Source organism: Pseudophryne corroboree, chromosome 3 (genome assembly GCF_028390025.1).
Source record: "Pseudophryne corroboree isolate aPseCor3 chromosome 3, aPseCor3.hap2, whole genome shotgun sequence".
NCBI classification, from domain to species: Eukaryota; Metazoa; Chordata; class Amphibia; order Anura; family Myobatrachidae; genus Pseudophryne; species Pseudophryne corroboree.
In genome coordinates, this window is record NC_086446.1 from 770,294,628 (window position 1) to 770,438,806 (window position 144,179).

Below are 144,179 nucleotides of genomic sequence, written 5' to 3' on the forward strand. Positions count from 1 at the left end.
GTCGTCATGGCAACTGGGAGATAAGTGCTAGCGGAGTAACCTGAGCGCAGCTGATACTCCGGTTCGGGTCTTTTGCTGTGCAGTGGTTATAGGCTCTGTGCACGGCAGGGGATCCGGTGCTGGTTTATGTGCTCACAGTCTGTGAGGTCTGAGTGGGGCGTGGACAGCACCTGCTTTATAAGGCCTCTTCTCAGGGTAAGCAGATGCTGCTGAATCTTTGTTGGTTAGTCAGTTCCTGAAAGTTAGCCAGTACTGTGTAGCTTTGTATTTGTTTGTTGCTTACTGCAAATAGGCCTGGGGATTTGGTATTACACTCTGCCAATCCAGACCTAGCAGTAAGACTGGAGTCAGTCGTTTAGCTTGCTGGGGTTCTGTTACTACTCTGTGAACTTAGCAAGTTTGCGGCTGTATTCTAAGACTTGCCTGTCTAATCCTGTCTCACTGTGCTAGGTGTCAGGGGTCAGTTTAGTGGCAGTAAGCTGAACCTGTGCACTGCAAGTGAGAATTAGGATTGTGGAGACTCTCCTTGTGTCTATCATTCCATCTCTGACCAAGGAGTTTACTGCCACACCCGTTGGTAACCCTTTAGGGTTTTGCTGTTGCCCTTAGCAACAGCATTTCGGGTTCTCTACGTATTAAAACACAACATCTTGCTTTTCCCATCTGAGCATTTCTAATACAAGGGAGATACCCAGTTCCTTAGCCTCTGGGCTTCTCTGTTCACTTTGTGTGTATTTTGTTACCCTATCACCTTCTGTGTACGTTATGTCATATTCCCCAGTCTGTCTGTGAGTCCATTTGTTTTGCATAACAGTTCAAACACCAGTACATTCCTGCAGGCACTGGAGTGCATAACAGTTCTGACACCAGTACTTTCCTGCAGGCACTGGTGTGCATAACATATTCAGCAGCCAAATACTCCTGTTGAAATTTTGTGGGAATATGGAGCATACCCCTCAAAATACGTTGCAACAGATGGTCGATCAGGTGCAGGTCCTGATTCGACAATTTAATGATTTGTCCATTAAAATGCACACCTCCCAGGCTGCTGGCGGAGCTCCCGCAGCAGCAGCACCTGCAGGGGTTAAGGAGCCGAAAGTAAATCTCCCGGATCGTTTTTCTGGAGATCGCTCGCAGTTCTTTTGTTTCAAGGAGAGCTGCAAGCTATACTTCCGGCTTAGGCCTCAGTCTTCTGGGTCGGAGATTCAGCGGGTGGGCATAGTGATTTCCTTGCTACAAGGAGACCCACAGGTCTGGGCATATGGGTTGCAGCCTGACTGTCCGTCGCTTAAAAGTGTTGATGCTTTTTTTACGGCACTGGGCATGTTGTATGATGACCCTGACAAGACGGCCTCAGCCGAGGCTCAGATTTCGATCCTTAAGCAAGGGCGAAGGCCAGTTGAGGTTTACTGTACGGAGTTTCGGAGGTTGGCCCATGATACCCAGTGGAATGACCCAGCCCTGAGACACCAGTACCGAAGAGGTCTTTCTAACCAGATAAAAGACCAACTGGTACAATATCCCTTGCCTGATAGCTTGGATCAGCTCATGCAGTTATCCATCCGGGTGGATAGACGGCTGAGAGAGCGTAGGCTTGAAAGGGAGACTGAGATTTCCTTCCTTTCCAAGGGAACCTCAGACTCTGAGGAATTTTCCGAGGAGCCTATGCAGATTGGGGCTACCCGCCTCTCCTCGCGTGAGAAGACGCGGAGGAGACAGCAGGGGTTGTGTTTGTACTGTGGGAATAAAGGTCATGTGGTAGTATCATGCCCAGAAAAGCCGGAAAACTTCAGGGCCTGAGGGTGATGGGAAATATCCTGTCAGGCCAGAAGTCAGAATTTCCCAAGAAGACTTTTATCATTCCGGTGACCTTGAAGATCCTCGGTCAAACTGTCAAGACTGAGGCCTTTGTGGACAGTGGGGCCGACGGGGTTTTTATGGACCGCCAATTCGCCCTGAAACACTCTGTTCCCTTAGTACCCTTGGCATCGGAAATTGAGATTTGTGGGTTAAACGAGGAACCATTATCCCAAGGTAAAATTACCTCTTGCACTAGCCAGATTTCTTTGTTTATTGGAGCCACACACTCTGAAAAATTGTCCTTTTATGTGACTGTCTGTACTTTTGCCCCATTGGTGTTGGGGTTACCCTGGTTAAGGGCCCACAATCCTCAATTTGACTGGGTCTCTGGGGAGATTCTTAGTTGGGGTACTGATTGTTTCAGGAGTTGCTTGAGCCTTCCAGTCAGGCTCTCGCAGCTAAGTTTGCCAGGATTGCCAGGGTGTTATGCAGATTTTGCGGACGTGTTCTCCAAAAAAGTTGCAGAGGTACTACCTCCCCATCGCCCCTATGACTGTGCCATTGATTTGTTGCCAAATGCTAAGCTTCCCAAGAGCAGGTTGTACTCCCTGTCACGTCCTGAGACTCAGGCTATGGCAGAGTACATTCAGGAGAACTTGGCTAAGGGATTTATCAGACCTTCACAGTCTCCAGTTGGGTCGGGGTTCTTCTTCGTGGGTAAAAAGGACGGTTCGTTGCGACCCTGCATCGACTTCAGGGAATTGAACCGTATCACGATTAAAAACTCATACCCACTGCCTCTCATTTCGGTCTTGTTTGACCAGCTTCGTACTGCCACCATTTTTTCTAAGATTGACCTACGCGGTGCGTACAATCTAATCCGAATAAGAGAGGGGGATGAATGGAAGACTGCCTTTAATACCCACTCAGGGCATTATGAATATTTGGTGATGCCTTTTGGGCTCTGTAATGCCCCGGCAGTCTTCCAGGATTTCATGAATGATGTGCTCAGGGAATATTTGGATAGATTCTTAGTGGTATACTTAGATGACATCCTAATCTTCTCCCATTCCCTGGAGGAACATCGGAAGCATGTACGCTTAGTCCTCCAGAAACTCAGAGACCACCGGCTTGGGGCGAAGCTTGAGAAGTGCGAATTTGAAGTTCAGCAAATCGCATTTCTAGGATATATTATCTCCCCAGAAGGTTTCCAAATGGAGGGTTCCAAGGTACAGGCAGTCCTGGATTGGGTGCAGCCCACTAGTTTGAAGGCGCTTCAGCGTTTCCTGGGCTTTGCGAATTTTTATAGACGATTTATCGCTGGATTTTCGTCTATAGTGGCGCCCTTGATGGCACTCACTAAGAAAGGGGCGGATGTTGCTCACTGGTCTTGTGAGGCTAAAGCGGCTTTTGCCCGTCTCAAAAGGGCATTTGTTTCGGCCAAGGTGCTGCGACACCCAGATCCAGAGCGTCCTTTTGTGGTGGAGGTGGATGCCTCTGAGATGGGTATTGGGGGAGTGCTTTCTCAGATGGGAGTGTCTGATAATCGCCTTCATCCCTGTGCTTACTTTTCCCGTAAATTTTCGCCTGCCGAGATGAATTATGACGTGGGTAACCGGGAATTGTTGGCTATTAAGGATGCACTCGAGGAGTGGAGACACTGGCTTGAGGGGGCTAAGTTTGTGGTCTCAATTCTCACTGACCATAAGAATCTGGCATATTTAGAGTCAGCGAAGCGTCTCAATGCCAGGCAGGCACGATGGGCTTTGTTTTTTGCTCGCTTTAATTTTTTGATAACATATCGCCCTGGGTCAAAAAACATCAAGGCTGATGCGCTCTCGCGGAGTTTTGCTCCAATCCAGGAGACCACCGAGGAGCCGTTGCCCATTGTTTCCCCATCATGTATTAAAGTGGGCATTACCCAGGACCTCTTATCATTAGTCCTTAGAGCACAGGAGCAGGCTCCTCCAGACCTTCCGGTAGGTCTTTTGTTTGTGCCTCCTAGGTTAAGACAGCGAGTGTCCCTGGAATTCCATGCCAAGAAGTCGGCAGGTCACCCGGGTATTGCCAGAACTCGGGAGTTGCTATCTAGGGCGGTGTGGTGGCCCTCGGTGGCTAAGGATGTGGACCAGTGGGTTCGGGCATGTGACATCTGTGCCCGAAATAAGACTCCTAGAGGGGTTCCTGTTGGCCCATTACATCCACTCTCTATCCCATCTAAGCCATGGACCCACATTTCAATGGATTTTGTGGTGGACTTGCCCAAATCCTCGGGGATGACAGCCATCTGGGTTGTCGTTGACAGGTTTTCGAAGATGGCGCACTTCGTTCCACTGGTTGGGCTGCCATCGGCCAGACGCCTGTCTGAATTATTTATGCTGCATGTTGTGCGTCTCCACGGGTTGCCACTTGATGTGGTCTCTGACCGCGGATCCCAGTTTGTGGCCAAATTCTGGAGGGCATTTTGTTCCGATCTCCAGATTTCTGTCAGCTTGTCGTCAGGCTACCATCCGCAGTCTAATGGGCAGACTGAAAGGGTGAACCAGTCCTTGGAGCAGTTCCTCAGGTGTTATGTCTCCAAGTGTCAGACTGACTGGGTTGCTCATCTGTCCCTGGCGGATTTTGCCTATAACAACGCGGCTCACTCTGCTACAGGGATCTCTCCCTTCCTTTGTGTGTATGGGCATCATCCTAAGGCCAATTCTTTTGACCCCCTGGACTCCACGCCTGGTGGTTCCTCTGTGGTTTCGGTCCTTAGAGGTATTTGGCGGAAAGTGAAGAAAGCCCTTGTGTCTGTGTCATTAGTGACCAAGAGGGTTTTTGATAAGCGGAAAAGACCCTGCAGCTTCAAATTAGGACACTTCGTCTGGTTGTCTACCAAGAATTTGAAGTTGAGACAGCCATCTCATAAGTTAGGCCCCCGGTTCATCGGCCCTTATAAGATCACCAGGGTTATCAATCCGGTGGCATTTCAGTTAGATCTGCCCCGTTCTTTGGGTATCAATAAAACATTTCATTGTTCCCTTTTAAAACGGGCGATTAGTAATCCTTCTTCCAGTGGAAGACCTTCCCCTCTTCTGATACGTGGCCAGAGGGAGTTTGTTGTTGAAAGGATTCTTGACTCCAAGGTGGTTCGGGGTCGGCTGTCATTTTTGGTGCACTGGAAGGGGTATGGCCTGGAGGAGCGGTCGTGGGTGCGCAGTTGTGATCTTCATGCCCCCAGACTGATACGCTCTTTCTTCTCGCAGTTCCCCGATAAACCCGGTGGTAGGGGTTCTTTGACCCCTCGTCAGAGGGGGGTACTGTTAGGGTCTCCTGCCCTGTGCTGCCACGTCGTCATGGCAACTGGGAGATAAGTGCTAGCGGAGTAACCTGAGCGCAGCTGATACTCCGGTTCGGGTCTTTTGCTGTGCAGTGGTTATAGGCTCTGTGCACGGCAGGGGATCCGGTGCTGGTTTTTGTGCTCACAGTCTGTGAGGTCTGAGTGGGGCGTGGACAGCACCTGCTTTATAAGGCCTCTTCTCAGGGTAAGCAGATGCTGCTGAATCTTTGTTGGTTAGTCAGTTCCTGAAAGTTAGCCAGTACTGTGTAGCTTTGTATTTGTTTGTTGCTTACTGCAAATAGGCCTGGGGATTTGGTATTACACTCTGCCAATCCAGACCTAGCAGTAAGACTGGAGTCAGTCGTTTAGCTTGCTGGGGTTCTGTTACTACTCTGTGAACTTAGCAAGTTTGCGGCTGTATTCTAAGACTTGCCTGTCTAATCCTGTCTCACTGTGCTAGGTGTCAGGGGTCAGTTTAGTGGCAGTAAGCTGAACCTGTGCACTGCAAGTGAGAATTAGGATTGTGGAGACTCTCCTTGTGTCTATCATTCCATCTCTGACCAAGGAGTTTACTGCCACACCCGTTGGTAACCCTTTAGGGTTTTGCTGTTGCCCTTAGCAACAGCATTTCGGGTTCTCTACGTATTAAAACACAACATCTTGCTTTTCCCATCTGAGCATTTCTAATACAAGGGAGATACCCAGTTCCTTAGCCTCTGGGCTTCTCTGTTCACTTTGTGTGTATTTTGTTACCCTATCACCTTCTGTGTACGTTATGTCATATTCCCCAGTCTGTCTGTGAGTCCATTTGTTTTGCATAACAGTTCAAACACCAGTACATTCCTGCAGGCACTGGAGTGCATAACAGTTCTGACACCAGTACTTTCCTGCAGGCACTGGTGTGCATAACACTCTGTCACAACTAATCAGAAAGTGACCTGAAACTGAGATAACGCCACAAACACGGTACTGCAGCTTATGATCAATACACACTCTCCTCAGCAAGTGAGGAATTGAAATGGATCAAAGGGTAACACAAATCTCCCCGCAGCAGCTGCAGAGGGACAGAGAGCGACACAAGTACGGAGTCTGCTGATTCATCTGGGCAGATACCACTTATGCCAATGAATAACCGGGGACCTTACAGCGTGAACTACAGGTCACAAAATGCCAGCTCCCAATATGTAAGAGTAACCTCGTTGATGCTTCAACCAAACACTGGTAAATTAACATGACTTTCGGCCCGGAATGCCACCAATACACTCAGTGTCGGCAGAGCCGGCCCTAGCCAATTTCATGCCCTAGGCAAAATTTTGTCTGGTGCCCCCTAGCCCCGCCGCTAGTTCTGCATCTGACCCAGTAACACTCAGGCAGCGGGGCCCACCGGGGGGTTACCCTGTGGGCCAGTTCAACCCTGCATAATGCCACACAGTAATGACCATAATACATATAATTCCACACAATAATGCACCTGACACATATGCCCCACATTAGTTACCCATAATACACATAATGCCACACAGCAATTCACCTTACACATATGCCCCACATCAGTTACCCATAATACACATAATGCAACACAGCAATTCACCTTACACATATGCCCCACATCAGTTACCCATAATACACATAATGCAACACAGCAATTCACCTTACACATATGCCCCACATCAGTTACCCATAATACACATAATGCAACACAGCAATTCACCTTACACATATGCCCCACATTAGTTACCCATAATACACATAATGCAACACAGCAATTCACCTTACACATATGCCCCACATTAGTTACCCATAATACACATAATGCCACACAGTAATGCACCTTACACATATGCCCCACATTAGTTACCCATAATACACATAATGCCACACAGTAATGCACCTTACACATATGCCCCACATTAGTTACCCATAATACACATAATGCAAAACAGCAATTCACCTTACACATATGCCCCACATTAGTTACCCATAATATTATGTGTATTATGGGTAACTAATGCCCCACATTAGTTACCCATAATACACATAATGCCACACAGTAATGCACCTTACACATATGCCCCACATTAGTTACCCATAATACACATAATGCCACACCCCCACATTAGTTACCCATAATACACATAATGCCACACAGTAATGCACCTTACACATATGCCCCACATTAGTAATGCCCATAATACACATAATGCCACACAGTAATGCACCTGACACATATGCCCCACATTAGTTACCCATAATACACATAATGCCACACAGCAATTCACCTTACACATATGCCCCACATCAGTTACCCATAGTACACATAATGCAACACAGCAATTCACCTTACACATATGCCCCACATCAGTTACCCATAATACACATAATGCAACACAGCAATTCACCTTACACATATGCCCCACATCAGTTACCCATAATACACATAATGCAACACAGCAATTCACCTTACACATATGCCCCACATTAGTTACCCATAATACACATAGTGCCACACAGTAATGCACCTTACACATATGCCCCACATTAGTTACCCATAATACACATAATGCCACACAGTAATGCACCTTACACATATGCCCCACATTAGTTACCCATAATACACATAATGCCACCCCCCCACATTAGTTACCCATAATACACATAATGCCACACAGTAATGCACCTTACACATATGCCCCACATTAGTAATGCCCATAATACACATAATGCCACACAGTAATGCACCTTACATATATGCTCCACATTAGTAATGCCCATAATACACATAATGCCACACAGCAATTCACCTTACACATATGCCCCACATTAGTAATACCCATAATACACATAATGCCACACACAATTCACCTTACACATATGCCCCACATTAGTAATGCCCATAATACACATAATGCCACACAGCAATTCACCTTACACATATGCCCCACATTAGTAATGCCCATAATACACATAATGCCACACAGCAATTCACCTTACACATATGCCCCACATTAGTAATGCCCATAATGCCACACAGCAATTCACCTTACACATATGCCCCACATTAGTAATGCTAGTAGCTTTTTTTTTATAAAACTTACTTTTGCTTGCTGGTGTGCTTGCAGTCAGAGTGTGCGCCCATGCAGCTCCCTGGATCCGTGACTGCGTTTTGGCACATGGGGGTGGCAGGATGGGTGAGTGCTTGCGCTCGCACCCGTTAAAGGGGCACCTGTACAAGGGATGTGACCTAACAGGATATTCCGTCCTTTGCCAGCCTCACCCTTTATTTTCGCTTGCTCGTTGGAAACAGATAGCAGCAATGTCAAGGTACTGCCACACTTGCTGGTTATACAAAAATACCAGTATCAAACATGCAGCAACTGTCCATTCTCTTCACTGTTCAGTGTGTTTGCTGGTGTCTGTTACTCCTGGCAACTGCATGTCCTTTATTTTATACTGTGGGAGCAATATGCTCTGCCCTCCAGTCTGATGTGTCCGAAAGTCACGCTACACTGATGTTTCATATAGAAATAGTGCAATGCAAATTACTGACTACGTTACAGTGCTGGACGGCAGGGGAATTTTACGGCATGGACTGACTGAGAAATAAAGTGTGGGGAGAACACTGCCCATGTTATATCCCTGCAGACAACTGGGGTTTGCACAAGGATAAGGGACACACACACACAGGATGGCAGGGTTCTCATCCCCCGTGTGCACAAGCAGTATAGGTGATGTCAGATTTATGTGAAGCAGTCTTCTACAATACACATGTGGTATCATAAGGAGCCATCCAGTAATAACCTTGTATAGTCAGTGAAAATGTCACAGGTCCAGGAACTGCAGTTACTGGGCTTCTGATGTCTAAGGTCTCACAAGTCAGGGGCATTCCAGCATGTTGGAGGGAGTTTAAGGGACAGTGTGCATTTTATTTGACAAATGTAAACAGCAGTGTATACAAGTACTGACTGAATACATTTGTAAAGTAACAGTTAGTTTGCAGACTGTCCCTCCCAGCATAAGATACTGCAGGGACATGCTTAGATGCCCCTAGACATGCTTGGGCGCCATAAGCAAATGCCTAGCCTGCCTATAGCTAAGGCCGGCTCTGAGTGCCGCACTGGGGCATGGAGGGCCCACCCGGGGAATGCAGAGGTAAAGGCCCATACTTAGGGGTGTGGCCAGCTGCCACAGAGGCTTGGCTAACATGGTATGGGACCCATGATAAATATATATAGTAAATACTGCTAGTGCATGCATGATAATATACCAGATTAAAAACTGCAATGCACTGTAGATAATATGTATAAATTAATGTACAATTCAAGTGTACAGTCGGGATCTGATCCATAGAGGAGGAGGTGGGCCCCAAGGCAGTGGGGCCCACCGGTGGTTTCCCCTGTACCCCTGTGGGCCAGTCCGACCCTGAATACACTGCGCTCTGGGTTGCTCTGTTTACAGTAGAGTAGTCCACCACTAAATTAGCATTGTCAGTGGGTCTGCTTCGTATTTGGTGTTGACTGCTATTGTGACTCTCTCCTTCTCATATCCTTCAGCCCTGAATGGCAGATTGCTTATTAACATACTGTATAAATACTGTATCTAGCACCAGCATATTCCTATGTTGAAACTGAATCAATACTGCAATATTGAGAGTCAGTGCACTTTGGTCCTATGGCTCTGTGCACAGACACTGTGGGGCGCATGCACTGTGTCAATTATTAGAGATTTAGGTCATACTTGCCTACTCTCCCGGAATGGCCGAGAGGCTCCCGAAAATCGGGTGACCCTCCCGGCCCCCCGGAAGCGCAGGCAAGTCTCCCGGAATCAGGTGTCCCCCTCCCCCTGCCCGTCCGCCCACTTAGTGTGTAAAGTGGGCGGTCCGGGCAGTTGATGACGCGATTCTTGCTGAATCGCGTCATCATAGCCACGCCCCCTGCAGTGTAATGCCGGGGATCGCGGCATTACAGAGCGGGGGGCGGGGCGTAAAGGATGTGCCACCGAAACTCCGCCCCCATCCCGCCTCTGCCCGTCCCACCTCCGGTCCACCTCCTTCCCACCTCCCCTGCCCCCTTGCTGAGCCGACCAGGCTGCTCTCTCCCGCAGAGAGCAGCCAGAATGTCAGCAAGTATGATTTAGGTGCATGCGTAGTTGCATAGAATCCCTAATTTCCGTGCATATCAGCATTGTGTCTGACTTAGGGTCTAATTCAGACCTGGTCGCTGCAGCGGCAGTGACCGCAGGCTGAAACCCTATGCCATGTGCGCACACGCAGTAGCCGCCGCACTGCGCGTGCGCACACAGTGAGATGCAAAGGCATCTCACTTGTGCGACCACCTCTGTCTGATTGACAGGCAGAGGCGGTCGTGGAGCTGCTGCGGTAAAAAATATGGTGGGTAGCTAGTGTCAAAGTCAGAAAAATATCACGCTGCACATTGCCATATATGCACCTCATGCGTGTGCCCGCTGCACGAGCATGAGCTCTCCCGTGCGTGCGTATACTCGCGGTCGCGTGCACTCGCGGGCGCGCGGTATGCGCATTTACGGTAGAGTTTGTGTGCGTCTAGCGGGCGACTCAATCGTAACATATTTTAGTCATATAATGTATTTTGTAGATTATGGTCCCTTTGATAGAATCTGAAAGTTTAGTTAATGTAGCATGTTCGGGGACAAAGAGATTCCTCTTTGTTTGATACGAAGGGTCAGACAGGGGTGACACAGTGGTGTTTAGTACCCATCGGAAGAGAATATAATTAGCAATATTCCGGTGTTGGTTTGAAGCGGATTACTCGCTCGTGCGTATAGTTATGGACATAAGAAGTTTATGGACATTTACTATATTTGCACTTTATTACCCATGCGGCGGGAAACCTGAGTTTCCCTCCCACCTGAGCAGTTGGAAATAGTCACAGCCCACCTGTATGAACCAACCTATGACCTTTTGTTATAATGCAGAGACGAATTCCTGTGTCCAATGAACAATAAGAATGTAGGGACCATTGTACTGTACTGTGTGTAAGTGTATATAAAGACAAGCCGACCTGGGCCAGCTCTCTACTCTTTTCAACGGTTCTCATCACTGATAATCGGGAGCTGGATATCCAGAAAGGCGCTTGCGATTGTTCCCCTTGTGCGTAAGTTCTCTGCAACCATATTTATCTCCTATTTCGTTGTAAGCCATTCTCTCTTTCCTTCCCCCTTTTAAATGTAATTGTGTCTTTGTTGTATTTTAACGTGTAGTAACTCGGTTAGGTATTTTATGTTAGTTTGGTAGTGTATAACTTGTATTGTGTATTCTTTTGCGATTGAACGTTCATTCATTTCCTTAAAAGGTGTTAGACCCTTAGACCGGTATTTGAGTGTTTATTATTGCTAAAGGGTTCTCAGAGTGTAAGAATCGCTCATACAGCTTTAAACTAACAAGGTTACACTGTGTTGCATTTACACCTTATCACTGCACAAAGGTTTAACTCTGTGAGCGTCAGCGCCGCTCGTGATCTCCTCGTGGTCTCGAGCGTCCGCTACGTTGCTAGCGTATCATTACGTTAGTCGGCAGCCTATAGCGTGCTTGCCTTTACGCTTTAAGCCGTGAGCGAACGTGCCGCTCGTGCGTCTCGTCCACGGCCACGCGTTTGTACGCCACGTGCGTACTCTTACGGTATTCCATACGCCAATTGCGTACTGTGTTCATTAACCTTTTAGCGTGTTTAATATAGGATATATTAGGCTTTTACACTAGGCTGCGCAGGCAGGGAGCTACTCGGCAGGTGCAAAAGCATCGCCGCTGTGCGGGGGAAGGGGGGGGGTAGAGCCTGGCATGCGGGGCGGACTAGCCCTAGCTGGGGGCATCCCCCCGCATATCAGACATTTTCATCATAGATGTGCATTTTTTGCACATCCACGATCAGTTCTGAATTAGGCCCTTAGAATCAGTCCCTTCTGTTGCACAGCTATGGGTGACGACACCCAGCGAGGCACTTTGGACTCTTCCAAAGGCGAGTGTTAAAGGGGGCGTGGCCTTGGGTCTGCAAAGCCACATCCCCTGGTGTGTGACTTTTGTGGGTGTGACCGTGCTGGGCAGCCTCCAGCCTCTGCCTCATCCATCACCGCTGCTTGCTGACACCAAAATAGCAGCTCTGCTATTCTGGTGTCTCATCCTCGGATGGTATAACCCACACCTCCTGCACCTCCCCTAGTGACGCCACTGAGTCCCTATACCCGATTCGGGCTCCTTTGGAAACTCATGAGTGGCCCTGATTCCTGTCAGACTGGGCGTGATTTTCATAGGGGATAATCGGACAAAGAGTGTTCGTCGCCTGTGCAGCTTTTAGATTAAAGGTTGAAACAAATGAAAACAATATTCCGAAATAAAGAATATAGGCAGATTTTTAGAGGGAGATTTATCAAATCTTGGAGAGAGAAAATGCGGAGAAGTTGTGGCAACCACTCAGCTTATGTCATTTTACAGGCCGCATTGGCGGTAAAAGCCAACATATAGGGGGTCATTCCGAGTTGTGCGCTTGTTGCCGATTTTTTGCTAATTGCGCATGCGCTTAGTTATTTAACTAAAAACTTTGCAGATTTGAGGTGGATTCTGCGGCGCTTTTCAGTCGCACTGCTGACTGGTGAATAATTGACAAGAAAGGGGCGTTTCTGGGTGGTAACTGAGCGTTTTCCGGGAGTGTGCTAAAAAACGCAGGCGTGTCAGGGAAAAATGCGGGAGTGTCTGGAGAAACGGGGGAGTGGCTGGCCGAACGCAGGGCGTGTTTGTAACGTCAAACCAGGAACTAAACGGACTGAGCTGATCGCAATTTGTGAGTAGGTCTGGAGCTACTCAGAAACTGCAGGGAATTATTTAGTAGCAGTTCTGCTAATCTTTCGTTCGCAATTCTGCTAAGCTAAGATACACTCCCAGAGGGCGGCGGCCTAGCGTGTGCAATGCTGCTAAAAGCAGCTAGCGAGCGAACAACTCGGAGTGAGGGCCATAGTCCCCTCTTTGTGATTGAATTGGAGGACGCACAGCAGAAAACCACCTTCTGGCATACGAACGCCACAGGACAGCGGCAATTAATTGTCCAGTGCTAATTACCTTCCAACAAAGGGTGAAACTGAGATGCTCCTTTACTCACCGTGATAGAAGACAGTGTGCCTAATTCAGACCTGGTCACACGCAGGCTACTTTTAGCACTGCTGCGATCAGGTAATCACCGCCCACAGGGGAGCGGGGAATCGCTGTGCAGTGCTGCAAACGCTTGTGGAGAGGGCTGGACAAACAAAATTTTGTGCAGTCTCTGCACAGCTCAGGACTTACTTACCCACTGCGATGAACCAGGATGGCGCTGATGTCAGGATCCCTCCCTGGAAACGGCTGGGCACGCCTGCATTCGCATGGAGACTCCCTGAAAAAGGTCAGCTGACACCCACGAACGACCTCTTCCTGTCAATCTTCTAGCAATCGTCGGTGCGATCACTTTCTTCGTTAGATCCGTCGCTCCCTGGCGATGGCCGTCACCAGGGAACGATGCGCCTGCGCATTGCGACCCATGCGCAGGCGTACTTCGGACCTGATCGCACCGCTGCGAAAAACCGCAATGTGCGATCAGGTCTGAATGACCCCCATTGAGCGTTATATTTTGTCACATTTCCCACTTCTCAGGTACCATCACCAATGTAAGGACCCATGCCACTTCAGAGGGAGAACATACAGGTTATAGAAGAGCCGACACCATCCCTACAATGGTCTCTTACCACATGCATATTAACATTTTCTAACGTTACACCGTTGCTTAGTAATGGTGCTTCCCACTGCGCCTGGCTAGCCACACTTCCTAGTGCAGGCGGCGCAGCCTTTGAAAATGGTCGGAGCCTGTAAGGTCGTGTTAGGGTGCCCAGCTGCTTCCCTACAGGAATCAGTATGATATCCCAGCTGTTGGGATCCCGGCGGTCAGCAGACTGACGCCGGAATCCTGACAGCTGGAATCCCGGTGGCGAGCGCAGAGTGTCCCCTTGTGGGCTCGCTTCGCTCGCCACGCTTCGGGCTTGGTGACACTAATCTGGGCTTGGTGACACTAATCTAGTGGCATGGACCACCACCCGAGTAGGATTCTGGCATTTCACCAGGTGTTGGGATTCTGTCGTCAGTATCCTGACCGCAGGAATACTGACAGCTGGCAAATTGATTGCCTCCCTCCCTACATACTGGATCCCCATAACCATTTCACCACAGACATAGGCCCTCATTCCGAGTTGTTCGCTCGCTAGCTGCTTTTAGCAGCAGTGCACACGCTAGGCCGCCGCCCTCTGGGAGTGTATCTTAGCTTAGCAGAAGTGCGAACGAAAGGATCGCAGAACTGCTCGAAAATCTTTTCATGCAGTTTCTGAGCAGCTCCAAACCTACTCCTACCTTGCGATCACCTCAGTCAGTTTAGTTCCTGCTTTGACGTCACAAACACGCCCTGCGTTCGGGCAGCCACTCCCCCGTTTCCCCAGACACGCCTGCGTATTTACCTGACACGCCTGCGTTTTTTAGCACACTCCCGGAAAACGCTCAGTTACCACCCAGAAACACCCACTTCCTGTCAATCACTCACCGATCAACAGAGCGACAGAAAAGCGTAGCTCGACCTTGTGTAAAACTGCATCGTTTTGTGTGAAAGTACTTTGCGCGTGCGTACTGTGGCCCGTACGCATGCGCAGAAGTGCAGCTTTTTCACCTAATCGCGCGCTGTGACCGAAAGCAGCTAGCGATCAACTCGTAATGACCCCTGTGACAGGACGATACCGTACGGAAGCACTCGCAGCTTCCGCGTCCCGTTGACTGCACACAGAATGGAAGGTCAAGCCGCACGAGGCCTGACCACATAGGGGATTCCCGCTTACCGTCAGTAACCGCCTGTTACTGACTCCACCCACTGCGCTGTGGGCGGGTTCTTGCTGCCACCACCAAACTCCTAACCTGCCGTGGCGTTTGGAACCACGGTTCTGCTCTGTATGTGCCGACGCACTGCTTTACCACACCTGTGTGGTGTCGACGAATCCCCACTAGCCACTTGCTAGGCCTCTACCGGTAGCTGGCGGAAGGCGGAGCTTGGAGACGTCAGATGCTTCCCTGGACAGCCGGAGGACGGGGCTAGGTTTGGCCTAACCCTGTTGGTCACAAGATGAAGCAGTCTTCTTGAGGCAAAGGTGTTTATTGCTCAAATAACCTTTAAAAAGGCTCCTCCCTATTGCTAGGGGCAACAGCATACAATTAAGATGTTTCAGCAGAAGAAGATGTTACAATACACAATCCTATGGGCCAACTGCCCTCCTTTTATCCCTCTCCAAGACCCTCTACCACAGGGGGTAAGCCCGCCCTGTGGTGTACAACCAATCAATGTTTACCCATGAGCTGTGCATGCTCTGGACTCATGCACACCTAACATTGTCCCCAATGTACAGTGGGGAGTGGCCGGTCTCCTTTGTCTCTCCCATCTGGGAGAGCAGGCTACTCCCACGGTGCCGTTCAGTCTGGCTGGGGGGGAAGTTTTCCCTCCTAAACTGACTTCCAGAAACCTGCCCGCGACCCCTTCTCACTGCCTGCAGCCTGGATTTGGGCTCCAGAGCTGGGCAGCCTGGCTCCCCGGTCCAGGTCTCTGGTCCACTACGGCTGATCTCCATGGAGCTCCAAGAAACCACACAGCTTGTTTTATAGCTAAGCTGCTTCTCTTTCTCCCTGTCCCCATTGGAACTGTGAGGCTGGATGGGAATGCATTCCGTTTTTAGGGAAAAGGTCTGGGAGAATCCATCAGCCTGCACAGCTATGGATTCCCCCCTCCTGGGACACACAATCAAGTAAGTGCATTTTATCTTTAAATACATTACATTTTTAAATCACACTGTACATTTCCCTTTGTTAAATATACACTGAGCCTGTGCCCTGCACAGGCTCTACATACTCAGGCACTGCAGTGCCTTCCCTAGCCCTGCAGCCTGGCTGCGAGGGCTCTCTGTGTGCTGGAGGTATGGGGCTGGCTTCCCCCATCCTCCAGCCTGCTTTTCTGCCTCTGGGGTTCCAGGGAGCTGGCTCTCCCTGTCCCCCCAGGGAGGCACTAATCAGTGGCCTCGCCGCACGCAGCGGCGCACCCCCCTGTACCGAAGTCCGGCGGACCGGGACACTTGTCCCGGCCGCCGTGACCCTGGCTTGTTTCAGCGCTGAGGCGCCGGGAGCGTAGCTCCCGGACCCCAGCGCTCACCATCCTGCTGGCCCGCCTAATGTGCCCACGCCGCTAGGGAGCCGGCTAGCCCGGTCCCCCCTGAGCGGTGCCTGTCTTGTGGCCTCGCTGCAGCGTCCGGCGGGGAGCCGGGCTGCAGCGCACCCCCCTCGCCGGCTAGCAGCCCGGGACGTCCGTCCCGGCTGCTGCGGCTGGCCACCCGTGCTGTGCTGAGGCGCTGGGAGCAGAGCTCCCGGCCCCCAGCGGCGGCTCTCACATAGAGCACTGCAGCGGGAGCCGAGCTCCCAGCCGCAGCGCTCACCCTTCTCCCCGGCGCGCACACTCCAGTGCGCCCGGGGCTACACTGACCGCTGCCGGGAGCGGAGCTCCCGGACTCCGGCGGTCAGCGGCTGCCTCCTCTCCCCCGGCGCGCACACTCTGCTGAGCGCGCCGGGGAGCTGTCCTCACTGCCGTGGTCTCCGGAGGGGTCCGGGACCACGGCACAGTTTAAAAATACATTTTCATACATTGTTATAAACACGGCGCCTAGCGCCCACCACAATTCAAATTTGGCGCCAAGAGCCCCTTTGTCTTGGCAAATGGCGCCGGGCACTAGGGATTAACCCCTTCAGTGCCAGGGCGGCCATTTGCCTCGTGGCTGGGGGCTCTCCGGCCACACTCCTCCCCCCCCATTCAAGCGGGTCAACCAGGGACCCATGTCCCAACGATTTGGGTCCTGGTCCCGCAGTCCGTTGGGGTGAAGGGGACGCTACCTGGGGGTTGTAGACTCTGGCCTAGACAGTTCATCCATAGTGTAGTGGGCCTCTCTTCGTGGGTGCACAATGTTCAAATAGTCCACCTGAAGTCCAAGTTCAAGGCTCCACCACAAAAGTCTGTCCAATTTCCCCAAGGTAGGTTGCAGCCACCTAACAGGTAGGTGGTAAGTCACCACGGTGGGGGGCCGGTTACAAACAAGTGCCACCCACGGTGTCCCAACTGTGGCATACCCCACCTCCCACAATAGCAGTCTTCTGCTCAAACAGGCCACAGGGTGCTCCTGCCCATATGGCTCTTTCTGGCTCGGTACTGCTCCCAGTCCGTGCAGTGGCGCAATAGTTCGTAACACACAGTCCTGGTCAAGAATGTGCGCCATCAGCACTGGAGCGGGTACCCGAGCCTCCTTCAATGACTGGAATGCCAACTCGCAAGCGGGTGCAAAGTCCACTGACTTGGGAATGCCCTTCCTAGCCATCTCTGTCAAGGGGTTCACTACAGGACTAAAGTCAATGACAACATGTCCGTAGGGCCTTACAGATTCTAAGGTCAGTACCGGTCTGGGTGATGTGGGACGGGGACAGCCTCTGGTTGCCTCCACCCCCTCTGGGTTGGGCCTACCCCTGTCTCCTCCCACATGGTGCCCCAGGCACTGCACCTCCGTCATACCTATCTGGCAACTGTCTGCCCTAACTGTCAGACCTGTCCTCCAATCCTCCACTGTCGACCTATGACTCGGGAAACCTACCCTGTCACTTAGGCCTACTCCTTCCTCCTCGTCCGCTACCTGTGCCACAGTGATGGCGGCCAGACCACCAGCCTCTGGATCCTGTGTGGCATCCACTACAGGGAGGCTGCGTGTCTTCCCCGATCTACTGTGCACAGGCAGGGGACCTGCTATGTCCACAGCAACTTGCTGCAAGGGTTCTCCTATGGGCAGAGGCCCAGAGACAACACAACCGCTGGAGTGCCCCGGCTGCCAACGCATGGCACCAGCCTTACAGTTGGTCTGGGCGTCATCCGACATTCCAGACCAGGGTAAGCTCTGTGTCAGGCACTTCAGGGTACGGTCTGTCCCCGGGTTGCTGTCCAAAGGGGTTTCACTGGCAACCGACACCGGTTGCGCAGGAACTTTCCCTGAGGGGACCAGTTGGACACATTCCCTATCTGGTCTATCCCCTCCCACTTTCCTGGCTACCCTGTACCTTAACCCTTCCCGCCAGGTCAACCTCCCCGCCCCAACCCTGTCAAGGCCGCTGCCAGAGTGGCGCCTCATGCCTTTCGGGGATGGGTCAGAGAGTTGAGCCTCCCTAAACTCCTGCCTGTGGCCCTCAATTTCTCCTAAATTGGGACACGCTACAGGGGGATCCAGGTGGGGACTACTAGGGTCAGTCTGGTAGGGGTCAGTCATGGAAAAGTCAATGTGGTTTCTCATACTCACCGCCGGAGTTGGCAAACCACTTGGGTCAGGAACATCATTGGGCACCCCCACAGGATCACACGAGCTGGAACCGACATCCTCTGCGTTGCTAGGGGACGTAGGCATACCAGAGGCAAAAGGCATGCGGGGTCGATGTACTGATCTAGCCGCTGTGATCTTTTCCTCTGGGCTGGTTGATGCTGTGGTTGGCTGTGCTGGCAGTTGTCTAGCAGCTGTAGTCTTTTCCTCTGGGCTGGGCTGTGCTGGAGTAGCTGATGTCAACGGTGGTTTTGGAACTTGACTCCGGGGAATGGCGCCAACAAACATAGTGACGATCCCACCACCCAGATCATTTCCTAGGACCACATCAGTTGGGAGACCATCCATGACGGCAACTTCTCGCAACTCTGGTCCAGCTCCCCAGTCCAGGTAGACTCTTGCCATGGGAACCGCTTTTTCTGTTCCTTCTGCCAGGGTGACCGTGGCAGTGCGACCCTGCAATACTGCAGCAGGATCTATAAGGTGGGGGCTCACCACAGTGATTGAGGCCCCAGAGTCTCTTAGGCCTTCTCCCTGCAGAGGTCCCACGTGGACTGGCTGCAGGTGCCTCCACATGTTGTGTAGGGGCTGTTTGGCCATGCAGGTGACTCTCTCCGCAGAGTGCACCTGTCTCTCGCCACACTCCATCGGACTGACTGGAGGGGGAACAGTCTCTGTAGGCTCATCTCCTCTCGTCAAACAAGCGATCCGGGCTCCAGCACTCGGATTTGGGGCACGAGTCTGGGGTGCTTGGGATGCAGGACAGTTCATCCTCAGATGTCCGATTTTCCCACAGCCGTAGCACTTCTTCTCCAGTCGTGGCACCGATGATCTCTGATCAGTTGCAGGGACGCTGCGGTGCGGTTGCTGGCCAAGAGCACCCGGGTTGGAAGATGCTTGTCTTTGGGGGTGATGAGTTGAAGAGGGGGGTCCCCCTGGTGGTACAGTCTTTTGGAGCTGGCTGCTCGCTGGGCGCTTCTGGCCCCGTGGCCGAATTGCCACATATTTGTCGGCTAATTGGGCAGCCATTTTTAAGCTGGGTGGCTCCCGATCTAGCACCCACTCCTTCACTTCTTGGGCGCACCTGCGGTAGAACTGCTCCCTGCAGATCAGGTCGATCAGTGCGTCCCATGTAGTGGCTTCCGAATCCTTCACCCACTTCACCACGTACTGCCGCAGCTGGGTGGCGAACTGCTCATGGGTGCTGCTAGGATTCTTAGGCAAGTCTCTGAACTTCTTCCTGTAAGACTCCGGAGTGATGAAGAATCGCTGGAGGAGGGCCTTCTCGACTTCGTCGTAGTTCCCACAGTCCTCCGTCGCCACTCCTCGATAGGCCTCCAAGGCCTCTCCATGCAGAGTGGGCACAAGGTGTCTCACCCACTCTGACTTGGGTAGATCATGTAGTTTACAAGTCCTCTCAAAGACTTGCAAATGTCCATCAATGTCCCCATCACTGTCTGCAAACTTGGCAAACTGAACTCGTCCTGATCTGTGTACAACAGCTGACAACGGCTCCCGGGGTACCACGGCCTGTGGTGCCCGCTCCGCATGCCACATCCGGATGACAAGCATGCGTTCTTGCTCCGTTGCCCTTTCCCCCAATTCCGCTAGCCGATCTGCTAGGGTATCCGGGTCGCCCCCCCTGGGACGTTGGGATCCTGGCCCTGCTAGGGATTGCTGGGAAACATGGCTGTTGTGAGAGAGGGCGGGGCTTGTGGATCTCACCGGTCCGGTGCGAAGGTCCACTGTTGGGTCGTCCTCTGCGATGCTGACGCCGTCAGTGCTTTCCACCTCCGCCCGATGAGACTCCTCCCAGCTCCTGAGCGCCGCCTGCATGACGCTCCTGGACGCGTTGGAAGGGATTTCCACACCCTTCCCCTGGCATACGATCTCCAGATCCTCCTTGGACATTCCGCTGAATTCCGCCATCTTGTGCGTCCTCCTGCGCTGCAGTTACTCCTCTCCTGAGTAACTCGGCTTCTCCAATCGGGTGATGAAAAGCCGCCTGGGATTATCCCACCACTATGCCACCAATTTCTGTGACAGGACGATACCGTACGGAAGCACTCGCAGCTTCCGCGTCCCGTTGACTGCACACAGAATGGAAGGTCAAGCCGCACGAGGCCTGACCACATAGGGGATTCCCGCTTACCGTCAGTAACCGCCTGTTACTGACTCCACCCACTGCGCTGTGGGCGGGTTCTCGCTGCCACCACCAAACTCCTAACCTGCCGTGGCGTTTGGAACCACGGTTCTGCTCTGTATGTGCCGACGCACTGCTTTACCACACCTGTGTGGTGTCGACGAATCCCCACTAGCCACTTGCTAGGCCTCTACCGGTAGCTGGCGGAAGGCGGAGCTTGGAGACGTCAGATGCTTCCCTGGACAGCCGGAGGACGGGGCTAGGTTTGGCCTAACCCTGTTGGTCACAAGATGAAGCAGTCTTCTTGAGGCAAAGGTGTTTATTGCTCAAATAACCTTTAAAAAGGCTCCTCCCTATTGCTAGGGGCAACAGCATACAATTAAGATGTTTCAGCAGAAGAAGATGTTACAATACACAATCCTATGGGCCAACTGCCCTCCTTTTATCCCTCTCCAAGACCCTCTACCACAGGGGGTAAGCCCGCCCTGTGGTGTACAACCAATCAATGTTTACCCATGAGCTGTGCATGCTCTGGACTCATGCACACCTAACATTGTCCCCAATGGACAGTGGGGAGTGGCCGGTCTCCTTTGTCTCTCCCATCTGGGAGAGCAGGCTACTCCCACGGTGCCGTTCAGTCTGGCTGGGGGGGAAGTTTTCCCTCCTAAACTGACTTCCAGAAACCTGCCCGGGACCCCTTCTCACTGCCTGCAGCCTGGATTTGGGCTCCAGAGCTGGGCAGCCTGGCTCCCCGGTCCAGGTCTCTGGTCCACTACGGCTGATCTCCATGGAGCTCCAAGAAACCACACAGCTTGTTTTATAGCTAAGCTGCTTCTCTTTCTCCCTGTCCCCATTGGAACTGTGAGGCTGGATGGGAATGCATTCCGTTTTTAGGGAAAAGGTCTGGGAGAATCCATCAGCCTGCACAGCTATGGATTCCCCCCTCCTGGGACACACAATCAAGTAAGTGCATTTTATCTTTAAATACATTACATTTGTAAATCACACTGTACATTTCCCTTTGTTAAATATACACTGAGCCTGTGCCCTGCACAGGCTCTACATACTCAGGCACTGCAGTGCCTTCCCTAGCCCTGCAGCCTGGCTGCGAGGGCTCTCTGTGTGCTGGAGGTATGGGGCTGGCTTCCCCCATCCTCCAGCCTGCTTTTCTGCCTCTGGGGTTCCAGGGAGCTGGCTCTCCCTGTCCCCCCAGGGAGGCACTAATCAGTGGCCTCGCCGCACGCAGCGGCGCACCCCCCTGTACCGAAGTCCGGCGGACCGGGACACTTGTCCCGGCCGCCGTGACCCTGGCTTGTTTCAGCGCTGAGGCGCCGGGAGCGTAGCTCCCGGACCCCAGCGCTCACCATCCTGCTGGCCCGCCTAATGTGCCCACGCCGCTAGGGAGCCGGCTAGCCCGGTCCCCCCTGAGCGGTGCCTGTCTTGTGGCCTCGCTGCAGCGTCCGGCGGGGAGCCGGGCTGCAGCGCACCCCCCTCGCCGGCTAGCAGCCCGGGACGTCCGTCCCGGCTGCTGCGGCTGGCCACCCGTGCTGTGCTGAGGCGCTGGGAGCAGAGCTCCCGGCCCCCAGCGGCGGCTCTCACATAGAGCACTGCAGCGGGAGCCGAGCTCCCAGCCGCAGCGCTCACCCTTCTCCCCGGCGCGCACACTCCAGTGCGCCCGGGGCTACACTGACCGCTGCCGGGAGCGGAGCTCCCGGACTCCGGCGGTCAGCGGCTGCCTCCTCTCCCCCGGCGCGCACACTCTGCTGAGCGCGCCGGGGAGCTGTCCTCACTGCCGTGGTCTCCGGAGGGGTCCGGGACCACGGCACAGTTTAAAAATACATTTTCATACATTGTTATAAACACGGCGCCTAGCGCCCACCACAATTCAAATTTGGCGCCAAGAGCCCCTTTGTCTTGGCAAATGGCGCCGGGCACTAGGGATTAACCCCTTCAGTGCCAGGGCGGCCATTTGCCTCGTGGCTGGGGGCTCTCCGGCCACAACCCCCATAGTCAGAGAGTTTATTATCAATGCCTCGGCAGGCAGGACCATCGGTATTGGAGAGTTCTTATTGCCCAGCCTGTTGATATTACCTATGTAGCCGATGTTATTGCAGCGTTTACACTATGTAGCCTCTTACTTCTATTATGTACTATGCTGTGGTATACCGTTCCTTTTGTTGCATTATTTCCTCTGCTGTTTCGTTTCTTTTTCTTTCTTTTTTCCTGTGTTTTGTTATTTTCATTTCATTACGATGTCACTATGACGTCGGTCTGGGCGTGTTCTGGCACTGTTTCATCCTTTACATGTCTCCACGTCTAGTCATTACTTGTCTGTACAGCTTGACAGAAGACCACACAGGTCTGAAAACACTGCAGCTTTGCTAATAAACCAAAATGTTTAGGCAACTGATACTACTGGAGTGCCATTCACTATATCTACTGATATATCTATAATTTATTTATGAAGTTGTTTAAAACGCACACACATATTCCACAGAGCCGTACAGAGAATATTCGGCCATTCACTCCTGCCCCAGTGGAGTTTGCAGCAATCTATATTCCCTGTCACATGTATACACACTAGGGCAGGGGTGGGCAATTATTTCAGCTGGGGGGCCGCTTAACACTTACAGCAAATAGTCGAGGGCCACACACAAAATACACAAAAAAATCCAGTTTTTACACATTACAGCAGACAGCGTCCCTCTTTTTACACATTACGGCAGACAGCGTCCCCCTTTTTACACATTACGGCAGACAGCGTCCCCTTTTTACACATTACGGCAGACAGCGTCCCCTTTTTACACATTACGGCAGACAGCGTCCCCCTTTTTACACATTACGGCAGACAGGAAAGAAAGAAAGAAAGAAAGAAAGAAAGAGAAAGAAAGAATTATACTTACTCTCTCCGCTGGCTCAGGCTCCTCGGTGCAGCTTCTGCAGAGATCCCGGGCAAGGAGGGAAGGGGAGGAGGGAGCCGCAGCAGCGCTGTGTAATTGGTGGAGGCTCTGCTGCTGCAGTCCCTCTGCTTCACCATAGGCTGTTCTCCACCGCTGCGAATGCTGGGATACGCTTCCCAGCATTTACAGCGGCGGAGGGCAGCCTATGGTGAAGCAGAGGGACAGCAGCAGCAGCGCCTCCACCAATTACACAGTGCTGCTGCGGCTCCCCCTCCCTCCTCCTTCTCCCCAGTGCGCTCTTCTCCTCAGTCACTGACCGCCGCCAGGGCTGGCAACAGAAATATTGGGGCCCGATACACTGATATCTCTGGGGCCCCCCCTTGTCATACCCCCCCCTTACCCTTGATCCCCAACCTTAGCGGTAAGCACACCCCACCATCACACACAGCAGCCATCCTACACAACCCCCGTCTTCCAAACTCACAGCAGTGGCCAACATTACCTCCCCCTCCAGTACAGAGCAGTGGCTGGAGTCACAATCACAATACACCCCCCTTCCTCTCCCCCACAGCACACAACAGGCAGCATCCAGCACCCCAATCCATCATCCCTCCAGTACATAACAGTGGCCAAAGAGATACCCCCTTTCAGTATAGCTGCAGCCAGAGAGACCCCCCACCCACTGCATTTGACAGCCCCCTCTCTCACTCCACATACAACAGCCAGTATCCGACACCCCCTCCCCCACTCCACACACAGCAGCCGGTATCCGACACCCTCCTATACACACAGCAGCCGGCATCCAACACCCCCTCCACACACTGACCTGAGGCTGAGCTCTCAGCTGGGGGAAGTGAGGGGCGACCACGAGCCTGACCTATACAAGTTTTTCAATCTATGCCTTGCTGCTGCCGCTGCTGTACCTTGGCGCTTGGGGCCTGGCCGCCGCTCCTGCTCACTGCCTGTTCCCCTGTGCCGCCCAGCGCATAACAGAGGAAATCCCGGTCAGCTGACCCTGTGACGTGACCGGGATTTCCTCAGCGGCGCCGCGTCTGGGAGCAGGGTAGCGCAATGACAAGCGGCTCAGCCTGTCGGGCCGCGTGTCATTGCACTCTGATGGGGCACAGCGGGCCAGGCAGGATCGGTCCGCGGGCCGCACCCGGCCCGCGGGCCACATGTTGCCCACCCCTACACTAGGGTCAATTTTCACTGGTAGTCACTGAACCTACCAGTATATTTTTTGATTGTGGGAGGAAACTAAATCATATTCATCAATGGTTTATGGCTAATGTAGAATACGTTTCCCATCGATGGGGGAGAACCAGATGGTTTCCCTCCATCGATGGCACAGCATAACCAATTTTTTTCACCCCTCAAGGTGTTGGGACACAGAGCATAGCTCCATCCACGACACCAGTGAAGCCCCTCCCCCAGGTTCTGATTGGCGATCAGGTCTGAATTACCCCCATAGACAGGTGAGGAAAATCTTTATTTTAAAGCAAAAAGGCCGGGACTTCAGAACACCTTGGACACACCCCCAATGGCTAATTAAGTTTTCAATTAGCTTAATGTAAGTATAAAAGTGGCCTCAAATTACCCCAGAAATCAACTTTTCCATTTTTTTATGCATCCCAAATGTAATTCAAGTATTTATTTCAATGAACAATATTTAATTTTTATGTTTTTTTTACATTTTGTTTTCAAAATTAAAGTGGCATTAAGTTTCATTTGTTTGTAATTATACGAAATTCATTTGCTTTTTATAATTTTTAACTTACAATAAATGCACAAATCAGCTATTCGACATCTTTTAAGGGGAAGCAGTTAGCTTCCCGATGCGTGGGATCCCGAGGGAGGATGCAATGCTGGCGTCCACATACAAACGCCGATCGAGATGTCGTGTCACAATACCGACAGCCGGCATCCCGATCGTCCTCACAGCGGGACGCGCTGACATACGGCCGTGCGTGCGCTGGGGGGTTAGGTTTAGGCAGGACAAGGGGGGGTTAGGATCAGGGAGCAGGGCCGGGAAGGTTAGGGTTAGGGAACGGGGAGGGAGGTTAGGCATTAAGTGGGGAGGGTTAGGCACCAAGCGGGGAGGGTTAGGCACCACCGGGGAGGGTTAGGCCTACCGGGAAGGGTTAGGGTAGGAAAAAGGTTAGGGTTAGGGAACGGGGAGGGAGGTTAGGGTAGGCATTAAGTGGAGAGGGTGAGGGTTAGGCAGCGGGGAAGGGAGGGTTAGGGTTAGGCATCAAGCGGGGAGGTTTAGGGTTAGGCACCACCGGGGAGGGTTAGGCCTACCGGGAAGGGTTAGGGTAGGAAAAAGGTTAGGGAACGGGGATGGAGGTTAGGGTTAGGCATTAAGTGGGGAGGGTTAGGGTTAGGTAGCAGGGATGGGAAGGTTAGGGTTAGGCACCAAGCGGGGAGGGTTAGGCACCACCGGGGAGGGTTAGGCCTACCGGGAAGGGGAAGGGTTAGGGTAGGAAAAAGGTTAGGGTTAGGGAACGGGGAGGGAGGTTAGGGTAGGCATTAAGTGGAGAGAGTGAGGGTTAGGCAGCGGGGAAGGGAGGGTTAGGGTTAGGCATCAAGCAGGGAGGGTTAGGGTTAGGCACCACCGGGGAGGGTTAGGCCTACCGGGAAGCGTAAGGGTAGGAAAAAGGTTAGGGAACGGGGAGGGAGGTTAGGGTTAGGCATTAAGTGGGGAAGGTTAGGGTTAGGTAGCGGGGAAGGGAAGGTTAGGGTTAGGCACCAAGCGGGGAGGGTTAGGCACCACCAGGGAGGGTAACGGTTAGGGTAGGAAAAAGGTTAGGGTTAGGGGGCAGAATGGGGGTCTGTCAGGATTCTGATGGACAGGATGCCGCTGTCGGTATAATGACAGCCGACATCCCTTCCATTGGCAACTCACACTGATCCCCTTTTAAGAGCCTCTAGCACTTCCCCTATGCCCACCATACACTTACAGCCTTCTTTACGGTCTTGCTATCTTAGTGATTACTTGTTTCGTGGTCCAGGATGGTTTCTCCACGTTTTCATGCACTTCTCCTAGTCACACTGTGAAGAAAATGTGCACGCCCGGCCTTCGCTGTGAATAGACATTTCTCATTGGATCTGCCATTACTCGGGTGTGAGCATTGGTGCAATGAATGTGAGTTTAACAATGCGAGTTTGCTTTTGCAAACTCAAACCTAGGGGTCAATCCAATTGTGTGCGGGTTACGTGCACCCACAAGGTACCGCCGCAGCAGCTGCACTTTACGGCAGCTCAAACTTGTGCAAAAGTGCTTCCTGCACCTAGGGCTGCCAGCAATTTTATGCAAATTGGGGCAGAAATCAGGCCGCAAGTTTGGGTGCTGATGCCACCGTTGAAACGCTGCAGCAACAGCAAATTGCACATAATTGGATTGCCCCCCTAACTGGATGTAGCCCTCAATGTGTGTTCTGCTGGAACTCTCTGGGAGTGACATTCAGCGGCGGATGCAGCCCCTGGTCTGTGGCGACGACTGGTCTGTAGCGACGACTACATAATGCAGGGAGGGGATGATAAGGTGTATGTAATATATGTGCTGGATTGTTTTATCCCAGGATGGCGCAACTTTTTTTTTTTTTTGTGGAAAAAAGAATTCTGTATCTGACGGGGTTGATAGAACTTCACCATCAAAGCAGTCTTTTCTAATGATATGTAAATGCAGTAATGTTAATTGAATGTGCAGGGCTATTAGCAATGTGCAACTTATTTTAAAATGTGATTAGTGGAGGACACATATTTAAACAATATCTCACGTCACGAGAGCCAGCCCTCCGACGAAGTGCGTTATGACGGGGCCTCGTGATGTGTGTACTCCCTGGCGTACTGCATCCATGGCGTGGTCCGTCTTGTAGTGGCTTCCTGTGTCAGTTGACGGCGAGTATTGAGCACCCAGCAGGACGGTGGAGCGGCGAGCGGAGTTTGCCTGGAGGAGTTTGATTTAACCATGTGGTAACCAGCCCACACTGCCTCTAATTAGGTACGAGAAGCAATATATCACAGTCTGTGTTTGTTGGATACCTACTTATAATAAAACGTTTGATGCACTGTAGACAGTTACATATATATATATATATATATATATATATATATAGTAACAGGAGTCTTGCTAGAATGCACTCTGCTACAAAAATTCTAACAGCGACCGACTCCAGGCTTGTGCAAAAACAACAAATACCTTTTATTCAGGTTGCTCAAATCCAAAGATACACTAGTATAAACTACCAGGGAGGTTAGGCCCTGCCTCACTCCCTCTTACTTAATAAGGAACCCTTCAGGTCCCGGCATCCTGCCACTAGTGGCCCAGGCCAGCCCTCCGGATGCCACTGGCCATAGCAGGCTTATCACCTGGACAATAACTGTCTTCAGGAGCCCTGACTCATGGGAGAGACTCTGCTTTATACCCAGCACCCAGGTGCTGGCTGATGAAGCAGCTTCTTGGGCTAAAAAGCCTATAAGATCTGGTCTAGGCCCAATGGATGGGAACTCGGTCCATCCATACTTCCCATCCACCCCCAGGACCCTGTGTGTAGCTTACAGGTGGCAAAGTACCTCTCCTGCCACAATATATATATATATAGTTTGCATGTTCAGTAATTATGCTGCTGAGTTTTGCACAAATGCAGCATCTATTTTGCTTCTGTAAAATGTAGTTTATTGGCTTCTGACTGAAGAACCATTGACCTGTACAGAGATGTATAACGGAAATCAATAATACTTATTTTTGCATTATACTTCGGTCTGCTGGTCATTCCTAGTCTATTCTGGATATATTTATGTGACTGTTACGACCAAGCGCCCGAATATTAATTTATACAAATACATGCAAAACTTACTTACATATATACAGTATATAAAACTATGTATATATATATATATATATATATATAATTGAATCTATATATATATATATTACAAATTATATATATATATATATATATATTATATCATTTATAAATATATATATAAATATATATATATATATATAATAAAAATATACACACAGTGCATACGTGGCTTAGCAAGTGCTCTTCCATCATTATAAGCAGCAGGTGGGTTATATATTATATGGAATATGAAACAATATAATGGGCATTATTGGGCAGCACCAGGCAGTAGTCAGCTGACCTCTCACCCACATCTGACATCACGTGACCCTTGCCCCATCAGCTCATAGTGTGACCGCTAGTAACCCACTCCTCGGAATCGTCCAATCAGCGCCAGGCCACGCCCCTTGTTACGGTGTGCACCGTGCAGGCCCCGCCCGCAGGTGACGCTGACTGAATAACGGCCACCCGATGCCCCGCCCACAACGCACTCCTCATCCTTCCTCAGCCAATCAGCGAGCGCGGGGCGTGGTACACCGTCGCAATCTTTCTCCCTGGGCGTGGCCATTGAGTGGGGGCTGCTCGGTCCAGTTAGGGCCCGGCGGGCAGTGGGGGAAGATGGCGGCGTCCTCAGGGTCCCTGCTGCACGGGGCGGCGGAGGCGCTGGGAGCGTCGGAAGCGGCGCTGAGACTCATCCTGTCCATCTTCAGCGGTGAGGAGCCGGGGGTGGGCGACATGGGAAAGTAGGGATCACGGAGTGTGGGGACCATGTTGTCAGAGTGTACGGGCGGAGGGGGCACCTGTTGTGTGGGCGGGGGCTACTGAGAGACATGGCAACAGGGTGACATGGGGAAGGTGTCTGCTAGCAACAGGGTGACATGGGGAAGGTGTCTGCTAGCAACAGGGTGACATGGGATGGGGGAGGTCTGCTGGCAACAGGGTGACATGGGGGCTGCACTGTGGGAGAGGGTGACCCTGCTAGATCTGGGGGGCTGCACTGTGGGAGAGGGTGACCCTGCTAGAGTCGGGGGGCTGCACTGTGGGAGAGCGTGACCCTGCTAGAGCCGGGGGGCTGCACTGTGGGAGAGGGGGGCCCTGCTAGAGCCGGGGGGCTGCACTGTGGGAGAGCGTGACCCTGCTAGATCCGGGGGGCTGCACTGTGGGAGAGGGTTACCCTGCTAGAGTCGGGGGGCTGCACTGTGGGAGAGCGTGACCCTGCTAGAGCCGAGGGGCTGCACTGTGGGAGAGGGTGACTCTGCTAGAGCCGAGGGGCTGCACTGTGGGAGAGGGTGACCCTGCTAGAGTCGAGGGGCTGCACTGTGGGAGAGGGTGACCCTGCTAAAGCTGGGGGGCTGCACTGTGGGAGAGGGTGACTCTGCTAGAGCCGAGGGGCTGCACTGTGGGAGAGGGTGACCCTGCTAGAGTCGAGGGGCTGCACTGTGGGAGAGGGTGACCCTGCTAAAGCTGGGGGGCTGCACTGTGGGAGAGGGTGACTCTGCTAGAGCCGGGGGGCTGCACTGTGAGAGAAGGTGACCCTGTTAGAGCCAGGCGGCTGCACTGTGGGAGAGAGTGACCCTGCTAGTACTGGGGTAAGCTGCACCATGGGAGAGGATCACCCTGCTAGAGCTGGGTATGGCCGCACTATGTGACAGGGCGACTCTGCTAGGACCGGGGGTTGCTGCATCATGAAGGGGGTTTAGGTTATTGCACAGCCACACCATCATTGTTACATTTCTTCTCTTTAGGATACCCGTTGGCCTTATTTCAGCGATACTTCCTCTTTAAGAAGCAGCCATCCCATATCCATCTGTTCAACACAGTGACCGGGCTCTGCATCGCCTACTTTAACTTTGGTATGTCATATAGGCAGGAGAAGAGTCTTAGTTTCAGGTGGCTTCAGCCTGGGTGCACAGGGTAAGATGGGCATAGCTGATGTTAGATGGCAATGGGTAGCAAAAGCGAAGACTTGCAGCCAGTTACTAGAGTCTGCACATTGGCCAGGCTGGAAACGTGTCCTGGTATTACCTCCCCTGCAGACTGAGAAGGGGTCAGAGGTCTGCACTGTAGTTGTATGAAGATGCTGTAGACTGGACCCTGGTATTCGGGTGTTAACTGGTGGACTGATCTAAAAGCCTAAAATGTGCTCTCTGGTCACATACTGCCTTGTATACGTATATGTCCTAATATTGCACTGCTGCTGTATGATAACTGACCTTCAGTATACAGGGATATGGTGGTATGTTCCAGGTGTGAGGGGTTATATCCAGCAAGTAGTGAGAAGCTCATTGATTGCAGTAGAAGGAGCATGTCCTGGCCCAATATCCGGTGACATGTGGCGCCCAGTACAGGCGTAGTAGTGTTGTCTTCTGATCTTTGTGTACCCAGCTTGCACACTGAATTATTATTCATTAACATTTATTTACATGCGGCTGTGTTGCAATTTACAACTGGTATCGAAGCAGTGATAAAACCAGGCTGCATAATAACCGACACGCCGACAGGGGAGATACATTGTGCTGTGTGTAATCTTTATTACACCATGACAAGAGATCACTTTGTGGCGTGTTGAACACAGACAGTGGGGATTCAATCTAGACTGCACTGGATTTTGCAATATCCGCATTGTAAATTATTACAATCGTGGCTAATCCTGTTCATTGCTTGGTATTAACGGAGTGGGCACAGTAATTCCTTCTGCATCTGTGTGGCGAGATCGTCCCACAAAAGATTATTCACTACAAGGTATTTGCTGGAAGAAAACAGTGGAGAGATGCCTTCAGGGCACATAAAGTGTGTGAGGATCAGCCAGCGGGTGCACCCTGAGCTCCTGGCACAGGCTGGTACTGGCTTTATCACCCTGATGCCGGTCTGCTTGTTAACCCCTTATCCCGCTGCAGTCTCTGGCCTTAGTCCTTCCCCTTGGAAAAGTCCTAAACCAGGGATTGGGGAACCTTCGGCCCTCAAGCTGTTGTTGAGCTACACATACCAGCATGCCTTGCTACAGTTTTGCTATTTGGCCATGCTAAAACTGCTGCAGGGCATGCTGGGATGTGTAGTTCAACAGCTGGAGGGCCGACGGTTCCCCATCCCTGTCCTAAACCAACAGACCTCCGACCAGCTTGAAGGTTCCAGGTTACTCTTCACAGAGATGTAACTGAGTGATGTCGTTTAAATGATGAGTATATAACGCAGGACGGTTACAGTGGATATGTATTGCGTTACGAGAGTAGATTGCTAGCTCTGCTTCTTCAAGGAGTGATGAAAATGAATGGACATTCGGTTATTGCATTGCATAATATAATTATAACGTTGAAGTGATGGATTGTAAAGTGCATCGTTTATTTAAGATACAGTGGTCAGGCTGCTGGGCGAGGTATACGTAGGGTGTGACGTATGTTACTGAACACTCGCACCGATCAGCCATAACATTAAAGCCACTGACAGGTGAAGGGGGGGTGATTCAATTGTTTGTTCTGCCATCTGAAGTGGCCGGGAGCTAATTCAGTTGTTCGGGGTGGGGCCCAGTTTTGAGGTTGCACTTATCGCAGATTTCTGCTCGCACATTCCTGGGGTGTGAGCAGAAAGCCGCATAAAGTGGGGCTTTGGGGTTGGGCGTGAGTCTCGGGCATGCCTTTACTGCAGCGTGCCTGACACTCGGCTCAGGAGAAGCCGCTTATTGGGGCTAATCCTGTGCATTAGGAGGGGCGAGAATGCGACCAGAGCAAGACTTTCCGCACAAATACTGAATGGCTTCCAGTCACTTTAGGCGGGAGTGATAAACAATTGAATCGCCCCCAGTGCATCGCAGCTTCCTGTGCGTGGGGCTGCGTTGCCGCAACTTGTCAAAGTGCCCACGCTGACGCCTGTCCATTGCCGAAAGTGACTACAATGAGCACGTGAGTGCCAGAACTGGACCATGGAGCAATGGAAGAAGGTAGGCCGTTCTGACGAATCACATTCTCTTTTGCATCATGTGGACGGCCGGGTGCATCTGCGTCATTTACCTGGGGAAGAGACGAAACCAGAATGCATTATGGGAATAAGGCGGACCTAGGACTCCCCTTCATGGCAACGGTATTCCCTGATGGCAGTGGCCTCATTCAGCGGCATAATGCGCCCTGCCACGCTGCGGACATTGTTCAGGAATGGTCTGAGGAACTCTACAAAGAGTTCAAAGCATTGACTTGGCCTCCAAATTCCCCAGATCTCAATCTGATCGAAAAAAGTCTTAGCCGTGGTGGCCCCACCTAGCAACTTACAGAACTTAAAGGGTCTGCTGCTAACAACTTGGTGCCAGATACATCAGGACACCTTCAGAGGTCTTGTGGGGTCCATGCCTCAAAGTTAGTTGTTTTGGTGGCACAAGGGGGTAGGGGGCTACACAATATTAGGCACGTGGTTATAATGTAATGGGCGTTTGTGGCTCAGATAAAGGAAATGACCTTTGCCTGTCATTCAGCACATGGGAAGGGTGTGACTGCGGAGGTCGAATGGACAAGAAACCTTTCTTCCTCTACTCTGAACCAGTAATTCTGGTTATTGTTTAACGGCAGTGGCTGGGAAGGGGGGGATCTGTTTACTGACCGCAAGCTGCACTGAGCGCTTACCCAGACTCTAGGACTGCGTGCAGGCTTGTACAGGAAACATCTTATTCCACTGATCTATAACGGAATGTGTCTGGGCTTTTCCAGTATACAGGGGAATGCATTTGGCTTAAAGTAAATTTTTTAGCAAGCAGAATTGCCGCCTGCTCTGTGTGCTAAGACCCGGGGCAGTATATTGTGCTTTTCCCCGGTTCTGTGGTCATTTCATTATTACTTGTTGCTTCCAGAAGCGTTAACGCTCCACACAGTACACTGCCGCACCTACTGAGTACATATTACCCTATGCAGCACTGGGAACCTGTATTGTGCACGCTATTAAATGTTAGGAGTACAGTGTCTGAATCTCGCAGGAATATGTATCAAGCCTTCTAATGAGAGAAGAGGTCGGTCATCTCAACCAATCCGCTGCTAGCATTTCTCAAGCGCATATTCTAAAATGCTAGCTAGAAACTGATACGGTTGCTATGGGCAACTACTCTGCTCTTTAGAAAGCGTTATACATCTCTCCCATTGTTTTTCAAGCCTGTATGTCGGGTTTCAGTAAAGTATATCCTGTCTCCTTCCATAGGCTCTATGTTGTACCACTCGCTGTTATGCATTGTGCTACATTTTCTCATGCTGCGCCTTATGGGGAGAACAGTCACGGCGGTACTGACCAGTTTCTGCTTCCAGATGGTGAGTAGCCGGGGGCTGGTGGCTCTTACCATGGCATCGCAATGCCGGTCACCACTGGCATCTAACCGAATAACTAGGAGCGGATGGTGCTGATTCCGGTCTCTGTGTTACAGGGCTATCTCTTATTTGGCTATTACTACACAGCCACGGACGACTATGACATCAAGTGGACCATGCCGCACTGCGTCCTTACACTGAAACTGATCGGTGAGTGCCCCTTCTGCCCCCTTCCTGCCCTGCAGGGAGATATTAGTAACAGGAGACTGTGTGAAGGTAGAAGGGGGATGGGAGATAATAGTAACAGGAGGCTGTGTGAAGGGAGATAATAGTAACAGGGGAGTGTGTGAAAGCAGTAAGGTAGGAGGGGAATAGGAGATAATAGTAACAGGAGACTGTGTGAAGGCAGTAAGGTAGGAGAGGAATAGGAGATAATAGTAACAGGAGACTGTGTGAAGGCGGTAAGGTAGGAGGGGAATAGGAGATAATAGTAACAGGAGACTGTGTGAAGGGAGATAATAGTAATAGGAGACTGTGTGAAGGCAGTAAGGTAGGAGGGGAATAGGAGATAATAGTAACGGGAGACTGTGTGAAGGCAGTAAGGTAGGAGGGGAATAGGAGATAATAGTAACAGGAGACTGTGTGAAGGCAGTAAGGTAGGAGGGGAATAGGAGATAATAGTAACAGGAGACTGTGTGAAGGCAGTAAGGTAGGAGGGGAATAGGAGATAATAGTAACGGGAGACTGTGTGAAGGCAGTAAGGTAGGAGGGGAATAGGAGATAATAGTAACGGGAGACTGTGTGAAGGCAGTAAGGTAGGAGGGGAATAGGAGATAATAGTAACGGGAGACTGTGTGAAGGCAGTAAGGTAGGAGGGGAATAGGAGATAATAGTAACGGGAGACTGTGTGAAGGCAGTAAGGTAGGAGGGGAATAGGAGATAATAGTAACAGGAGACTGTGTGAAGGCAGTAAGGTAGGAGGGGAATAGGAGATAATAGTAACAGGAGACTGTGTGAAGGCAGTAAGGTAGGAGGGGAATAGGAGATAATAGTAACAGGAGACTGTGTGAAGGCAGTAAGGTAGGAGGGGAATAGGAGATAATAGTAACAGGAGACTGTGTGAAGGCAGTAAGGTAGGAGGGGAATAGGAGATAATAGTAACAGGAGACTGTGTGAAGGCAGTAAGGTAGGAGGGGAATAGGAGATAATAGTAACAGGAGACTGTGTGATGGTAGGAGGGGAATAGGAGATAATAGTAACAGGAGACTGTGTGAAGGCAGTAAGGTAGGAGGGGAATAGGAGATAATAGTAATAGGAGACTGTGTGAAGGCAGTAAGGTAGGAGGGGAATAGGAGATAATCGTACGGGAGACTGTGTGAAGGCAGTAAGGTAGGAGGGGAATAGGAGATAATAGTAACAGGAGACTGTGTGAAGGCAGTAAGGTAGGAGGGGAATAGGAGATAATAGTAACAGGAGACTGTGTGAAGGCAGTAAGGTAGGAGGGGAATAGGAGATAATAGTAACGGGAGACTGTGTGAAGGCAGTAAGGTAGAAGGGGAATAGGAGATAATAGTAACAGGAGACTGTGTGAAGGCAGTAAGGTAGGAGGGGAATAGGAGATAATAGTAACAGGAGACTGTGTGAAGGCAGTAAGGTAGGAGGGGAATAGGAGATAATAGTAACGGGAGACTGTGTGAAGGCAGTAAGGTAGGAGGGGAATAGGAGATAATAGTAACGGGAGACTGTGTGAAGGCAGTAAGGTAGGAGGGGAATGGGAGATAATAGTAACGGGAGACTGAAGGCAATAAGGTTAATAAAGAAAATGATGTTATAATTTGAGATGTGGAAGACAGTTCTGTATCCTATTATTGATTAGAGGTATTCAAGATGCAGCCCTCCAGTTGTTGTGGAACTAGATATCCCAGCATGCCCTAGTAGCAAAAAATGTGCAGGGCATGCTGGGATTTGTGGTTCCACAGCAGCTGGAGTGCTACACGTTGAATACCCCTGATATAGATCTTTTCTGAAATACAAGCATTAGAAGTGTTCTTTTATCAGAGCAGGCGTGCTCTGCGTTCTGCATAAAGTCACGCTGTGTGTTCAAAGAACAAATAGGGGCACACACCGGCTAGAATACTGCACCAACTTTGTTTGCATCACTGGCTCATTCGGTAACCGGGTCCTGTGTTAGTAACGCAGCAGCGTTCAGCTGCACTACTATATGAGCGTGGATTTGCAATGAGCATTATAAAAGCAACACAGCAGTTTCCAGTCACTGCCGGACCCCCCCCAGACCATACCCGGCTTCTAAGGTGTCTGGGTTTCCGTGCGCATTTCATACATTGCACTGTTATCAATGCCACCTCTTCCATCGGCCGCGCCTCATTCATGCAGGAGGTATATGTGGCAATGACACAACTGTGCAATACAGGTTGAGTATCCCATATCCAACTATTCCAAAATACGGAATATTCCGAAATACCGACTTTTTTGAGTGAGAGTGAGATAGTGAAACCTTTTGTTTTTTGATGGCTCAATGTACACACACTTTGTTTAATGCACAAAGATATAAAAAATATTGTATTAAATGACCTTCAGGCTGTGTGTATAAGGTGTATATGAAACATAAATGAATTGTGTGAATGTAGATACACTTTGTTTAATGCACAAAGTTATAAAAAATATTGTATTAAATGACCTTCAGGCTGTGTGTATAAGGTGTATATGTAACATAAATACATTCTGTGCTTAGATTTAGGTCCCATCACCATGATATCTCATTATAGTATGCAATTATTCCAAAATACGGAAAAATCCCATATCCAAAATACCTCTGGTCCCAAGCATTTTGGATAAGGGATACTCAACCTGTATTCGTCTTCATTTTAAAGCCTTTTTAGAGCTTCATTAAGAACATGGTTGAGAACAAATCAGACGGCAACTGTAAACACGTGGTACCTGATACACAGGCGGCCGCGGTGGTGATGTTGGCGCAGTTGAGCACTTATTTGCTACTTTGCATGTGCGAAAAGTTCTTAAAACCACTACAGCGCACGCGGTGGCCTGAGTGTACGCAGAGACCGTTGTTGTGTATGGAGTCGCTGGCATTTGAACTGGCGGCGCAAAACCACGGGCGGCCCTGGGCGGTGGCAAAATAAAAGTCTCATGGGCGTATTGTTGGACTTTCATAAGCGTGTTGATGACCGCGGCTGCGTTCCCTAATGCAGAGGCCATGTTTCAGAAGGAGATGCGGCATATGGTGCGCTGTTCTACGCTACCGGCGTAGTTGCACTGTACGAGGACATTGAAAGTGGGAACGTCTCAGGGCTTGCACAGTTGGCGCACACTAAGACATAAGGGGAAGCCTGAAACTGGCATCTGCTACGCTGTGACTTTCGCAAAACGTTGCAGCATCGCCCGCTTCTGAGTTAGTCCCACGGTGGGATACGGCGTGCGCTGAAATGATCCCCGTCTCATATTGCAGTTGTTTTATGGAAAGTGCTATATACTAAAATATACATGTGAGGAATGTATCCATCTGCAGGCAATGCTGGTCCGTTGGGTGTAGGAAGTTCCTGTGGTCAGGGTCTATGAGAAGCCCTCGCCTGGTCCTGTTGTACTGTAACCTGTTCTTCTGAATCCATTGCTAAGTCTCTGCTCCCTTCTCACCCCTACAGGGCTCGCCTTTGATTACTACGATGGCGGAAAAGCCAAGGTTTGTATCCAGTGATCCTGTATCGGAGCCAGGTTCTGCCTTCTCTGTAATTACCCTGTAATCTGCCCATAGTCTACAATTAGCCTGCGCTTCTGCTGTCAGCCTGCCAGTGGTGTTACCTGTCTCTGCAAGACCTGCTTTTATTACAGCCATAACCTATGTAAACCATGTAATCCAGTCTGTATTTACTACTCGAAAGCAGATCTCCGTTCTCTAGGTACCCTGTAACCGGCTGGGATGGGGGAATGTCTCCGCTCCGATGGGCAGCAACGATCTTAATATTTTCTTCTGATTATCTCCTGTCATACTGGCCATTCCGAGGGCTTGCTGAACATTTGAACCAAAGCTTTCATCTTATACTTATTTATTTATTTTCAATTTACATTATACAGATGCGTCCTCCTCATACACCTCTCCTGTTTACGCCTGGTGTGATTCCTGTACTGCTTCCTTTTTTTTTTTTTTTTTAATACCCCCCCATGGTGTACTATGTAGTTAGATCAGTTTTTTGTCACAAAGGATTTGATATAAAGCTGCAGGTGAAGCATAGCAATGCATGGCGCACTTTACTCATACGGGACATCTTTTGTCTGTTTAACCTGAATCGTCTTCTTTTTCCTTCATTGTTCAAGGTTTTCCTCTTCTCTTAGGTTGCTTATAGTGTAATGAGTACTTGGGATTAGTGCGAACTGTATTGGCGTAGCGAAATCCGTGGCGCGCTGAATGTTTGTCGCGGTTGACGGAGGACGGGTGTATGTAGACACATCTGTGTATGGAGGCGAGGAAATGCCCCCTGCACATAGCTGAGTAATGTTTTACTAGAGCTCGTTCTTTCTCATTTCAATGAATAACCTGGAGCTATTTAATGATGTCTTGTTTATGAAAATAGAACTTTTCTAACCATTGCCACAGCTTAAGACAATATACATAAGTAAAGACAAGTAATTAAATTCACGTAGAGACATCATTACACCGTGCATTTAGTATAATTCTGTAGACAGAACAAAGGGAGATGACGCTGCTCACAGGAGCTTACAATCGTCTGCTCCCATGTAAAGACATCTAAATAAATACCCTAAGGTGTCTTTCTCAGATTTCCCCATATACTGTACAGGGGAACCACCGTTCTTTAATCCAGCAGTTTACAGATCAGATTAGGGGTTCTGAATAAACAGCCCTCACGCGTAGCGTGATTTTAGTCCTGGGGGTATATTTACTAAAGGTTGATTTTGTTTGTGTTTGTTCAATCTTTAGATCAATGTTAAATCGATTTTACTCGATGTTGAGCTTCCAGGGTTAAAACACGCATTTACTAGAAGATTTATTTTTTATATATTTTTAAATGTTAGTAAATGTGTGTTTTAACCCTGGAAGCCCAACATTGTTTAAAATCGAACAAAACCAAACAAAATTGACCTTTTAGTAAATATCCCCCCTGGTGATCAGAATGCTCAGACCTCAGTCCTGTCATTTTATTGAATGATAAAGTGTTGGCGTGTGACCACAGTAAAGAGCCTCTTCCTGTTCATTTTCTGCATTTGGTTTCTTTCCTTCTTTATATGTATCTTGCAAGCCTGTGACATTTTGTTCACCTTCCCCCTGTTTCTCTAACGTCCTAGAGGATGCTGGGGACTCCGTAAGGACCATGGGGAATAGACGGGCTCCGCAGGAGATGGGGCACTTTAAGAAAGCTTTGGACTCTGGGTGTGCACTGGCTCCTCCCTCTATGCCCCTCCTCCAGACCTTCTCTGCCTAGAAGCATTTTTGTTTGGATTTTTTCTTTCTACATTTTACTTTTTCATCCACTAGGGGTCACTGGCGTACTCTTGGGATATGGACGACTTCCGCAGGAAACAGGGCACTGAATATTTAAATTTAGAACACTCCACCCCTCCATATCCCAGAGTACCTCAGTGTTTTTTCTGTGCTCGACGTAGCCACAGGTTCTGGGGCTTGGTCCACAATTCTTTTCAATATTTTTATTTTTTTTAGTTAATATTTCTTTTTCATACACATCCCTTTCCCCCTTCCAAAAGGCAGGGTCAGGGATAGTGCAAGCTGCTACTAGCAGCTGTGGCGTGTCGGTCCTCACTAAATGAGCACCCTCACAGCCACACAGACCTCCTGCACACAGGCTGGCCGGCGCTTGCAGAGAAGCCCCGTCGGAGCCTCACCACAAGCAGGAATCAAGGTATGTTGGTCGGGGCGGTCAGCTCACGCTGCCGCCCCGCTGTGTGGGGACAAGGTTTTTTTTAATAGACCGCTGACTACTGGCCGCTAAACAGTCCGCCCACCCGCCGCCGCCGCTGCTCAGAGCGCTTCAGGCGCTCCCCGCTCTCTGTCTTCAGCACGTCCCGCTACCCGGCTCCCGCTCGCGGCCCCACACTTACGCTGCCCGCCCCGCATGCTGCCTCCGCAAACGGAGCATACAGGGGGCATTACACTGCAAGCAGAGGGACAATCAGCGGCACGAGGGGGGATAACCTGCAGCTACAGCAGTATGCTAGGCTGCAGGGTTAATTACACAGGATTTTCATACAGATGTCAGTTTAACGGCTTGTAACCTGTACTGTGATTATAAGTGTAAGCATGGGGGCCATTTTAACCATGCTTCCTGTGTCTTCCTGCTGTGATTCCAGAACGTTCCAGTACTACATCTCTACTCCACCGGAGGTGCATGGGTGTTAGTAGGAATTTGGAATCACATTTCATAGTACTGGCCACGTGTACTGCAATTGGCCAGATATATATATTACACACACCTTAGTACTATTTTACTGAGTCTTGCAAGTGTCTGTTTTTTGTGTATTGTATTGTCTGTCTCCATAATGAGTAAGGCACCAGCAAAAATTAAAAAGCATCACTGTAAAGTCTGTAGCAGTGTGTTACCGGATGGATCTACCACATGTACAGTATGTTTTGTGGATTCAGTTCCGAATACAATTTCTGCTCCGGTTTAAGCCAGTTTCATCCCCGGACCCTCCATGGGAAATGCTAGCCAATGTACTGGCTGGGTTGCAATCAGAATTGACCGCCGCTCGACAAGAGCGGGAAGCGGCAAGATCTGAGTCTAGGGTGAGACCGCCAGAGCTACCGGAGGCGTCTCAGCCTTGCGAAAGTTCCAAATCCATTTTGGGTAGACGGGATAAATTTCATATGTCTTATGATTTACCAGTCTCTGCTATGTTGCATTCTGACGATTCCATGCCAGACCTCACGGCACAAGATGAGGGTGAGGAGGGCGAAGTGGAGTCAGATAGTGAGGATTTTAACAGCTCAGGTATTGATAATCTCATCAGAGCGGTGCGTCAGTCTCTGAAGTTTACAGAAACTGAGGAGCCTCTGACAAATGATCAGGTCGTATTTACTAAACGACAGAGAACTCCAATGTGTTTTCCTGTTTCGGAGTCTCTTAATAAGATGTTAGTAGAAACACGACAGACTCCAGATAAACGGTTTTCTATACCTCGCAGATTTAAGTCTAGTTATCCGTTTCCAGACTCTGTGACATGTACATGGGAGAATCCACCAATAGTTGATTCGTCAGTGTCGAAACTTACAAAGAAATTAACCATACCAGTGCCAGCTGCTACTACGCTTAAAGACCCTTCAGATCGCAAAATAGAAACTATGCTAAAGTCCATGTATGTAGCAGCAGGAATGCTGCTGAGACCTGGCTTGGTTGGCATCTGGGTCACTAAGGCGCTCATAGTATGGATTACAGAACTCAAGTCTGCCCTACATGATGAACACCCTATACTTCTTGCTGATCAAATGTGTGAGGCTGCGGAGTAGCTATGTACAGCTTCTACTGACGTCTGTCAGCTCACTTCTCGTATTTCATCGTCGCTAGTTACGGCACGACGAGCACTCTGGCTGCGTTCTTGGCAAGCGGAGACAGAGGTCAAACGAGGTACAGATGTGTTACCTTACGGTGGCAAGAAGTTGTTTGGTCCTGAATTGGACAGATGGATTTCTGAGGCTACGGGAGGAAAGTCTGTTTTCTTACCATTGCCTCCACCGGTACCAAGATGGAGGTACTCTGGACCTGCGTTCAAATCCTTTAGACCTCAGTCCTTTCGCGGACGTGGCAGAGGAACAGCCACGCCTGGTAGACGTGGACGTGGTTTCCAACAAACTAACACAAGTCGTCAGGACGCTAAGGTCACCGACAAGCCAGTGGCATGACGGGCTACCAGCCCATCTTGGTTCTCTGATTGTGGGAGCACGCCTTCAGACGTTCCATTTGGCGTGGTTCCAGACATCCGCGGATGGGTGGATCCGCAATTTAGTGTTAAGGGGTTACAAAATAGAGTTCGACTGTCTTCTGCCACTGCGGTTTTTCAAGACAGGACTGCCTCTGTCGGACGACAAGAGGGCGGTTCTGCAAATTGCCATTCAGTCCCTACTGGATTCAGCAGTTTTGATTCCGGTCCCTGTACACCAACAGGGTCAGGGTTATTATTCCAGTCTGTTTGTGGTACCGAAGCCAGATGGCTCAGTCAGGCCAATATTGAACTTAAAGGGTCTCAATCGGTACGTAACTTACTACAGATTCAAGATGGAATCTCTGCGCTCAGTGATTGCGGGTTTAGAGCCAAAGGAATTCATGATTGCGCTAGATCTCAAGGATGCGTACTTACACATTCCGTTTTGGCAGCCTCATCAGAGATTCTTGCGGTTTGCAATACGCCAGAACCATTACCAGTTACAGGCTCTACCGTTTGGCCTTTCGTCAGCGCCTCGGGTATTCACCAAAGTGATGTCTGTGATGATAGCTCATCTCAGATCCCTGGGAGTGACAATAGTTCCGTATTTAGACGATCTGCTCATCAAAGCCCCGTCTCAACAGATGCTTCTCCAACATGCGCTGCTAACGTACAATGTACTGGTTCACCACGGTTGGATTGTCAACTTCAAGAAATCACATCTAATTCCGTCTCAACGCCTTCAATTCCTAGGTATGATTTTCGATACGGTCAATCAAAGAATTTACCTACCACAACAGAAAGTACAGATTATTCGCCATCTGGTACAATTAGTGCTCAAGCCACGCACAGTCTCGGTACATCTGTGCATTCGCCTCTTAGGCACAATGGTGGCGGCTTTCGAAGCGCTTCAGTTCGGAAGATTTCACTCACGTCCATTTCAACTGGATGTGCTCGCACAGTGGTCGGGCTCGCATCTGCAGATTCACCACAGGGTGAGGTTGTCGGCAAGGGTGTCTCTACTCTGGTGGCTCAAGGAACACAGTTTAACCACAGGGAAGCTGTTCGGCGGCTGGAATTGGATAATTCTAACGACGGACGCGAGTCTCAGAGGTTGGGGAGCTGTAGTTCAAAATTGTCAACTCCAGGGTCTCTGGGGGGGATCACGAAAGATTGCTGTCTATAAATGTCCTGGAACTCCGCGCAATTTACAATGCACTACGACAAGCAGTACACATGCTTCGCTCTCAGACTGTCCAAGTGCAGTCAGACAACGCAACGGCAGTCGCATACATCAACAAACAAGGAGGAACGAGAAGCCGCATGGCAATGCGGGAAGTAGCTCGAATCCACAATTGGGCAGAATACCACCAGGTGATATTGTCGGCAGTGTTCATTCCGGGAGTGGACAACTGGGAGGCGGATTATCTCAGCCGTCGGGATTTTCATCCAGGAGAATGGGCATTAAATCCAGAGGTGTTTCACATGTTGGTTCAGCGGTGGGGTTACCCTCGGGTGGACCTGATGGCGTCTCGCCACAATCACCAAACGCTCCAGTATGTGTCCAGAACGAGAGATCCAAAGGCAGTGGCGGTGGATGCTCTCACAATCGCGTGGCCGTACAGCCTAGTGTATCTGTTTCCACCGTTTCCGCTGCTCCCTCTGGTGCTAAAACGGATCAAAAGAGAGTCTGTCACAGTCATACTAGTGGCTCCTCATTGGCCTCGAAGAGCTTGGTTCTCTGATCTCCACGGACTACTCGCAGACGATTCTTGGCCGCTCCCTCTACATCCGGACTTGTTACAACAGGGTCCGTTCCTTTACCCCGATTTAGCGCGGCTGCATTTGACGGGGTGGCTGTTGAGACCGCCCTCTTGAGAAGAGAGGGCATTCCGGAATCGGTTATACCAACCATGTTACGTGCTAGGAAGCCAGTTACGGCAGCTCATTATTACAGGATTTGGCGTGCCTATATAGGTTGGTGTGAAGCTCGGAAGTTTCCGACATCAGCTTTCAAGTTATCCCGTCTTTTGTTATTTCTACAGACGGGGTTAGATGGAGGACTGCTTTTATCTACACTAAAGGTGCAGGTATCTGCGTTGTCAATTTATTTTCAAAGGCGATTGGCTCTATTGCCGTCGGTACACACTTTTCTGCAAGGTGTCCTCAGAGTACAGCCTCCATTCATTCCACCTACAGCGCCATGGGACTTGAATCTGGTTTTAGATTTCTTAGTCTTCATATTTTGAACCCTTACAGCAAGTGGATATAAAGTTTCTCACTTGGAAATCAATTTTTCTTCTAGCCTTAGCTTCGGCAAGGCGTGTTTCAGATTTGGGTGCTTTGTCGTGCAAGCCACCGTATTTGGTGTTTCATGATGACAGAGCAGAACTTCGGACGAATCCCGCTTTCTTACCAAAGGTAGTGTCATCTTTTACATCAATCAACCAATAGTAGTTCCTGTGTTAACAGCACATTCGGGAACTCTGAATGTGGTACGCGCTTTACGCGTTTATGTATCCCGAACGTCTACAGTTCGTAAGACGGATACGTTGTTTGTTCTCTATGATGCTGCCAAGATGGGTTGGCCAGCGTCTAAGCAATCCTTATCCAGATGGATAAAACTGACCATACGTCAGGCTTACCTTCATGCTAGGTTACAGCCGCCTACATCAGTAACAGCTCATTCCACACGTTCTGTGGGAACTTCATGGGCAGCTGGTCGTGGAGCTTCTACGACGCAGCTTTGCCGTGCGGCTACATGGTCTTCAGTGCACACGTTTGTGCGCTTTTACAAGTTTGATACGTTTGCGGCATCAGCATCTAGCTTTGGCCGCCTAGTGTTACAGGTGCCAAACAGCTCTCCCGCCCACGGGGGAAGCTTTGGTACGTCCCAAGAGTACTCCAGTGACCCCTAGTGGATGAAAAAGAAAATAGGATTTTGGTACTTACCAGGTAAATCCTTTTCTTTGAATCCATAGGGGGCACTGGACGCCCACCCAGAGCAGTTTTACCTGGTTTGTGGTAAGTTCAGGGGATCTTATGGTAACACACTCTCACCGACTGGTTCAAATTATCAAGTGCTGGTTATGGTGTCAACTGTTTAGTTGTCAGTAACGTTATGTGTCAACTTCATTGTTGTCCGTTATGTTATATGTAATACTCCATTGTCAACCTCTCAATAGCTCCTGTTCGGCTCAGTAAAAAACACTGAGGTACTCTGGGATATGGAGGGGTGGAGTGTTCTAAATTTAAATATTCAGTGCCCTGTTTCCTGTGGAAGTCTTCCATATCCCAAGAGTACTCCAGTGCCCCCTATGGATTCAAAGAAAAGGATTTACCTGGTAAGTACCAAAATCCTATTTCTCTAACGTCCTAGTGGATGCTGGGGACTCCGTCAGGACCATGGGGATTAGCGGCTCCGCAGGAGACAGGGCACAAAAATAAAGCTTTAGGATCAGGTGGTGTGCACTGGCTCCTCCCCCTATGACCCTCCTCCAAGCCTCAGTTAGGTTTTTGTGCCCGTCCGAGCAGGGTGCAATCTAGGTGGCTCTCCTAAAGAGCTGCTTAGAAAAAGTTTTTAGGTTTTTTATTTTACAGTGAGTCCTGCTGGCAACAGGCTCACTGCAACGAGGGACTTAGGGGAGAAGAAGTGAACTCACCTGCGTGCAGGATGGATTGGCTTCTTAGGCTACTGGACACCATTAGCTCCAGAGGGATCGAACACAGGCCCAGCCATGGAGTCCGGTCCCGGAGCCACGCCGCCGACCCCCTTGCAGATGCCGAAAAGCGAAGAGGTCCAGAAACCGGCGGCAGAAGACTTTTCAGTCTTCATGAGGTAGCGCACAGCACTGCAGCTGTGCGCCATTGTTGTCACACACTTCACACCAGCGGTCACGGAGGGTGCAGGGCGCTGCAGGGGGCGCCCTGGGCAGCAATGAGAATACCTTATTCTGGCTAAAAAATACATCACATATAGCCCCTGGGGCTATATGGATGTATTTAACCCCTGCCAGGTCTCTCAAACTCCGGAGAAGAGCCCGCCGAAATAGGGGACGGGGCCTATCTCCTCAGCACACAGCGCCATTTTCCTGCTCAGCTCCGCTGCGAGGAAGGCTCCCAGGACTCTCCCCTGCACTGCACTACAGAAACAGGGTAAAACAGAGAGGGGGGGGGCACTTTTTCTTGGCGTTTTTGATATATATTAAGCTGCTATAAGGGAGACAACACTTCTATAGGGTTGTTCCTATATATTTATAGCGCTTGGGTGTGTGCTGGCAAACTCTCCCTCTGTCTCCCCAAAGGGCTAGTGGGGTCCTGTCTTCGATAAGAGCATTCCCTGTGTGTCTGCTGTGTGTCGGTACGTGTGTGTCGACATGTATGAGGACGATGTTGGTGTGGAGGCGGAGCAATTGCCGGTAATGGTGATGTCACCCCCTAGGGAGTCGACACCGGAATGGATGGCTTTGTTTATGGAATTACGTGATAATGTCAGCACATTACAAAAATCAGTTGACGACATGAGACGGCCGGAAAACTAGTTAGTACCTGTACAGGCGTCTCAGACACCGTCAGGGGCTGTAAAACGCCCTTTACCTCAGTCGGTCGACACAGACCCAGACACGGACACCGAATCTAGTGTCGACGGTGAAGAAACAAACGTATTTTCCAGTAGGGCCACACGTTATATGATCACGGCAATGAAGGAGGCTTTGCATATCTCTGATACTGCATGTACCACAAAAAGGGGTATTATGTGGGGTCTGAAAAAACTACCGGTAGTTTTTCCTGAATCAGACGAATTGAATGAAGTGTGTGATGAAGCGGGGGTTAACCCCGATAGAAAACTGCTAATTTCAAAGAAGTTATTGGCATTATATCCTTTCCCGCCAGAGGTTAGGGCGCGCTGGGAAACACCCCCTAGGGTGGATAAGGCGCTCACACGCTTATCAAAACAAGTGGCGTTACCGTCTCCAGAAACGGCCGCCCTCAAGGATCCAGCGGATAGGAGGCTGGAAACTACCCTGAAAAGTATATACACTCATACTGGTGTTATACTGCGACCAGCCATCGCCTCTGCATGGATGTGCAGTGCTGGGGTGGTTTGGTCGGATTCCCTGACTGAAAATATTGATACCCTAGATAGGGACAGTATTTTATTGACTTTAGAGCAATTAAAGGATGCTTTTCTTTATATGCGAGATGCTCAGAGGGATATTTGCACTCTGGCATCGAGAGTAAGTGCGATGTCCATATCTGCCAGAAGAAGTTTATGGACGCGACAATGGTCAGGTGATGCGGATTCCAAACGGCATATGGAAGTATTGCCGTATAAGGGGGAGGAATTATTTGGGGTCGGTCTATCGGATTTGGTGGCCACGGCAACAGCCGGGAAATCCACCTTTTTACCTCAGGTCCCCTCCCAACAGAAAAAGACACCGTCTTTTCAGCCGCAGTCCTTTCGTTCCTATAGGAACAAGCGGGCGAAAGGACAGTCATATTTGCCCCGAGGCAAAGGAAAGGGTAAGAGTGCACCAAGCAGCTTCTTCCCACGAGCAGAAGCCCCCCCCGGCTTCTGCAAAGCCCTCAGCATGACGTTGGGGCTTTACAAGCGGACTCAGGGGCGGTGGGGGGTCGACTCAAGAATTTCAGCGCACAGTGGGCTCACTCACAGGTGGACCCCTCGATCCTGCAGATAGTATCTCAGGGTTACAGGTTGGAATTCGAGAAGTCTCCCCCTCGCCGGTTCCTAAAGTCTGCTCTGCCAACGTCTCCCTCAGACAGGGCGACGGTATTGGAAGCCATTCACAAGCTGTATTCTCAGCAGGTGATAGTCAAGGTACCCCTCCTACAACAGGGAAAGGGGTATTATTCCACACTATTTGTGGTACCGAAGCCGGACGGCTCGGTAAGACCTATTCTAAATCTGAAATCTTTGAACCTGTACATAAAAAAAAAAAATTCAAGTTCAAGATGGAGTCACTCAGAGCAGTGATAGCGAATCTGGAAGAAGGGGACTCTATGGTGTCCCTGGACATCAAGGATGCTTACCTGCATGTCCCAATTTGCCCTTCACATCAAGGGTACCTCAGGTTCGTGGTGCAAAACTGTCATTATCAGTTTCAGACGCTGCCGTTTGGATTGTCCACGGCACCTCGGGTCTTTACCAAGGTAATGGCCGAAATGATGTTTCTTCTGCGAAGAAAAGGCGTATTAATTATCCCTTACTTGGACGATCTCCTGATAAGGGCAAGGTCCAGGGAACAGCTGGAGGACGTAGTAGCACTAACCCAAATAGTGCTGCAACAGCACGGGTGGATTCTGAATTTTCCAAAATCTCAATTGACCCCGACGACACGTCTGCTGTTCCTGGGAATGATTCTGGACACGGTTCAGAAAAAGGTGTTTCTTCCGGAGGAGAAAGCCAGGGAGTTATCCGAACTTGTCAGGAACCTCCTAAAACCAGGGAAAGTGTCTGTGCATCAATGCACAAGAGTCCTGGGAAAGATGGTGGCTTCTTACGAAGCGATTCCATTCGGCAGATTCCACGCACGAACTTTTCAGTGGGATCTGCTGGACAAATGGTCCGGATCACATCTGCAGATGCATCAGCGGATAACCTTATCGCCACGGACAAGGGTGTCTCTTCTGTGGTGGTTGCAGAGTGCTCATCTGTTAGAGGGCCGCAGATTCGGCATACAGGACTGGGTCCTGGTGACCACGGATGCCAGTCTGAGAGGCTGGGGAGCGGTCACACAGGGAAGAAACTTCCAGGGAGTATGGTCAAGCCTGGAGATGTCTCTTCACATAAATATCCTGGAGCTAAGAGCGATTTACAATGCTCTAAGCCTGGCAAAACCCCTGCTTCAGGGTCAGCCGGTGTTGATCCAGTCGGACAATATCACGGCAGTCGCCCACGTAAACAGACAGGGCGGCACAAGAAGCAGGAGAGCAATGGCAGAAGCTGCAAGGATTCTTCGCTGGGCGGAAGATCATGTGATAGCACTGTCAGCAGTGTTCATTCCGGGAGTGGACAACTGGGAAGCAGACTTCCTCAGCAGACACGATCTACACCCGGGAGAGTGGGGACTTCATCCAGAAGTCTTCCACATGATTGTGAACCGTTGGGAAAAACCAAAGGTGGACATGATGGCGTCTCGCCTCAACAAAAAACTGGACAGGTATTGCGCCAGGTCTAGAGACCCTCAGGCAATAGCTGTGGACGCTCTGGTAACACCGTGGGTGTTCCAGTCAGTGTATGTGTTTCCTCCTCTGCCTCTCATACCAAAAGTACTGAGAATTATACGGCAAAGGGGAGTAAGAACGATACTCGTGGCTCCGGATTGGCCAAGAAGAACTTGGTACCCGGAACTTCAGGAGATGCTCACGGAAGATCCGTGGCCTCTACCTCTAAGACGGGACCTGCTTCAGCAGGGACCGTGTCTATTCCAAGACTTACCGCGGCTGCGTTTGACGGCATGGCGGTTGAACGCCGAATTCTAAGGGAAAAAGGCATTCCGGAAGAGGTCATTCCTACACTGGTAAAAGCCAGGAAGGAGGTGACTGCACAACATTATCACCGCATTTGGAGAAAATATGTTGCGTGGTGTGAGGCCAGGAAGGCCCCCACGGAGGAATTTCAATTGGGTCGATTCCTACATTTCCTGCAAACAGGATTGTCTATGGGCCTCAAATTGGGGTCCATTAAGGTTCAAATTTCGGCCCTGTCGATTTTCTTCCAGAAAGAATTGGCTTCAGTTCCTGAAGTCCAGACTTTTGTAAAAGGAGTACTACATATACAGCCCCCGGTTGTGCCCCCAGTGGCTCCGTGGGACCTTAATGTAGTTTTGGATTTTCTCAAATCCCATTGGTTTGAGCCACTCAAATCGGCGGATTTGAAATATCTTACATGGAAAGTAACCATGCTACTGGCCCTGGCTTCAGCCAGGAGAGTGTCAGAATTGGCGGCTTTATCGTATAAAAGCCCATATCTGATTTTCCATTCGGACAGGGCAGAACTGCGGACGCGTCCTCATTTTCTGCCTAAGGTGGTGTCAGCGTTTCACCTGAACCAGCCTATTGTGGTGCCTGCGGCTACTAGCGATTTGGAGGATTCCAAGTTGCTGGACGTTGTCAGGGCATTGAAAATATATATTTCAAGGACGGCTGGAGTCAGAAAATCTGACTCGCTGTTTATACTGTATGCACCCAACAAGCTGGGTGCTCCTGCTTCTAAGCAGACGATTGCTCGTTGGATTTGTAGCACAATTCAACTTGCACATTCTGTGGCAGGCCTGCCACAGCCTAAATCTGTCAAGGCCCATTCCACAAGGAAGGTGGGCTCATCCTGGGCGGCTGCCCGTGGGGTCTCGGCATTACAACTCTGCCGAGCAGCTACGTGGTCGGGGGAGAACACGTTTGTAAAATTCTACAAATTTGATACCCTGGCTAAAGAGGACCTGGAGTTCTCTCATTCGGTGCTGCAGAGTCATCCGCACTCTCCCGCCCGTTTGGGAGCTTTGGTATAATCCACATGGTCCTGACGGAGTCCCCAGCATCCACTAGGACGTCAGAGAAAATAAGATTTTACTTACCGATAAATCTATTTCTCGTAGTCCGTAGTGGATGCTGGGCGCCCATCCCAAGTGCGGATTGTCTGCAATACTTGTACATAGTTATTGTTACAAAAAAATCGGGTTGTTATTGTTGTGAGCCGTCTGTTCAGAGGCTCCTACGTTTGTCATACTGTTAACTGGGTTCAGATCACAAGTTGTACGGTGTGATTGGTGTGGCTGGTATGAGTCTTACCCGGGATTCAAAATCCTTCCTTATTGTGTACGCTCGTCCGGGCACAGTATCCTAACTGAGGCTTGGAGGAGGGTCATAGGGGGAGGAGCCAGTGCACACCACTTGATCCTAAAGCTTTATTTTTGTGCCCTGTCTCCTGCGGAGCCGCTAATCCCCATGGTCCTGACGGAGTCCCCAGCATCCACTACGGACTACGAGAAATAGATTTATCGGTAAGTAAAATCTTATTTTTTTTCACAGGGAGCACTGCTGGCAACAGGCTCCCTGCCTCGTGGGACTGAGGAGAGAGGAGCAGACCTTTTTGTCAAAGATAGGCTCTGCTTCCTCGGCTACTGGACACCATTAGCTCCAGAGGGGGTGAACGCAGGTTCTTACTGGGCGTCCACCCCCGGAGCTGCGCCGCCGTTCTCCTCACAGAGCTAGAAGACAGAAGTCGTCAGGCGGCAGAAGCCTTCAGCTTCACTGAGGTAACGCACAGCACTGCAGCTGTGCGTCATTGCTCCCATACACCTCACATACTCCGGTCACTGTAAGGGCGCAGGGGGGGGCGCCCTGGGCGGCAATATAAACCTCTGCATGGCATAAAGAATATATACATGTACAGGTGGGCTCTGTACATGTATATAAAAGAGCCCCCGCCATATTTCACTAAGTTTGAGCGGGACAGAAGCCCGCCACCGAGGGGGCGGGGCTTCTCCCTCAGCACTCACCAGCGCCATTTTCTCTCCACAACACTGCTGAGAGGAAGCTCCCCGGACTCTCCCCTGCTTACACACGGTGAAAGGTTGCTTAAAAGAGAGGGGGGGGCACATAATTGGCGGTTTACATATTATACAGCGCTGCTGGGGAAAAACTATTTGTGTTGGTCTCCAGGGTTATTGCGCTGGGGTGTGTGCTGGCTTACTCTCTCTCTGTCTCTCCAAAGGGCCTTGACAGGGATACTGTCTTCAGGAAAGGGGTTCCCTGTGTGTGTGAAGTGTCGGTACGCGTGTGTCGACATGTTTGACGAGGAAGGCTCGCTTAATGTGGAGGGGGAGTGCTTGAATGTCAGGTCGCCGTCGGCAACGCCGACACCAGAATGGGTGGATATGCTGAATGTCTTGAATGCAAATGTCAATCTATTGCATAAAAGATTAGACAAAGCTAGGGATCAGTCAGGTAGGCAGTCCATGCCTGTCCCTGGGGCGCCAGGTCCTTCGGGGTCTCAGAAGCGCACCATATCCCAGATCGATGACACAGATACCGACACAGATACTGACTCTAGTGTCGACTATGAAGATGCAAAATTACAGCCAAAGGTGGCTAAGGGTATATGGTACATGATTATGGCCATTAAAGAGGTTTTGCATATTACTGAGGAACCCCCTGTCCCTGACACGAGGGTACACATGTATAAAGGGAAAAAACCTGAAGTCACTTTCCCATCCTCATTTGAATTAAGTGACTTGTGCGAAAAGGCTTGGGAATCTCCGGATAGGAGACCACAAGTTCCCAAAAGGATTCTCATGGCGTATCCTTTTCCACAAACTGATAGGATACGCTGGGAATCTTCGCCAAAAGTTGACAAGGCGCTGACACGTTTGTCCAAAAAGGTGGCACTGCCTTCTCGGGATACGGCTTCCCTCAAGGAAGCTGCTGATCGCAGGCAGGAAATTACCTTAAAGCACATTTACAATCATTCCGGTACTATTGCTCGACCGGCTATGGCGTTGGCCTGGGTTTGTAGTGCGGTTGTAGCATGGGCAGATTCCTTATCTACGGAAATTGACACCTTAGATAGGGACGCCATTCAAATGACCATAGAGCATATCAGAGCTGCTGCCTTGTATATGAGGGATGCTCAGAGAGACATTTGTTTATTAAGCTCCAGAATAAATGCTATGTCTATTTCTGCTAGGTGGCTCTTGTGGACCCGACAGTGGACGGGAGATGCCGATTCAAAGCGGCATATGGAGTCCTTGCCTTACAAGGGGGTGGAGTTGTTTGGAGACGGCCTCTCTGATCTTGTCTCTATGGCTACGGCTGGTAAGTCAAATTTCTTACCTTATGTCCCCCCGCAACATACAAAAAAGGCACCTCATTATCAAATGCAGTCCTTTCGTTCCAATAAAAACAAGAAGGTACGTGGATCATCCTTTGTTGCCAGAGGGAAAGGCAGGGGAAAAAAGCTGCACACTGCTAGTTCCCAAGAGCAAAAGTCCTCCCCCGCGTCTGCAAAGTCCACCGCATGACGCTGGGGCTTTCCGGGGGGAGGCAGATCTGGTGGGGCTCGTCTTCGATTTTTCAGCCACGTCTGGGTTCACTCGCAGGTGGATCCCTGGGCATTAGAGATTGTTTCCCAGGGATACAGGCTGGAATTCGAAGACTTGCCTCCTCGCCGGTTTTTCAAATCGGCTCTGCCGGCTTCCCCGTCAGAGAGGAAGCTAGTGTTGACAGCAATCCAAAAATTGTATATTCAACAGGTGATTGTCACAGTTCCTCATCTCCAGCAAGGAGAGGGATATTACTCAACCCTGTTTGTGGTCCCGAAACCGGACGGTTCGGTCAGACCCATTTTAAACCTGAAATCTCTGAACCTGTACTTGAAGAGGTTCAAGTTCAAAATGGAATCACTTAGGGCGGTCATCGCCAGCCTGGAGGGGGGGGGATTGGATGGTGTCCCAGGGCATAAAGGATGCTTACCTTCATGTTCCGATATTCCCCCCGCATCAGGCGTTCCTGAGATTTGCAGTGCAGGACTGTCACTACCAATTTCAGACGTTGCCGTTTGGGCTTTCCACGGCCCCGAGAATTTTCACCAAGGTAATGGCGGAAATGATGGTGCTCCTGCGCAGGCAGGGGGTCACAATTATACCATACTTGGACGATCTCCTCATAAAGGCGAGATCTCGGGAGAGCGTGTCTCTGTCCATGAAGACGTTGCAGTTACACAGCTGGATTCTCAATATACCGAAGTCCCAGCTAGTCCCTACAATGCGTCTGACCTTTTTGGGGCTGATTCTAGACACAGACCAGAAAAAGGTTTTTCTTCCTATCGAAAAGGTTCAGGAACTCATAGCCATGGTCGGGAACCTATTAAAACCAAAAAAGGTTTCAGTGCATCATTGCACGCGGGTCCTGGGGAAGATGGTGGCTTCCTACGAGGCCATCCCTTTCGGCAGGTTCCATGCGAGGACCTTTCAATGGGACCTTTTGGACAAGTGGTCCGGGTCCCATCTGCAAATGCATCAAAAGATCACCCTGTCTCCCAGGACCAGGGTATCTCTCCTGTGGTGGCTGAACAGTGCTCACCTACTAGAAGGTCGCAGGTTCGGCATTCAGGACTGGGTCCTGGTGACCACAGACGCAAGCCTCCGAGGCTGGGGAGCAGTGACACTGGGAAGAAATTTCCAAGGTCTCTGGTCAAGCCTAGAGTCTTGTCTCCACATCAACGTCCTGGAGTTGAGGGCCATATACAACGTCCTGCGTCAAGCGGAGGAATTGCTTCGGAGAAAACCGGTTCTGATTCAGTCAGACAATGTCACGGCAGTGGCTCATATAAACCGCCAAGGCGGAACAAGGAGCAGAATGGCCATGGCAGAAGCGACCAGGATTCTACGCTGGGCGGAAGGCCATGTAAGCGCGCTGTCAGCGGTGTTCATCCCGGGGGTGGACAACTGGGAGGCGGACTTCCTCAGCAGGCACGACCTGCATCCGGGAGAGTGGGGACTTCATCATGAAGTCTTCGCACAGATCACGGATCGTTGGGGACTGCCTCAAATCGACATGATGGCATCCCGTCTCAACAAAAAGCTGAAGCGTTATTGCGCCAGGTCAAGGGACCCTCAGGCGGTAGCAGTAGACGCTCTGGTGACACCTTGGGTGTTCAGATCGGTCTATGTGTTTCCTCCTCTTCCTCTCATACCCAAGGTGTTGAGAATAATACGAAGAAGCAGGGTCAGAACAATCCTCATTGTTCCAGATTGGCCACGGAGGACTTGGTATCCAGAGCTGCAAAAGTTGCTCGCAGGGGATCCGTAGCCTCTTCCTCTAAGGCAGGACCTGCTGCGGCAGGGGCCCTGTCTGTACCAAGACTTACCGCGGCTGCGTTTGACGGCATGGCGGTTGAACGCCGGATCCTAGCGGAAAAAGGAATTCCGGAGGAAGTCATTCCTACCCTGATCAAGGCTAGGAAAGATGTGACGTTAAAACATTATCACCATATATGGCGGAAATATGTTTCTTGGTGTGAGGCCAGAGCTGCTCCTACGGAGGAGTTCCATTTGGGCCGTCTACTCCACTTCCTTCAAACAGGAGTGACTTTGGGCCTAAAATTAGGGTCCATAAAGGTCCAGATTTCGGCCTTATCGATTTTCTTTCAAAGAGAATTGGCCTCTATTCCTGAAGTACAGACGTTTGTGAAGGGAGTGCTGCATATTCAGCCTCCTTTTGTACCTCCGGTGGCGCCTTGGGATCTTAACGTGGTGTTACGGTTCCTCAAGTCACCTTGGTTTGAACCACTCAAAACTGTGGAGTTGAAATACCTCACGTGGAAAGTGGTCATGTTGTTGGCGTTAGCTTCGGCAAGACGTGTTTCCGAATTGGCGGCTTTATCACATAAAAGCCCATACTTGGTTTTTCACGTGGATAGGGCAGAGTTGAGGACTCGCCCTCACTTTCTGCCAAAAGTGGTCTCCTCTTTTCATGTGAACCAACCCATTGTCGTGCCTGTGGCTACACGGGACTTGGAGGATTCCGAGTCCCTGGATGTAGTCAGGGCTTTGAAGATTTATGTGACCAGAACGGCTAGAATCAGGAAGACTGAAGCTTTGTTCGTTCTGTATGCGGCCAACAAGGTTGGCGCTCCTGCTTCAAAGCAGACTATTGCTCGCTGGATCTGTAACACGATTCAGCAGGCGCATTCTACGGCAGGATTGCCGTTACCGAAATCGGTTAAGGCCCACTCCACTAGGAAAGTGGGCTCTTCTTGGGCGGCTGCCCGAGGGGTCTCGGCATTACAGTTGTGCCGAGCAGCTACTTGTTCGGGGACAAACACCTTTGCAAAGTTCTATAAGTTTGATACCCTGGCTGAGGAGGACCTCCTGTTTGCTCAATCGGTGCTGCAGAGTCATCCGCACTCTCCCGTCCGTTTGGGAGCTTTGGTATAATCCCCATGGTCCTTACGGAGTCCCCAGCATCCTCTAGGACGTTGGAGAAAATAAGATTTTACTTACCGGTAAATCTATTTCTCGTAGTCCGTAGAGGATGCTGGGCGCCCGTCCCAAGTGCGGACTTCTTCTGCAAGACTTGTATATAGTTATTGCTTACATAAGGGATATGTTCTAGTTTTCGGTGGTACCGTGGCTATGTTGTTGTTCATACTGTTAACTGGGTAAGTTTATCACAAGTTATACGGTGTGATTGGTGTGGCTGGTATGAATCTCGCCCTTAGATTTACAAAAATCCTTCCTCGTACTGTCCATCTCCTCTGGGCACAGTTTCCCTAACTGAGGTCTGGAGGAGGGTCATAGAGGGAGGAGCCAGTGCACACCCAGAGTCCAAAGCTTTCTTAAAGTGCCCTATCTCCTGCGGAGCCCGTCTATTCCCCATGGTCCTTTACGGAGTCCCCAGCATCCTCTACGGACTACGAGAAATAGATTTACCTGTAAGTAAAATCTTATTATTACACACTAGTAAATTTGGATCCATCACTCGCCGGGTCACCCCAGGCTTCTGTTAAACTTGCCCTTTCCCTTCTTCACCCTCTACGTGACACTGACCCATCTCTGTTACGGCCTGTTGCAACCATCGGGGGAAGAGGAGGGTGCATGCCCTGACTCCAACTGCTCATGCCGGGATCTGGACAGACCTCTAGGATTATTATATGGGCTACGTGTTTACAGTTATTATTTGGGAAATGTGCTAAATGTTTTCTGTCACTGAATGGAGTTTATACTTTCTCTTGTCTTCCTCACAGACCACGCTGAACCCTGAGCAGCAGCGCTATGCAGTGTCGCGAGTCCCCACGTTGCTGGAGGTCTGTGGCTTCTCCTATTACTATGGGGGTTTTTTAGTAGGCCCCCAGTTCTCTATGTGCAGCTACCTGAAGCTGGTGACCGGCCAGCTGACTGATGTGGAGGGAGAGAAGCCGAACAGGTGAGGTTGGGACTACAGGATAAGCTGCGTTCCTCACTAGCACTGAGAGTGACGTCCTTGTTTCTGTCTCTGAGCAGCGTCCTGCCAGCGATGAAGCGTTTGTGCCTTGGATTCTTCTTTCTGACGATATACACAGTGTTTTCCCCCTACCTGCCTGACAACTACTTCTTGACGGAAGAGTATGCGGTGAGAGACCTCAGTAGCTTAGAGCGGGAGGAGTGGAGGCGGCAGGAGGGCTGTACAGTGTGCAGAGAGGAATAACCGGTGCCCAACGTGCAGACTGTTTGCCGGCAGGAATAAAAGTATATAGGTGGCAGCAATTTGCACCACCGGAATGTACAAACTTGCTATAGGGGAGAAAAAGTAAAATGTTCAGTGCTGTAAATGTCCCATGTGTTGTATACAGAAAGTTTGCAGCTTAAAGCGACAATTTTATGATATAAATGATATTGTTTCTCCATGTTACTATTGATGATGGAAAAATTCAGCAGCTGTTCCAGTGTCCTGTGACTATGTTGCAATCACATTCAAATGGCTCATAAAATAGTGAGCAGCTGGACTTTGGAATACACTTCTGAGCTCTGTTTTAACTGTGATATCCACCCCATCCTTCTTCCCTCACGGCTTTCACATGACATGCTGACATTCCGAGTCTCAGTTCTTGCACTTTCAGACGCACAACTGTACACTATGGAAAGTGCTTGCAGCTGCATTTGCACAAAGTTGCAGAAGCAAAACAAGCAAGAACCTCACACATGGACGCCGCAGCTTCCAACTCTGTCAGCACCAATGTGGTCAGAGAATGTTCTGTGTACTGGCATCTCCCCCCATCCTTCTCCCTCCTCCGCCATCACGTCTCTGTAGCTGGCAGCCATATTTTGTTTCCCACCAGAGAGATTTTGAAAAGGAGATAATTATTTCTCAAGACATCTATAATAATTCTGATACGTACTTGGCAAAATAAAATTCTATGTAGGCTTGCTGTTTTATGATTGGTCAAGACAGTACGGCTGACATTTTATTTCAACCAACTTATGGATCCCAATATTTGACCGTTTCCTCTTTTGTTACAGAACGAGCCGCTCTGGTACCGCTGTGTGTACATGACGATTTGGGGCAAAGTGACTCTGTATAAATATGTGACCTGCTGGCTGGTGACGGTGAGTGCCGACCTGATCTCCCTGTGCGTGTTGTGTAGGAGAGAAGTGTGATATGTCAGTACATATGTGTCCCAACAACAGTTATTTGTATAAGAAATTGAAATGGAGGCTATGTTGTCATAACCAGCGCTCTAAGTCTGGGTACACATTAAGACGTCCGGCAAGCTTGTCGATGGTCTGGGCCATGTAAGATTTCCTGTACACACCAGGAAGATTTAATGAACAACGGAATGATCGATGTTCAGTTCTTCATTAATATGCAATCCGCGGAAGTGTGCAATTGAGCGTACACACAAGACCATATGCACTATCAGCCTGATGTGTACCCCCCCTAAGAGACCTCTACCTTCGCGTGTACTGTCTCTGATGTAACCTATCCATAATCCTGCTGTGTCCTTTCCTGCACACCTCACCGGCCGCTTCCCCCGTCTCCCGCAGGAAGGTGTCTGTATTCTCTCCGGCCTTGGTTACAACGGGAAAGATGAAACAGGCGAAGCTCGCTGGGATGCCTGCGCCAATATGAAGGTGTGGCAGTTTGAAACCACACCCCTTTTCACAGGAACCATCGCCAGCTTCAACATCAATACCAATGACTGGGTGGCGAGGTGAGAGGAACTTTTTATCCTTCCATGTCGGCTATACAGTTCGTTAGTGGGTTTTCACTGCGAAATGAAGTTATTTTATAACTACCCAATTCCTCACATTCTTTGCGGGTGGGTGTCTGCAGGGGTGTGGATCATTAGATAGACAGTCACTAGGTCGACAGGATTGGAAGGTCGACACAGATTACCGTTCCAATAGTAGTCCACGTGGATCGTTAAGTATGTAAAAGTTTTAAAAAAAGAAAATGTGAAAAACTCATGTCGACCTAGAAACCCTGTCGACCTAGACAGTGGCGATCTTCAGACTGGAATCCCGCCGGCAGTGCTCGCCCTGTTACTTGCGGATAGCGGGGCTCTGGCGGTCAGTCACTTTAACTGTGCGCTGTGATGTCGTGATTTAATAATCCGCACTGCCATTCCAGCGGTGGATCTGGTCAGTATGCCACATTTTACATGTCAGCAGTACATTCTAGTGTTCTTTTTAGGGTTCGGCTAAAATATGCAAAACGTGGTATGTTAACATTATGGCGTCGGCCTTTGCTACTGTCGACTTTTCATACCACACCTCCAAATCAGGAGGAACCTGGGATGTAACTAGCGGGAGTCTCGGCTAATCAGGTGGGGGAGGATGGTGGCTTCTGGAAGTGGTGTCTGCAGTAAAAGCTGTGAATAATAACTTCCCTCTCTCTCTCTCTCTCTCTCTCTCTCTCTCTCTCTCTCTCTCTCTCTCTCTCTCTCTCTCTCTCTCTCTCTCTCTCTCTCTCTCTCTCTCTCTCTCTCCCCTCAGATACGTGTTTAAGCGTCTCCGTTTCCTCGGCAATAAGGCAGTGTCTCAGGGAGCCGCCCTCTTCTTCCTGGCCATTTGGCATGGTCTGCATTCGGGATACCTCATCTGTTTCTCCCTCGAGTTTCTTATAGTCGTTGTGGAAAGACAGGTCAGGCCACTGAGGGGTTAAAGCCGATTGGTCGCCGGTACACAGCGTGTGCAGCCATTTTCTGGGCAGGACCAGTGCCTGCGTTGAATGTGGTCTGCCAGCCGAGGTGCGCTGTCCACAAAATGGCCGCTCCACGGTGTGTGGGCAACTGGTTCGTGTGAGCATGACAGTGAGGGAGGGTGCAGAATCTGCTGGACGTGACCCATTGATTCCCATTATGTTTGGTTCCCTCCCCCAGATGATAGAGTTGGTGAGGGACAGTCCAGTGCTCAGTCACATATGCTCCTTCGCTCTGTTGCGCCCTCTGCTGTACGTGGTGCAGCAGTTCTTCCACTGGCTCTTCATGGGATACCCGCTGGTGCCATTCTGCCTTTTTACCTGGGACAAGTGGTTCAAGGTAAGTTGGACTCCTCTATCCAGCACCTGATTGTACTTTTCAACAGCTGCTCTGTAATTCAATGTGCTGCAGAAGGGCTGACTCTGTGTTCTGGTGCTGATCCTGCTAAGTGTAGGCGGAGATGTCAGTATCTCGGGGGACAGAATCTCTGCAGGCACTAGGGGGAGAGTTAGGATGCGGGAGTGGGAAGGTTTGGTTTAAGCTGCGGCTGCGTGGTTAGGTTTAGGCTGCAGGGGAAGGGGGGGGAGGGGCAGTTAGGGTTAAATACTCACCTGGATCCGTTGGCATTGTAAACATCGGAATCCTGACCGCCGGCATTTCGAAGCCGACCCTGAAGGCAATATGAAGGCTACAGTCACTAATGGTTTAGAAACCTTCCACAACCAGTCAGGCTTGACCGCATCTGCTGTGTAAGAGAATTTGGGGGACAGCCACAAAGAGTCGTAGAGGGAATCCCAGTAACTCTTCTCTGCTGTATTATGTGACTGTGCTCCCGCCATGTGTCTCTGCTGTATCATCATGTGACTGTGCTCCCGCCATGCTGCTCTCTGTGCTGTATTATCATGTGACTGTGCTCCCGCCATGCTGCTCTCTGTGCTGTATTATCATGTGACTGTGCTCCCGCCATGCGTCTCTGCTGTATCATGTGACTGTGCTCCCGCCACGCTGCTCTCTGTGCTGTATCATCATGTGACTGTGCTCCCGCCATGCTGCTCTCTGTGCTGTATTATCATGTGTCCGTGCTCCCGCCACGCTGCTCTGTGCTGTATCATGTGACTGTGCTCCCGCCATGCTGCTCTCTGTGCTGTGTCATCATGTGACTGTGCTCCCGCCATGCTGCTCTCTGTGCTGTATTATCATGTGACTGTGCTCCCGCCACGCTGCTCTCTCTGCTGTATTATCATGTGACTGTGCTCCCGCCACGCTGCTCTCTGTGCTGTATCATCATGTGACTGTGCTCCCGCGACGCTGCTCTCTGTGCTGTATCATCATGTGACTGTGCTCCCGCCACGCTGCTCTCTGTGCTGTATCATCACGTGACTGTGCTCCCGCTCTCTGTGCTGTATTATCATGTGTCCGTGCTCCCGCCATGTTGCTCTAATGTATTATCATGTGACTGTGCTCCCGCCATGCTGCTCTCTGTGCTGTATTATGTGACTGTGCTCCCGCCATGCTGCTCTGTGCTGTATTATCATGTGACTGTGCTCCCGCCATGCTGCTCTCTGTGCTGTATTATCATGTGGCTGTGCTCCCGCCACGCTGCTCTCTGTGCTGTATTATCATGTGACTGTGCTGTATTATCATGTGACTGTGCTTCCGCCACGCTGCTCTCTGTGCTTTATTATCATGTGACTGTGCTCCCGCCATGTTGCTCTCTCTGTGCTGTATTATCATGTGACTGTGCTCCCGCCATGCTGCTCTCTGTGCTGTATTATCATGTGACTGTGCTCCCGCCATGCTGCTCTCTCTGTGCTGTATTATCATGTGACTGTGCTCCCGCCATGCTGCTCTCTGTGCTGTATTATCATGTGTCTGTGCTCCCGCCATGCTGCTCTCTGTGCTGTATTATCATGTGGCTGTGCTCCCGCCACGCTGCTCTCTGTGCTGTATTATCATGTGACTGTGCTTCCGCCACGCTGCTCTCTGTGCTGTATTATCATGTGACTGCTTCCGCCACGCTGCTCTCTGTGCTGTATTATCATGTGACTGCTTCCGCCACGCTGCTCTCTGTGCTGTATTATCATGTGACTGTGCTCCCGCCATGTTGCTCTCTCTGTGCTGTATTATCATGTGACTGTGCTCCCGCCACGCTGCTCTCTGTGCTGTATTATCATGTGACTGTGCTCCCGCCATGCTGCTCTCTGTGCTGTATTATCATGTGACTGTGCTCCCGCCATGCTGCTCTCTGTGCTGTATTATCATGTGACTGTGCTGTATTATCATGTGACTGTGCTCCCGCCATGCTGCTCTCTGTGCTGTATTATCATGTGACTGTGCTCCCGCCATGCTGCTCTCTCTGTGCTGTATTATCATGTGACTGTGCTCCCGCCATGCTGCTCTGTGCTGTATTATCATGTGACTCTGCTCCCGCCACGCTGCTCTCTGCTGTATTATCATGTGACTGTGCTCCCGCCACGCTGCTCTCTGTGCTGTATTATCATGTGACTGTGCTCCCGCCATGCTGCTCTCTGTGCTGTATTATCATGTGACTGTGCTCCCGCCACGCTGCTCTCTGTGCTGTATTATCATGTGACTGTGCTCCCGCCACGCTGCTCTCGGTGCTGTATTATCATGTGACTGTGCTCCCGCCACGCTGCTCTCTGTGCTGTATTATCATGTGACTGTGCTCCCGCCACGCTGCTCTCGGTGCTGTATTATCATGTGACTGTGCTCCCGCCATGCTGCTCTCTGTACTGTATTATCATGTGACTGTGCTCCCGCCATGCTGCTCTCTGTACTGTATTCTCATGTGACTGTGCTCCCGCCATGCTGCTCTCTGTGCTGTATTATCATGTGACTGTGCTCCCGCCATGCTGCTCTCTGTGCTGTATTATCATGTGACTGTGCTCCCGCCACGCTGCTGTCTGTACTGTATTATCATGTGACTGTGCTCCCGCTATGCTGCTCTGTGCTGTATTATCGTGTCTGTGCTCCCGCCATGCTGCTCTCTCTGTGCTGTATTATCATGTGACTGTGCTCCCGCCATGCTGCTCTCTGTGCTGTATTATCGTGTCCGTGCTCCCGCCACGCTGCTCTCTGTGCTGTATTATCATGTGACTGTACTCCCGCTCTGTGCTGTATTATCATGTGACTGTGCTCCCGCTCTCTGTGCTGTATTATCATGTGACTGTGCCCCCGCTCTGTGCTGTATTATCATGTGACTGTGCTCCCGCTCTGTGCTGTATTATCATGTGACTGTGCTCCCGCTCTCTGTGCTGTATTATCATGTGACTGTGCTCCCGCTCTGTGCTGTATTATTTTGTGACTGTGCTCCCGCTCTCTGTGCTGTATTATCATGTGACTGTGCTCCCGCTCTCTGTGCTGTATTATCATATGACTGTGCTCCCGCTCTCTGTGCTGTATTATTTTGTGACTGTGCTCCCGCTCTCTGTGCTGTATTATCATGTGACTGTGCTCCCGCTCTCTGTGCTGTATTATCATGTGACTGTGCTCCCGCTCTCTGTGCTGTATTATCATGTGACTGCTCCCGCTCTGTGCTGTATTATCATGTGACTGTACTCCCGCTCTGTGCTGTATTATCATGTGACTGTGCTCCCGCTCTCTGTGCTGTATTATCATGTGACTGTGCTCCCGCTCTCTGTGCTGTATTATCATGTGACTGTGCCCCCGCTCTGTGCTGTATTATCATGTGACTGTGCTCCCGCTCTGTGCTGTATTATCATGTGACTGTGCTCCCGCTCTCTGTGCTGTATTATCATGTGACTGTGCTCCCGCTCTGTGCTGTATTATTTTGTGACTGTGCTCCCGCTCTCTGTGCTGTATTATCATGTGACTGTGCTCCCGCTCTCTGTGCTGTATTATCATGTGACTGTGCTCCCGCTCTCTGTGCTGTATTATCATGTGACTGTGCTCCCGCTCTCTGTGCTGTATTATTTTGTGACTGTGCTCCCGATCTCTGTGCTGTATTATTTTGTGACTGTGCTCCCGCTCTCTGTGCTGTATTATCATGTGACTGTGCTCCCGCTCTCTGTGCTGTATTATCATGTGACTGTGCTCCCACTCTCTGTGCTGTATTATCATGTGACTGTGCTCCCGCCACGCTGCTGTTTGTGCTGTATTATCATGTGACTGTGCTCCCGCTCTCTGTGCTGTATTATCATGTGACTGTGCTCCCGCTCTCTGTGCTGTATTATCATGTGACTGTGCTCCCGCTCTCTGTGCTGTATTATCATGTGACTGTGCTCCCGCTCTCTGTGCTGTATTATCATGTGACTGTGCCCCCGCTCTGTGCTGTATTATCATGTGACTGTGCTCCCGCTCTGTGCTGTATTATCATGTGACTGTGCTCCCGCTCTCTGTGCTGTATTATCATGTGACTGTGCTCCCGCTCTGTGCTGTATTATTTTGTGACTGTGCTCCCGCTCTGTGCTGTATTATTTTGTGACTGTGCTCCCGCTCTGTGCTGTATTATCATGTGACTGTACTCCCGCTCTGTGCTGTATTATCATGTGACTGTGCTCCCGCTCTCTGTGCTGTATTATCATGTGACTGTGCTCCCGCTCTCTGTGTTGTATTATCATGTGACTGTGCCCCCGCTCTGTGCTGTATTATCATGTGACTGTGCTCCCGCTCTGTGCTGTATTATCATGTGACTGTGCTCCCGCTCTCTGTGCTGTATTATCATGTGACTGTGCTCCCGCTCTGTGCTGTATTATTTTGTGACTGTGCTCCCGCTCTCTGTGCTGTATTATCATGTGACTGTGCTCCCGCCACGCTGCTGTCTGTGCTGTATTATCATGTGACTGTGCTCCCGCTCTGTGCTGTATTATCATGTGACTGTGCTCCCGCTCTCTGTGTTGTATTATCATGTGACTGTGCTCCCACTCTCTGTGCTGTATTATCATGTGACTGTGCTCCCGCCACGCTGCTGTCTGTGCTGTATTATCATGTGACTGTGCTCCCGCTCTCTGTGCTGTATTTTGTGACGCAACGGCCACCATGTTGTGTTGGGTTGCACATGTAGCGATGCAGCCCCAAATTTGACAAAGATTTTTAGATGTTGAAACTTCTGCTCTCAGGGGACATATAGAGGCCACCTAACGATGATTCCCTTATCTGTTTTTTCTCTGCAGGCGTACATATCTGTCTATTTTATAGGCCACATATTCTTTTTAATGCTGCTCTTTGCACTGCCTTATTTGCGGAAAGTCCTGGTGCAAAGGAGGGACAAGTCGGAGAAAGCCCACTGACAGTACTCTATGGTAAGCTACTGCACTCTTTACTACAAGTATTACACTGTAGCTCATGTTCTTCTCTGAGCCCCCTGCCCCCTCTTTCCCTTTTTCTCTTTCTATTCTCCATCTTTCTTCTTTCTCTCTCTCTCTCTCTCTCTCTCTCTCTCTCTCTCTCTCTCTCTCTCTCTCTCTCTCTCTCTCTCTCTCTCTCTCTCTCTCTCTCTCTCTCTCTCTCGTCCTAGAGGATGCTGGGATCCACATTAGTACCATGGGGTGTAGACGGGTCCACTAGGAGCCATTGGCACTTTAAGAGTTTGATAGTGTGGGCTGGCTCCTCCCTCTATGCCCCTCCTACCAGACTCAGTTTAGAAAATGTGCCCGGTGGAGCCGGTCACAGCTAGGGGAGCTCCATAGGAGTTTTTCTAGTTGTTTTATTTTCTATTAGAGTTAGGTACAGGGAGGCTGCTGGCAACAGCCTCCCTGCTCCGTGGGACTTAGGGGGGGGAGTAGTATCCAACCCTCTGAGGTTAATGGCCACTAGCTCCGCTGACAGGACACTGAGCTCCTGAGGTTGTCGATCGCAAGCCCCCAAGGCGACCGCTCGCTCCCGCAGCACTGCCGCCACTCCCTAACAGAGCCAGAAGACGTCGGTGAGTTGGACATCGGCGACCCGACAAGCGGGGATCCAGTGAAAATGGCGGCATCAGGGTGGGAGTGCAGCGCTGAGGCTGTGCTCTGGAGGGCTCAGAGGTAGTGTGCGGCGCTGTGAGGGGCGCCATGGCCCAGCGCAAACACCCTTACACTGGTCACTTTTGCTATCAGGGACATATGTACTGCTGCTAGCCCCATTACCTCAGGCCAGTATAATCTGTATAAGTGCGGAACGACGTGCCATTTTAGGGGGCGGAGCTTCTCAGCGGATCCAGAATTCGCCAGCGCCATGGGACATTTATTATAGAACTGTCTACTGGGGCGCTGTTTGGTCTGGCTCCATAACTATATTATGGACTTTGTGCCTCATTTGCTAATGCTGGGCGGAGTCACCACTGGGCTGAGTTAGTCAAATGAGTCACAGATCTGGGCAAATCTATAGGAGCAGATGGTATGGGCATGGCACAGGCAGGGGTGCATACCTCCCAACTTTCTTCAGGCAGAAGGAGGGACACACGTGTGACTAAATGGAGGCGTGGTCAACAAAAAGGGGGCGTTTTCGTCAGTGAGGGGGCGTGCCCAGCACTCTGAGCTGCTGGCATGCCCCCAGGCGCGGATTATGAGTCCGGTGGGCCCAGGGCACTTAGGGCCCCTCTGTCTCATCTCATTGCTGTGCCTGCTGCGGGTTCGGGGCGCGGCCTAATTGCGGTACGCGTACCACGCCCCCTTATGCAAATTCCGTTTTTTTTTAATGTTGTTTTTTATGGGATTTTAGCCCCTCAGCTAGGGGTAAATCCAGAGGGGGCGGTCGCTCCCCCCTACACACCCGCACAGGCAGAAGAAAGCAGGGAGACTGCTGCCTCCCTGCAACACCACAGACCTGCCAACACGCAGCAGCGTGTGCTGACTGTAGCACAATGCTGCTGCTATTAGGACCGGGGAGCTTCAGAGCTGGGACAGAGCTACTCCAGCCGGGGGGCCCCCTCCTGTCTCCACTAAACAGAACAGCGAGTACATGAGCTTCGCAACTGCCCCCCCCTCTCCCCCCACCACGGGACACTGTGGCCCGCGGGTGGGACAGACCCCCAAAAAATGGGACTGTCCCGTGAAAATTGGGACAGTGGGGAGGTATGGGGGTATGTGAGGGGGTATGCCGTACAGACAGACGGGAACCCGGCTCACTGTGTGCTTAACACCCCACATCAGCATACTCAGCAGGGGCTCGCTGGCGCGGAGGAGCGTCACTTTCTGGCACACTCCACGCTTCTTAGCTGCAGTTTTGTGGGGCACCTGCCGCTGTGCAGGTTCCGTACTGCCTCTGTTATCTCCAGCCCCGGCAACCCCACCGCTAGCTGAAGCGCTGCCGCCCGCAGTGAGGTGGGGTTCTCACACCGGTGGGCAGCGCTGCAGAAGTCCGTGCTGCTTGCAGGCTCCGACCCCTCCTCCCTCCAGCTGCAGCGTTTCCTGGGGGCTAACCAGTCACTCCCAGTCTCCCCTTACCACAGTGCCCGGCAGCCACGCGAGGTCCACGGTGTGTGACTGAGGAGTGGGGGGGAGGGATGCGGGTGGGCAGAGGAAGCAGGACTCCAGCCTGAGAGAGTCAGCCATGCCAAGTCTCCACCAGCAGCAGATCCCAACAGGTTGGAGTGGAACAGCAGCAGCCAGCAGCAGTGACTCCGGTAACACACATCTGTCTGTCACCACTGTTCTGTCCCTAATACCAATCTCTCCTGTGCCCTGTGTTCTGTCACCCTTATCCTGCCCCTGCGCTTGCCCTGTCGCCCCTGTCCTGGTCCTGTCACCCCTATCCTGTCCCTGTCATTTCTGTCCTGGCCCCATCGCCCCTGTCCTTGCCCCGTCACCCCTGTCCTGGCCCTGTTACTGCATACCCTCCAACTACCTTTTTGGCAGGTACAGTACCCGCAGCGCCTCCAGACCCCTCCCCAATGCACCACACCTCCGCACCTTCCCCTCCACCACATGCGGTACCCCACCCCTCCCCCACACGCAGTGCCTCCAGACCCACTACACCACCCGCTGCTCCCACTCCCCCTCCCCTCCACCATCCACCCCCCATATAGGTCTCCCCCCACACCTGCCCCGCCCCTCCACCCGCAGCATCTGCAGGCACCCTCCTCCATCTGCAGCGCCTCCGGACCCCCTTCCCCATCCGCCGCACCACCCGCACCTGCCCCTCCCCCATCCACAGCGCCTCCGGACCCCCTACCCCACCCCCGGCATCCCCGCCCCTTCTTATCCCACAGCACCTCCGGAACCCTTCACCCATCCGCAACATCCCCGCACCTGCCCCTCCCCCACCCATGGCACCCCTGCCCCTCCCCCACCTGCAGTGCCTCCGGACTCCTCCCCCATCTGCAGCCCCCACTCCTCTGCCCCTCCTCCACCCGCAGCACCTCCCGACCCTTCCCCATCCGGGCCCGCCCTGCATCCGCCCCCCTCAGCATCTACAGACACCCTCCCCCATCCGCAGTCGTCCGTTTAGGATAGCTCCATTATGAGACTGAAACACAGGTTTTAAAAACGCTGTAGAGGTTTTGTCGTATTCTACTCCCACTACCTCAACAATCTCTCCTAGTATATGCCCAAAGAAGTGTTCCCTTGCCCAGATAATGTAAGTCGTCACGGATACCGACTCTGATACGGGTGATGGGGATATACTGAGGGGGGAGGCATCCCTTGCTAAAGGGATACAGCTAATAATTGAGGCCATTCGGGACGTTTTACACATTACTGACAAGATACCTGGACAGGTCGAGGAAGCTTACTTTACAGACAATAAGATAGTCTCCCTTACCTTTCCTGCGTCTAGGGAATTAAACGCATTATTTGAAAAATCCTGGGAAAACCCAGAGAAAAAATTCCAGATCCCAAAGAGAGTTCTGGTTGCTTTTCCTTTCCCTGAAGAGGATAGGAAAAAGTGGGAAAACCCTCCTATAGTAGACGCTTCTGTTTCTAGATTGTCTAAAAAGGTGGTTTTACCTGACCCTGGGTCTACCACTTTGAAAGAAACGGCAGACCGCAAGATTGAGACTACGCTCAAATCTGTATACACTGCTTCAGGTGTGGCGCTCAGGCCCACTATTGCTTGTTCATGGATTTCTAAAGCCATAGTAAAGTGGTCAGGCACGTTACTAGAGTATTTAGAAACTATGGATAGAAGGGACATTGAAATGTTTTTATGTCACATACAGGATTCTGCGGGTTTCATGGTGGAGGCCATGAGGGACCATGGTAATCTGACTGCACAGACGTCTTCCATGGGTGTCTCTGCACGCAGGGGACTCTGGCTGCGCCAATGGTCTGCGGATGCGGAATCCAAGAAGAGTGTGGAGAACCTACCCTTCACATGTCAGGCTCTATTTGGGGAAGCTTTGGATGAGTGGATCTCCACGGCAATCGCAGGTAAGTCAACCTTTCTTCCCTCAGCCACTCCGACGCCAAAGAAATCCTTCTCTGCGTCTACTATGCAGTCCTTTCGGACCGCAAAGGTTAAGAAGCCCAAGTCCCCTTCCACTTACTTCAGAAGTGGTCGGGGAAACTCCAGAAAAACCTGTACCGGCAGGTTCCCAGGAACAGAAGCCGGGTTCTGTTTCCTCAAAATCCTCAGCATGACGGTGACCCTCCCGGGCAGGTGGGAGCACGTCTACGAAATTTCAGTCAGGTCTGGGCGTCCTCAGGCCTGGACCCCTGGGTACAAGATATTGTATCTCAGGGGTACAGACTGGAGTTTCGAGAGCTCCCACCTCACATATTTTTCAAATCAGGCTTAGCAGCTTTGCTGACAGAATGGACTATCTTACAAGAAGCCATTCAAAAATTGGAAAGGGCAAATGTCATTGTTCCAGTTCCATCTCGCCTGGAAAACAAGAGTTACTACTCAAACCTTTTTGTGGTGCCGAAGCCGGACAGTTCGGTCAGACCAATATTGAACCTCAAATCGTTAAATCCATATTTGAGGGAATTCAAGTTCAAGATGGAATCTCTGAGAGCGGTGATCTCAGGTCTGGAGGAGGGGGAATTCCTGGTATCCTTAGATATCAAGGATGCATACCTTCACATTCCTATTTGGCCGCCACATCAGGCTTATCTCAGGTTTGCGCTGTTGGACTGTCACTATCCGTTCCCGGCGCTGCCATTTGGCCTAGCCACTGCACCAAGGGTGTACACAAAGGTAATGGCAGAGATAATGCTTCTACTCCGCAAGTAGGGTGTGAACATAATTCCCTATCTGGACGATCTGCTGATAAAAGCATCGTCCAGGGAGAAGTTGTTGCAGTCCATTGCTCTCACAACTCGACTGCTCTGGGATCATGGTTGGAACCTGAATCTTCCAAAGTCACATTTGAAGCTGACGAGAAGACTGTCCTTTCTGGAGATGATTCTCGACACGGAAGTGCAGAGGGTGTTTCTACCGGTGGAGAAAGCATTTGTGATCCAATCAATGGTCCAGGATGTCCTGAAGCCAGCCTGAGTATCGGTTCATCAGTGCATTCGCCTTCTGGGGAAGATGGTTGCCTCCTACGAGGCTCTACAGTACGGTAGATTTCATGCACGGTCTTTCCAGCTGGATCTCCTGGACAAATGGTCGGGATCTCATCTTCACATGCACCAGAGGAGATAAGTCTGTCGCCGAAAGCCAGAATCTCGCTCCTCTGGTGGCTGCAAACTTCTCACCTACTGGAGGGGTGCAGGTTCGGGATTCAGAATTGGATCCTTCTAACCACGGATGCAAGTCTCAGAGGTTGGGGAGCAGTCACCCAGGGGGAAAACTTCCAAGGAAGGTGGTCAAGTCTGGAATCCTTCCTTCCGATAAACATTCTGGAACTAAGAGCCGTGTTCAATGGTCTTCTACAGGCGGCACATTTTCTAAAAAAAATCTGGGCATTCAAGTACAGTCGGACAATGTAACGACAGTGGCTTACATAAACCGACAAGGCGGAACAAAGAGCAGAGATGCAATGTCAGAGGTAACAAGAATCATCCTCTGGGCGGAAAAACACGCGGTGGCGCTATCAGCAATCTTCATTCCGTGAGAGGACAGCTGGGAAGCGGACTTCCTCAGTGGACACGATCTCCAGCCGGGAGAGTGAGGCCTCCACCCAGAGGTGTTTGCAGAGGTGACAAGTCTTTGGGGCGTACCTCAAATAGATATGATGGCCTCACGCCTCAACAAGAAGCTTCGGAGGTATTGTTCCAGGTCGAGGGACCCACAGGCAGTGGCGGTGGATGCCCTGGTAACTCCGTGGGTGTTCAGGTCAGTGTATGTGTTCCCTCCACTTCCACTCACCCCAAGGATTCTCAAAATAATCAAAATATCCTCATTGCTCCGGACTGGCCAAGAAGGGCTTGGTACGTGGATCTTCTGGAGTTACTGCTAGAAGATCCGAGGCCTTTTCCTCTTCGAGAGGACCTTCTGCAACAGGGGCCGTTCGCTTATCAAGACTTACCACTGCTACGTTTGACGGCATGGAGGTTGAACGCCAGATCTTAACTCGGAAAGGCATTCCGAAAAAGGTTATTCCTACCCTGACCCAGGCTAGGAAAGGAGTAACGTCTAAACATTATCATCGCATTTGGAAAAAGTATGTGTCTTGGTGTGAATCCAAGAGGTTTCCTACGGTGGAGTTTCAACTTGGGCGGTTTCTACTCTTCCTGCAAGCAGGTGTGGATGTGGGCCTACGTTTGGGCTCCATAAAAGTCCAGCTTTCGGCTTTGTCCATTTTCTTCCAGAAACAGTAGGCTTCACTCCCTGAGGTTCAGACTTTCTTGAAAGGGTTTCTGCACATGCAGCCTCCCTTTGTGCCTCCTACGGCACCTTGGGATCTTAACGTGGTGTTGCAGTTCCTGCAATCAGATCGGTTCGAGCCTTTACAGGAGGTTGAGGTCAAGTTTCTCACTTGGAAGGCGGTCACACTGTTGGCATTAGCTTCTGCTAGGCGTGTCTCTGTATTGGGGGCATTGTCCTGCAAGAGCCCTTACTTGATTTTCCATGAGGATAGAGCTGAGCTCAGGACGCGTCAGCAGTTTCTTCCAAAGGTTGTGTTGGCTTTTCATATCAACCAACCTATTGTGGTGCCAGTGGTTACTGACTCCTCAATTACCTCAAAGTCCTTGGATGTTGTGAGGATTTATGTGAAGAGGACTTCACGTCACAGAAAGTTAGACTCTCTGTTTGTCCTTTGATTCCAACAAAATTGGGTGTCCTGCTTCGCTGGATCAGGTTCACTATCCAGCATGCTTATTCTACGGCAGGATTGCCGTGTCCAAAATCTGTAAAGGCCCACTCTACTCGTGAGATGGGTTCTACCTGGGTGCCTGCCCGGGGTGTCTCGGCTTTTCAGCTTTGCCGAATGGCTACTTGGTCGGGGGCGAACACGTTTGCTAAGTTCTATAAGTTCGATACTTTGGCCTCTGTGGACCTAAAGTTTGGCCAATCAGTTCTGCAGGAGCCTCCACGCTCTCCCTCCCGTACTGGGAGCTTTGGTACATCCCCATGGTACTAATGTGGACCCCAACATCCTCTAGGACGTAAGAAAATAGGATTTTAATTACCTACCGGTAAATACTTTTCTCGTAGTCCGTAGAGGAAGCTGGGCGCCCGTCCAGCGCGTCGTTTTCCTGCAGTTGTTACTTAGTTTAGTACTGTGTTGTTACTTGGTTAAGTACTTTTATTCAGCCGTTGCTGAGGTTGTTCAGGCTGGTTAGCTTGGTTTGCCTTATGTGTGAGCTGGTGTGAATCTCACCACTGTGTATTTCCTTCTCTCGAAGTAGGTCAGTCTCCTTGGGCACAGTTTCTAGACTGAGTCTGGTAGGAGGGGCATAGTGGGAGGAGTCAGCCCACACTATTAAACTCTTAAAGTGCCAATGGCTCCTAGTGGACCTGTCTATACCCCATGGTACTAATGTGGACCCCAGTATCCTCTACGGACTACGAGAAAAGGATGTACCGGTAGGTAATTAAAATCCTATTTTCTCTCTCCCTCACTCTCTATCCTCCCTCTTTCTCTCATATCCCTCCCCCCCCCCCCCCCCCCACCACCACCTGTTTATTTTACTATAGTAGTAACAATAGTTTTTGGTTTCTCTCTCCCTAGATTGTACATCACTCCTTGTGGCGTTGGTTAGCACATCCACTGGGAAGCACTCTCCATGCTGGCTGGATTTTAACCTGAAGAACTCGGGGTTTACAAAGTTAACACTGCCAGGAAGGATAATAATTGCTGATTATTTTTTTTAAAAATGACAAACTGATTGCTGATACCACTGCAGCGATGCGGGGGTGCCCCAGACCTGTTTTATAGACTTTTCTACCGTTTGGGGTTATTACCTGGAAATCCCACTACTTGAACTTTTTAGGTTTCTGAAGACTGTTGCCCAAATGCTTTGAGATCATTTCCCCCACCCCACACAAAGGAAAAAAAATAAAAATCCCCCCCCCCCCCCCCCATTTATGGTGTCACTGGGCAGCTGCGATGGTAAAATGGCATCTTTAGCACCGGATACTAGTACCGGCCAGGGATGCTGACTATGGCCTGTGCTTGATCAGACCAGAGGTGCTGCTAGTTTACGTTAGATAAAGGGAGTCTGTGTACAGATGCGGCCAGTATGATGTGGGCCCCGCAACGGGCCCCAGCTCCATGGAATATGTGAAAACGTGACACCAGACCTAGCCAATCAAAGCTCCCTAAGCATTGTTCAAAGAAAGTGCACTTGGATTGGCTGGTTGCTGTCATGTGATCACAACTGTGGCCCTCAGCCATGTCCTGCCTTTTTAAGAGTTGCAATAAAGCACTCTGCCAAGTAACTTTGTCTGTGCCACATGTGATTCCTACATCCCTCAGAACTGGTCCTGACAAATTGCACAAGGAATGAAATGAATATCTGGTAATGTACAAATGCGGCACACAACTGACACTCAGCGGATCTGAGCAGCGGATGATATCGAAGCGTAGAGAATCTTATTTTTCCTGGTTTGGTGTGTTTAGCATGACTTTGTATTTGTAGTCTGCTGCCTGTGTGTTTGGCTTTATTAAAGGGGACATTTCCTTACAAAATAAAAGCTGTAACTCTCCATCCCCCCCCTAATAGAATGACAGTGGGGGACGTTACATCCAGTTTTAAAACCGTATTTGGTAAAGAGGGCCTTGACCATTTTAAAACTATGCAAGACAGTGGCAGGGTTTGTAGTACGATGGAAAATGGCATGTGCGCTGTTTCCTCGTGTGTTGGGTACGAAGTTGTCCTTGGGAGCAGTGGACGGGGGGCGGCACACCTCGTTTTGAGGAAATTCTTGTGTGAACGGAACCTTAGTGTTCAATATTGTAAAGAGCAATACCCATTATTTATTTGCATTTACTTATATAGCGCCAACGTATACCGTTGCACTTTACAATTGAGATCAAAACCGTAATAAAGCAAGACTGGATGATGACATGCAGACATAGAGGTGAGAGGGTCTTAAGGGCTACACACTGGGCGATGTTGGCGATTTTATCGATGGTCTTATTTTTTTTTTTCCTCCCAACAATTTAAAGCCTACACACTGTAGTCTCATATCATCCAAATTGACTGGCATGTTTAAACGATGATTGTTTAATGATGAATGATTGCGGGTATGCGCATCGTTCATCGTTGAAGCATCCTCACTGAAAGATATGAACGATTTATCACTTTACTCAAAAGCGTAAACTGTATGTGGAAATAGGCTTGAATGCCAGGGCTGTCTTAACAGCATCAAAGGCCCTTGAGCAAAACATACCCACCCATTCACAATAATACATTAAAAAAATAACAACGGTCTGTCCAGATGGTTCCATACAGTGAATGGCTGCCAGGACTGTGCTAGCTGCAGCTGTCCTCCAATCAGCATGCGGACTGCCAGTCACTGTCTAGCTGCAGGCTAGGAGACGGGTAGAAAATGCTACACTCTGATTGGTGGATAGCTGGAGCTGTGGACCAATCAGCATGGGGATCACCAGTCACTTTCTAGCTGCAGGCTGGAAGGAATGTCTAATTCATAGTCAGAGCGGCTTCAGCATATTCTCTACCTGCCTCCCAAAAGAAGCTCTGGAGGCGCCAGCTCGAATACCCCTAAGATCTTGGAGCCCTTGGGCAGCTGCCCTGTGTGCTTATACAGCGAGATGGCCCTTATTGATACACAATGATAAGTGCTACATATTGCATGTTGGTGCAGCTATATGACTGAGCTGAGTGTTGGAGCATGTCAAGTTACAGACGTGCACAAATTTGTTGGTACCTTTCCATGAAGGACCCATGTTTTTCATTGAAATAACTCGAAAGTGAGAAAAGGAATTGGCATTCAGTATTATTTGTTAAATATTTAATAGAATGTTACATCAGATTTTTGATTCAACAGAATATATGAAATAATGAAACAAATGGAAATGACATTGGGCAAACCTGGTGGGACCTGTATCCTAGTAATTAGTTACACCATCTGTAGAGGCAATGCAGTGCTTTCTGCAGCTCTCAGTGAGACTTCTGCACCTGTCAGCAGGTAGGTTTGCCCTGTCTTCCTGAGCAAACTTCTCCAGCTGTCTCAGGTGTGACGGTGCCTTCTCCAGACTACATGTTTCAGTTCTTTCCATAAATGTTCCGTAGGCTCATAAAAGGCCACTTCAGAGTAGTCCAATGTTCTGTTCTTATTTATTCTTGACTGGTTTTAGCTGTGTTTTGGGTCATTACCCTGTTGGAGGAGCCATGACCTGCGACTGGGCCGTATGTTTCACTCCAGAATGCTGCGTTAGTCTTGAGATTCCATTGTGCCCTTCACAGATTCAAAGCACCCCGTGCCAGGCGCAGTTGGGCAGCCCCAAACATGACCAAGCCTCCTCCATGTGGGACAGAAGATATGGTGGTCTTCTCTTTTATGGCTTCGTTTAGTCATCTGAATATAGAGCTAACGTGACTTGCCTAAAATGTTGATTTATCTGCCCATAGGACATTCTCCCAGAAGCATTGTGGCAATATGCATTTTTTAAAATTCCAGTCCAGTTTTTTGTTTTTTTTGTTTCTCAAAAGTGTAGTCCTTCTGCATCTTCTTCCGGGGAGGCCGTTGTCACTCTGATAGCGTTGGGTGGTGCGATCATATACTGACTTACCTTCACCTGTAGTCCTGCTTGCTGGAGGTTTTCCTCTGCTCTTTTCCTACCATTCTCACTATCCTCCTGTGTAATCCGGGGTCGAATTTTCTCTTGCACCCATGACTATAGAGGTAGACTACTGTCCCATGGCCTTTAAAAGTCTTTATTTGAGGCTGTAGTCCAGGCCTGGCCAACCTGTGGCTCTCCAGCTGTTGTAAAACTACAAGTCCCATCATGCTTTGCCACAGTTTTGCTATTAGGGAATGCTAAAACTGTGGCAAGGCATGCTGTGATGTGTAGTTTCACAACATCTGGAGAGCCACTGGTTGGCCAGGCCTGCTGTAGTCTATGTAGGTGGGTGGCTTGGGCATGTGATAAGCTGCCTGAACAGGTGAGTTTTCAGGGAACGCTTGAAGGGTTGGAGACTAGAGGAAAGTAGTATTGTGCGTGGGCGGGCATTCCTCAGAGTGGGTGCAGCCCGGAAAAAGTCCTGTGATTTTGAGTGGGAGCGAGTAATGCGTGTGGATGAGAGACGCCAATCTTGTGCTGAGTCGCGTTGGGAGATAGTTTGAGATAAATGATGATATGTATGTTGGTATAATTATGTATAAGTATAAATACTCAATATTGAATTTGGTGAAATATAGGTAACCAATAGAGGGGACTGGCAGCTTCGCCGCTGCAGTCAAATAATAGATTGATGGGGTGAAAGTGTGCCTTGGGGAAACAGCAGTATACAGATGGAGCCATGCTCAGCTAGGCTTTTCTACTGCACCTAGGTGCACCAAGGTTTATTAGCATAAGCCTTTCATCTATTGTTCTCAGGTACAATACAGCAGGGGATTCAGTCCGATTGCCCTGGCTCACTTAATCCTATTAAAGGCCAAGATGAGGATGACTCATCTGTATTTTCTCCCGCATTGACCATACAATAATCGGACTAGAGTAGATCATGCACGGCTGCGATTTCTCAAAGATTCTCAAGTGCAAAAATTTGCAAATGCCAGTGTAAGCGTTCCCCCTTGTGCACCACTGTGTGACGGACTTCGCACACCCGTGAGGCCAATTTGTCTGCCATTGCTCAAGTACTCTGGTGGATCTGATCACTCCATCATCGGCACAGCATCGACTTCTGGAGCTGCCCCTGCCTGGCGCAGAGTCTCCCTTGTAACTTTCTTAAATGGCGCTGGCGAAAGAGATCGCAGTCACCTGACAAAAAACACACATCACCCATGATACCTCATATCCCGTGGATCGCATACGCCATTGTGCACCTTGGTTTACGCGTGCGCAGGAAAAAAAAGTTAGCAATTGGCCAAAACCATGCTGCACTGCAGGTGGAGTAGATGTAACATGTGCAGAGAGAGTTAGATTTGGGTGGGTTATTTTGTTTCTGTGCAGGGTAAATCCTAGCTGCTAAGTTTCTACACTGGAAACTAGATTCACTTTGAAAACACCCCACCCAAATCTAACTCTCTCTGCACATGTTACATCTGCCCCACCTGCACTGCACATGGTTTTGTCCAATTGCAATTTATTTTTATTTTTTTTAGGCGGCAATCGCTTTACAGGGCATGGTTTGCCTTGTAAGTGGTTGGCCCTTTAAAAGAAAACGTACGTGCTCAGCTGGCATTCTGCACGGTCGCCATACACGGGTGTGATTACATCCGCTACTAGTTCAGAACTGTGTTTGTTCAGAGGTTGGTGGATGATATATGAAAGGCCGACAGGTTCAAACGGTTGCCATATAGTTGACACATGTTTTTTTTTTTTTTGGGGGGGGGGGGGGGGGGTGATGTTTTTATTACTGTTGCTGCATTTACTATCCATGTCACAAAGTATTACCTTTAGTTACCTTGTGGCAAACGGAAGCATTTATGAAAACTATAGACCTTTTCTCATACGTCCTAGAGGATGCTGGGGTCCACTTATTGACCATGGGGTATAGACTGTTCCGCAGGAGCCATGGGCACTCTTACAACTTTTCAATGGGTGTGAACTGGCTCCTCCCTCTATGCCCCTCCTCCAGACCTCAGTTTTAGAAATGTGCCCAGGACTCGAGACTGGATGCACTCTGAGGAGCTCTACTGAGTTTCTCTGAAAAGACATATGTTAGGTTTTTATTTTCAGGAAGAACTGCTGGCATCAGACTCCCTGCTTCGTGGGACTGAGGGGGCAGAAGCAGAACCAACTTCCTCAGAGTTTCATGGCTCTGCTTCTGGCTGACAGGACACCATTAGCTCCTGAAGGGAACTGAACGCTAGTTGTGCCTAGATGCTCACTCCCACAGCACGCCGTCACCCCCCTCACAGAGCCAGAAGACAGGTGAGTATGAGAAGATAGATCTTCTAGCAACTAAAGTGACGGCTGGCGGGAGCGCAGTGCGCAATTGCTGCCCCCACACACAGCACTGCGGGGGGGCGCCCTGGGCAGCAAAATATTACCTTAAACTGGTGCAAAGGGGGCATAAGATGCCGCTGGCACAGCCCTATCCCCGCCAGTATAAATATTAACAGACCTTGCTGAGTGAAAAACGTGCCATTTGCGGTGGCGGAGCTTCTTCCTCAGGCAGCCAGCACACTGCGCAACGCCATTTCCTCTCAGCTGCAGAGACAACGCTGGTCCTTTCCTCCACTTCTGGAAACAAGTACAGGGTCCAAATAAGGGGGGCACAAAGCGTTTGGTGGTGCATTACTAGTGTGAATTACTGTATAAAAGCGCTGTTGTCTGTGTGCATTCTGTGCTCACAGACATTACATACTGGCGCTGGGGTTGTGAACTGGCTGCTCCTCTACTGTGTCCCTCTGACAGATTTTACTGTGGGTCTGTCCCCTTATAAGTCCCAGTGTGTCTGTGAGTGTGCTGTAGGCATGTCTGAAGCAGGGAGTTCCTCCCCGGAGGAAGGCATTTTAGGGACACAGAGTTGTAATGTGGTGGCGCTGCCGGCACACCAAGAGCCTGCATTAGTGAAAGAAATATGTGACAGTATGCATCTTATTAACAGGAGGTTAGAGAAGTCTGAATCTCAGGCTGAATGCTGGAGAAAATCTGTGGAAAATGTGATTTTTCAGGACTCAGTTCTTCCTTCTGCAGGCAGCCCCTCTGGGTCACATAAGAGACCACTTGTGAATACTGATACCGACACAGATTCTGATTCTTGTGTCGACGATAGTGACTCTAGAGAAATAGATCATAAATTGGCAAAAAATATACAATATATTATTGTGGCTATAAGGGACTTGTTGGAAGTTACAGAAGCCTCGCCTGTACCTCAGGAGAAGGCTTATTTATGTAAGGAAAAGAAATCCAAAGTCAGGTTCTCTCCTTCCCACGAGCTAAATGCTCTCTTTGCAGGGATGTGGGTGAATCCTGAGAAAAAATGTCATATTCCTAAGCGGATTCAGGTAGCTTACCCTTTCCCAGCAGAGGACAGGAAAACATGGGAATCGCCCCCTGTATTAGACAGTGCACTATCCAGGTTAACAAAGAAGGTAATTCTCCCTGCACCTGGCACGGCTTCACTAAAAGCCGGCTGACCGTAAGATGGTAACTACATTGAAATCCATTTATGTTGCCAATGGTACACTGCTCAGACTCAATATTGCCTGCGCGTGGGTCAGTCGCGCTATTGAAAAATGGTCAGACATCGTGTCATCAGAAATTGACACGGTTGATAAAGATGAGATACTCCTTAAGTTAGGGAATATCAAAGACACTGCCGCCTACATGCTAGAAGCGATGAAAGATATTGGACTCTTGAGTTCACAAGCCGCTACCATGGCGGTATCAGCTAGGTGGGCATTGTGAATTCGCCAGTGGAACGCGGATGCGGATTCCAAAAGAAACATGGAGGCTCTCCCATATAAAGGTGAGACCTTATTTGGCGATGGTCTGGATGCGTTAGTCGCGGCGGCTGCCGCAGGTAAGTCAACGTTTTTGCCCTCTGCACCGGCAAAAAAGACATATCACCCTCACATGCAGTCCTTTCGGCCCAATAAATACAAAAGAGCGAGAGGTTCCCCCTTCTTTGCAGGAAGGGGAAAGAAGCTAACAGTGGCTCCAGGTTCCCAGGAGCAGAAGTCTACCCCTACTTCTGCCAAATCTTAAGCATGACGCTGGAACTCCCTTGTGGGAGGCCGCTCGGGTGGGGGCACGTGTCAAACTGTTCAGCCAAGGTTGGATTCTGTCTGGCCTGGATCGCTGGGTATTGCAAATAGTATCCCAGGGATACAAGCTGGAATTTCAAGATGTTCCCCCATGCCGATTTTCCGAATCAACCTTGCCAGCTTCTCTTCCAGAAAGAGAAGCAGTAACAGCGGCAATCCAAAAATTATGTCAGGACCAGGTCGTAGTCCTGGTGCTTTTGCTGCAAGAAGGGGAGGGGTTTTATTCAAGCCTCTTTGTAGTTCCAAAGCCGGACGGCTCGGTCAGACCGATCCTGAACCTAAAAAATATGAATCTCTACTTGAAACGGTTCAAGTTCAAGGTGGAATCACTTCGGTCAGTGATTTCCAGTCTGGAGGAGGGGGATTACATGGTGTCGGTAGACATCAAGGATGCTTACCTGCATGTTCCCATTTATCCTCCTCACCAGGCCTATCTGAGATTTGCGGTTCAGGATTGCCTTTACCATTTCCAGACGTTACCTTTCGGTCTCTCCACGGCGCCGAGAGTATTCACCACGGTGATGGCGGAGATGATGGTCCTCCTTCGTCAAAAAGGAGTCAATATAATTCCTTATCTGGATGATCTCCTGATAAAGGTGAGATCCAGGGAGCAGCTGTTACAAACCATCACGCTCTCCGTGTCGATACTCCAATAACACGGTTGGATCATAAATTATCCAAAGTCACAATTGGAACCGACAACAAGATTCTTTTCTCGGGATGATTCTGGACACTGAAGTTCAGAGTATTTCTTCCGGTGGAAAAGGTTCTGGAAATCCAGAAAATGGTAAAACAATTATTGAAACCATCCAGTATGTCGATCCATCAGTGCATTCGGTTGTTGGGGAAGAAGGCCTACGAGGCCATACAGTTTGGCAGGTTCCATGCTAGAGTATTCCAGTGGGACCAGTTGGACAAGTGGTCGGTATCCCACCTTCACATGCACCGAAAAATAGTCCTGTCGTCAAAAGCCAGGATTTCCCTCCTGTGGTGGCTACACAGTCTGCACCTACTAGAGGGTGTCGAAGTCAGAAAATATTACAGTGTACACATCACGTGCAAATACCACACAGATGGCCTCCATGCGCGTGCTTGTTCTGCCGTGCGTACACATACACGCAAGCTACGTATGACCGCTCACGCGGTCTTGCGTGTTAGCACGTGGTATGAGTGAATACGGTAGCATACGCATTCGCACGTAAAAGCCATCAAAAGCCATATTCAATATTTTACCCATATAATGCATAAATCACACACTGTCTGCACATCCTTCTAGTAGCAAGTTACAGTTCACACATAAATTATCCTCCTAGAAACTGTAACACAATGTACCAGACTACCTTGTTTACGCAAAGCTTTGTAATCCTATGAAGAAGGCAAATACCTTTGGTTACCCCCATTGTTCTAGAGTTGTCCAGTATCTGTCGAAGACAGTAAATACTGGATTGTCATTGTCTTATCTGAAGCTAGGACAAACAAGAAGACAACATCCAGAAACCTTGTTTAACTGGAAAGAACTCGATTAGCAATAGCTGACAAATTAGATATCAGACATTTAGATATCTAAGGTAATAACATTCATGGTCTGAACTCTTGGAAATATGTGTATGTATATATATGTGTGTATATGTGTGTATGTATATATATATAAAATAAAGGGAGCACTTAAACAACACATCCTAGATCTGAATAGAATGAAATATTCTTATTAAATACTTTGTTCTTTACATAGTTGAATGTGCTGACATCAAAATCACACAAAAAATATCAATGGAAATCAAATTTATTAACCCATGGAGGTCTGGATTTGGAGTCGCACTCAAAATTAAAGTGGAAAAACACACTACAGGCTGATCCAACTTTGATGTAATGTCCTTTAAAACAAGCCATAATGAGGCTCAGTTGTGTGTGTGTGTGTGTGTGTGTGTGTGTGTGGCCTCCACGTGCCTGTGTGACCTTCCTACAACGCCTGGGCATGCTCCTGATGAGGTGGCAGATGGTCTCCTGAGGGATCTCCTCCCAGACCAGGACTAAAGCATCCGCCAACTCCTGGACAATCTGTGGTGGCGTTGGTGGATGGAGCGAGACATGATGTCCCAGATGTGCTCAATTGGATTCAGGTCTGGGGAACGGGCGGGTCAGTCAATAGCATCAATGCCTTCGTCTTGCAGGAACTGCTGACACACTCCAGCCACATGAGGTCTAGCATTGTCTTGCATTAGGAGGAACCCAGGGCCAACCGCACCAGCATATGGTCTCACAAGGGGTCTGAGGATCTCATCCCGGTACCTAATGGCAGTCAGGCTACGTCTGGCGAGCACATGGAGGGCTGTGCGGCCCCCCAAAGAAATGCAACCTACACCATTACTGACCCACTGCCAAACCTGTCATGCTGGAGGATGTTGCAGGCAGCAGAACGTTCTCCTTGGCGTCTCCAGACTCTGTCACGTGCTCAGTGAGAACCTGCTTTCATCTGTGAAAAGCACAGGGCGCCAGTGGCGAATTTGCCAATCTTGGTGTTCTCTGGCAAATGCCAAACGTCCTGCACGGTGTTGGGCTTTAAGCACAACCCCCACCTGTGGACGTTGGGCCCTCATACCACCCTCATGGAGTCTGTTTCTGATCGTTTGAGTAGACACATGCACATTTGTGGCTTGCTAGATGTCATTTTGCAGGGCTCTGGCAGTGCACCTCCTGTTCCTCCTTGCACAAAGGCGGAGGTAGCGGTCCTGCTGCTGGGTTGTTGCCCTCCTACGGCCTCCTCCACGTCTCCTGATGTACTGGCCTGTCTCCTGGTAGCGCCTCCATGCTCTGAACACTACGCTGACAGACACAGCAAACCTTCTTGCCACAGCTCGCATTGATGTGCCATCCTGGATGAGCTGCACTACCTGAGCCACTTGTGTGGGTTGTAGACTCCGTCTCATGCTACCACTAGAGTGAAAGCACCGCCAGCTTTTAAAAGTGACCAAAACATTAGCCAGAAAGCATAGGAGCTGAGAAGTGGTCTGTGGTCACCGCCTGCAGAACAACTCCTTTATTGGGGGTGTCTTGCTAATTGCCTATAATTTCCACCTGTTGTCTATTCCATTTGCACAACAGCATGTGAAATTGATTGTCAATCAGTGTTGCTTCCTAAGTGGACAGTTTGATTTCACAGAAGTGTGATTGACTTGGAGTTACATTGTGTTGTTTAAGTGTTCCCTTTATTTTTTTGAGCTGTGTGTGTATATGTGTATGTATATATATTTCCTAACAAACTGTATATACATACACACACATTCCTGTTATTACAATTTTGTTAGGATATATATATATATATATTATGTGTGTGTGTGTGTGTGTGTGTGTGTGTGTGTGTGTGTGTGTGTGTGTGTGTGTATATATATATATATATATATATATATATATATATATTATAATCTTGAGGATGGAAATGGAAAATCATGTGTGGGATCATATTGTTCAGTCACATAAACAGTAATCTGGTGGGTATAAGAATATTGTCACATAACATAAGTTATTAATAATACCAGATTTATGTATGATTAATGTGATGAGTTTAACTGGTCATGGGGCGGGAACTCAGATGCAAACAACAGAAATCAAATCTCAAGTCTTAGCCATCACCCACCGCTTGAGCTGACCAATGATCCCCGGTGCACAGGATATGTCCCACCCCCGAACCAATGGGAGAAGAGCATACAGTGTCTATTGTATTGTATTTTGACCAACTGTATAAAAAGCCAAGCTGCCTAGCCGGTCAGTAATCTCTCTCTCTGAATGTCATCTTGATTGATTGATCTGAGTACCGGACCGTGTGGCGCTGGCGAAACCAAACGTATGTACCATTGATTGTAGCCGCTTTTCTGTTATTGTGATTGTATATTTGTTGTAACCCCCTTTTATCAATTATATGTTGGGTCGGATCCCAACAGCTTAAATACAATTGGTATCGTGTCTCTCTCCCTGCTAAGGTTTTATATGTATTTCAGCCATACGTGAAGCTGCATTGTGCTCTCAGCGTGTCTGTGTGTGTATGCACTGCGTGTACTTTGTACGTCCGTCGCGGCGTGTGTATGCAAAGTGCATGCACAGTACGGGCCTTTGTATGCTAACTGAGTAAAAAGTACGTAGGTTAAGGATTGAATACAGCGGCCGCAGCGGCTCGATTTTAAAGTGTATTGAGTGTATTAAGGTATTGCTTTTAGTCCTGTAAGTAAATCAGCATTTACAAGGGACGCAGATTTGGGATTCAGGACTGGGTCCTGGTAACCACGGATGCAAGTCTCCGAGGCTGGGGAGCTGTCACTCAGGGGTGAAGCTTCCAAGGAAAATGGTCATGTCAGGAAGCCTGCCTTCACATAAACGTGCTGGAATTGAGAGCCATTTACAACAGCCTCCGACAAGCGGTACACCTTCAAGATCATCCCGTGCAGATCTAGTCGGACAATGTAACAGTAGTCGCGTACATAAACAGGCAGGGCGGAACGAAAAGCAGAGCAGCAATGGCAGAGGTGACAAAGATCCTCTGGGCAGAAAGGCATGCAAAAGCTCTGTCAGCAATTTTTATTCCGGGAGTGGACAACTGGGAAGCAGACTTCCTCAGCAGACACGATCTCCATCCAAGAGAGTGGGGCCTCCACCAAGAAGTCTACGCAGAGGTGACAATTCTTTGGGGAGTTCCTCAAGTAGACATGATGGCATCTCGTCTCAACAAGAAGCTTCAGAAATATTGTTCCAGGTCGAGAGACCCTCAAGCAATAGTGGAATGCGTTAGTGACCCAGTGGGTATTCCAGTCAGTGTGTGTCTTCCCTCCACTTCCGCTGATCCCAAAAGTTCTCAGGATCCTAAGAAGAACAAAGGTTACAGCAATCTTCATTGCCCCACACTGGCCAAGGAGGGCTTGGTACCCAGATCTTCAGGAGTTGCTCATAGAAGATCCTCAGCCTCTTCCTCTTCGCGAGGACCTGCTGCATCAGGGGCCGTGCGTGTATCGGTACTTACCGTGGCTACGTTTGACGGCATGGCTGTTGAGCGCCGGATCCTAGCCCGTAAGGGTATTCCGAAAGAAGTCATTCCCACACTTATTCAGGCCAGGAAAGGAGTAACGTCGAAACATTACCACCGTATTTGGAGAAAGTAGTAAAGGTGTGAATCCAAGAAAGCTCCTACGGAAGAGTTTCACTTGGGACGTTTTCTCCATTTTCTGCAGACTGGTGTGGAGGCGGGCCTCCGATTGGGGTCAATCAAGGTCCAGATTTCGGCCTTGTCAGCGTTCTTCCAAAAACAATTGGCCTCTCTTCCAGAGGTTCAGACCTTCATGAAAGGCGTTCTGCACATCCAGCCTCCTTTTGTGCCTCCAGTGGCACCATGGGACCTTAATGTGGTGTTGTAGTTCCTTTAATCGGATTGGTTTGAGCCTCTATGAGAGATAGAGTTGAAATTTCTCACTTGGAAAGTGGTGATGCTTTTGGCATTGGCATCCGCACGGCGGGTGTCTGAATTGGGGGCCTTGTCGCACAAGAGCCCTTACCTGATCTTCCATGAAGATAGGGCAGAGTTGCGAACTCGCCAACATTTTCTTCCAAAGGTGGTTTCTTCTTTCCACATAAACCAACCTATTGTGGTGCCAGTGGTTACTGACACGTTCACTGAGTCAGTCTCTCTAGGTGTGGTTAGAGCTTTGAAGATTTATGTCGCTAGAACAGCTTGAATTCGGAAAACCGAGTCTTTGTTTGTCCTGTATGCTCCCAACAAGATTGGGTGTCCTGCTTCCAAGCAGACTATTGCACGTTGGATCAGAAGTACGATTCAGCAAGCTCATACTACTGCTGGATTGCCGTTGCCGAAGTCTGTGAAGGCCCATTCCACTAGGAAGGTGGGCTCATCCTGGGCGGCTGCCCGGGGGTTCTCGGCATTACAATTTTGCCGAGCAGCTACTTGGTCAATGGTCAAACACGTTTGCAAAATTCTACAAGTTTGATACCTTGGCCGATGAAGACCAAGTTTGGTCAATCAGTCCTGCAGGGTCATCCGCACTCTCCCGCCCGTACTGGAGCTTTTGTATAAACCCCATGGTCAATAAGTGGACCCCAGCATCCTCTAGGACGTATGAGAAAACAGGATTTTAATACCTACTGGTAAATCCTTTTCTCCTAGTCCGTAGAGGATGCTGGACACCCGTCCCAGTGCGTACTTTACCTGCATTTTAGTTATACTCAAGTTGTGTTATGTTAGTTTCAGCTTGTTGCTGCAATCAGGATTTTGGTACTTACCGATAAATCCCTTTCTCCGATTCCACAGGGGCCATTGGAGCGTAGTTACAATGGGGAAATAGTAGGCAGTAATTGGGAGCTGGCACTTTAAAATTCTAACACTGTGGCTAGCTCCTCCTCTACTATCTCCCCTCCAAGCCAGTCTACGTAAAACTGTGCCCGAGGAGAGCTGTAATAAACAAACCTTAAGGTAGAGGAGGTTAATGACGCCCTGTAAACCAGGATAACACAAACCAAACCTGGAACAGAACCTAACAAAAAACAGGCTAGCCCGAACTCAACAAGCAGTCATATAGTGATCTGCAAACCGTTAAGCAAAAAACAAGGAGGAACAGCGCTGGGCGGGCGTCCAGTGGCCCCTGTGGAATCGGAGAAAGGGATTTATCGGTAAGTACCAAAATCCTGATTTCTCCTTCATCCACTAGGGGCCACTGGAGCGTAGTTACAATGGGGGATGTCCCAGAGCTCCCAAAACGAGTGGGAGAGGGCTGAGAGTCCTGTAAAACCGCTCGGCCAAACTGTGATGCAGAGGCCGCAAAAGTGTCAAACTTGTAGAATTTGACAAAACGTATGTCGGTCCGACCAAGTAGCTGCCCGACAAAGTATTCATGGAGACCCCACGGGCAGCCGCCCACGAAGGTCCCACAACGCGCGGAGAGTGCGCTGAAATGGAAAACAGAGGCTCCTGAGCAACCGCCAAGAAGACTGTCTGCTGGTCAGATGTATCCAACGGCCCAGCGTATGCTGGGACCCGGCTATTTAGTACGGGAGCATCGTACAGAACAAAGAGGAAAACACTTCGTCGAATAGCCACAGACCTCTGTAGAGAGAGTCGGCGAGCCTTGACAACATTCAAAGAGGGCCGAAAACACTAGTGTCAGATTTATATGAAAAACGGACCTCCCCTCTGGAAGAAACGACCGCTGAGTCTGAAGCTCAGCCGGGGGAGTTGCCAATAGAGTACTCCCTGAAAGAGAGCCTGAACTTACGGCCGCCAGGCTAATCTCTTTTGGAAGAAAACCGAAAGGGCAGAGACCTAAAATTCAGGTCAATGTAGTTTGAAGCGCAGCCGAGCAAAACCTCCCAGAGAAACCAAAGATGACGGCTGAATGGTAACTGAAAAAGGGGAAAACCCCTGTTATCCTCACTATGCCCCATAAAGTTTTCCAAAAGTGGCAAAAGCGAGAAGAGGTAACAGAATTCTGAAATCGGGGACCAGTAGGCATAACAGAACTAGGGAACTCCTCCCTTCTGAGGTCTCGTGAACAGTCACGCGGTTAAACGAAACCAGTGTAAGATTGAACAAAGAAAAGGACCCTGTTGAAGTAGACAGTCCAGTCGAGGTAGGAGCCAAGGCTCCTCTACTGACAACCGGTGCAGGCTGGATCTTTAAGTCATGCGTGGCCCAACCGGAGCCACCGGGAGGACTAGCGCGCATTCTCCCCTCCTGTGTTACCGAAAGTGAGGGAGAAATAGAAAAGGAGGCAAGATAAACTAACCAGAAACTCCAAGGAGCCCTGAGGGCATCCTCGGCTACTGCCGCCAGAGCTCACGTCCGAGAGTAGTAAAGGGTTAAAGAGTCAGTCAGAACGCCCTGAGGTCGATCTGAAATCTCCGCCAACAGCGGACCAGCTGACAAAACTCCGGGGAATGTCCCCTCACCCGGGAGTCTGACCTGGCGGCTTGACCTGGAAAGAAGATTGTTGTCCTCCGCTCAGAGGGGAATGTAGGCGACCATTAATTGCGTCGCAACTTGACTGAAGAAAGAGAGTACCTGGTGCCGAGGTAGGAAAAATCCTCTGACGGACCGTGTTGAGAAACTCTACGAGGAGCATAAATTGAATCCGTGTCTAACCAGAAGCTCCTGGATCCTCCGGATATTCAGAAGCCACCTAATCTGCAGAGTGGGGGATACTAGCAGTAAATTGTCCAATTAGGGAACAAACGTCACTTCCTGCCCTTGAAAAAGAGTTATTCTGTGATCTTCCAGAACCCTGTGGATGCGGAAGAGAGACCGAATGGAAAGGACCGACAGTGAAAATGAGTATCCTGTAATGAGAATCTGAGAAAAGCCCGATGAGGAAACCCAATGGAAATCAGTAAACAGGCATCCCTGAAGACAAGGGACGCGTAAAACCCCCTTTCTTGTTCAAAACTAGCAATCACAGACTGAAAGGATTCTAAGGCCTTGAATAGGCCTGGCTGAGCCATCTGGCTTCGGCACTTGAAAAGAAAACAAAGGCCTGAGAACTGTCCCGATTCAAATGATATGTGAAAACAGGGATCAACACCCTTTGCGGTTAGAAGCAAATGGAGCGCCGCCTGCAGTATGACTCTCTTGTCATCGTAAACTGGCCGACCCATGCCGTGGGACCCCTGGGACGGTTGTACTCCAAAATCGAGTCTGTAACCGCCCAAGCCTTCTCAGTCCTCCCAGTAGGACCACCGACATGCGCCTACCCTGGGACCCTCCAGGTGGTAGGAAGGTCTGACCTGTAGTGGGTGTGTAGGATGACCTAAAATCAGATTGGACCGAGGATGCTGAACCTCTGCTTCAGCCTGTTACCTTGAGATCCCTTGGCGACGGAGATACCGCCCGTGTGGAGTCGAAAGCCTGAAAAGGCACGGAAAGATCTAAAGGAAAAACCGGTAAAGGTCCGTCTTGGAGCTGGGGCAGCAGTAGGAGAAAGAAAAGTGGACTTACCTCCAATGGTTCAAGAAATCATGCAGAAAGTTCCTTCCCCTGAACCATCTGCCCCTTAGGATTTCATGTTCACCTGTCACTGTCGCAGCCCCAGAAGTAGTCGGGTTAAGACAGCCCAAGCGAAAATGCAGGTTCCGAGTCTGCAGACGTGGAGACCTCCAAAGAACAAAAAGCAGAATCGTGATTCTGATCTGTCCCAAAGTATCAGTGGATCCTGATGCGAATTATCCTATAACCTAGAGGACAATTGTTCCACAACCTACCTGCTCCGAACAAGGTAGAACCCTGCTGCCTTATATGTGTCTCCGATGGATCCCTGAGCAAGGTTGCATCCGGAAAACGGCAGCTTGTTGGACCGGCGATACATCGAGGGGTATACCTTGGAGAGGTTCTGATACCATTTCCTGCCGTCTGCGGGGAAAGGATAGGAAAACAAACATTGTTTGATACCTGAAATTGTGTATTCGGGTGTCTGCAGGCCGCCTACCGGAGCCTGCCCAGCTCATCCGCAACTGGACCTGGCATTTCGTCATCGGCGTCGAACCCTGATGGACCTGACATGTCCGCCTCCTTTACCTGCAGTATCAGACGAACTGCTGTATAATGCACCTGGATATTCTGAGACACTGGTTCAGACTCCACTGAAAACAGACATCAGTATCCTGGACATCTCTCGCCTCCTCCCAGAGAGGCCTTTCCACCGCCGAGTCGTGTAACATGGGAGGTTAGCAAGGTTCTTTTAGAAACCTGGAGAGGTGAAATGACGTACAAGGTCTCTGGTTAACAATGACATTACCTGCATAATCTGAGCTGTTCAAACAGGAGCGTCCTGCAGGTGCGTGGAGGGCTAAGCAGATGGCTCCACCGCATACTTCACACCTAAGAGGGAATTCTTTGACTATCCCAGGTGAGACAAACGAAAGGAGAAAAGGTGTGTTAAATAAACACAGCCCTATGTAAGGTCTGCACTATAACGTGTAGTGACCGACACGATTCAAATAAACTTTCTGGAGCAGCGGAGACCGGAACCAGTAGCGCTGCGCTGTGGGACAGGAGTCTTAGCCACTAGGCTATAGGAGCTCCCCTTAAAGTTTTTTTTTTTTTATTCAAACCCTGGTCCCCCTGCTCAGATACCCGCTACTAGCGTACTGAGCCACAGCGCTATTTGTCTGATGCCTTACACACATTCCCCAAATTCCAAATAGCATTAAGGAATAATAAAGGGAAGGCAACACCCTGCCCTGTATGTAGTGTACCGCTAATTTAGGTGCACCCGATGTTTCTCGGAGGTTCCGCTGGCTTTTCAAAATGGTGGCCAGCCTGCGAGAAAAGATGGGGGAAAATGTTATGTGGGAGGTGGGGTATTTTGTTCTTATAAAACATTGCGGAAGTGTTTTATCCCCTATATATGGCAATGTATGTATGTATGTGTGTGTATGTATATATATATATATATATATATATATATATACACCCCCCCCCCCCCCAAAAAAAAAACAGGGTAGATAAACACTGTCTATGTGAACCTAATAGGGTAAATAAATACTGCACACTAGATTTTAATCATTGATGAGCTGAGCCCCAGCTCCTGTAATAGATCAGGTTCCCTGATCTACAGCCTCTATGAAATGCCGGGCAGAGGACTCCCCTGCAGGGAGGAATGGCAGCCAAAGTGAGATATTACAAATATTTCAGCATCCCCATGTACAGAAAAACTAAAAACCCACTGAGGCAGGATTTGTTGCCTAGAGACCATGAGCGCTGCGAGCCGCCGCCGGGGAGCCCGCTGAGTAAAGCGGGAATAAGCTTCACCCCCACCTCATACCTTTTAAAAGTAAAATAAGCTGAGCGTACAGAGCGGGAGTTAGCTCCGCCCCCCCGCTTCGGCGCCAAGTTCCAATCAAACCCGCTGCAGTGTACACTAAGCGGGAAGCGCCCTGTATCCCCCGCCTGCATGTATGCTGCGGGCGGAGAGCGCTGAGCCCGCCGTACGGAGTGGGAGGTAACTTCCCCCCCCCCCCGCTTCGGCGCCAATTTCAAATCAAACCCGCTGCAGTGTAAAAATAAGCGGGAAGCGCCCTGTATCACCCGGCTGCATGTATGCTGCGGCCGGAGAGCGCTGAGCCCGCTTACAGAGCGGGCTGAAGCTCCTCCCCCCACATAATGGCGCCAATTTCAAAATAGTAAGTGCGCCTCTGATACACTCCAGCCTGTGTATGACTGGGGAGTATAGGGGAGCCGTCCAATCACCACATATGTGCACAATTAAATCACTAAAACTGAAAGAGTAAAATCATACATCAGTGTGGAGGGGGGGGAGATTGTACTCACCGCTGTCCAGATGTAGTCCCGACACGTGCCGCACTCAGCAGTGTTTACTCTGCTCGACAGAGCGGCCCCGACACGCGCCGCACGCAGCGGTGTCCGGCCACTTTTGAGACTTACCGCTGCCGGAATCTTCTGCTGGTGGAGCGGCCCCGACACGCACCGCACGCAGCGGTGTCCGGCCAACTCAGGAGAGCTCAGTGTCTCCCTCAGCCGGAGCCCATCCCGAGCCGCACGCAGCTGCGATGGGACCCCGCCGGCAGCTCCCGCGGTGCAGACTGGCAGTGGCAGAGCTGCCAGTCTGTGTGTGTGTAAGAAAGAAAAATACAAATAATAAAGAAAAAAGAGAAAATTCTTCAGCTAAAACCCAAGTGAACCAGCTCTCCTCGGGCACTAACTAAGACTGGCTTGGAGTAGAGATAGTAGGGGAGGAGCTAGCCACAGTGTTAGAATTTTAAAGTGCCAGCTCCCAATTACTGCCTACTATTTCCCCATTGTAACTACGCTCCAGTGGCCCCTAGTGGATGAAGGAGAAATTGATTTGTGCCTGTTGGCGTGTGTTATGTTGATTGCCATGTGTGCGGCATGGTTGAGGTGTGAGCTGGTATGTATCTCACCACCAGTATTAAAGTAAATCCTTTCTTCGAAATATCCGTCTCCCTGGGCACAGTTCCTATAACTGAAGTCTGGAGGAGGGGCATAGAGGGAGGAGCCAGTTCACACCCATTGAAAAGTCTTAAGAGTGCCCATGGCTCCTGCGGAACCGCCTATACCCCATGGTCAATAAGTGGACCCCAGCATCCTCTACGGACTAGGAGAAAAGGATTTACCGGTAGGTATTAAAATCCTGTGTTTACTATCAATCCCACACCGTTTTCAGAGTAGGAGTAATCCCTGCATGCTGCGATAATGATGGAGAGATAGAGAGATTCCAGATGTTGGTGAAGGTTGGGATGAGCACAGGAGATAGAGCTGAGTTTGAGCTTCTGATAACGGAGTATTGACCTTTGGCGCTATGCACCTGTGCATGCAGTATTGACCTTTGGCGCTATGCACCTGTGCATGCAGTATTGACCTTTGGCGCTATGCACCTGTGTATGCAGTATTGACCTTTGGCGCTATGCACCTGTGTATGCAGTATTGACCTTTGGCGCTATGCACCTGTGCATGCAGTATTGACCTTTGGCGCTATGCACCTGTGCATGCAGTATTGACCTTTGGCGCTATGCACCTGTGCATGCAGTATTGACCTTTGGCGCTATGCACCTGTGCATGCAGTATTGACCTTTGGCGCTATGCACCTGTGCATGCAGTATTGACCTTTGGCGCTATGCACCTGTGCATGCAGTATTGACCTTTGGCGCTATGCACCTGTGCATGCAGTATTGACCTTTGGCGCTATGCACCTGTGCATGCAGTATTGACCTTTGACGCTATGCACCTGTGCATGCAGTATTGACCTTTGGCGCTATGCACCTGTGCATGCAGTATTGACCTTTGGCGCTATGCACCTGTGCATGCAGTATTGACCTTTGGCGCTATGCACCTGTGCATGCAGTGATCCATCAGGTGGATTTTGGTTACCTGTATCTGGTCAAGCTTGGGAGCATTTTGCAGGGTACAGTCCGGAACATCCTGCGCAATTCTACCTCCTGCGGCTCCTCCACTTCTAGACCGCTATGAACCACTCTTACCCTATGGAAGTGTTGTTCTGACTCGCAGAACCCTATCCCCAAGCTGGTGTTTATGGAAGGCAGGCGCAGATTTGACCTTATTCCTTTATATGAATAAATTGTTTGAGGATTCATATTATCATTCATTTATATTTCACATAGTGCCAAAGGTCACATATTGGCACAGCTGCTGCGTCTTTGGACGCAGCAGCCAAGTGAAAACACAGTTTGCTGCATGCACAGTCGCAGCTGCAGTATCAAGTCTGACTCAGGCCGCAGTCTGTCACTAGGATTATTTACCGGAATGAGCTAACGATTACATAACACAAACTAGCAGACTATTCATTTCTTAAGTCAATATGGCAGGTGCTGGAGGGTTCTCTTACCCGGGGGAACGTCTGCGTAGCTAGAGCCTTGTGGCCATGTAAACAGTAACTACCTTCTGGCTACATACTATTAACCATGCGGAGTCAGGTTGCTAATGCACTTATCCACGTATGGTATTGCCAAAGGACTGTACACACGTGTAGCGGTATTGTTTGCCCTAATTAGACTGTAGACTGAGGCACAGATGCAGTAGCTACTGCCGACACCAGACTGAGGCACAGATACAGTAGCTCCTGCCGACACCGGCTTTCCATGCTGACGGAGAATAGATCTCTCCTGTACATCTGCCAGTTACAACATAATCACCGGAACACAATCCACTGCAATATCGCCGGCCTACTAATAATATATAACGACATGAACCATGCAATGGGGTAAATTTAGTAAGATGGGAGTTCTTTTGAAGATGGGATGCATAGCAACCAGTCAGATTCTATTTCTCATTAATCTAGCACCTTCTAGAAGATAAAACATGGAATCTGGTTGCTATGGGTAACATCCCATCTTGAATAGAACTCCTTAGTAAATGTACTCCAAAATGGCAACGGCTAGACATGATTGAGAGTTCCCGGGTCCACGACCCTGCTCGCTGACCCCTGCAGTGTGAGTTGTGGGGTGAGCAAAGTGAGGGTCCTCTTTCGTGTCGTCACACTTCACTCTGGTTTGTGGGATCGTATGAACAGAGGGTTCAGGCAGGGCAGGGCCGGATTACGGGACCCTTGATATTCAAGGGCCTATTGTGAGAATCGGGGAGGTGTGACAAGTGCTGTGTGGGTGTGGCCAGAGCCATATGGGCGTGTACACCCCTACAATATAAGATCCAATGTCTTCCTAATTATGTAAAAATATAAAAATTGCATCATTTTGTGAGAAAAATAGAAGTATAATCTTAATAATTATGATTTATGGCCAGCTGATGGCTAGTCATCATCATGCTGCCATGATAATGGGCCTATTTTTCCGTAGAGGCCTGGAGATGGAGCTCCATCCGCCCCATTGTTAATCTGGGCCTGAGGCAGGGAACTGAGCAGGTCACTGGCTGAGGAAGAGCGTACAATTTCATTATGGATCTTCTAATCTTGTCCTTGCAGTGGGAAGTCAGATCCGGTGCACTGATAGAGGCCGGTGGTTGCGGGAGGGGGTAAAAATGATCTGAATGATTAAAAGTCGCTTGTCATTAGAAACTTGAGCAGAGATGAGAGACCATAACTTTTCCACAGGAGTGGTAGATGGTCTTCTATGGAAGGAAGTCACTTGGAATACGAGGTTTACGCCACTGACGCTCAACTTTACGTGACAGTCTTTGTAGGTGTCTTGGTAATTTAGAGTGCCACAGTTGACCTCTACGCCTACGTGTGTGCTGGGTAGCTGGTGCCACTGTGACAGCTATTTTTAGGGTTTAGTTAAGCAATATCAGGAGAAGTGAAAGAGATTGGGGGGAGAGGTAATTGCAGAGAGGTGGAAAGTTGTTGAAAATGAATAATGAATATTTATTCTGGGAATGAGGCGGCTTTGTGATCTGTGAGGAAAAGGGCATGTTAATAAAATCAGAAATTGGGTACAGTCAAGGCAGAGGCCGTCATGAGTAGAGGAGTCAGTCCACTGGGAGAGGACACGAGAGGAGGCCAGAGAGTAATTTGGAGGCACAAGGAGAATGGGGACTAGCAATAGTATTGCAGTGTTTATCAGACATGTCCTCACTATCTGCCCCCTGCACAGGTAATTCATTGCTCAGGGACAAAATCAGTGCACATAGGCCCTCATTCCGAGTTGATCGCTCGCTAGCTAGTTTTAGAAGCCGTGCAAGCGCTATGCCGCCGCCCACTGGGAGTGTATTTTAGCTTAGCAGAAGTGCGAACGCCTGTGCAACCGAGCTCTGCAAAACCAGTTTGTGCAGTTTCTGAGTAGCTCTGAACCTACTCAGCGCTTGTGATCACTTCAGCCTATTCGTGTCCGGATTTGACGTCATCCACCCGCCCAGCGAACGCACAGCCACGCCTGCATTTTTGCAAACACTCCCTGAAAACGGTCAGTTGCCACCCAGAAACGCCCCCTTCCTGTCAATCTTCTTGCAGCCGTCAGTGCGACTGAAAATTTCGCTAGAACCTGTGCACAACCACAACGGGCTTTGTACCTGTACATTGAGGCGCATACACATGCGCAGAAATGCCGATTTTAACCTGATCGCTGTGCTGCGAACAACGGCAGCTAGCGATCAACTTGGAATGACCGCCATAGTGCCAACAGAGGAAAAATGGGGAACACAATGATGTGACTTGGATATATGGTTATGTGAAAGACACCCCACACGGTATCCGGTTGATAGATAGACCGTGCCTATTTAGACAGTCAATGATAGACACCATATGTTAGACAGACATTAGGTCGACAGGGTCAAAAGGCCGACACGAAAAAAGGTCGACAGGGTCAAAAGGTCGACATGAAAATGGTTGGCATGAAAGATAGACAAATGTAAAAAAAATTTTTAACATGTTTTTGGTCTATTTCATACCTTCTCTATCCGTGTCGGCATAAAGTTGGTTATAAACCTTGTGGTGAGCAAAGCGAGCCCCGCGAGGGTATGCCTTTCTACAATTGGGGGTCCCAAATGACAAAACTATCCACACAAACCACAAAAATGCAAAAAACATGGTGTCTACCTTTTTCATGTCGACCTTTTGACCCTGTCGACCTTTTGTACGGTCTACCTTTTTCATGTCGACCTTTTGACCCTGTCGACCTAATGTCTGTCTAATATATGGTGTCTATTGACTGTCTAACTAGACACGATCTTTTATACCGCACCCCCCGACATCATCTCTCTCAGGAATGATTGGAATAAAGAAGATTTAGGGGGTAATTCAGATCTGATCGCAGGAGCAAATTTGTTAGCTAAAGGGCAAAACCATGTGCAGTGCAGGGGGGGCAGATGTAACATGTGCAGAGAAAGTTAGATTTGGGTGGGGTGTGTTCAAAGTGAAATCTAAATTGCAGCGTAAAAATAAAGCAGCCAGTATTTACCCTGCACAGAAACAAAGTACCCCATCCAAATCTAACTCTCTCTGCACATGTTACATCTGCCCCACCTGCAGTGCAACATGGTTTTGCCCATTAGCTAACAAATTTGCTGCTGCGATCAGATCTGAATTAGGCCCTTAGGCTCAGATTTATCAAGCCTTGGAGTATTTTTTTTAATCTCCTCCTTTCCATGTTTAGGAACCTAACCTCACACCTTCATAACTGATCTGAGACCCGTCCCGGCTTTCCTTAGAGTTGAATGACAGCTGTGTTCCTAGCTTGTTGTTGTTATTTTGCCTTATCGTCTATTTATATGACGCCACAAGGCATACCTCCCAACATGACCCTCTCCAGGAGGGACAGAATACTCTGTTCCTGGACTTTTCTCTTAATGTATGATTGCCATCACCTGTGGTGAAACACCTTTCTTATCCATTTACCTGTTCGACACAGGTGCCGGCAATCATACATTAAGAGAAAAGTCCAGAAGCAGAGCATTGTGTCCCTCCTGGAGAGGGTCATGTTGGGAGGTATGCACAAGGGTTTCGTAACGCAGCATATAGCGGAAGAAGCCAACAGCGAAATTACATCGTACATGGATTATATCATACAGGGCAGTGACAGACAAGCTCACAGCATTACGTCTATATGTAATTATCATTCACAGATGTGTCCTGCTCCCAAGAGCTTATATGCTAGAGCAGTGGTTCTCAAACTCGGTCCTCGGGGGCACACACAGTGCATGTTTTGCAGGTAACCCAGCAGGTGCACAGGTGTATTAATTACTCACGGACACATTTTAAAAGGTCCACAGGTGGAGCTAATTATTTCACTTGTGATTCTGTGAGGAGACCTGCAAAACATGCACTGTGTGGGGTCCTGAGGACCGAGTTTGAGAACCTGTGTGCTAGAGGATCTTGCCATGTGTTCAGTAAGGTGTCTCATGTACTGTATACCGTCCCCATGTTTAACTTCAGGATAACCGAGTCATAAAGTGAAATAAGGAAATTAGCTTTACCTGATTAATTCCTTTGATGCAGCCTCAGGCAGCCATGATGTATGGAATATGGTGTGGTTCGTCCTTATCTAAGTGATCTACCAATCTGCAGATATCAAGCAGAGATCATTATTCATTAACAAAAATCTATCTATTTTTCTCTTACGTCCTAGAGGATACTGGGAATCCATTTAGTACCATGGGGAATAGATGGGTCCACTAGGAGCCATGGGCACTTTAAGAATTTGATAGTGTGTGCTGGCTCCTCCCTCTATGCCCCTCCTACCAGACTCAGTTTAGGAAATGTGCCCGGAGGAGCCGGCAAGGTTGAGTCTACCATTAGGCAGCTGCCTAGGGGCGCCAGCTCCTGGAGGGTGCCACTGAATTCATGTATCAAAAAATTGAAGGATGTCTCTGTGCGCAGTCTCCTCCATTTACACTGCACTGGCTGCTGCTGCGGGTGTAATCCGGTGCAGCCGCCGCCACCAGGCTGTACCGCAAAGTGCTTCGGCACTTCCTCTGTGCCTTCACGTGTAACACCAAGTCATGTGACGACACATAGGAGGGGGATGTAGCTATGGCTTCTGAGGGGTGCCCCCACGGGCGCTCCTCATAGCCCTGATGCACCGCCTCCAATATACATATATATTAAGAGTTTTATAGGTCGGTGCGCTTTGTCCAACGTTCAAATGTTCCTTCAAAGGAAGGGGTCGTCAAAAGTCCAGATGTTGGGACTTAATTGGTCGTGAATGTTCCGTATCAGTAACTTTCTAGCAACGACTTCGTACTCTATAAACACCTCCCAAACTTCTTTGGTGGCTGCTCAGTTCTTCAAGATATGACCTAGGTATATTCAGTCATGCAATTCTGTGGAGGCAGGGGAGAAGAACAAGCGCCATATGGTGTAGTAATTTGGATTAATCGGAATATTGTAAACACATATATAAAATGTAAGTACCGGATGGATTCTTGAGATCAGGCCTATCTGTCTCTCTTTATTCTCCGTGGCTGTTCCCCACCTATATATCAGGAGACAAAGATCATCGCCATATAGTGTAGTAACCTCGCAGATTTCTTAGGGAACCCTCCCCTATATTTCCTGCGTACCAAATCAAAAATTCAATCTAGCATATAAGATATACTTATATCCAGGTGGTTCAAGTTGGTCCAGTATGATGTATTGGCTCATTCAATCGCAAGCTACTGCCTTGTATAGCAATATCAAGTTTTTAATCGGCAAACATAATATACATAATCAAATAAAATAAAATAAGAAATCTTAGCTTAGTGATATAGGCAGTAGGAGGTAGGTCGGTCTCAACGCGTTTCGCCTTTAGGGCTTCCTCAGGAGAAGGAAGCCAATACATCATACTGGACCAACTTGAACCACCTGGATATAAGTATATCTTATATGCTAGATTGAATTTTTGATTTGGTACGCAGGAAATATAGGGGAGGGTTCCCTAAGAAATCTGCGAGGTTACTACACTATATGGCGATGATCTTTGTCTCCTGATATATAGGTGGGGAACAGCCACGGAGAATAAAGAGAGACAGATAGGCCTGATCTCAAGAATCCATCCGGTACTTACATTTTATATATGTGTTTACAATATTCCGATTAATCCAAATTACTACACCATATGGCGCTTGTTCTTCTCCCCTGCCTCCACATACATATATATTATCCTGCCTCTCAGCAAAAATTTCCTATACAATTCCTAACATGCCAGCTAGCGTGTATACGTAGGCAGTAAGAATGGTCGTCAATCAAGGATTTGAAAGTGAATATATTGTGAAAACTTTTTCACTTTAAAAGTCCATTGCCTTTTTATATGTGTAATGATGCATTTCACCCCAGCCCACCTAGTGACCACTTGCATCTCCCCTTCTAGAGGTGGTGGTGGGGGGAAAATTGAAGATTAGGGGGCGCTAGGCTGAAGCTTTGCCTAGGGTGCAGAGAGACCTTGTACCGACCCTGGGAGCCGGTCACGCTTATGGAAGCTCCTGAAGAGTTTTCGGCATTTATTTTATCTGTTTATTTTCAGGCAGGACTGGTTGACACCAGCCTGCCTGCTTCGTGGGATGACGACGGCCCAACTTCTCTCAGGGTTAATGGTCCCGTTCCCCGCTGACAGGACACTAGCTCCTGAGGGAACTATTCACAAGCCCCACCACGGCGAGTGTACATTCCTGCAGCACGCCACGACCCGTAACAGAGCCGAAGAAAGAAGAGTGGTGAGTACTAAGCCGGCGTCCCGGTAGGCGGGTCACCGGCCATTATGGCGGCATGAGGGTACGGAGACGCACGGCTTCTATCTGGGGAGGACTGCATCTCCAGACTCAGTACACAGTGCAGACGCACAGTTTCTTAGGGGGCGAACTGAGTCTCAGTACACAGTATCCACACTGGCAAACACAGACTTAAATGGTTCTGGCTCCATTTTAAGCACTAAATGACCTCAGCCAGTATAAAAAAAGCGGGAAGCCCACGCGCCATGGAGGGGTGCTTCACTATGAGCGGATCCAGCCGCTCACCAGTGCCATTTTCCCTCTGCAGTGTACACAGACGCAGCTCCTCCGGAGTGACTCCAGATTACCTCAGCGGTACCAGGGGGTCATAGTGGGGGGGAGCGATTATTAGTGTACTGAGTCCCCAATCTGGGTACTCAGTCTGTGACCCGACTAAGCTTGGCATTAGCGATAAGGACGCTGTGTGTTGGCTCCATACTATCTCTGTTTCTCCCTGGAAGGGCTCTTTGTGGGTTAATTGTGCTTTTAACCTTTTCCTGTATGTGTGTGTGTGCGCGCTGTCACTGTCACAGTATGTCAGATAAAGAGTGTGTTTCATATACGGCAGAGTGTTCCTCTTCCCCAGGGGGCTCACTACTGTGTACTCAGTGTAGTGCACCTTCCCAAGCTAGCATGGCTGAACCAGCATGGCTGGATTCCATTAAAGGAATGATTTCCAATATTTCTACTAAATTGTCCCGCAATGAGAGATGCAGTACTTTTTTTTTTAGGATGATCTTATTTATTAATAATTTATAGTTAAAGATTTCAAAAGCATCTTATGCATACATATAAAAGGTGGTTACAGTGGTATCCGGTCCTTAGGTCGACATGCATCCGGTCAGCATGGTCATTAAGCCGACATGGTCACCAGGCCGACATGGCAAATGTAGACACATGAAAAGGCCGACACAAGTCTTCAAATTGTTTTTTACTTTTTCATACTTTATGATCGATGTAGACTAAGATTGGGAATAGTAACCTGTGCCGAGTGCAGCGGTAGCGAAGTGAGACACCTTGCCCGAAGCATGGTGAACAAAGCGAGCCATGCGAGAGGACATGGTGCACTAATTGGGGTTCACGGTCACTTTATGAAGAAAACGACACAATTTTGTTTTTTTAAACGCATATCGACCCCCTTCTATGTCGGCCTACTCCATGTCAACCCAATGACCACGCCAACCCATTTCACGTGTCGACCCAGTCACTGTCAGCCAATATTGGTCGACCCAATGACTATCGGCCTAGTTACTGTGGACCCAACGATCCACAGCCGGTTACAGTGAAGGAAGAATAATTTCTATGCACACCAACCTGCATGCAGTCACATAGAATTGGCTGATAAAACAGAGAATTCCAGCTTATACCATAGAAGTACAGTAACAAAGGCATTGCCAAATCAATATCCAATTCTATCCTGCATACACTGCAACATATGGGGCCAGATGCAATGAAGTCCGACCGGCCGGAGGCGCGGATTCCCGGCCACACTTAAGACCAGTGGCGTGCGGTGAGGTCCCTGGCTGGGGAGGCACTGAGATTTTATATATAAATATATATATATATATATATATATCCATATCCAGAGAAAATACAGGCACTCACCACTTCCTTAATTGATGAAGAAATTTATTACCACTCACAGGTGTGTCTCACATAGAGACGGTCAACAGCATGTCAGCAAATTATGTCGACGTTTCGGCTCCATCTGAGCCTTTTTCAAGACAGGTAAAATCACAACAGGTACATACCCAGCAGCCCATGAATGTACCTATGTGAGACACACCTGTGAGTGGTAATAAATTTCTTCATCAATTAAGGAAGGGGTGAGTGCCTGTATTTTCTCTGGATATATTTTGGACTTCTTTGGAGCCCCTTATGGAGCACCGCCCATGTTGTGGACTGCAGCAGTGAGTGTGGACTTAATGGATATATATATATATATATATATATATATATATATAATACACACACAGTGGTCGAAGTGGAAATTTTTAAGTGGGGGTATGGAGAAGTGAAGGTTGCAATTATGCGCTCACCTCCGGAAAAGGGGGGGTGGCCACTCAAACAGGGGTGTGTCCTTCAGTGTAGTATCTAGTACCGGCGCCCCTTTCACCTGATACCACACAGTATGAGCCGAAATTCATATTTTACCACACTGTATGAGCTGAAATTCAGATTATAGCACACTGTATAAGCCGAAATTCACATTACGCCACACAGTATGAGCTGAAATTTACATTACAGCATATGGTATGAGCCGAAATTCACATTACAGCATACGGTATGAGCCGAAATTCAGATTATAGCACACTGCATGAGCCGAAATTCACATTACAGCACATGGTATGAGCTGAAATTCACATTACAGCACACAGTATGAGCCGAAATTCACATTACAGCACACGGTATGAGCCGAAATTCACATTATAGCACACGGTATGACCCACAATTCAGGGACAGGGAGAGAGTGACAGCAGGGACAGGGAGAGACTGACAGCAGGGACTGAGAGAGTGAGAGCAGGGACATAGGGAAGCAGGGGAACATTACCTGGTATGTGCAGCGGAGGTGCGGAAGGGACTGTGGTTGTCGGTGGCAGATGAGCCCATGGTCTGCAGGGGATGCGGCGGTACTAAGCTGTCCTTCGTTGCTGCGGCGTTGATGTCCCTCTGACCGCCGCCAGTTGTCTGCGGTGGTCAGCTTTCAGTGGCAGTGCAGCGTGCGGGCAGCTGTGATACAAATAAATAATTTTTTTACATTTATTTTATTTATTTTTCCCTGACCCTGCAGTACAAGTGATCTGGGGGTGAGCTGTAGTCTAAGTGATCTTGCCCAGATCACTTGTACTGCAGCCCACCCCCAGATCACTTGGACTGCAGCTCACCCAGGGGCACTTAGACTGCAGCTCACCCCCAGAGCACTTGGACTGCAGCTCACCCCCAGATCACTTGGACTGCAGCTCACCCCCAGATCATTTGGGGGTGAGCTGCAGTCCAAGTGATCTGGGGGTGAGCTGGCCAGACACTTCCCACCCCACCACACAACTTCCCCCCCCCCGCCCCCTCGCCTGGGTGGTCAGGTACCAGCGCTGTCCGGAGCCTCTGCGCTGTCCCCAGCTGTGATGCTCCCGTCTCCAACAACGGGTCCCGCCGCCGCTGCCCACACGCCGTGCTCCTGTGTATGCGGCTCTACTGTACGCCGCTGCCCCCTTCCCCCCCTCCCGCCACGGTCCTGTAGTGGCGGCTCCAGAAAGGTCCTCTTCTGTAGACGCTACTAGCGGCTCCACTGTAGCGCCGGGTCCCGCCGCAGCTGCAGCTCAATGCCTATGGGTGATTGGACCAGCGGATCCAGTACTGGATCCGCTGTCCAATCACATCTGCCTCGCTGACAGGGGCGGGTTTCCCCTGTCAACGAGGCACTGGCATAAGTGCCGCTTCCCCCATAGTTTTTTAATGGGCTTTCACAGCCCAGTGCTTGGCACCGCCCCCCTTTCTCTCAACCTTTCCAGTTGTTAACGGGAGGCACTGCTAATAGTGCCTCCCGAGGTGTTTAAAAATGTTAAAAAGCATAGTATAATATAAAGAGATTACTTATGACACAGAATATGTGTCATAAGTATCTTCTTTATATTATTTTAATCATTAATGGCTCATTAATGGCAGGGGAGGCACTGCCTCCCCTGACTGCACGTCCTTGCTTAAGACCCCTTTCAAAGGGGCAATCATCTACAAGGCATGGTTTTGCCCTGTACACAATTCTCGCTCCAAAAAAAATCTGCTTTCGGCCGGGAACCAGCACCCCCAGGCAACTATGATCCACACATGGCCCCTAGTGTTAAAAAACAAACAAACATATGTTTTTCTTAAGTTTGATAAAAGTTAGAAATACTTGAAATAACAGTTGCAGGTAAATTAATAATCACAGACAAGAGTTTGACACTTTTTTTTTTTTTAGTTTTATTGGTCGATTTACAGTAATACACAAAATCGGTATGTTTCATAGGAACAGAAATAATTAATGGAGGTCATTCCGAGTCGTTTGCTCGGAAAATTTCTTTGCATCGCAGCGTTTTTCCGCTTAGTGCGCATGCGCAATGTCCGCACTGCGACTGCACCAAGTAAATTTGCTATGAAGTTTGGATTTTTACTCACGGCTTTTTCTTCGCTCAGGCGATCGTAGTGTGATTGACAGGAAATGGGTGTTACTGGGCGGAAACTGGCCGTTTTATGGGCGTGTGGGAAAAAACGCTACCGTTTCCGGAAAAAACGCAGGAGTGGCCGGAGAAACGGAGGAGTGTTTGGGCGAACGCTGGGTGTATTTGTGATGTCAAACCAGGAACGACAAGCACTGAACTGATCGCAGATGCCGAGTAAGTCTGAAGCTACTCAGAAACTGCTACGAGGTGTGTAATCGCAATATTGCGAATACATCGTTCGCATTTTTAAGATGCTAAGATTCACTCCCAGTAGGCGGCGGCTTAGCGCGAGCATCTCTGCTAAAATCCGCTTGCGAGCGAACAACTCGGAATGACCTCCATAGTACAGAGATATACACAACAAAGAAATAATATAGCGATCAAGTCAGTAAATCTTTTTTTCTTTTTTCTTTAAGTAAGATGACAGGAATAGTGCAAGAGAAGAGAGAGTCCTCCAGGTCTATGGTGTGACCAGCCAGCCTAGGGTAGTGAGAGAACGGGAAGAAAAAGGAACGAGATTGAGGACAAAAAGGGAACTAGAGAGAAGAGTAGGGGGTGGGGGGTGGGTCCGAGTGGCGGGGTCCGGGCAGCCAACACAAAAAGGAGGGTCCGTAACTTAATTAGCTACAGAACGGGGAGAGGGCATCTTGAGAAGTGAGCCAAGGTGTCCAGACTTTATCGAATTCCCTGGCAGACTGCCTAATGACACTGGTCATATATTCCATCTTATAGACGTACCGAATGTAAGTGATGATGGATTGCAGGGATGGTGAAGTGGGCGATTTCCAGGCCTTTGCAATTCGGCATGTCGTAGCAGTAGCCACATGACGTAATAACTTGTTCTGATGTTTAGTTAAAGTCGGGAGGTCTAGAGGCAGTAGGAAGTATTTAGGGTCCAAGGGGATTGGAGTAGCGAATAGGAGCGAAAGAAGTCGAACAACTTCTTTCCATAAAGGTACTAATTTCGGGCAAGTCCACCAAATATGTATATACGTCTCTTCAGTAGCTCAACCCCTCCAACAGCCGTCTGTAACATCAAGGTACATTGCCTTTAAACGAGAAGGTACATAATACCAACGGTATAACAGTTTATACACATTCTCCTTTATCTTAACACAGATAGAGCTGGAGGACGCATTACTCCATATTTCTCCCCATTCCTCCTCATCCAAAGTGACACCCAGATCTCTCTCCCAGGCCAATTCTCTGTGATCTCTGGGAGTGTCAGAGCACTGTAATAGCAAAGCATATAGGTCAGAGATAAGACCTTTCGTAGAAGAGCGTCTCATACATATATTTTCAAGAGTGGTGAGAGGCCTAGAAGAGAGAGTGGTATGAACCCTGAAGTGAAAGTGTCTAAGTTGTAGGTATCGAAAAAATTCACTATGAGGGAGAAAATATTGTGTCTGAAAAATCTGGGTAAAAACAAAGGAAAAGGTGGAAATACAGACTTGGGGGTATATTTACTAAGGTCCCGATTTTGACCGAGATGCCGTTTTTTCTTCAAAGTGTCATCTCGGTAATTTACTAAGCAAAAATCACGGCAGTGATGAGGGCATTCGTAATATTTTGGAAGTCCTTGGAAAAAGTCACGAATCAATACACCATCGGTCAAATACGCCTGCAATTTGGTAGAAATCGGTCATTTACTAAAAAGTGCAAAACACAAACACTGCCGACAATAGCCAAACACTGCCGTGCTGAAATACAAATCGTGAAAAAGTGCTAAAAAAAAACAGACCTGCTTTTTTATCCCGTGTTTGTATAGGCATGCACGGATCCATGAGATCCGTGCATGTTTATCAGTGGGAAGGGGTGGGAAATGTTATAATTTTTCAAAAAAAAATTGCGTGGGGTCCCCCCTCCTTAACCAAACCAGCCTCGGGCTCTTTGAGCCGGCCCTGGTTGCAAAAATATGGGAAAAAAATTGACAGGGGTTCCCCCATATTTAAGCAACCAGCACCGGGCTCTGCACCTGGTCCTGGTTCCAAAAATACGGGGGACAAAAAGCGTAGGGGTCCCCCGTATTTTTGAAACCAGCACCGGGCTCCACTAGCTGGACAGATTATGCCACAGCCGGGGGTCACTTTTATACAGTGCCTTGCGGCCGTGGCATCAAATATCCAACTAGTCACCCCTGGCCGGGGTACCCTGGGGGAGTGGGGACCCCTTCAATCAAGGGGTCCCCCCCCAGCCACCCAAGGGCCAGGGGTGAAGCCCGAGGCTGTCCCCCCCATCCAATGGGCTGCGGATGGGGGGCTGATAGCCTTTGTTCAAAGTAATGAATATTGTTTTTAGTAGCAGTACTACAAGTCCCAGCAAGCCTCCCCCGCAAGCTGGTACTTGGAGAACCACAAGTACCAGCATGCGGTGGAAAACCGGGCCCGCTGGTACCTGTAGTACTACTACTAAAAAAATACCCCCAAAAAACCAGGACACACACACCGTGACAGTACAACTTTATTACATACATGCACACCAACATACACACATACTTACCTATGTTCCCACAAGGCTCGGTCCTCTTCTCCATGTAGAATCCTAGGGGTACCTGTGAAAAAAATTATACTCGCATAATCCAGTGTACCTTCTGTTCTTTGTTTAATCCACGTACTTGGCAAAATAATAAATCGGAAACCCGACCACGCACTGAAAGGGGCCCCATGTTTACACATGGGACCCCTTTCCCCGACTGCCAGGACCCCCCCTGACTCGTGTCAAAGAGGGTCCCTTCAGCCAATCAGGGAGCGCCACGTCGTGGCTTTCTCCTGATTGGCTGTGTGCTCCTGTAGTGTCTGTCAGGCAGCACACGGCACAGATACAATGTAGCGCCTATGCGCTCCATTGTAGCCAATGGTGGGAACTTTGCGGTCAGCGGTTGACCGAAAGTAACCTCACCGCTGACCGCAAAGTTCCCACCATTGGCTACAATGGAGCGCATAGGCTCATCACTCCCGTAAAACACTGCCTGATATTACGAATCACATCGACATCGGAAAAAACGAATGTGCAAAACTCGGCAGCTTAGTGAATGACCGTATCAGGATTCAAAAAGTTGCAGTAAAATGCACCCGATACCATTCGAGATCAAACACCCTTCAAAACGGCAAAAACACGAATATTAGTAAATAAACCCCATAGTGTAATCCTGTTATAACATTTCAAATTAATGGAAATAATGACATCTGAATGGGTTCAGAGAGCTGCACCTCCACCTTTCTTAGAAATACTGTTTATGGGGATGCCCCTTTAAAGTGCACTCACAGCTAAATGCCGTTTAGGAAGCCTCTTAACAGTGTCTTTTCCTGGTTACCATCACCATAGGACAAGATATACCGGGGTTGCCCCCTCTGCAGTCAACTCACTGTAATAAGCTTGTTCAAATTGCATATAATAAAACACTCCAGGCGTTCTCCTCATCAAATCCACCAGGGGTTTCCGTTTTATTAGAATTGCGACCACCAATATTCGTCACATAAAAATGTATTCCACATAAATGGATTAAATACAAACAATCCAACACACATTAAAAATTGCTAAAAGGTGAACTTTCAATCTGGATGGGGGAGATTTTTCCCTGATGTTATAGGATCCAAAATAGAGAAATGATCTCACCACTAATCCGGATGTGTTCACCAGTAAAATAAAAGAAGTCCCACCAACGCGTTTCGATCCTGTATTAGGATCTTTTTCAAGGTATATGAGACTCCTTGGAAATGACCACTATTTAAGCTCCTTCCCCTGTTATTCAACCAATCACCTTTCAAATGGGGACTGCCACTGTATTATAAAATGTTTCCCTATTGCTAGACATGAATCATCCTATTCTAATACATGTTATAGGTCATTTCACATCCCTGCCTCCAAACAAGTGTCATCACAAAGAATCCCGCCGAACGGGATAGTCCATCCCTCCACCAGTGATGTGTTTCCGGCCACGCTGACGAGAACATCCAGTCACGTGTGGCCGGCGGCTTCCGCCAACCATCCGCGTCTGATGTTCCTCCGGATCCGGAAGCGTCTCCACTTCCGGCTGCGTCATGTCTCTGATCCACGGTGCACAAATGCAGTTACCCTGAATAAAAATTTCCCTGCTTTCCGGAAATAACATAATCGGCGGCCATTTTCTTGAAGTCACTTGAATTGCAAATTTTTCATTTTTTATCAAGATCGAACCACACAGTCCAAAGTCCATTCAAAATAAAGTATTATATATTATAAACTGAGGGGGAAAAAAAGAAAAAATATAGATAGAAAATTTTAAATATATCAAAGTCATACATGTCACAAAAACCATTTGACTTCATAGTCACTGTTCAAACCACCTGGGATTAACGTGCCATATTCAAAAATCATTTTCATTTCATTTTTCGCTATGGACTTTGTATTATTACTATGTCACCTATCCTTTTTAATTAATTTTAAACCAAAGAAGTTTTTTACATTACTTATATCATAAGCATGAACCTTTTTAAAATGCGAGGATAGGGAGTGAGTCTCCAACCCTTTTCTTATATATAAGGTGGTTTGAACAGTGACTTTGAAGTCACTACTATGGCAGTGTCAGCACGCAGGGACTTATGGCTACACCAGTGGACTGCTGATGCGGACTCCAGGAAAGGCGTGGAAGTCCTACCGTTTACAGGAGAGGCCTTATTTGGAGATGAACTGGATAACTTGATCTCCAAAACTACTGCAGGCAAGTCCAGTCCACATATCTTCCTTCCGCAGCTCCCCCAGCCAGGACGACCTACTCAGCTTCCAATTTGCAGTCCTTTCGGACTGCCAAGTTTAAGGGCAAAACCAGAGGTTTTTCTACAGCTACCAGAGGCGCTAGAGGTAAACCACCCAAACCAGCAACTGCCGGTTCTCAGGAACTGAGTTCAAGCTCTGCTACCCCAAAGCCTTCAGCATAACGGTGGGCTGCTTGGCCTGGAAGACTGGCGGGTGGGAGCCCGGCTAAAATTCTTCAGTCACATCTGGAGAAGTTCGTGCCAGGATCCATGGGTCATAAATCTTATTTCCTAGGGCTACAGACTGGAGTTCCAGGAGCTCCTACCTCACAGATTCTTCAAATCAGGCTTACCAGTTTCACAGGAGGCAAGTATAACTTTACAGGACGCCATTCAGAAACTGGTGCAGACTCAGGTCATTGTTCCAGTTCCACCTCATCTGCAAAATAAGGGGTATTGGCCCTCATTCCGAGTTGATCGCTCGCTAGCTGCTTTTAGCAGCAATGCACACGCTAGACCGCCGCCCTCTGGGAGTGTATCTTAGCTTAGCAGAATTGCTAACGAAAGGTTAGCAGTTCTGCTATTAAATATTTCCCTGCAGTTTCTGAGTAGCTCCAGACCTACTCCTAGATTGCGATCACTGCAGACTGTTTGGTTCTTGGTTTGACGTCACAAACACCCCCGGCGTTCGGCCAGCCACTCCCCTGTTTCCCCAGGCACGCCTGCGTTTTTACCTGACACGCCTGCGTTTTTTACCACACAGTTACCTCCCAGAAACACCCCTTTCCTGTCAATCACTCACCGATCAGCAGTGCGACTGAAAAGCGCCGCTCTAGCTTGTGTAAAACTGCATAGTTTTGAGTAAAAGTACGTTGCGCGTGCGCACTGCGGCCCATGCGCATGCGCAGAAATGCCGATTTTTGCCTGATCGCTGTATAGCGAAAATCTGCAACAAGCGAACGACTCGGAATGACCACCATTATTTCAACTTGTTTGTAGTACCGAAACCGGACAGTTCGGTAAGACCAATTTTGAACCTCAAGTCGTTGAACCCATACTTACGAGTGTTCAAATCAAGATGGAGTCTCTGAGAGTGATGATCTCAGGTCTGGAGGAGGGGGAATTCCTAGTATCTCTGTATATCAAGGATACATACCTTCACATTCCGATCTGGCCGCCTTATCAGGCTTATCTACGGTTTGCACTGCAGGACTGTCACTACCAGTTCCAGGCCCTGCCATTTGATCTCTCCACGGCACTGAGGGGTGTTCACCAAGGTGACAGCAAAGATGTTCTCCTCTGCAAACAGGGAGTGAACATAATTCCGTACCTGGACGATCTTCTGATAAAGACGCCATCCAGGGAGAGGTTGTTGGACAGCATTGCCCTCTCAACCCGACTACTTCGGGATCACAGGTGGATTCTGAACCTTCCGAAATCTCACCTGGAGCCAACACGGAGGCTTCCATTCCTGGGAATGATACTAGACACAGAGTCGCAGAGAGTGTTCCTTCCGTTGGAAAAGGCATTGGTAATCCAGTCGATAGTATGGGATGTCCTGAAGCCAACCTGGATATCGGTACATCTATGCATTTGCCTTCTGATGAAAATGGTAGCCTCTTACAAAGCACTTCAGTATGGAAGGTTTCACGCAAGACCGCTCCAGCTCGATCTGTTGGACAAATGGTCCGGATCGCATCTTCACATGCACCAGAGGATCTGTTTTTCGCCTAGAGCCAGGATTTCTCTTCTATGGTGGCTTTAGACTTTTCACCTAATCGAGGGTTGACGGTTCGGGATTCTGAATTGTATTCTGCTAAACACAGAAGCAAGCCTCAGAGGTTGGGGAGCAGTCACCCAAGGGGTGCAGTTTCAGGGAAGATGGTCAAGCCAGGAAGTCGTCCTTCCAATCAACATCCTGGAACTCAGGGCTATATACAACACCCTTCTGCAGGCCTCATATCTTCTTTGAGATCAGGCCATTCAGGTCCAGTCGGACAATGTGACTGCAGTAACGTACATAAACCGACAGGGCAGAACGAAAAGCAGAGCAGCAATGTCAGAGGTGTCAAGAATTCTCCTCTGGGCAGAAAAAAACGCTGTGGCGTTGTCAGTGGTCTTCATTCCGGGAGTAGACAACTGGGAAGCAGACTTTCTCAGCAGACACGACCTACACCCGAGGGAGTGGGGCCTTCACCCGGAGGTGTTCAGGTGCTTGACACATCGGTGGGGATATCCACAAATCGACATGATGGTCTCTCGTCTCAACCAGTAGCTCAAGCGGTATTGATCCAGGTTGAGAGACCCACAGGCAGTGGCAGTAGACGCTCTGATGACTACATGGGTCTATCAGATGGTGTACGTGTTTCCTCCACTTCCTCTGATCACAAGAATTCTCAAAAGAATAAAAAGGGAAAAGGATTCAAGCAATACTCATTGCTCCGGACTGGCCAAGAAGGGCCTGGTACGCGGAACTTCTAGAGATGCTAATCGAAGATCCGTGGCTTCTGCCTCTTCGCGAGGATCTTCTGCAACAGGGCCCATTCGTCTATCAAGACTTACCGCGGAAACGTTTAATGGCATGGAAGTTGAAAGGCTGATTGCAGCCTGGAGATTGATCCCTGACAAGATCATCCCGACTATGATCCAAGCCAGAAAGGGGGTAACGTCTAAACATTACCACCGTATTTGGAAGAAATACGTCTCTTGGAGTGAGAGCAGAAAATATTCTGTGGTGGAATTTCATCTGGGACGTTTACTGCTTTTTCTGCAGTCAGGTGTGGATGTGGGCCTACGTCTGGGCTCCTTAAAAGTCCAGATTTCGGCCTTGTCCATTTTCTTTCAGAAACAATTGACTTCTCTCCCTGAGGTCCAGATGTTATTGAAAGGTGTTCTGCACATCCAACCTCCCTTTGTGCCTCCCACGGCACCTTGGGATCTCAATTTGGTGCTGCGGTACTTCCAATCAGACTGGTTTGAACAGTTACAGGAGGTAGATGTAAAATATCTTACGAGGAAAACCGTCACGCTGTTTGCCTTGGCTTCAGTAAGACGTGTGTCGAAGCTGGGGATGTTGTCTCACAAGAGCCCCTATTTAATTTTCCATGAAGACAGACCTGAACTCAGAACTCGTCAGCAATTTCTTCCTAAAGTGGTGTCTGCATTTCACATCAACCAACCTATTGTGGTTCCGGTTGTTACCGACACCTCTTGTTCAGCCTCTCACTAAGCCCTTTCTGGCAAATTTGAAGCCTACAGTATAACCACCTTTACTTTTCAATAATCTGTTCAGAAGAGGTGTTTGTAGAACGGTGTTTTATTATTCAGTAAAGGGATCACAGATATGATGCGTTGATTTGATGTACAATACGATATGATGATGTGTGATAATGAGGTAAAACTGTTAATGAAACAAGAATATGCAATTATGATATGCATGTGAAAAGCAAAATGGATATACACAAGTACATATAACATGGGCTGTGCAAACATGTGATTACATGTGCAAGTATAAACTACAGTGCAGCTAACATTACTCACTGGCTAAACAGGTTGAGATGAGACATTTAATATACAAACTCACCATCGAATGCTATATGAGAGTTGGACCCATGTAAAGCAAGACTGTCTGGGACCATGAGGGAAGTAGAAAGGCTGATCCCAGCTTCTTCATCCCAGAATGCATTGCAAGACTGGCTACAAGAGGCTATGAGGGTCAAATTAATTGATGGGACTGACCACCAGATGGGGCAATAATACAACTTTCTGTAGTAAAAGTAATCAGATCTACACAAAGCAAATGCTGAAGGCATGACACTCCCCGTCTGGTATCACTGGTACCATATTTTAAACTCTAAACAGATAACAATAAGAATAGTTCAGTCACTGGTCTGAGGAACAACTTAGTCTCTCCTCGCTTACAGATCTTGACCTCAACCTTACGAACCTTCCCATCCTTGCTTGGGAACGTCTTGGTGACAAGACTTAAAGGCCATTCGTTGCGTTGTGACTGGCAATCTCTGACGAGCACAATGTCACCTGGTTTTAAGTTGGGTTTGGCAACTTGCCACTTGCTCCTTGACTGCAGGGTAGAAAGGTATTGTCTTTTCCATCTGTCCCAAAAGGTGTTTGCAAGGCTTTGAACTTGTCTCCATTGACGTTTGAACAGGTCTTTGGTATTGAATTCTCCAGGAGGAGCATAGGTAATCCCGGTCTTCTGTGTAAGAAGAGTGGCCGGAGTAAGTAGAAGTGGGTCTTCTGGGTCATTAGACACTGAAGTCAATGGTCTTCCGTTGACGATAGCTGAGACTTCAGCCATGAAGGTTGTTAAGCTCTCGTGAGTAAGTCTTGCAGTTCCCACTTGCAAGAATATGGAATCAAGGATTCTGCGTATCATGCCGATCATCCTTTCCCAGGCACCTCCCATATGAGAAGAATGAGGCGGGTTGAAGGTCCATGTACAACCTTGCTCACTGAGATATCTCTCTATGCTTTTAGTGTCAATGTTCGAATTAATTTGTAATTCTTTGGCTGCTCCAATGAAGTTGGTACCTCTGTCGGACCGGATGTGTTTTACTGGGCCACGGATAGCAATGAAGCGTCTAAAGGCATTGATGAAGCTTGAAGTGTCCATTGATTCTATAACTTCGATGTGAACAGCTCTGATGCTCATACAAGTGAATACAACCGCCCAGCGCTTGCTGTTCGCATTCGCACCTCTAGTATGTCGTGTGATGACAGTCCATGGACCAAATACATCAAGACCAACATTGGAGAAAGGAGGGTCTGTACTAAGTCTGTCTGTTGGAAGATTAGCCATCTTCTGAGTTTGGGAAGTACCACGAAGTCTACGGCAAATGATGCATTTGAAGATTGTGCTGCTTACACACCTTTTCGCTCCAATAATCCAGAACCCAGCTGATCGTAGAGCTCCTTCGGTAAACAATCGTCCTTGGTGTTTGACTTCGTTGTGATAGTGTTGCACAATTAAAGAAGCTATGTGGTGACTCCCAGGAATGATTAAAGGATTTTTCTCATTTGTCTCCACGTTTGCTTCTTGAAGACGGCCTCCTACTCTCAATAAATGATTTTCATCAAGAAAAGGGTCTAGCTTTTTTAAGGTGCTGTCTTTGGGAATAGGATTTCCACTGTTAATGCAGTCGATCTCTCCGGAAAAGATTTGGTGCTGCACAACACGGATGATAAGGTTCTTGGATCGTTGTGTTTCTTCTGGTGCGTAAACATTTTGACAGTGATGCCAACCTTTACATCCATTCACACTTACAGATGCGTTGCGTTTAAATGAATGGACTATGTGAGTTAAGCAGGTAATGGCTCTGACAAGTGATTTCCAAGTTGAAAATCTTTGGAATCTGTGAGGCTGAAGTTGACAATCTGAAGTTACGGTATGGATTGTAGTTATTTGTGGACGAATTTCAACATCTGAGTCTGCGTCTACTAGCTTGAATATGCTACTTTCAGGATTGTTCGAATCTGCCTTGTACAGGAATTCAGGTCCTCTGAGCCATGTAGTGTCTTTGAGGATACTGGCTGGGACAGCTCTTGTAGCGTGATCTGCTGGATTGTGAGTAGTAGATACATAGTGCCACTGTTTTGGATTGGTGGATCTTCTGATTCTTAGCACACGATTGCTGACATAAACATGGAACCGTCTGGTCTCGTTGCATATGTAGCCTAATACTACCTTACTGTCTGTGTAGAAATCTGCTTCAGAGAGTCCAATTGGTAACTCAAATGAAATGAGCTCAGCTAATTCTACAGCTAGTACTGCAGCACAAAGTTCAAGTCTGGGCACTGTGTGTTCTGGACGTGGAGCTAACTTTGCTTTGCCCATGACAAATCCAATATGACATTGTCCCTTGATGTCCATGGTCTTAAGATATGCAACTGCAGCAATTGCTTGGGTTGAGGCATCAGAGAATACACATAGTCTCTGGTTTTGTACTGCTGTAGAAGGCACGGGGGCATATGGACGTGTAATGCGGAGGTTGGTTAAGGTAGATAGAGAATCTTTCCACTCTTGCCACAAGTTTCTTTTCTGGGGAGGCAGTGGGGCATCCCAGTCAATTGACTCACAGGTTAGGTCTCTGAGCAAAGCTTTACCTTGGATAGTGACAGGAGCTGCAAATCCTAAGGGGTCGTACAAGCTGTTTAGAGTAGAGAGAACACCTCTGCGAGTGAAGGGTCTTTCTTCGCTGTTTACTTGGAAGGTAAAGGTGTCAGATTTTAAGTCCCACAAGAGTCCAAGGCTACGTTGAGCTGGTGGGGAATCGGTTCCTAAATCCAAGTCTCTTAAATCGCTGGTATGATCTTGGGAAGGGAAGGCTTCCATCACTACTTTGCTGTTGGAAGCTATTTTGTGAAGCCTCAGGTTTGAACAAGCAAGCATTTCCTGAGCTCTTTTGAGGAGGCTGATTGCTGTCTCGGCTGTTGGCATAGATTTTAGGCAGTCATCCACGTAGAAGTCTTTATCTACAAGTTGTCTAACATCAGAACCATACTCTAGCTCACCCTCTTGAGCTGAACGTCTGAGTCCATAGATGGCAACTGCAGGTGAAGGGCTGTTACCAAAGATGTGTACCTTCATGCGATACTCCGTGATGTCTTTTGAGGGGTCATTGTCTCTGAACCAGAAGAATCTTAGGAAATTCCTGTCTTTTTCTCTCACAAGAAAGCAATGAAACATTTGTTGAATGTCAGCTGTGAAGGCAATAGAGTCTTTTCAGAAACGGATGAGTACTCCTAGGAGTTTGTTGTTAAGGTCTGGTCCTGTCAGGAGTACGTCATTTAAAGAAACACCTTCAAACTGGGCACTGGAATCGAACACCACTCTTATCTGACCTGGTTTCTTCGGGTGATATACTCCGAACATTGGCAGGTACCAGCATTCTTCTGTGTCTTTAAGAATGGGAGCTATCTCGGCGTGACCATTCTCAAATATTTTAGCCATAAAGGAGAAGAAATGATCTTTCATCTCTGGTTTCCTGTGAAAGTTGTGTTTAAGTGAAGAGAAGCGTTTGAGTACTTGTTCTCTGTCATTAGGAAGGCGTTGTCTGGGTGTTCTAAAGGGTAGAGGAGCAACCCAGCTGTTGGCATCATCCTTGACTAGTCCTTTCTCCATTATTTCCAAGAATAGTTTGTCCTCTATGGACATTGCCACCTGGTCATCCTTCTTTGTTCTCTGGAAGACTGCGTGTCCCAGATGATCTTGATAGTTGTCACAGATATGGTTGTCACTAGTTGAGTCTATGAAGGTACAGTGTGGTAATTCCTTTATGAGGAAATGGTTATGACATGGCTGGAATAGAGAAGGGCGTCCATTTTCTAAAGTACAGGTAAGCATGCTGTTGACAGAATCTGGTTTATGCACATCTCCAAGACATACTTCTCCTATTATTACCCATCCCAGATCCAGTCTTTGAGCGTAAGGTGCGTTATGTGGACCATTAATCTGACTTCTGGCTTTGTGGACTTGTAGGATATCCCTCCCAATGAGTAGATTTATTTGGGCATGTGGATCCAGTTCTGGTATCAGATGTGCTATGCGTTTCAAATGTGTATGGTGTTTAGCTACATCTGGTGTAGGAATCTCACTCCTATTGTCTGGAATCTCGTCACACTCTGTGATAGTTGGTAAAGAGAGACATGTCTTCCCATCCAAGGACTCAATTTGATAGCCAGTTGCTCTCCTTCCTGTTGTCTCAAAACTCCCTGCGCAGGATCTTAAGGAGTAAGGAGTGCTGGGTCCTTTAACATTAAAGGTCTCAAAGAAGATTGATCTGGCTAGAGACCTGTTACTTTGGTCATCTAGGATTGCATAAAGTTTAACGGCTTTGTCTGGATGGCCTTTGGGGTAAACTTTGACTAAACATATTTTGGAGCAGGATCTACCGCTAATGGCATCTTTGCAGACTTCGGTACATTGTGAAGTTATTTCTGGTGTGACTGCAACAGTGTCTTTTTGTTCTACACTGTGCTCCCCGCCATGCTCTGTATCGGTATAACTGTGTTGCAAAGCCCATGGGGGAGGACCAGGGTGTAGAGCGGTATTGTGGTCTGTGCTGTGGCATTCTGTGCAGTTAGCACTAACCTTGCAGTCCTTGGCGAGGTGTGGTGTGGAGGAACAGCACTTGTAGCAGATCCTATTCTCCTTTAAGAAGGCTTTGCGGTTCTCCAGGGACTTTTCTCTGAAGGTTCTGCATTTCAGGAGAGGATGCGGTTTGTGATGCAGAGGACATTGCTTGGCTGGATCTTTGTCTGTGGTCTCTTGGCGATTAAAGCTGGTAGACCTGCGGAAAGAATCTGAATAATGCACATTAGTCTTGTGAACTGCAACTGATGTTTTGCGGGGGTTAGGTACCATAGGTGCAGTATTTGTCAAGGTAAAGGCAAAACTAGGATCATTCCTGGTCATAGCTTGCTGGTGTACAAAGTCCACGAAAACTGAGAATGGTGGAAATTGCACTTTGTTCTGCCGCTTATATTTGGAGCCATGGTTGATCCATTGTTCCTGCAGATTATACGGTAGTTTCTGCACTATAGGGTTAACGCCTCTGGCTGTGTCAAGGAAGGCAAGTCCTGGTAAATCTCCCTCACATTTAGCTACTTGAAGTTCTTTTAGTAAGTCACTTAGTTCTCTGAGTCTCTGATAGCCTTTGTTGGGTAACCTGGGGAAATCGTCTATTCTTTTGAACAGAGCACTCTCTATTATCTCTGGTGAGCCATAGCACTCATTAAGTCTATCCCAGATCATCCTAAGTCCATTCTCAGGGTGGTTAATGTTAATCACTCTTATCCTTCTAGCATGCTCTGCAGATTCATTCCCAAGCCATTTAATTAAGAGGTCTATCTCTTCACTATGTGAAAGGTCTATTCCTCTGATAGCATTTTGAAAAGAGGACTGCCAGGCTCTGAAGTTCTCAGGGCGATCATTGAACTTTGAAATACTAATCGTGACTAATTCACGGCGGGTGAGAAATTTAGCAAAGTCTAATGTGTCCTGATTGGCTCTTGGAGATGTCGGTACATTAACACGGTAGGTATATGGTGTGTAGTCATACCTGTTAGTGTTGTCTGGTTCCCGACGGTTGGTATCACACCGCTTCTGTGTGAAGTAGGCTGTGTCTTTCTTGGAGTTTGCAGATTCAGACATCTGAGGTGGGGAAGAGTTGTCCCTCATAGGTTCACAGTGTCTAGGATTCTCTTGCTTGCAAATGTGTGGTCTGTTGTCCACTGGTGGTGGCGCTGTAGAGTGTACTTGATTTGTTTGCATGAAGTCTGAATGCGTACCTTGTAAAGATGGAGGGTTGCTACTCCTTTTTGAGACTTGACGTACGTATTCTGATGTGCGTTGCAGTGAATCCTGAGATCCATTCTCTGTGTCAAGTACATTGGTTCTTCTTATATCAGGGAGTTCTGCAGTCTCCAAGATTTCTGCTTCAGCTATGGCAGCCGCTGCCTCCTTCTCTGCAGCGAGCTTCTCGCCGATTGCTTCTAAGCGTTTGCTCTCGATTTTTAATTGCATCTCCTGCTCGGCAAAGTTAGCCCTTACTTTTGCGGCTTCCGCTTTTGCACGTGCCATGATGGCTGCATTACTGACAGACAAGGATTTGGAGGAACCAGAGACTTGGGACCTTGTTTTGTATGAGGATATCGTTTTCTGTGACATGGTGATCTGGTAGAGATGTTTGATTGTGTAGAGACTGCTGTAATGCTGTCTGCAAGTAACTGTTCAGACTGTGTCGCAGATCTCTGAGGAGTCAGTATCTTTGAACTGTTATGAAGCTGCTTGACTGTGAAGAGACTGTTGTGTTGCCTTATAAGCGTGGCTGCACTGACTTGTACAGGTTTCTGTGTAGTCAAATGGCGGTACTCCTATTGCTGAGCTGCCATAGTTGGTAGACTGTATAGAAACTGTGTGGCTGTCATATGCAGATAGCTGTGGCTGGCAGTGTAACGGCTCTGTAAGTCAGTATATGTCCCCACTGCTGACAGGCAATGATTTACTGACGGAGTCAGTGTAAGAGAGTCCATCTGCTTGTAGCATTCGATGTTTTACTGTTCAGCCTCTCACTAAGCCCTTTCTGGCAAATTTGAAGCCTACAGTATAACCACCTTTACTTTTCAATAATCTGTTCAGAAGAGGTGTTTGTAGAACGGTGTTTTATTATTCAGTAAAGGGATCACAGATATGATGCGTTGATTTGATGTACAATACGATATGATGATGTGTGATAATGAGGTAAAACTGTTAATGAAACAAGAATATGCAATTATGATATGCATGTGAAAAGCAAAATGGATATACACAAGTACATATAACATGGGCTGTGCAAACATGTGATTACATGTGCAAGTATAAACTACAGTGCAGCTAACATTACTCACTGGCTAAACAGGTTGAGATGAGACATTTAATATACAAACTCACCATCGAATGCTATATGAGAGTTGGACCCATGTAAAGCATGACTGTCTGGGACCATGAGGGAAGTAGAAAGGCTGATCCCAGCTTCTTCATCCCAGAATGCATTGCAAGACTGGCTACAAGAGGCTATGAGGGTCAAATTAATTGATGGGACTGACCACCAGATGGGGCAATAATACAACTTTCTGTAGTAAAAGTAATCAGATCTACACAAAGCAAATGCTGAAGGCATGACACCTCTGCTTCTTCAAAGTCTTTGGATGTTGTGAGAGCTTTGAAGGTGTATGTAAAGTGAACAGCTCGTCCCAGAAAATCAGACTCGTTGTTTGTTGTTTATGATCCCAATAAAATTGGGTGTTCTGCTTCACAGAAGTCCATTGCGCACTGGTTCAGGCTCACTATCCAGCTTGCTTATTCCACGACAGGTTTGCCGGTTCCAAAATCTGTACAGGCCCACTCTACTTTGTCAGTGGGTTCTTCTTGGGCGGCTGCCCGGGGTGTCTCGGCTTTACAGCTCTGTCGAGCAGCTACTTGGTCATGTTTGAACATGTTTGCTAAGTTTTACAAGTTTGATACTTTGGCCTCTGAGGTCCTTCAGTTTGGTCAATCAGTTCTGCAGGAACCTCAGCACTCTCCCACCCGGTTTGGGAGCTTTGGTACTTCCCCATGGTACTAAATAGATTCCCAGTATCCTCTAGGACGTAAGAGAAAATAGGATTTTATTTACCTACCAGTAAATCCTTTTCTCGTAGTCCGTAGAGGATACTGGGCGCCCGCCCGGTGCTTCGTACTTCCTGCACTGTTACTTGGTTAAGTATTGTTGTTTGGTTCAGCTGTTCCTGGTTTCAAGTTTGGTTAGCATGACTTTCCTCTTGTTTTATGTGTGCTGGTTCGGAATCATCACTTTCCTTTTATATCCTTCTCTCAAAGTATGTCCGTCTCCCCGGGTACAGTTTCCTAGACTGAGTCTGGTAGGAGGGGCATAGAGGGAGTAGCCGGCACACACTATCAAATTCTTAAAGTGCCCATGGCTCCTAGTGGACCTGTCTATACCCCATGGTACTAAATGGATTCCCAGTATCCCCTACGGACTACAAGAAAAGGATATACCGGTAAGTAATTAAAATCCTATAATCGTTTATTATTCTATATATTTTTATCTATCTTGAAGAGTGTTCTCGGAGTAATGACTTCCAGAAAATGATGCATGAAGAGTTGAACTTTCTTCTGCTTTGAAAAGTTCATGTGCTGATTCCCTGTGGGCTCAGGGGGTCCACACTGTCCTTGGTAGAATGGGCCCCTGTTAGCTCTGGCAGCCGATGCCCTGTCCTCAGCCTCTGAGACAATTTCCCTGGTTTTAGAAGGATCTTGACGCTGACCCGGGAAGTAAAAAGAGATGGGGGTCAATCAGGAAAATATATGGGGGGCGGGTTGGACTGCACACCCTAATTCCAAACATAAGGTGCTACCAGGCTTTTAGTGCCGCACAGAAAATAAAAACAGGAAATGTAGATGCACACTCTAACCCTAAGAACACTGATAATCAGAACAATTATAATAAACTGCAATTTACCATGGGGTAAAATTCAGGTTCTTGGGCCCACATTTTTGGCCAAAAATTATGCTATCTACCACGACTAGGTGGCCTCATCAGGTGGGTCCCTCTGATTCCTAAGATTCAAGTCCAGAATATGGGACCCCCCAGGCCAGCACAACCCAACCGCCCGAGGCATTACACTAGTGAAAAGAAGCAGTTAAAGGTCTACATTTTATCTTTTTTTCTATTGGGAGTATAGAAAACTTTTGATTATTTGTTGAAACACCGCCTTCCATAACTGCCATTCTCCTGAGGTAATTTGCCATCTTGTCCTTTCCCACTGCATGAAGTTCTGTGAGGGGTCTTTATATGGTTCTCTGCCCATCTTATGAGTGCTGAGGTCATACCATCATGCATCTGCTTTTGCTGCCTCCTTGCCTGTTTTATGAAGGTTATCACGGATCATTATGTGCAAAGGTCTTTCAATGTTTTTTCTGTAGTTTAGCAAATTGCTCTATTTCACATCATGTCTCCAAGATGTTCCATGCAGTCTCTTTTCCTTTTGACTCCATACACCTTGTATTATTTTGTTCTGCAGATGAGCACCCCAGTTCTTGGAGCTTTTTTATATGTTAACAGTTCATTCTGGTTCTCAGAGATGTACTCTCCTTTCTCTGTCAGGCCAGTCCAGAGACTTAACAAGGTGTTCTACATGTATATCAGTCTTAGAGGTTAAGTCAGAATTTCTGGCTTGCAATCCCATCATCTCAGTACCCCCAGTTAGACATCCCATATGTACTTGCCCTCAGAAAATACTGTGACCGCATGACATCACTCTGCTAGGTGATCACAGATGTCCACTGACTTGGAATAAAGGGTGGCTACTTGTCACTGAGTGGGCTTACTTCACAACTCCTCTCACCATCAGTATTCACCTGTTACTGACTCCACCCACTGCGCAGTGGGCGGGTAACTCGCTGCCACCATGGACACCTGGAACTGCTTCTCCCAGGCTCCTACCATTGGCATCTGGAACCGCCTACTTCTGGGTGGACACACTTCTACTATGCCTCCTGGTTGGCGTTGTCTAATTTCCACTGGTCCTCACTATGGACCAGTCTCCACTGCGTAGCTGGTAAAGGGTTTCAGCTTGGAGATTCAGCAGATGCAATTGCCTTAAAGGCAAGATGTATATTGCTCAAATTTCTTGAAAAAGACAATTCCCCTTGCAGATGGTACTTGGGGCAATCACAGCATATAGATGTCACAGATGTACAATCCTTGATGTTCAGAGAAGACACGCACAGAGCCCTTTTTGTAGCAATTACACAAACCAGCAGTATGTAACCTTGCCCCCATATACCTCTAGGACTAGGCTACCAATCAGCAAACTATCTCACAAAATGTAAATAACATTTTGCATTTCAAAGGAACTGAACAATTTCCTCCTTTCATATAACTATCACCCAAACCAGATTACTTTCATAACCACAATACAGGAATAGCCCCTGGAGTGCATTGTTTGAGAAGAAAGGCTTGGTCATTTTATACAACACCCTTTGCCAAGTCCGGATCATTTCCATATAGTTTCCTACAGTATTTCAGAAAGCCAGAAAGCATGGTGATTCCTTATACAATACGTAAACATTCCATAAATGCAGTCTCTACAGTTAAACATGCTTTTCTACAACTGCGCACAACGCATGAAATATAAACACACTTATTGCATTTGCATATACTGTTATATACAATACATTATATAGTGCCTAGCGCCAATAGTTCATCTGAAATGGTGTGGCAAAGGCTCAATCCCCTCCGTATCATGGCTGTCATTTGACCGCATGTGTTGGTCTCCAGCCACAAATACCTAGAGCTGGAGACATTCCCTCTCTGAAGAACTCTGCTGAGACTGGAACTGATAAGACCGTTGTGGAATCGTTAGGCTCTTCTCTAGCGACACTGAAGATTTGTATCTCACTGTCTATCGGGATTACCAGTAACGGGAGCTGTTGAGAAGAAAGCACCAGTTACTGAGATTTACACTCTCTCTTTGCTTCTACATGCCTTTTTCCTAAAATCACCCACACGTCTATTACTGATATAATTATATCTGATCATGCTCCTATATCATACGTGCCTACTCTCCCGGAAGCTGCGGGAGGCTCCAGTTTTTGGGGGTAGCCCCCGCACCCCCTGTAAGAGTAGGCAGGTCTCCCGCATTCTGCTTGCACCCTAGTGATGCAGGCAGGATGGAGACATACTCTCCCGTATTCGTGGGGAGGGGAAGGGGTTCAAATTGCGTCATTTTAGCCCCGCCCCCTTCCCGCGGACCCGTGAATCGCTGCATTTTTCCGATCTGTGGGCGGGGCTTGATGATGTCACAGCCAGGCCCCAGGAGAAACTGAAAGTAGGTAAGTATCTATGCATATCCAGTTGGCGCTACTCCACCGCTTCCTTGCCTCCTGGTGATTCCCCGCCTATTTACGCCACTCCACTGACTTTCTTCTTCATCTTAAACAAACCTGGTTTATTTATACTATGGATAACGCCGAACAGGTGACAGACGTGCCTCTTTATTGGGGAGCTGCTAAGGAAGTCCTTCGGGGCCACATTATGTCCTACACTTATTCCAAATGAAAGAAGTTCTCTTCTAGATTACGAGAACTAAGCGCCACGCTCACGTCGTCATATCGGCGTTATAAACAACATGACTCCCCTGCTCATACAGAAGCTTATTTATCGGCCAAGCAAATATATGATACTCTCCTTACTGAACGTGCTCAATTGTCTTATGATTAGCAGAGGAAAAGTTTCACAGATAAGGCAACAAATCGGGCAGATGTGAAGCGCTGTGAATACTTTCCGGATGCACTGTATGATACATCTATGGGCCTAATTCAGACCTGATCGTTGTTGTGCGAAATCACACAATGGGTGATTATAAACCAAGCGTAGCTAGAACTTTGTGGGCCCCATAGTAACATTTTGAAGGGGCCCCCGCCCAGTGCTTCTAGAGACATTTCTCTGCAGCAGTTGTTATTTTATGCCCTATAATAGTTCCCTAGTTCATTCTCTGACCCATAGTAGAGCCTTATTTAATGTTATGCCCCATAGTAGTGCCCTAGTTTCTTTTATGAATCGCAGTAGTGTTACGTTCACCCTATGTCACATTTCAGAGCTGCCAGTACACATTATGCCGCACAGTACCCCCAATTCACATTATGATATATAGTGCTCCCCGTTCATATTGTGCCTCATTACAGTGCCCCGGTTCATATTATATAACATTATAATACCCTCCAGATCATTTTATACCACACTACAATGAGCAGGTCCAGGGGAATACCTAGATATATTGCAGGCCCCAAGGAAAAAGTTTGAAAGGACCCCTACGTACCACCCAATGGCAAAAAATGTATATAACACATGTAACTGTGACAGGGAAGGTGGCCCCTCTCAGCTCTGGGCCCCATAGCAGCTGCACTCCCTGCACCTATGGTAGCTACACCCTGTATATAACACATGTAACTGTGACAGGGAAGGTGGCCCCTCTCAGCTCTGGGCCCCATAGCAGCTGCACTCCCTGCACCTATGGTAGCTACATCCTGTATATAACACATGTAACTGTGACAGGGAAGGTGGCCCCTCTCAGCTCTGGGCCCCATAGCAGCTGCACTCCCTGCACCTATGGTAGCTACGCCCTGTATATAGCACATGTAACTGTGACAGGGAAGGTGGCCCCTCTCAGCTCTGGGCCCCATAGCAGCTGCACTCCCTGCACCTATGGTAGCTACACCCCTGTATATAACACATGTAACTGTGACAGGGAAGGTGGCCCCTCTCAGCTCTGGGCCCCATAGCAGCTGCACTGCCTGCATCTATGGTAGCTACACCCTGTATATACCACATGTAACTGTGACAGGGAAGGTGGCCCCTCTCAGCTCTGGGCCCCATAGCAACTTCACTCCCTGCACCTATGGTAGCTACACCCCTGTATATAACACATGTACCTGTGACAGGGAAGGTGGCCCCTCTCAGCTCTGGGCCCCATAGCAACTTCACTCCCTGCACCTATGGTAGCTACGCCCTTGTGCGCATGCATACAGATCGTAGTGCGCAGGCGCGAGGCCAAACTGCAAAAAAATCATGCGTCATTTTTTTATTGCTAGGTGAATGCAGGCTGATTGACAGGAATGGGACGTTTCCATTTTCTGGGAGTGTCAGGAAGCGTTTTCAGGGAGGGTGTGTGACGTCAGCTTCGGCCTGATCAGCCTGTTCCTATCGCACTGTAGGAGTAAGTCCTGGGCTACACACAGACTGCACACACTGGAAAAATCATTAGATGGTGAGTGAGTTGTGAACGGATTTGCAGCTAACCGGTGTTTTGGTTAGAAATTGGTTGTAAGGGGAACCGCACAGATTGAGAGAATTGTAATAAATCAGTGATGGCAGTAGACTGAAAAAACGAGATTTATGGTAAGAACTTACCTTTGTTAAATCTCTTTCTGCGAGGTACACTGGGCTCCACAAGGATCGACATTGGGGTGTAGAGTAGGATCTTGATCCGAGGCACCAACAGGCTCAAAGCTTTGACTGTTACCAGAATGCACAGCGCCGCCTCCTCTATAACCCCGCCTCCCTGCACAGGAGCTCAGTTTTTAGTTAACCAGCCCAATGCAGTAGCAGGAAAAGAGATGGCAACGGTTAGTAGCCACATACACCACACTCTCACGACAGGAGAAGTGTCAGCGGTGTCAAAGTCAGAAAAATATCATGATGCACACTACCATATTTGCACCTCATGCGTGTCCCCGCTGCGCGTGCCCACGCTCTCCCGTGCGTACGCATACCCGCTGGTGCGTGCACCCGCAGGCGCACGGTATGCGCATTTACGGTAGTGTTTGTGTGCGTCTAGCGGGCGACTCGATCGTTACATATTTTAACCATATAATGTATTTTGTAGATTATGGTCCCTTTGATAGAATCTGAAAGTTTAGTTAATGTAGCATGTTCATGAACAAAGAGATCCCTCTTTGTTTGATACGAAGGGTCAGACAAGGGTTATACAGTGGTGTTTAGTATCCATCGGAAGAGTATTTAATTAGCAATATTCCGGTGTTGGTTTAAAGCGGATTAATCGCTCGTGCGAATAGTTATGGACATAAGAAGTTTATGGACTTTTACTATTATTTGCACTTTATTATCCATGCGGCGGGAAACCTAGTTTCCCACCCACCTGAGCAGTTGGAAATAGTCACAGCCCACCTGTATGAATCAACCTATGACCTTTTGTTATAATGCGAAGACGAATTCCTGTGTCCAATGAACAATGAGATTGTAGGGACCATTGTACTGTATTGTGTGTAGTGTATAAAAGGACAAGCCGATCTGATCCAGCTCTCTATTCTCTTCAACGGTTCTCATTGCTGATAATAGGGAGCTGGATATCCAGAGGCGCATGCGATTGTTTCCCTTGAGCGTAAGTTTCTCCGCAATCATATTGTCTTTATTGTTATTGTGAGCCATATCTCTCTCTCTCTCTCTTCTCCTCTTTCTCTCTCTTTTCCTCTTAAAGTGTTATTGTGCTGTTATTGTATTTCATGTGTAGTTATCTGGTTAGTTAGTCTATGTTATATTGGTAGTGTATGACTTGTATTGTATTATTCTTTTGCAAATAGAACGTTTATATAAGGTGTTAGAACCTAAGATCGGTATCTGTGTATTTCTTATATTTCTAAGTATTCTCTGAGCGTCGGAGACGCTCGTACAGCTTTAAGTTAATAAGGTTACACTGTGTTACATTTACACCCTATCACTACACCAAGGTTTACTGCATAATACATTGTTTTATGGTATAGTTATAAAGGTTTTACACTGTGAGCGTCAGCGCCGCTTGTGATCTCCTCGTGGTCCCGAGCGTCCGATACGCTAATAGCGTATCATTACGTTAGTCGGCAGCCAATAGCGTGCCTGCCTGTGATCTCTTGGCCGTGAGCGAACGTGACGCTTGAGCGTCTCGACTACGGCTAAGCGATTGTTACGCAACGTGCGTACCCTTACGGTATTCCGTACGCCAATAGCGTACTGTGTTCTTTGACCTCTTAAAGGGTTTTACGTAAGATAAATATTTAGCTTTATCAATTGGCGGCTCGTCCGTCCTTCACATATCTGTACTAGGTAATTTCAGCAGACATTATCCATCAGCAAAGGGCGGGAGATCATATTCCTCGTAGTGCTGCCTGGATAAGCGTCTGCTTCGCTTAGTAAAGGGTGCTGAAGGAATCCGGAACCGGAGGTAAGAACAGCAATAGTGTCTTTTAAAACTGTTTTTTTTCTCCTGTCTTGCGTACGCACGCACGCACGCATATATCTGCATTTCTTTTCATTCGTGTATTTTCATATCACTCTCCTGTTTGCCATTTTATAATTGATAAACGTGCTGAGAGAGATTTGTCGCTATTTAATAGTTAAAGAGTAAAAGTAATACATTAAGGGGTAAATTGTAAAGCACGCACACAGCTCTGCCTAAGGATACAAGGAGAGACCGGTGTGGTGCTCGGTAGATGATCGAGGATCACCTACATTGATAAACGTGTTAATTGTGTTACGGTGGATATCTGCTTTGCGTACACGTGTCTCTAACAAAAGGCTGAGACCCGCGTGCGAAACCCAAAGGGCGACGCACGCAGCGTATATTACGCAACGGAGCGTCTGGGTACGCCCACGTAACAAATCACACGATAGTGTTATTTTAAACAGGCGAAAAGGTGGCAACGCGATAAATAGCGCAAATTGATTTTAGTGTCCGAAATTTAAGTTAATAGATCCTTCTCCAATTTACGACTCATCTGGTCTAAAGGGAAGAAATTTCTGCGCAGAAATATAAAGAAATAGAAACAAAAGTAAAAGTGTACATGTGGTGAGTGAGTGTTTGCATATATAAGTTTCTACAATTTTTGGGATTGAACCACAGGAAATCATCGAGTTCTCGTGAGGTACATACGTGTAAGTGACATACATGGTGGCTAGGGAGGCATCCCTTGTTAAACATATAAAGAGCATTAGAGTGTAGCAGACCAGGAGGTCATACTGTAGCAGACCAGGAGGTCCGGAACAGACCAGGAGGTCTAGGTACAGCAGACAAAGAAGTCCACTATAGAGACAAGTAGCACAACACCAGGAAGGGTTGGTGCGGAACCCGTATAGGCCATAAAGCTCAGGCTGAAGGAATTCGCAGCTGCTAAATTTCGATTCCACTGGTCGCTCCGCACATAAGATTAGTTGCTTATGTGCTGAACGATTGTACCGCACGTAATTGTGTGCATTAGTTAGTAATTTGACCCAGTACCATTTGTGTACGGAAGGGGTCATTAACGCTATTTGTACATTCTAACGTGATTTGTGTAATTTTTTATTTTTGTAAGGGAAGTTCGCTGGTCACTAAGGAACTATCCAAGAACCAACAGTTACTGGAAAGGGTTAATGCTCTTCGGATCACACTCACATGTTCCAGTAAACAAAGGTTCATAGGGGCCCTGGGTCGAGTACGCCAGCGCTAAGGCAGTGTGTGGGCGTATTGGTCGGCGTGGGCGAGTGAGTGGGGTACTCGGTAAACCACCACCATCAGCCTATCTTGAACATCTTGGTTTTTGTAAGGGTTCGCTGAAGACCCTGATATAAAGGTCAGAGGTAGTGCAAGCAACACCTGCAAGCTATGGGGGCCAGTTGTTCAGGTAGGGGGCGATCAACCTCGGTTCGGGTTGATTTAGTAAACCGACCAATCGGGTCGGCAAGGTATGTAATGTGTGAAAAATACGGTTCACACACAGAGGTTTTATGTGATGAATGGGAAAGAATGACTGTACATGACGGGGAGAAGTTCCCAAGAGTAGGCAGCTTTAGCCCAGATGTGTTACTAAATCTAAGGAGGAGGATATGTCTCATTAAATCAACAAAGAGACGGATCAAACATTATGATTATTTACAGTTATGGCAACAGGAGGGTGAAATACAGAGAGGATTGGCTCAGGCGGCGGGATCTAACCCTATCAGGAAACTGATAGCCACGGCACCACCGCCACCTTACATAACGGGAGAGAAATTGATTGCGGAGAATGACGCACTAGGGTGCAATAAACAGGCACTTAGCAACTGTATAAATGTTAAGGATAATGTTAATAAGTTAACTAATGCAAATATTAACCCGTGCAAGTTGTACCCTGTTTTAAACTTTCCCCAGGAGTGTGATCAAGAGGACGAATCGGCAACAATATCGGCGCTCTCTCTAGCAGCCACCATATCAGAAACAACAGTAGGCACGGCCCAACCCGTAAGATTAGTATCAAAGGCCCCTAGCGGAGGGACAGGTGAGGTCGTATCAACGGGTAAGTACGGCACCATACACTATGCTGAAACCATGTCACCACAAGCTGTAGAATCTATTTAGAATGATGTAAGCAGACTTAATCCCGTTAGGGTAATAGCAGTGCCAAATGGGAAAACTGACACTACAGGAGTCACTCCTGTCAGAAACATTGCAATGCACTGCCCGTTTACCCGAATGGAATTAAGAGCAATAGTGTCTGAATTCCCTGATCCTAGGAAAGATCTAGTTGCTAGCCAGAAATACATCAGAGACCTAGGGAACACTGTAGAGCCCAATAACAAAGACTGGCAGATATTGCTGAGGGCATGTTTACCCTCCAATGTCGACCCAGAAAGGTTTTTAGCTGACTGCAAATTAGATGGAGAGGTACCCCTTACGGATGTGTACAACTCAGACAATGTAAAGAGGATAAATTTACAGTTGAAGGAGTATTTTCCAGCTGTAGTCAAATGGAATAGAATTTTCTCCATTAAACAAAAAGAGACAGAAACAGCTGCTGATTATTTTCATCGGGCGCTACTAGAAATGGCAAAATACACAGGCATAGAAGACATTAAGACCAATGCAAATCATAGAGAAGTAGCAGTATCTGTGTTAATGGATGGTTTAAAAGAGGTATTGAAAGCAAGGGTACAGACCACGCAACCATGTTGGCGAGGTCTGTCGGTGGCTACTTTGAGAGAAACTGCTATTGATCACGATCGAAATATCACCAGACACAGGGAGTCACAAGGTGATAAGTTAATGGCCGTAAGTATACAGGCTTTGACCACAAGGCAACCTTCGTATAATCCTCCGACCCCTGTGGGTAAGTCAAATGTGGTAACTTGTTATTTTTGTCATAGACAGGGACACATGGCACGAGACTGTAGAGCGAAAAATTCACAAAAATCATACCAACCCCCTAGACAACGACATGACACACGAAATTGGGATCAGGGTCCGCAGAGACGGAGTTATGAGCCACATACAGGGGAAACAGAAAGATATCCCCCAAAAGGAGACTGGCAAGCTTCTGGCAGTTCCCATTTAACCCCTTCTCAAGTAGTTGCTGCCAGCGGGATTCAGGGAGGTCACCATACCCAATAGGGGTGTGGCCACACCTGTAATCTGCAGCCAGTAAAATTGATTGCAAGTCTTGGAAGTGAACCCGAGATTGCAATTGATGTAGCTGGTAAATCATTAAATTTCCTTGTAGATACGGGGGCGGCCAAATCAGTGATAAATTCAACAGTGGGCATGAGAACCACTGGTAAGACAATTCCAGCCATGGGAGTAATGGGAGTAGTCCAGCACTACCCTGTTAGCAAACCAGCAGAGATTACAATAGGGCCTTTGCATACCAAGCATTCCTTTTTGCTGGCGGCATCGGCACCGACTAATCTCCTGGGAAGAGATTTATTGTGTAAAATGGGGTGCGTCATTTATTGTACTCCTGAAGGTGTATTCTTAGACATACCTGAGAATCACGCTCAGGAAGTGCGAGACATGTTAGACTCCCCATCAAAATTAATGTCCCACACAGTTATATTAAATAGGAATCCATCCCAGGTAGAAGAAATGACATCCCAAATACCAGAGTCACTGTGGACTAAAGATGGACAAGACACTGGATTAATGGCAAACGTAGCTCCAGTAGTTGTGCAAGTAAAAGATGGTAGGATAGCTCCAAAAATCCCACAATACCCTCTGAAGCCAGAGGTGGAATTAGGAGTTTACCCAGTAATAGAGCGCTTGCTACAACAGGGCATTCTGGTAAGAACATTCAGCACTGCCAATAGTCCCATCTTCCCTGTAAAAAAGAGTGGGGGGAGGGGTTACAGGCTAGTGCAGGATCTAAGGGGGATTAACAAAATAGTTGAGAGTCAGTTCCCTGTAGTGCCAAATCCAGCTGTCATCCTTATGCAGATCCCTCCCACTGCGAAATTTTTCACTGTTATTGACCTCTGCTCCGCTTTCTTTTCGGTACCCCTGCATCCCGACAGCCAATATTTGTTCGCATTTACATACAGAGGAGTCCAATACACATGGACTCGATTACCACAAGGTTTCATAGACAGTCCAAGCATATTTTCCCAGGCTTTGCATGATTGTTTACAGTCTTTCCAACCAGAGAGTGGATCAATATTGATAAAGTATGTGGATGATTTACTACTGTGTTCAGATTCATTGGAAGCATCCCTGAAGGATACGAAACAGCTCCTGTTTCATCTTTCAGACACAGGACACAAGGTTTCCAAAGACAAGTTGCAATTATGCCAAACTAAAGTAAAATATTTAGGACACTGTCTAACACAAGGACTGAGACACCTGACCGCTGATAGAATCCAAGCAATTAGAGACATGACTCTGCCACAAACCCAGCAACAAATCAGAACATTTTTAGGAATGTGTGGGTATTGCCGTAACTGGATCCCAGGATTTTCCATTCTAGCATTACCTTTGCAGGAGATGGTCTCATCAAACAAACCTGATCGGATTTCGCATACAGACGAATCCGAGATGGCATTTGAGAAACTCAAACAGTGCCTAACGCAGGCGCCAGCATTAGGTATGCCAGACTATGGGAAACCCTTTGAGCTGTACGGAACAGAAAGTGCTGGTTGCGCGGCAGGCGTCCTAACCCAAAAGCACGGTGATGCCAGCAGGCCGGTAGCATACTACAGCGCTCAGCTAGATACGGTAGCGCGATCCCTCCCCACATGCTTGCGAAGCGTTGCTGCGATAGCATTGCTAGTAACGAAAAGCGAAGACGTAGTGCTAGGTCACAACCTCACAATCCATACACCACATGCAGTGTCAGCCTTGCTAAATTCTGCCCAAACCAGGCACGTCTCATCAGCGCGGTTTACAAGATGGGAATTGGCACTAATGGCCCCCGTAAACATCACCATAAGGAGATGCAGTGCATTAAATCCTGCAACATATCTCCCAGGTGTGCCTGCACAGGCACAAAGGGTGGAGGATGAGAGCTATGGGGAAGGAGGATTTAATACAAAAGATGACATGCATGATTGTATGGAATATTTGACCCAAAATTTCACGGCAAGGCCTGACATCAGTGACAACCCACTGGAAGATGTAGATCTTACTTTCTACACTGACGGTAGTTGTCACAGACAGTCGGACTCGGGAGACTTGTGTACTGGATACGCAGTCGTAGATGACCAAGGCACCATAGAAGCAGAACCGCTAGGCCCACCTCACTCAGCCCAGGTTGCTGAACTGGTTGCCCTAACCAGAGCATGTGAATTGGCTAAGGGCAAGTCAGCCAATATCTACACCGATTCTAGATACGCCTTCGGGGTAGTCCATGATTTCGGAGCCCTATGGCGCCTCAGAAATTTCATGACGGCAGCTGGTACACCGGTAGCGCATGCAGCTCACATCAAAAGGCTTCTAACAGCGATACAGGAACCCGACAGAGTGGCTGTTATCAAGTGTAAAGCACACACATATAGCCAGGACCCAGTATCACTTGGTAACAGCCGAGCAGACGAAGCTGCTAAGCTAGCAGCTGGTACCCCTAGACAGACAGACACCACACAACTGATGGTATTTAATACCATCAACACACAGAAGTTGTGTGAAATGCAAAATTTGTGTTCCACACAGGAAAAGGCAGTCTGGAAGGCAAAAGGATATGGCCAGGAGTCCTCAGGACTCTGGACGGATGGACAAGGTAAACCAGTGGCCCCCAGAGCATATCTTCCATGCTTAGCTGAGGCAGCACACGGGCTGACTCATCTGGGCAAGGAAGGAATGTGCAAGTTGGTAAGAGCATATTGGTGCGCCCCTGGATTTTCATCTCATGCAGGTAAGAGAGCAATGTCATGCCTTACCTGTTTGAGGAAGAATATCGGAAAGGCAATACCAACAGAACCATCTCATATCCCACCTACAGGCGGCCCTTTTCAGGTAATACAGATTGACTTTATACAATTACCCCCTTGTTGAAATTTGAAATATGTACTTGTTTGTATAGATGTATTCTCAAATTGGGTCGAAGCATTTCCTGCGGCCACAAATACCGCTATGTTTACTGCTAAGAAAATTGTGCAGGAATTTGTGTGTAGATACGGTATCCCTAGAATAATTGAAAGTGATAGGGGTACCCATTTTACAGGTGATGTCTTTCAAGGAATGTGTAAGTTGATGGGAATTGATAGTAAGCTGCACACTCCATACCGCCCCCAGGCGAGTGCGAAGGTGGAAAGAGTGAACAGCACTATTAAAAATAAACTGAGTAAAGTTATGGCAGAAACAGGATTGACATGGCCAGAAGCTTTACCCATTGTACTATACAGCATCAGAACCACTCCCAGGTCCCCTCTTAATCTGTCCCCCTTTGAAATCTTGTTTGGTCGACAACCGCATGTTATGATTAACCCTCAGGATGATTTGAAGTGTAACAATGAAGTGACTGTAAAATACCTGGTTAACATGAGTAAACAGCTAAGGAATCAAAATGATAATTTGAAATTAGTGATTCCTGATTTGCCAGATAGTAATTGTCATGACATTGAACCTGGGGATTATGTAATGATACGGAATTTTCTACGCTCAGGTTGCCTTATTGACAGATGGGAAGGACCATACCAAGTCTTATTGACTAGCACTACAGCATTGAAGGTTGCAGAGAGAGAGACTTGGGTTCATTCGTCCCATTGTAAGAAGGTTGCTGATCCAGAGAGGTCCCGTGATAAAGAACAGACGGTAAAGGAAGTTGTATCACTGGAGTGTCTGTTTCAGGAGAACTGAGGCGGCACCTGAGCTTTGAAAATCATAAGATCGGAAGCAGTTGTCGATCCCCTGTTCCCTTTTATTGTTTTCTCCATTTCCCATCCCATCTCCCTCAATTATTTTTTTCCCCTTCTTACTCTTCTCCGTTTCCTCCTATAAGATGGACTTGCCCCAAGAGACTGTGATCCGGATTTTCCTGTTGACCATGATGTTGACCAGAGCAGTCTGTTCCGGCGAGAGTACCATGGAGGTCGAGAGAGGTTCTGGAATGGGTTCTGATGACAAAGATGGAGGCGTAGTTTTCCAAGAACAACTTAATCAACAAGTAAAGGCGAGTATCAGAAAACGATCCGATAGCATTGACAATAGAAGGAATTGTGAAGGATTGTTAGCTGAAGAAAACTGTATCTGTAGGCTCTGTGACAGTGTAGTTGAGGATGGGTGTATCAAGAAATGCCAATCCAGTTTTAATATCCACATGGACCGGCATCCATTGAGTGACTATCACTCCTTAGTGGGTAAAGTGTTAAATCAGACAGATTGTTGGGTATGCTCTCAAGTACCTCAAGGCCATAGTAAATCAGGCTTAGTACCATTCCCTTTAACGGTAGGGGAGGTACTTGAGCTAAGTTGTGGGAGGCCGGTGGACAGGAGGTTTAATATCTCCAGTCCTCCTAGTTTGAAGCTCCACCAATATCATGTGGATAGATCCCTAGTATGTTTTAACATTTCCAATTCCCGAAAGCCGGGAAATTGGGAAGTGTCATGGAATAACCAAACCATGACCTTTTCATACAGAGCCGATAGAATGCCAACAGATACAGAACTTATACGCCACATAGCCGGTAGTGGAAAATATTTCCGATATAGGTATACCCTAGGAAGTAGGATCATGAGAGTTGGAGAGGTATCACCAGGATACTGTGCACATATCATACAAACATATACGTGTACTAGACAGATGGGAGAATTAGGGTTAGGAGGTTTCACATGGAAGATGTGTAATATGGTTATGTCCTACTCCGTCCCATATGTTCTCCCCGATGATGCATATTTCATATGCGGGAGGAAGGCGTATAAGTGGCTTGCCCCAAACTCTGAAGGATTGTGTTATATTGGAAAAGTACTGCCTGAGGTAATGACTGTATCACATACAAAAATGAAAGACATTCACCGCAGTGCCCAAGCTCCTTATACCCACACTCATTACGAGCACATCGTTAAACGGCACCTGATAGAGAGAACAGAGCATCCGGCCTCTGACCTGATCAGTGAATCCACCGGGATTCAATTCCTAATCGCGTTAGATATCACTCGCACCGCCAGAGGAGTGATAAATTATAAATATATATCAGCGCTTGCAAATTTATTAGACAATATCACTGAAATGTATGACGACACTTTTAGGTATACTGGAAGGGAGCTTCAAGCTTATAAAACAGAACTGGTTCAGCATAGGGTGATTCTCAATTATCTCACAGCAGTGACAGGTGGATATTGTGTCACACTGGCAACGCAGTACGGCGTGAAATGCTGCACTTATATTACGAATAGTACCGAGGATCCGGTCGAGGTCATAGACCAAAAGATGGACGATATTCTCCAATTAAAGTGGGAATTTCGCAGGAGACACAATCTCACCCTTGCTGCTGTGGGTAATGAGCTGACTGGATGGGTGTCATGGTTGAACCCGCGAAATTGGTTCTCTGGTTTAGGAGAATGGGCTCAAGGAGTCATAATGGATGTAGGGAAGTTTCTCCTATGTATCTTGGGTGTCGTCATAACGATTGGCTTGATATTTAGATGCGTTCAGGCTTTAACGAAGTGCAAACGTAGTACCAGGGTAATGAGTCTAAGGAGTGAAGAAATTGTAATTCCAATGGATTTGATTTATGACCCAACGGTAGAGACAATGATGTGATGAAAATGCGATTATACGGTCCATTTCTTTCACCTGTTTCTCCGTTTTCTCCAAGGTAAAAAGACCCACTTGGACGAGGAATTTGACGATCCTGTATACAGACAACAGATGGATTAAAGAAGAAGTTTTGACAACCTTGTACACAAACAACAGATGGACTATGCCATAGACCCCCAGTTTCCCTAGAAATTTTAAATTTACGCTAGCCCAACTTTTTTTGTAAGTCTATGGACATTGACAAGGCTTTTTGCATACCGTTAATAGCAAAAGCCCAAAGGAGACTTCAAAGAAGACTTCAGACAAGACTTCAGACAAGACTTAAACCAACAAATGCATATTAACCTCACATAGAATACCACTGCATTTACCATAATTGTTTCTTATCTTCATCTCTACAACCTTCAGGTAATGACACACATAGTCGATAGGGAATACAGGCACAGATATCAGCAATCACATATCCCCCCATTCATGTATCATCAACTAAAAGGTGCTCCCCCATTTTGTTACAACTAAAAGCCGAAAAGAGCTCGGTAAAGTTTGACAGCCCATCCACAGACCCGTACCACGGGATAAGAAGGAATTCAAATGTATACTTCGCAATACCTCGAAGCTTGATTTAAGACACGTACGGCACGATGATACATGACCCCCCAAACATGGATTCATACACACATGCTTCTGCTATCTCACTAGGTCATACCCTTTTCTCACCTTCTCCTCTCCTCCCCTACCCAACCATAGAAATATTTACACATGACATATATTTTTCTCTTTTTGAAATGTTTTAGGAAGTGGCAGTTATTGGTGACTGCCAAAGGGTGGACTGTCAAAGTCAGAAAAATATCATGATGCACACTACCATATTTGCACCTCATGCGTGTCCCCGCTGCGCGTGCCCACGCTCTCCCGTGCGTACGCATACCCGCTGGTGCGTGCACCCGCAGGCGCACGGTATGCGCATTTACGGTAGAGTTTGTGTGCGTCTAGCGGGCGACTCGATCGTTACATATTTTAACCATATAATGTATTTTGTAGATTATGGTCCCTTTGATAGAATCTGAAAGTTTAGTTAATGTAGTATGTTCATGAACAAAGAGATCCCTCTTTGTTTGATACGAAGGGTCAGACAAGGGTTATACAGTGGTGTTTAGTATCCATCGGAAGAGTATTTAATTAGCAATATTCCGGTGTTGGTTTGAAGCGGTTTAATCGCTCGTGCGAATAGTTATGGACATAAGAATTTTATGGACTTTTACTATTATTTGCACTTTATTATCCATGCGGCGGGAAACCTAGTTTCCCACCCACCTGAGCAGTTGGAAATAGTCACAGCCCACCTGTATGAATCAACCTATGACCTTTTGTTATAATGCGAAGACGAATTCCTGTGTCCAATGAACAATGAGATTGTAGGGACCATTGTACTGTATTGTGTGTAGTGTATAAAAGGACAAGCCGATCTGATCCAGCTCTCTATTCTCTTCAACGGTTCTCATTGCTGATAATCGGGAGCTGGATATCCAGAGGCGCATGCGATTGTTTCCCTTGAGCGTAAGTTTCTCCGCAATCATATTGTCTTTATTGTTATTGTGAGCCATATCTCTCTCTCTCTCTCTCTTCTCCTCTTTCTCTCTCTTTTCCTCTTAAAGTGTTATTGTGCTGTTATTGTATTTCATGTGTAGTTATCTGGTTAGTTAGTCTATGTTATATTGGTAGTGTATGACTTGTATTGTATTATTCTTTTGCAAATAGAACGTTTATATAAGGTGTTAGAACCTAAGATCGGTATCTGTGTATTTCTTATATTTCTAAGTATTCTCTGAGCGTCGGAGACGCTCGTACAGCTTTAAGTTAATAAGGTTACACTGTGTTACATTTACACCCTATCACTACACCAAGGTTTACTGCATAATACATTGTTTTATGGTATAGTTATAAAGGTTTTACACTGTGAGCGTCAGCGCCGCTTGTGATCTCCTCGTGGTCCCGAGCGTCCGATACGCTAATAGCGTATCATTACGTTAGTCGGCAGCCAATAGCGTGCCTGCCTGTGATCTCTTGGCCGTGAGCGAACGTGACGCTTGAGCGTCTCGACTACGGCTAAGCGATTGTTACGCAACGTGCGTACCCTTACGGTATTCCGTACACCAATAGCGTACTGTGTTCTTTGACCTCTTAAAGGGTTTTACGTAAGATAAATATTTAGCTTTATCAATTGGCGGCTCGTCCGTCCTTCACATATCTGTACTAGGTAATTTCAGCAGACATTATCCATCAGCAAAGGGCGGGAGATCATATTCCTCGTAGTGCTGCCTGGATAAGCGTCTGCTTCGCTTAGTAAAGGGTGCTGAAGGAATCCGGAACCGGAGGTAAGAACAGCAATAGTGTCTTTTAAAACTGTTTTTTTTTCCTGTCTTGCGTACGCACGCACGCATATATCTGCATTTCTTTTCATTCGTGTATTTTCATATCACTCTCCTGTTTGCCATTTTATAATTGATAAACGTGCTGAGAGAGATTTGTCGCTATTTAATAGTTAAAGAGTAAAAGTAATACATTAAGGGGTAAATTGTAAAGCACGCACACAGCTCTGCCTAAGGATACAAGGAGAGACCGGTGTGGTGCTCGGTAGATGATCGAGGATCACCTACATTGATAAACGTGTTAATTGTGTTACGGTGGATATCTGCTTTGCGTACACGTGTCTCTAACAAAAGGCTGAGACCCGCGTGCGAAACCCAAAGGGCGACGCACGCAGCGTATATTACGCAACGGAGCGTCTGGGTACGCCCACGTAACAAATCACACGATAGTGTTATTTTAAACAGGCGAAAAGGTGGCAACGCGATAAATAGCGCAAATTGATTTTAGTGTCCGAAATTTAAGTTAATAGATCCTTCTCCAATTTACGACTCATCTGGTCTAAAGGGAAGAAATTTCTGCGCAGAAATATAAAGAAATAGAAACAAAAGTAAAAGTGTACATGTGGTGAGTGAGTGTTTGCATATATAAGTTTCTACAATTTTTGGGATTGAACCACAGGAAATCATCGAGTTCTCGTGAGGTACATACGTGTAAGTGACATACATGGTGGCTAGGGAGGCATCCCTTGTTAAACATATAAAGAGCATTAGAGTGTAGCAGACCAGGAGGTCATACTGTAGCAGACCAGGAGGTCCGGAACAGACCAGGAGGTCTAGGTACAGCAGACAAAGAAGTCCACTATAGAGACAAGTAGCACAACACCAGGAAGGGTTGGTGCGGAACCCATATAGGCCATAAAGCTCAGGCTGAAGGAATTCGCAGCTGCTAAATTTCGATTCCACTGGTCGCTCCGCACATAAGATTAGTTGCTTATGTGCTGAACGATTGTACCGCACGTAATTGTGTGCATTAGTTAGTAATTTGACCCAGTACCATTTGTGTACGGAAGGGGTCATTAACGCTATTTGTACATTCTAACGTGATTTGTGTAATTTTTTATTTTTGTAAGGGAAGTTCGCTGGTCACTAAGGAACTATCCAAGAACCAACAGTTACTGGAAAGGGTTAATGCTCTTCGGATCACACTCACATGTTCCAGTAAACAAAGGTTCATAGGGGCCCTGGGTCGAGTACGCCAGCGCTAAGGCAGTGTGTGGGCGTATTGGTCGGCGTGGGCGAGTGAGTGGGGTACTCGGTAAACCACCACCGTCAGCCTATCTTGAACATCTTGGTTTTTGTAAGGGTTCGCTGAAGACCCTGATATAAAGGTCAGAGGTAGTGCAAGCAACACCTGCAAGCTATGGGGGCCAGTTGTTCAGGTAGGGGGCGATCAACCTCGGTTCGGGTTGATTTAGTAAACCGACCAATCGGGTCGGCAAGGTATGTAATGTGTGAAAAATACGGTTCACACACAGAGGTTTTATGTGATGAATGGGAAAGAATGACTGTACATGACGGGGAGAAGTTCCCAAGAGTAGGCAGCTTTAGCCCAGATGTGTTACTAAATCTAAGGAGGAGGATATGTCTCATTAAATCAACAAAGAGACGGATCAAACATTATGATTATTTACAGTTATGGCAACAGGAGGGTGAAATACAGAGAGGATTGGCTCAGGCGGCGGGATCTAACCCTATCAGGAAACTGATAGCCACGGCACCACCGCCACCTTACATAACGGGAGAGAAATTGATTGCGGAGAATGACGCACTAGGGTGCAATAAACAGGCACTTAGCAACTGTATAAATGTTAAGGATAATGTTAATAAGTTAACTAATGCAAATATTAACCCGTGCAAGTTGTACCCTGTTTTAAACTTTCCCCAGGAGTGTGATCAAGAGGACGAATCGGCAACAATATCGGCGCTCTCTCTAGCAGCCACCATATCAGAAACAACAGTAGGCACGGCCCAACCCGTAAGATTAGTATCAAAGGCCCCTAGCGGAGGGACAGGTGAGGTCGTATCAACGGGTAAGTACGGCACCATACACTATGCTGAAACCATGTCACCACAAGCTGTAGAATCTATTCAGAATGATGTAAGCAGACTTAATCCCGTTAGGGTAATAGCAGTGCCAAATGGGAAAACTGACACTACAGGAGTCACTCCTGTCAGAAACATTGCAATGCACTGCCCGTTTACCCGAATGGAATTAAGAGCAATAGTGTCTGAATTCCCTGATCCTAGGAAAGATCTAGTTGCTAGCCAGAAATACATCAGAGACCTAGGGAACACTGTAGAGCCCAATAACAAAGACTGGCAGATATTGCTGAGGGCATGTTTACCCTCCAATGTCGACCCAGAAAGGTTTTTAGCTGACTGTAAATTAGATGGAGAGGTACCCCTTACGGATGTGTACAACTCAGACAATGTAAAGAGGATAAATTTACAGTTGAAGGAGTATTTTCCAGCTGTAGTCAAATGGAATAGAATTTTCTCCATTAAACAAAAAGAGACAGAAACAGCTGCTGATTATTTTCATCGGGCGCTACTAGAAATGGCAAAATACACAGGCATAGAAGACATTAAGACCAATGCAAATCATAGAGAAGTAGCAGTATCTGTGTTAATGGATGGTTTAAAAGAGGTATTGAAAGCAAGGGTACAGACCACGCAACCATGTTGGCGAGGTCTGTCGGTGGCTACTTTGAGAGAGGCTGCTATTGATCACGATCGAAATATCACCAGACACAGGGAGTCACAAGGTGATAAGTTAATGGCCGTAAGTATACAGGCTTTGACCACAAGGCAACCTTCGTATAATCCTCCGACCCCTGTGGGTAAGTCAAATGTGGTAACTTGTTATTTTTGTCATAGACAGGGACACATGGCACGAGACTGTAGAGCGAAAAATTCACAAAAATCATACCAACCCCCTAGACAACGACATGACACACGAAATTGGGATCAGGGTCCGCAAAGACGGAGTTATGAGCCACATACAGGGGAAACAGAAAGATATCCCCCAAAAGGAGACTGGCAAGCTTCTGGCAGTTCCCATTTAACCCCTTCTCAAGTAGTTGCTGCCAGCGGGATTCAGGGAGGTCACCATACCCAATAGGGGTGTGGCCACACCTGTAATCTGCAGCCAGTAAAATTGATTGCAAGTCTTGGAAGTGAACCCGAGATTGCAATTGATGTAGCTGGTAAATCATTATATTTCCTTGTAGATACGGGGGCGGCCAAATCAGTGATAAATTCAACAGTGGGCATGAGAACCACTGGTAAGACAATTCCAGCCATGGGAGTAACGGGAGTAGTCCAGCACTACCCTGTTAGCAAACCAGCAGAGATTACAATAGGGCCTTTGCATACCAAGCATTCCTTTTTGCTGGCGGCATCGGCACCGACTAATCTCCTGGGAAGAGATTTATTGTGTAAAATGGGGTGCGTCATTTATTGTACTCCTGAAGGTGTATTCTTAGACATACCTGAGAATCACGCTCAGGAAGTGCGAGACATGTTAGACTCCCCATCAAAATTAATGTCCCACACAGTTATATTAAATAGGAATCCATCCCAGGTAGAAGAAATGACATCCCAAATACCAGAGTCACTGTGGACTAAAGATGGACAAGACACTGGATTAATGGCAAACGTAGCTCCAGTAGTTGTGCAAGTAAAAGATGGTAGGATAGCTCCAAAAATCCCACAATACCCTCTGAAGCCAGAGGTGGAATTAGGAGTTTACCCAGTAATAGAGCGCTTGCTACAACAGGGCATTCTGGTAAGAACATTCAGCACTGCCAATAGTCCCATCTTCCCTGTAAAAAAGAGTGGGGGGAGGGGTTACAGGCTAGTGCAGGATCTAAGGGGGATTAACAAAATAGTTGAGAGTCAGTTCCCTGTAGTGCCAAATCCAGCTGTCATCCTTATGCAGATCCCTCCCACTGCGAAATTTTTCACTGTTATTGACCTCTGCTCCGCTTTCTTTTCGGTACCCCTGCATCCCGACAGCCAATATTTGTTCGCATTTACATACAGAGGAGTCCAATACACATGGACTCGATTACCACAAGGTTTCATAGACAGTCCAAGCATATTTTCCCAGGCTTTGCATGATTGTTTACAGTCTTTCCAACCAGAGAGTGGATCAATATTGATACAGTATGTGGATGATTTACTACTGTGTTCAGATTCATTGGAAGCATCCCTGAAGGATACGAAACAGCTCCTGTTTCATCTTTCAGACACAGGACACAAGGTTTCCAAAGACAAGTTGCAATTATGCCAAACTAAAGTAAAATATTTAGGACACTGTCTAACACAAGGACTGAGACACCTGACCGCTGATAGAATCCAAGCAATTAGAGACATGACTCTGCCACAAACCCAGCAACAAATCAGAACATTTTTAGGAATGTGTGGGTATTGCCGTAACTGGATCCCAGGATTTTCCATTCTAGCATTACCTTTGCAGGAGATGGTCTCATCAAACAAACCTGATCGGATTTCGCATACAGACGAATCCGAGATGGCATTTGAGAAACTCAAACAGTGCCTAACGCAGGCGCCAGCATTAGGTATGCCAGACTATGGGAAACCCTTTGAGCTGTACGGAACAGAAAGTGCTGGTTGCGCGGCAGGCGTCCTAACCCAAAAGCACGGTGATGCCAGCAGGCCGGTAGCATACTACAGCGCTCAGCTAGATACGGTAGCGCGATCCCTCCCCACATGCTTGCGAAGCGTTGCTGCGATAGCATTGCTAGTAACGAAAAGCGAAGACGTAGTGCTAGGTCACAACCTCACAATCCATACACCACATGCAGTGTCAGCCTTGCTAAATTCTGCCCAAACCAGGCACGTCTCATCAGCGCGGTTTACAAGATGGGAATTGGCACTAATGGCCCCCGTAAACATCACCATAAGGAGATGCAGTGCATTAAATCCTGCAACATATCTCCCAGGTGTGCCTGCACAGGCACAAAGGGTGGAGGATGAGAGCTATGGGGAAGGAGGATTTAATACAAAAGATGACATGCATGATTGTATGGAATATTTGACCCAAAATTTCACGGCAAGGCCTGACATCAGTGACAACCCACTGGAAGATGTAGATCTTACTTTCTACACTGACGGTAGTTGTCACAGACAGTCGGACTCGGGAGACTTGTGTACTGGATACGCAGTCGTAGATGACCAAGGCACCATAGAAGCAGAACCGCTAGGCCCACCTCACTCAGCCCAGGTTGCTGAACTGGTTGCCCTAACCAGAGCATGTGAATTGGCTAAGGGCAAGTCAGCCAATATCTACACCGATTCTAGATATGCCTTCGGGGTAGTCCATGATTTCGGAGCCCTATGGCGCCTCAGAAATTTCATGACGGCAGCTGGTACACCGGTAGCGCATGCAGCTCACATCAAAAGGCTTCTAACAGCGATACAGGAACCCGACAGAGTGGCTGTTATCAAGTGTAAAGCACACACATATAGCCAGGACCCAGTATCACTTGGTAACAGCCGAGCAGACGAAGCTGCTAAGCTAGCAGCTGGTACCCCTAGACAGACAGACACCACACAACTGATGGTATTTAATACCATCAACACACAGAAGTTGTGTGAAATGCAAAATTTGTGTTCCACACAGGAAAAGGCAGTCTGGAAGGCAAAAGGATATGGCCAGGAGTCCTCAGGACTCTGGACGGATGGACAAGGTAAACCAGTGGCCCCCAGAGCATATCTTCCATGCTTAGCTGAGGCAGCACACGGGCTGACTCATCTGGGCAAGGAAGGAATGTGCAAGTTGGTAAGAGCATATTGGTGCGCCCCAGGATTTTCATCTCATGCAGGTAAGAGAGCAATGTCATGCCTTACCTGTTTGAGGAAGAATATCGGAAAGGCAATACCAACAGAACCATCTCATATCCCACCTACAGGCGGCCCTTTTCAGGTAATACAGATTGACTTTATACAATTACCCCCTTGTTGAAATTTGAAATATGTACTTGTTTGTATAGATGTATTCTCAAATTGGGTCGAAGCATTTCCTGCGGCCACAAATACCGCTATGTTTACTGCTAAGAAAATTGTGCAGGAATTTGTGTGTAGATACGGTATCCCTAGAATAATTGAAAGTGATAGGGGTACCCATTTTACAGGTGATGTCTTTCAAGGAATGTGTAAGTTGATGGGAATTGATAGTAAGCTGCACACTCCATACCGCCCCCAGGCGAGTGCGAAGGTGGAAAGAGTGAACAGCACTATTAAAAATAAACTGAGTAAAGTTATGGCAGAAACAGGATTGACATGGCCAGAAGCTTTACCCATTGTACTATACAGCATCAGAACCACTCCCAGGTCCCCTCTTAATCTGTCCCCCTTTGAAATCTTGTTTGGTCGACAACCGCATGTTATGATTAACCCTCAGGATGATTTGAAGTGTAACAATGAAGTGACTGTAAAATACCTGGTTAACATGAGTAAACAGCTAAGGAATCAAAATGATAATTTGAAATTAGTGATTCCTGATTTGCCAGATAGTAATTGTCATGACATTGAACCTGGGGATTATGTAATGATACGGAATTT

General features: G+C 48.3%; 1 protein-coding gene and 1 long non-coding RNA gene across 2 annotated transcripts; one reads left to right on the forward strand and one right to left on the reverse strand.

Annotated features, from left to right (window-relative positions):
• Positions 1-28,929: 28,929 nt before the first annotated feature.
• LPCAT3 (lysophosphatidylcholine acyltransferase 3) lies at positions 28,930-73,062 on the forward strand. Its single transcript, XM_063962512.1, has 13 exons — positions 28,930-29,146; positions 30,180-30,287; positions 33,607-33,713; positions 33,827-33,920; positions 37,388-37,425; positions 56,398-56,576; positions 56,654-56,762; positions 57,650-57,736; positions 58,175-58,341; positions 59,126-59,273; positions 59,512-59,670; positions 64,485-64,613; positions 72,353-73,062. The coding sequence occupies exons 1-12, from the start codon at positions 29,053-29,055 to the stop codon at positions 64,599-64,601; spliced, it is 1,407 nt and encodes a 468-aa protein (XP_063818582.1). The 5' UTR covers positions 28,930-29,052; the 3' UTR covers positions 64,602-64,613; positions 72,353-73,062.
• Positions 73,063-118,296: 45,234 nt separating this feature from the next.
• LOC135058248 (uncharacterized) lies at positions 118,297-118,651 on the reverse strand. The gene is made up of 2 exons (XR_010244704.1): positions 118,582-118,651; positions 118,297-118,398 (listed from the first exon to the last, which is right to left on the reverse strand). It is a non-coding gene; the product is annotated as an uncharacterized LOC135058248 (long non-coding RNA).
• Positions 118,652-144,179: the final 25,528 nt, after the last annotated feature.

What these genes read in the sequence shown, in the direction of transcription:
- LPCAT3 (XM_063962512.1), top strand. Translation starts at nt 29,053, where the DNA reads ATGGCGGCGTCCTCAGGGTCCCTGCTGCACGGGGCGGCGGAGGCGCTG. An exon ending in TCTTGACGGAAGAGTATGCG is followed by an intron (nt 56,763 to 57,649) that starts GTGAGAGACCTC and finishes CTTTTGTTACAG; the next exon opens with AACGAGCCGCTCTGGTACCG. An exon ending in CCTGGGACAAGTGGTTCAAG is followed by an intron (nt 59,671 to 64,484) that starts GTAAGTTGGACT and finishes TTTTCTCTGCAG; the next exon opens with GCGTACATATCTGTCTATTT.